The sequence below is a fragment of the Sitophilus oryzae genome, unplaced genomic scaffold (genome assembly GCF_002938485.1).
Source record: "Sitophilus oryzae breed Bouriz unplaced genomic scaffold, Soryzae_2.0 scaffold_111_pilon_pilon, whole genome shotgun sequence".
NCBI classification, from domain to species: Eukaryota; Metazoa; Arthropoda; class Insecta; order Coleoptera; family Curculionidae; genus Sitophilus; species Sitophilus oryzae.
In genome coordinates, this window is record NW_022145749.1 from 944514 (window position 1) to 1069450 (window position 124937).

Here is a 124937-nt window from a genome sequence, read left to right on the forward strand (position 1 = left end):
CCGTGTGATTTATATGCCGTGGTGTTACTCCCTAAATAAATTATGTACGTTTTATGCAATTCTATTTATAATGTGATAAAATTTTAAAAACAGGATTTATTATAACACTAAGTATGTAAAATAAACTAAGACCAATAGTAAAGTAAATAAATTTTGCTTTGATAACGGTAAAAGAATATTTTAAATAACTTTTTAAATAAATTCGAGTTTTTAATGTATATACGGTGAAAGTACCTGTTGTTGGCGACTTAAGGGCATTTATGGAATAAAATGGCGATATAAAAATACTGCATTAAACTAGTTAAACTTTAAACATACTATATACTACCTTATAGTATATAGAAATGATTGCAGTGTGCTAAGTAGTACCAAAGTAATCCTATTTTTTTGAAAAATTCGGACAAAATTATTATTGCGCTTCAAAACAGTCAAAACACATGTAGGTGGCGCCCTCTACTAGTAGGCGTCATATTGACATCAAAATGAAATTTCTCATATCAAAAAACTCCCAGACACCAACTTTCATCCAAATATTGATGTATGATATGATACCGATATATTGAATGATATGATATCGATATATCGACATGAATATGATACCGATTTTATTTTGGAAAACCATCCCTTACTTTCTGATGGATGAACTGCACCATCATTAAACAAAAATCACTTTAAAAGGGCGAAATCAAGGTTCCTAAGAGGCGCAGTACCGAAATTCCTGGTTCAGAAAAACAGCTCTAGTTTCGGAAATTCTAATTTTAGTTATTTTCCATCAAAAAAATTCGGACCGACTTTTACCGGTTGTCGGACACTATAAGACCAGTTATATCAGACGAGTGGCCGAGAACTACAGTTTTTCGTGCACGAGAACTAAAATAAATCAAGAAGTTAAATGAATATGAAAGCATTTATTATATTAACAAAATATAATACGTTTAGATTATAAACATTAAACGCCTCAAGCTTTTCACGGACATTTTCTTTTCACGTGTTTTATAATTGGCACATTTGGTGGTATTTTGGTGTAGAAAACTAATCGCGAGACTCTAAATACCGAGGTATGATGATTCTAACAAGGATAGGTAAATTAAAAATCAAATAAGCAGGAAAAAAATAAAGATGTTTTCAGCGTAGCAGACCACTTTTCGGACACGTGTCCGAGAAAGGAACTTATGCCGATTTATAAGACCTTTTATTCATACACACAATAAAAATTCAGAAGTGTAATATTTGTTCAATTTGTTATTCTTTATTTATATTATAAATTAATATGCACTTACCTTAAAACTACCTCGAAATTAACGAAATATAACAAAGTAACAAAGTCGAATATAAACTTTACTTACTATTTTCCTCTTGGCTTCCTCTTTAAAAAAAATTTAGTCTAACTCAAGATGGCGGTGCTGTGACTGCGTGATAGGACCTTTTTATTACTGCTAATTTAGTCTTAATCTCTGAAGAGGTCACAATTACATAAAGTAGTGGGGAAATAGTGTCCGAAAATAGGTACTGAGTTTGAAGAGTTTAAATTTTCTATTTTACTATTTTTACTATTACACATTCATTCTGAGAGATAAGCAGGACTGGTCTTAATTTTTGCAATCACGGTTTTGGTCTTGCACAAAAAGCAAGACCAAGACTGGTTGACAAGGTTGTTAGACCTGTAAGACCAAGACCAACCAGTGCAAGACTTTCGAAAGATCAAAACCAAGACCCACCATGCAAGACTTCTGGTCTTCCATTTTTTTGACGTAAAAATTATCTATGAAAAATTAAATGTAAATAAATTTAATTTTTCATAGATAATAATTTAAAAAAGCAACGAACTTTTATTCACTTACCCCTCGCCTCTATGGTTAATTAAATGAAAAACTCATGCCAGCAAATATTTGATTTATCCCACCCGTCAACAACCACTAAAATGGATAAATACGATCTAAAGAATTACTTATTTGTTCAAAATTATTGTTTTAGTTTATTGAAACAGTTATTTATGGTACTAGTGTGTTATCTTACATATAAGTCACGTTGGGAAATGTTTAGCCCTCGAGGTCGTAGGCCGCCCAGACATTAAGACGTCATTTAGATAAATCTTTTTTAAAGCTATTCTTTAACGATAAAATAGTGAATTTTATCAACCTGCAACTCAGATTTAAAAAAAAATGATTCAGGAAGATCTTCCGCAAGAAATTATTAACCAGGCAGAGGCGGCTACAGCACAAATACTGCCAGAAAAGTCTCGTGGCTTTTATGATAGGGAATTCATAACACACTAGTTTGTTATAACTTCAAAAACTCATGCGTGTGTTATTTATTTTATATGCATGTCTACATGTGAGTAATGTCTGTATAAGGTGGCTGTTGGATAAATAGTATTTTCTCGAGTTTAGCATAAAATTTATAGACAGCAATGCTGATTTAATATATACTGAAGAATCAAATTTATAAAAAAACATAATCAAAACAGCTTGTGATTGCTGACAGATAAAAATAAATATAAAATATAAAAGCTCAATGTCAGCGCTTTTAACTTTAACTTTTATATTTCCTTTTAATTTATAAATAAATATTTTTTATATTACGTATTTTAAATTATACTGTTTGCATTAATCAAACGTTTCTAAATATATATTATTATTTTGAATTATATCCTAAACCTCAGGGAACTAAATCAAACCAAAATAATATTTATATTATATTATAAATCCGTGATTACATTTTCATTTTATTGGAAATTAATAATATCATGTAATTAAACTTGAAATTGAAGCAGGCTTACATATACTCTGATAGTAATAGGAGTAAAAATAGCAATCCGATAGCCTCAAATATAATAAGCTGGAAACAATAATGTATGGAGTTTTTTAATAAATTGATAAATAATTTAGCAAATTATAACAAAATATTCGTGGATAGTGTATTCTTTTCAGATATTAGGAATACATAAGTGGGTACAGTTGAGGGTTGGGAACTTCGGTGCTACAAAGAGCAAAATAAAACACAGAATTTTAGGGTTAGTATACTTTGACCCCAGGAACATGTATATGAGATTTTTTCGCGAATTTTTTTTTCAAAATTTAGAAAAATTTTTCTGCTGAATTCGGTTGTAACAATAAAAAACAAACAACCAATCACGGCGCGTCTCGGTCTCTTTCGCTAAATGTTTCGATCAGTTTCGACAGAATTTTTATAACACGGGCTTATATTTATCGTACTATTTCACGAATCAATCATGGTCAAACGTTGTGATGGCTTCAGAAGACTAAGCAAACATAGAGTATGAATAAAAACCACTAGTTTGTAATGGAGTGTAATGTAATACCACTATATTAAACTGATATGAAAAATCAAAAACAGTGCATTTAGGAAACAGTTACCGATGGTAGATTAAATTGGCTATTCCTCTAAGGATGCACAAGAATATTTAGTTTTAATCATTGTCTAATATTATTAATTACAATATAGTAAAAAATCTATTTCCAAAACTTAAAATCGTAAAACTGAAGAACAACAGTGACTAACTGTTCTGGCGGTCCGCCTTATATAAATTATAATCCACGGTGTTCAACTATTTAAAAAATCCTCTAAATATTTTGTACTTTTGAATGAATTTATATCAAACCATGTTATTATTATATACAAAAGTATCTTTTACACTTTTCTCTTAAAACAATTAAAAAACAAGGGAACATTGCTTTTTAAAAATGTTTATTGACCATACTTTTATTGATATCGGGTCAATCCATAATTTTCTTAATCAGATCAATATTGTTACGTTTTTTCGTCGGTTCCGTGTGGATCCCGCCAGCGTGTCTAGAGTATCGTCTATCCTCGGCAGGGGATAGCTATCCTTCTTGGTAACATTATTAAGCTGCCGATAATCAACACAGAACCTGGTGGTACCGTCTTTCTTCTTTACTAGTACCACCCGCGATGTCCACGGGCTGTTAGATGGTTCGATGACACCCTCTTCTTTCATTTCTCGAAGGATTTTGTCAGCTTCTTCACGTTTGGCGAGCGAAAGTCTTCTCGGATTTTCTTTGATTGGTCGTGCATCTCCGGTATCAATTTTATAAAGAAAAAAAATTTTTTTTTCCGGTAAAAAGTTTATGTTGTACTAAATTGGTACGACCTCTCTGTCCTGCTTCTCTTTTATCAAACACATCTTGATACTTGATAAAATCGTTATTGTTACGTTTTTTCGTCGGTTCCGTGTGGATAGAATGTCACAATTTATTTAAACACCATTTATTTAACACTAATTAACAAAAACAATAACGATTAAAAGACTTAAAGAACTATTTATAACTTATTTACAATTTATCTAATTATTTATCTAACAGAAATTTATTTTGAATTAGCGCGGCGATTGTAACTGTACGCGTCGATCGGTTACTTATCTCTATCTCCTTCAGGTTTCGGGCATCGGCTTATATATCAGAGAAACAGACAATCCAAACATATCTCGAATATTCTTAGCGGCGTTCTTCGAACGTCGGTGGGCGTATGAGTCATAGCCGAGTGGCCAAGCCTAAGGCCGAGTTCACACGGTACGGATCCGCAACAATATATTGATAACGTTGCCAGTATTACTCATCAAGCAATACTACTGTTATATTAATCAATCAAGGCCGCATAAACAAACATAACATATGCATTTGTATGTATTAATTTATTATAATAAAATTAAATAATAAAAATATTGTAATTTTATTCCTGCAGATTAAGTGTGAAAATATTAATCTTGTGGAATATATATCAACATAAAACGAGATATATTAACGAAATATAATCGTAACAAGAGATATTTTAGAAACGTCGAGGTTTACTGATTTCACTGAGATTTATGAAAAAAATCCGTTGCCTCGGGTATAGATACCGCCACGTTTTGGAAACACTTCGGAACGAAACGAAATTGAACAAGACAACAGAAAACGCCAAAAAAATCGCCCTTCCTTCATTCACCAGTAGTTTTGAAGCGCTTTTAAGAAACGAAAGTAGGTCGAGACAAACCGAAACAGGTCAAGAAAACTGGACATCAATGCGGACTCTGACGACTCGTGTGCTTAATAAACATACATTTGTTATTGGAAAATACTTGCCATGTTGTGTGAGTGGTTTCCTTGCGCAATTATTTGGCACACGTCGCGCCGCGTGATCGCCAAGCTTGTTACAAAAAATGTTGTTTATAAAGATAATACGCCAATACGTACGCCGTATATGCCAAGTACCCAAGTATTGACGTACTTGCCAAGTACACAGTTAAGGCGGACTTTGGCGACTCGTGTACTTGGCAAACAATTGTGATTGGCATACAGGGTCCGGCGAACCATTTTAGAAAAAGCAAAAAGTTTTATAAAGAATTTATTTTTCTCAAAATGTCAATAATAAAAAAGTTTTTTCCTCTTGTAAAGACAATCCGGGGACATACTGTATATTATTGGATTGAAGTGGTATATTAACATCGAACCAAAAAAAGTAATATATAAAAAAGGAAGAACTGTAAAAAAACTGCGACTATAAAGTATAAAATAATTCACTTAAAAACCTAATTAGCAAATCCCCCAAAGAAACTAGCGAATCCTCATTTTGTATCATGAATATTCACTGTTCAGAACTTTACTGAAATCCCAGTTTGTTTTTCTTGCTTAATGAATAGATGGGGAAGTGATTAGATGTTTTTAACTTGTTTGTAGTCAACTAAAATTATTATTAAAACTGATACGTCTTTTTTAGTTTAAAGTTGAAGCTTAAAAACTTTAAAAAATAATTAAACTTTCAAGAAATTCATATTTCACGTTTTTATCTAAGTGCTTAACGTAAAATTCTAACAGAGATTTTAAGAGTATAAGAATATTAAACAAAGTTTTATACAAGGTAATTTAAAGTTTGTTCTAGATAGAATTCTGGCCAAAGAGTTTAAAACGTTTATGTATCAGATTTTTGTCTTATTTTGGTTTTAATTTTAATATTAATTAGAACTTTTATGGATATTCCAGTTTACAGAACTTATTCATTCATTCTTTTTTCTTTTCCATAGAAATTGGTGAACATTCAAAAGTTACTTTGTTTGCATTAATTATTTAGAATTGTAAATGTAGACTTTAGATTAGATTAGATTACTATAGGTGGCTCTCGTCCTGATCCACTGCGAGCTTCTCAGATCTATTGTGGTCCTCTTCTGATCCTTAGATTACATTCTCTAGTCCTATCCTTTTCACAAAGTTTAGCAACTTGCAGACTGAACCCTCCATGTAGCTCCCTGGCAATGGCTTATCATTGCCTGTTACCGAGAACATTTTCCAGGCTGTCGCACCGATATAAAATGTGTTCTGTCGTTTCTTCTTCAGATTGGCAGAACCTACACATGACTTCGACCGTCAGTCCAATCAGCTTTAGATGCCTATTTAGCTGACAATGCCCTGTTAGTAGACCCACTATAACTTTGACTGTCTTTCTGTTCTTGCTTATCAGGTCTACCGTGAATTTTTACGAATGTTCTGCACTGAACTTTTTCACCTGTCTCTGCCCTGGTGAGTTTCTCCACCAATGTAGACTGTGTGGGAGGGGAGGAGTTAATTACCGCGACCTTATAGATCTATCCTATTCTATCTATCCCTCTTTTTTGAGTTACAACTCAAAATGCAGTCTCAGTTGGTTAGGTTAGGTTAGATCTCCATCTCCGATATCAGTCGTACCAAAGTTTATGGAACAAATGGTGGTCATCTCAGCGCACTCAGTGATAAGGTGTTCTGGCGTTTCCCCATTTTCCCCACAGAATCTGAATTCGTCGTTGTTGGTTAGCTTTAATCTACTAAAATGTTTATTGAGGTGCCATGTTAAGAACCCCTGACAATTCGAAGATTGTTCTTACTTGAATCAAAGAAAATCTTTGATTTTCTCGGCGTAATTCGTCCACTGTCATAAGTTGAGAATTTCTTTGAGTGTCTTATAGAATGTAGAATGTTTAGGAAGGGAGTTCATCATCGCGAGCTTATAGATCTATTGTGTGTTCCCCTTTCTTGAGTTATAACGAGTTATAACTCATCATACAGTCTCAGAGCTTTAACAAAAGCCAGTATCTGTGACGGCTCTACAGAGACCAGCTCTCCGTCCTCGACATCAACCGTACCAAAGTTCCTGGCACGAATAGTCGTCGTCTCGGCGCACTCAGTTATCACTGAAACACCAGACATAATACCTTATCAGGTGTTCTGGTGTTTTCCCATTTTCCCTACAGAATCTTCATTTGCCGTTGTTTCTCAGCTTCAGCCTACTGAGAAAAACCTTGATTTAAGTAAAAGTCGTAAGTCCTGAGAAACTTTTTCGAGTATCTTTGACCATTGGAGGACACTCATTCCAGGTTACGGATGGAGTATTTCAGATTCTTCAGTTCCCCACTTGCAGATGGTTCCCGCTTGGAAAACAGAACGGTCCTGGTCCAGTTAGTGGAGTGTTCGCTCCTTTTCTAGCTCGATCATTTGCTTTTTCATTGCATTCTATCCTTTGGTAAGCAGGCACCCAGAGTAGGAGAACTTTATTTTCTTTGCCTAATTTGTTGAGCTTCCCTAGACATTCTTTGACCAACTTCGAATTGATGGTTACTGAGTTGATCGCGTTTAGTGCTGCTTGACTATCGGATTGGATGGCAATTTCCTGTTTTTGATAGTTCCTATCTAAGATAAATTGTACGCATCTTTCGTACGCAATTTCTGCCTGAAGGATGCTGGGGTAGGTGCCCATTGGGCTTTGGTTTTGGAAGTATAGAACAGTACAACATCAGTATACCAAGTTATAGTATGATCTTTTACATGCTTAGCAAGGCGCTTCTTCCTTTCAATCATTTTTATTACTCAATACTACAGTGAGGTGTTTCTCAAAGTTGTAAATTCTTGGTATGTTATCGACTGGGAGTTGGAGTGGTGGAATTTTCTTTTTGATGGTGTTCCAAGCCCCTGGCCTGAAAATTCTCCCAGTACTGTTTCCGTCAATGACCATTCTAATCATTGTCGCATTGACATAACTATCGACGACATTGTGCAGAGGTATTATGTCTATAATGACCTCCATTGCTGCTGCTGGACATGTTCTCATGGCACCTGTGATGCAGATACATGCCAGTCTCTGTACTTTGCACGTTGAGTGTCTTAGACCGTTGGGGAATTCCCATTCCAGGTTACGGATGGAGTCTTCCAGATTATTAAGTTCCGCTTTAAGTTGGTTTCAAATTAGAAGGCAGATCGTTAGTGGAGTGTTCGCTCCTTTTCTAGCTAGACTATTTGCTTTTTCACTACCTTCTATCTTGGTGGACTAGCACCCTTAGTAGGAGAACTTTATTATTCTTTGTTTAATTTCTTCAGCTTCTCTAGGCATTCTTTGGCCAACTTCGAATAGACAGTTACTGAGTTGATCGCTTTTTAGGCTGCTTGGCTATAAGATAAGATGGCTATTTCTTGTTACCGATAGTTCCTATCTGAGCCAAGTTGTACGCATATTTCGATAACGTAAATTTCTGCCTGAAGGATGCTCAGGTAGTCAGTGTATTTAGTTTTCGGCCCAAATAATCATCTCCCTGTTCTTGCTATACCATATTATGGTATGGTCTTTTAACTGTTGAAGAAACGTTTCTCTTTTCTAATTGTTGTGTCTCAGTACTATAGTGAGGTGTTTTTCAAAGTTATACATTCTTGGTATGTTCTTCACTGGGAGTTGTAGGAGTAGAATTTTCTTTTTGAGAATCTACTTTGTCATTAACATGCATCTACTTTTTTATTTATCACAATGAATTTTCGTTTTGAGGATGTTCCAAGCTCCTGAGCTGACCTAAGCAGCAATCTTGTCCGACATACCTTGCTGGATATTCACTAATTTGAAAGAAAAAATATCAAAAACTCATTGACTTTATCGCTCAGGGCGAGAGAATATTATAAAAGTATAAACGTAGTAATCAAGATTATAGTCGATCGATGACAATATAATAGTTCGTGTAAAGATAATATCAAAAATAAATTTAGTCTAGCTTGAATAAATATTGAAGAATAGAATAGAAATCTAAATAGAGAAATGTTTGCTCTAGACCAACGCGTTTTTCAATGTTTACTCTGATATTAAAATTACTGTTTGTGTCTGTCAAAAAATATAATAGTATAAGCGATAAAATGTGAGAAATAAAATCTATTTTAAGAGTTTAATATACGGTTAAAAAAAGTTTATTTTTAAAAATAAGTCATCAAGTATCAGTTTATTCTTGATACCAGCTAGTAATACATACTAATCGAAACTTCGTATTAAATTTAAAAAGACAGTGGTAGTTTGGAAGATATTTAATTTCAGACCTGTATTTGTTTGAAAAAAAAAACAAAGAACCGATAGTCATACATTATTAGGAAGGAAATATAAATAAAATAAATGTCGAACCGCCCGCCATCATTTAACTTTTATTTTTTTATATTAAAATTCGTATCTCTTTTCATTACTGTTTTCTTTAAAAAAAAATCTTGTATTAATAAACTCTGGAAATGTTAAGCATAACTTTAGACACAATTCAAGCAATTCTTAACAACTTCGGAACATTGATACCTATTTTTAACATTTTATTATTTTTAACACGTAATAAATAATGTTAAAAACAGGTATTAATAATTTTAATAACAAATTATTATGCGGAAACGTTTTGTTATTCAGGGTATAATAAATATATTGTTATACAGGGTATAATAATATTCAGTTTACCGAAATTGTTCTACAGTATGTCCCCGGATTGTCTTTACAAGAGGAAAAACTTTTTATTATTGATATTTTGAGAAAAATGCATTTTTCATAAAATTGTTGCTTCTCCTGGAATGCTTAATCTCGTTTATACTTTCACAAATTTCCATACCGTTTAAGAGAAATTAAAAAAAAATTAAAATATGGTTGAATTTCAATTCAATTTCAGGTCATAAACATCAAAACGCGTTTTATGGTAATATAATTTAGATTTGATTCTTTGATAGATGGTTATTATGAATTTTGATTAACGTCATATTTTTTGCTTTGGTTAAAGTATCACAGTTTCGGATAACTGTTATTTTAATTTAATTTCCGTAGCATTAAATTAAATAAATTTTGTGCTTCTTTAACATTCTAAAGCACCAAAAAATGAAAGTTAATTAAATTTGGAAAATTATTAACTGGGTTAACGATTTTAGAACAAGCAAAATTTTAATACCAATAATAAAAAAGTTTTTTTGTACTTTTTTTAAAAAAATTCTGGCACTTATTTAAGGCTCACCCTGTAGAGGATGGATCAAAACTAAATGTTGTATCTTTCCCCACTATTTTCGAATCGAAGTTTTTATCTATATCTATGTATATTTTTATCTTATCTATATCTCGAACAAAGTTTTGTTTAATCTTTTTGTTTTATTAAGCATTTCCTATACCTTAAATCGATATTCAATGAGAAAATTGTGTTTTTTAGAAAATAGAACACAAGATTTAACTTTTGCTCTTTCATCATTCATCATCTAGACCAAAGTAGAACATCCGGAAAAAAAACTTTTAATTAACTCAATAATCTCTTTTTCCACGTGACAAATTAATAAATATGATTTATTGTATTGGAACAGCTGAAAATAATGGTTTATTAGCAAGAAGAATTTATCCAGAAAGATATCTATCCAAAGATATCCAGAATTTTGGAATTCCAATTTATCATCAAAGATATCCAGAATTACCATCCAAGCACCTCAAGTTTCCTAATCAAGAAATTAAAACGAAGGTGATAGTACGAGCAATGTGGGTTTTAAAAAAGACACAATTTTCTTATTAAATATCTATTTTAATGCCAAATCCACTGTGTTGAAAAAATATATAGTATTCCGTTTAAAAATATACAACTTGACTTGAAAACGTGTTTGAATCACCCTGTATGATGACAAAAATATTTTCAAAATGTGCGTTACCATTGTTCCCATATTATTAGTACATATAAAAAAATTAAATGAAAATCGCAAAAGAAAAGCCTAGTTTCGTAAGCCTGGGTCGCCCTGTAAAGTAAAGATATTTAAAATCTTTCATTAAAAGATATTTTAAATCTCTCATTTTATATCATTTCAAATTTAAAAATTTTCGTATAAATTAAGATTTACTGTATTATTAAATTATTATATTATTATTAATAGTTTTAAGTAAGATAATGTAAATTTTTTGTACAATATAATATTTTTTAAAGGGTTCTCTGGGGTATTAATAAAAGATGCGCGCCTATACAATAAATCTAAATAAACCCTACACAGTAAATCATCCTGCATCGCCCTCACTTTCAATTATGCAAATTTTTCTAGATTAACTCCCTCTCTTCATGGAAATTTCGAAAAAGATAAAAGAAAAATATATCTTAGCGGAGCCTTCTTAGGTTTATGTTTATCTTTTCATCGTTTTTTCCTTTTTTTCTGCTTCAAATCATAAGCTGGTCGCAGTTCCTTGAGCTCAGCATTAAAAGAGTATATCTTTTGCGAAACAATGACAACGGAAAATCTCTTAAAGCTGAAAGGAAACTTAATTTAGTTTGTTGTTATGACTTCTCTAGTCTAGGAAAGACGAACATAATGTAATTCCGTTTTAATTATGAATATTATATTATTTGTTAGAAAACTATGTTATTGCTTAATTTTGGTTTTCAAGTAGAAATAAAATAGTTAAGATATACAAAGCAATTTGTTAAGTAAATTATATGGAGCGATCAACAACGATTGAAATAGTTGGCAACACAGTGTTAGAGGATTCGTTATTGGTACTGATACTAAAACAGATTATCAATCGAAAAATTTTAGCAAATTATATCAGTTTCGGTCAGATGAATTCATTCGCGTTAATTTTTTGGATTTGGATTTGGAAAAGTTTTTACTTTGTTCTTTGTAAAACCGATATATTTTTCTCTATTTTTAAAAAATTAGTATATTTCTAGCTGGTGCTGTTGGTATGGAAAAGAGAGATTCCATTGTTCAAATGATGTCACCCTTAACTATAATCTGTCCAACGACAAAATCTTTCACAGTGATAGATGTGTCTGTCATTTCATTTTCAAAGTAGTTTATTTTATAATACAAAGAAATAAGTTGGTACAATTGGAACGCATAGCAGAAAATGAATATATTTAATATTTGAGTGACAAGTGATTACTTCAAAATATTGTGAAAAAACTGTATAAAATTGAAAAAATCTAATCGAGTTATTTTATTAAAACAATTACAATATGTGTTAATACAAAACAAGCAAGGGTGTATTTTAAAAAACACCACATGCCAAAAAAGATATAAAAAAGCTTTCCTGCTTTACAAGCCGTGTTTCAAACTCAAGCAAAGTAGAGGTAGAAGGGGGTTTCACCATCAGTGGAGCAGTGGAGCAGAGCGCACGGCGCATGCGCGAGGAGTGGGGGTACAGCGCATGCGCGAGGAGTGGGGGTACAGCGCAGGCGCGAGGAGGAGGGGAGCTGTCAAATGTCAAACGTCATATGTCAAACGTCAAACGTCAAACTTGTCATCTGTCAAACGTCAAACGTCATATGTCAAACGTCAAACTTGTCTTACGTCATCTGTCAAATGTCAAACGTCAAACCTGTCTTACGTCATCTGTCAAATGTCAAACGTCAAACGTCAAACGTCAAATCGCGAGGAGGAGGGGTACAGCGCAGGCGCGAGGAGGAGGGGGTACAGCGCAAGCGCGAGGAGGAGGGGCACCTGTCAAACGTCATCTGTCAAACGTCAAACGTCAAATGTCAAACGTCAAACCTGTCTTACGTCAAATGTCAAACGTCAAACCTGTCTTACGTCATCTATCAAACGTCAAACGTCAAACCTGTCTTACGTCATCTGTCAAACGTCAAACGTCAAACCTGTCTTACGTCATACCTATTATATACAAGGTGTTAATGAAAAACAAACGCAAATTTTTATTATTTATTTAAAGTATGCAATACATTTACTTTTTGATATTTTGGCGCAGGTACTAAATACTATTATAGCAGATGATATAAACGTCATAATTATATACAAAAATAGAACTATATATGAAATCATTGTAAGTTCTTCCTTATCCTTTTTACACGTCTGATTTTTTATAGTTGAACTATCGTTAAAATTGATGGGTAGCATCTGCCAATCAGATTGATCTCCAACACTTCTATTTGAAAAGATTACCCTTATTTTATATTTTATGTTCGTCTTATTCCTAGTCTCTTCTTCCGATAATGGACGTTTGAAAACTTCCACCGATCCGTTATTGCTATATTTCAATCTCTGCCAAGCTTCTGGCCATTTACACTTCGTTGTAGAATCATTGTTTTTTAAACATACGAAAGCTTCAATAACATCTTTCGGTTTATTTATATAGAATGTATTTTGCACTATAACGGCAAATATAATAAAAGCTGAACTTAACGCCGCCATGTCTGGATACTGAATGACTGTTTAGCTATGTTGACGGAGAGAATATAAACAATCTCGGCACTTGCTTGAGAAGGGGGAGGACCGTCAATATGAGTCACTTGATCAGGTCTGTTGTAGTGAATAAAACATGGCAATTGCGTTTGCAAATAGAAATTATTTTTGTATTCGATAGGAAGTCGAGACCATATATTTAAAAGCGTATAGGGGCTAATATGCTCTGCTAGAAATTCTACAGACAGTGCTTTTAACTCCTCTGTAGTATATTTTGCCAAATCCAAATACATGTTTACTTTTCAAGTGGTTAAATAATACTAAAGAATAAAACGTTAAATTATTATTTTTATACATTTATTCACAACAGTTACAAGGTGTTATTTTTACAAGTAACTCTAACCTATAATTAGCAATAAACTTTTGATTTAAAAAATTATGCGTATATCGTAGGGCGAGTCATCCAAACAAATCATTTAGTATGTTTATGGGAGATCTTCAATTCTAGAAGTTTCGAAAACATATACTGTTTCTCTTCGTAAAATTTTATAAGTTCTTTTAATTGTTGTAAATTAGCCAAATGTTTCTCTAGTAAAAAATTTATATCTTCGGTAGACATCTTTCTCCTTTTACACATATTTACTCTTCAAGTGTTTAAATAATACTAAAGAATAAAGCGTTAAATTATTATTTCTATACATTTATTCACAAGCGGTAAATACACATATGAGTTGAAAATCATTTTTGAGTTTATTTGGATTAATTTCTAGAAATTCCAACATATAATATGATAATTCACAAACATTTAAATAACAATATTTTTTAATTTCTTCCAAACAATTTTCTTCAGAGACATTACAAGCTCTAATATAATGTAAAAGATTATCGTAAAAAGGTCTTAAGTCTAATTTTACAAGTAACTCTAACCTATAATTAACAATAAACTTTTGATTTAAAATTAATCGAATGTCTTCCATGTGAAACAAAACAAACGGTACATCAAGCACATCACTGTAATTATCCACTCTTCCAGGAATTTGCTTGCTTTAACGTGTGAAATTTTTAGATAGGGCTTGAACAGTTTTCTCCATTTTCTCATTGTCAGGTACCAAAATAAATGATGATGTAATGTTCAAAAACTCGAACCAATCCGTATCGTCAAAAGATATTGTCATTAGTTCATTGGGTAGGTTGAATAATTTGTTCACAATTTTAACTGTAGGTATCAAACCTCTCGCGATACTTATTCCAGCAACAATATCAAAGTTCTTCGTGGGATAACACGTTTCAGCCAACAATCTGCGTTCTTTCTTGATTTCCATATTACTTCGTAAAACCATACTGTTTAGATACTCGAAATAATCTGGTGAGGAACATGATGAATTTGAGGTTATGTCTAGCGCTTCCATCTCGACATACGCACAAACCGGTGTCTTGACGATTACTAATCGATCGTATACGTTTTATTTCCTTCCCCTACCACCACCAAACTAATTTATTTGTTTAAACTTGTTTATATTCAATTCTAAAAATAGAATCTTACGCAACGACCAGCCACTATCTCTTTCCTGGAAAGCACCAGATTTCGTCACTAAGACTTGTTTAAACTCGTTGAATACTTCCTCCAGATTTGTATTTTCGTAAACAACATCATATCGGGAATTAAACGATTTAATATCTTCTTTCGTTTCAGATCCTAATATGTATGAACAAAATAATTCCATATTGAATTTGATGGAGGTATGAATCGATATATGTTCCTGAAGTAAACGTACAATAGTATCTTTAAGAGCATCTAAATATAGGATAATATTATTCGGATGTGATTCAGAGGTTATCCTATAAGATTTAATTCGATTTTTAAAAGCACACCTAACAAGCTGAATTCCAGGTTCTAATTCTACACAACACTGATTTTTATGTTGATGACTTAAACAGTGGAAATTACACTCCTTACACAATGAATGCATTTTGAATACTGAAGAGGTTTAGACAATGTCTTTACTTTTATCAATCCAACTATTATGTGATTTGTCGAATCCTAACCACTTGACTAGAATTTTATTTCCTTTCTTTTTCAACACTTGCTCTACAAGATAGATTTCAGGTTGTTTAGTTTTCTGTAATTCTTCTTCGTAAAATCCACCGCTGATGGGATTACCTTGATAACCTTCTAAGAGGTACGTTACAGGGTTTGTGATTTTTACTTTAGATACTTTGAAAAGCTCAGTGGTCCAATTTGGCGTATATCCTTTTTCAAAAAGATGTTTCTGTTTTGAGATTCTAACGGTATCGCCAACTTTAAATTTTGATTTTCCCGCTACCTTAATATGACTATAAACGCCACCTAGTAGTTTCTCTTCACTATTACTATCCACATTCTTCGGTTTCATTCCAATGGTTCTGTGTTTCGTATCGTTATAGTCTTCTGTAACTTTATTTAGTAATTCCAGCCATCTATGGTTCCCATTCAACGTAAACGATCTAAACAATTTTTCCTTAATAGTGCGAATTACACGTTCAGCTATAGAGGCTTTCAAAGGACTAAAAGTACTGTAGTGTTGGATCTTGTATTTTTTCATCAAATTTTGAACTGACTGTTGTAATACTCTTTGCCATTATCCGACACCAACTTTTTAGGAATTCTGTTTGAAGATTTCAATATGATTTCCATGGCCTTAGTAATGTCTGGTGCAGATTTTGATTTTACAGGTTTTGTCCATAGATATTTGGAAAAACAATCAATCACAACCAAGATATATTTATAGCCCTTATTCTCTCGAGAATATTGATCTAATTGAGCAAGATCGGTGGCAAAAGTATCGTCTAAACCATACTGAATAAATCTTCGTCTTTTGAATTTAATACGAGCGGGTTTATGAAGTTCCCTAACGACTTGTTCTCTAGAACCCATCGCTTTGTCTAACGAAATAGTGCTGGTATATGTGTATTTATATTTTATTTTGGGTTAGAATTTTTTTTACTTAATAATAAATCTTCAAGGACACCTTTTACATCACCCAAATCGTTTGATAAATCGTCTATTTTCTGGTTTGTTATTGTCTTAAACGAATCAAGCACTCTCTGATATTGTGCTGCTATATCCGTATCAATGTTCTGTATATCATGCTCAATGTTTGATAGTTAGAATTGATACTATCCAGTTCTAGACGTTTAGCCTTATTGGATTTTTCAATCACCGTATCTGTATAATTCTTTATCGCACTTTCCAGCATATCAAGATCTATATGCAGTTTCTTGACTATCTCATCCTCTAAAGTTCCAAATTTCTTATCCATATCCGTTAGACGTGTTGAAATTTTTGAAAACGTCTCCTGTAAGTCTATCTCTAACGCTTCTAATCTTTCGGCAAGAACACTGTTAAATGCGTTTATTGTTTCCATAGAACGAGCTTGAAATTTTATCTCTTCGCGGACTTTCCCTGCTAGCTCATCAGTATATCGTTTAGTCGATACATCGCTCTCTTCTGTAGGGTCTTCAACATTAGTTATTTTTCGATTTTCAAAATCATAATCTCCTTCAGGTGTGTGGGAAAATTCAGGTTGAGGGTGTACTAACCTTCGCTTGGAAGATAAAGACCATCCGAACTTGTTCATGGTTGAAATAATAATGCTCAAATATCTAGTATAACACTTTATTTATAGGTTCAACTACACCTAGTTCTAACAATTCTTCAAGAATACTCATTATTTCATTCGTATGGTTTCCGTTTCCTGCTGTTTGAGAGGCATCCAGTTTACTTAATCTATCCACCAACTCGTTGACGTCATCATAATAAATATATTCTTTAGGTTTTTCTTATACTCAAGTAGTGCGGATCCAGATTTAGTTTGCGATCTGGTTTTAGGGATTTTCTGTGCTATATTGCTGGCTGATGAATGCCTAAGTCTTGAACCTTCAAGCGAAGCCGAAGATGCAGCTGTAATCAATGGTTTAACGAAATCCCTATATTTCACAGATTTACTACCTCTCAATTGTCCCAATGGACTAAAATCTCTTTTGTGAACGTTGGTTTGCTTCAATATTTTCTGAAATTGAACTCTATCGTTTTCAGTAAAGTGCATAGGTTTCTTTAGAAATAACAATTCATATAAACCACGATTTCCTTTGTAAATAGAATCGCCTACTCGTATATCACCATTTTGAAGAAAATCCACTTTTTCCGTCCCCATTTTCCAAGTTTCAGTTGGTGCATTATGTTGTAAACCATACGTATGATCTATTTCATCGGAATCTATAAAGTACTTATCGATAAATTCATGTGCTATTTTTGGATACTGATCCAAGTAGCTCTTGTACACTTCAGTTTGTTCTAGAATTGATTTTTGAAGATCTTCGTTAGCATCTTTAAATGCTTGTAGTGATTGTACTTCCATAAAAACATTATCATCATCATCATTATCACTGTTTCCAGACTTCTCCGCAATCATTTCAGTCGGCTGGAATTCAACATACTTTTGAGAACTGCGTTCAGGTTTCGGCTGTTTCTTTATCGATGATGGTGGTGTTATCTTTTCCATCTTTACAATTTCCTCTTCCTTGTTCTTTATTGTTCTGTCTGCGAGTTTATTTAAGGGTATAGTTATAGGTCCCAATATTCTATTTAGAGTTTCATCTCCCTCATCACGTTCTAATTTCAAGGCTAGATGTTTTTTTCGTATATGTCTAGCAGCATTTATAATCTTTCTCTGAACTTCTCGCTCATCTTTTGTTAATATTTTAGGCATTTCGAACTCGATCTGTTTCAATCAGGGCCGTTCCAATCAGGTCCGTTCAATCAGGTCCGTTCAATCAGGTCTGTTACAATCGGGTCTGTTTCAATCAGGTCTGTTTCAATCAGGTCTGTTCCAATCGGGTCTGTTTCAATCAGGTCTGTTTCAATCAGGTCTGTTGCAATCGGATCGTCTGATACTAGGTGTATCCTCGATCAAGGACTCTTACATACTAACCATTAAACTATGTTTATGGTATTTATATAGGTATTAAATCTGCTTCGGTAACGACCTTTGTGAATATCACAGTCTTTAACAATAACAAGAAATCCATATTTGTCTTTCCAACATTCAGAACATATATCCTTAAACATGTTTATCGACATGTCTGTATTTACGTGATCATCATACACATGCCTAAGATTAGTATCATCTTGCTTGAAAAGTATCAACATATTAGCATTATCTCGAACCAATTGTTTAGGGATCTTTGAATAGGTCTGACAGAGGTAAAACGAGTCGATTGCATTGTGACGACCCATGCAAAAATAATTTCTAATTTTATCTTGTTTCTCACAAGCTACATCATCGAATATGAAGACAGAGTCGGGTTTGGCGTTTACGGGATCCAATACACTATCGTTATCGCTGTATCCGTAGTAATTAACACCTTTAATACGATCCAAAACCTGTTGCAAAAATGTGTATTTGTCTTGAAAGAGAGACTTTGAGTAAACATACACGTTCTCAAACCGAAGTCCGTTTGGATCTGTTAAAAGACTTAACATCACATTCGTTTTTCCTGAATTACTGGGGCCACAGATTATAGCCCTTATAGTATTTGGTAATAGATCGCTATGTCGATTTCTAGCATCACCCTGTGCGATATCGAAATTACAAACATCAATATCGATTTTCTGTTTAACTTTTCTCATTTTTTTTTTCACATATATACGATGTTTATTCGATCACGTCTTCAGTTGTAATGAGAACGTCAAAGGGTAAAGGTCTCTTAAATAGGGCTATCAATAAATTACCATTTGAACTTCATTTACCTGGTTACCAGTATTGTGGTCCGGGAACAAAGCTTGCTAAACGATTAGCTAGAGGAGATCCAGGCATAAACGAATTAGATCGAGCGTGTAAGGAGCACGATATCGCATACTCGAAAGAAAAGGATTTGAATCGACGACATCAAGCCGATAAAGTGTTGGAGGAAAAAGCGTGGGAAAGAGTTAAAGCTTTGGATTCTAATATCGGAGAAAAAAGTGCTGCGTGGCTTGTTACAAACGCAATGAAAACAAAACGAAAGCTTGGTATGGGTGTTAAACGAAAACCCTTCAAATCTTTTATTGTTAATAAAGTGAAGAGACATATTAAACATTATGGTAATGGCACCCTCAAGGATAATATTAAACTAGCACTGAGAGCAGCTCGCATGAGTGTTAAACAAGCTGGTGGTAGAAGAAAAGTTAAAGTACCTAGAGTTATCCCAGTACCTAAAGTCGGAGGAATTTTACCTCTTATTCCGCTCTTCGCAGGCCTAAGTGCTTTGGGAGCTCTTACCGGAGGCGCTGCTTCTGTCGCTAAAGCTGTTCAAGATAGCCGAGCGGCAAGAGATAAATTAAAGGAATCTCAACGACATAACGAAACCATGGAAGCCATTGCGTTGGGTAAAAGAGGAAGCGGATTATACCTTGCCAAACACAAGACAGGATATGGATTATTTCTTCAGAAGCAATTGCCAAAAAACTACCAATAAAGCTACCCAATCGACCTTTGTCTAACCTAGATATACAGAAATATGTAAAGAAATTAAAAATTGTCAACTTCAGAGGAGTATTTATGCGAAATGCTCTACCACAAACACCTAGAACGAACGAGTGCGGTGTTGTAAATTTGGACGAGATTGAAGGAGATGGAACTCATTGGGTAGCATATAGAAAAACAAGGGATAAAGTTGTGTATTTTGATAGTTTTGGAAATTTAAACCCACCAAAAGAAATTGTTCGATATTTCAAGAAATGTAAAATATATTATAATTACGACAGTATCAAACATATAATACTTATAATTGTGGTCATCTTGCATTGTCCTTTCTCTATAATAATAAATAGTTATAAAAGAACATGTGTTTTAATTTCACGCTCAGTCATGTCTCAGACATTCACACTGAAAGGTCGTTCTAGCTGTTTAAGCGTGGATATTAATCCTCAATAGAACTCGATTCTAGATACAGTTATTCTCTAGCTCTGATATCTCTCAGTACCTGGAATTCAATACCGAATATCGAACCAGGTCGAAATAAGTTTCATTATTCTGTAGACGGTATAAAGCAAATAATTGAAATTCCAACAGGATCTTACGAGATTACCGACATTGAAGAGTATTTGCAAAAAGAGCTAAGTTCTAAGAATAAAACCGTTATAAAGTTACACCCTAATAATAATACACTAAAGTGTGAAATAAAGTGTATCTACGATATAGATTTTCAACCTGAAGATAGTATTGGAAAAATATTAGGATTTTCACCGCAAGTTTTAGCTGCCAACAAATTGCACAAATCAGATATACCTGCGGAAATTTTTCCTGTGGTAACAATACGTACCGAGTGCAATATCATATCTGGATCGTATTACATTAATAATCCATCTCATACACTGTACGAGTTTAGTCCAAGCGTAGATCCTGGCTATAGTATAATTATCGAACCCAGGAATCTAATCTATCTCCCAGTAAATAGAAATTTTATTGATAACATTACATTGGATATATTAGATCAGGAATCAAGACCCGTCAACTTTAGAGGTGAAGACATTGTTATACGTTTGGAGCTTAAAAAGAATGGGTTTAACTTTTAAACCTTACTATTTAAATACCAGCTCACAGAGCAATCAATCAGTTAGTACTTGTACACCACAGCAGACGCTCACGTCCAAGAGCATACTTCAGCTTCACCATATTATCAGTAAATATGGACTCCGTATCAGAAAAACTACAAATATTCCAACCGGTCAACGTAGATGAATCCATTGCTCGAGAAGAATGGCATACGTATCACCCGTTCACCAAATCATTTAAGAACAGCGATGAGATAGAAATTGTTATTAATCAGCAGGATGTGTTTATGGATATTAGCCAGGCTGAATTATACATTGAGGCCAAATTTTTGGAAGAAGTATCGACAGTTGTGAAAACAGGAAAATGTTCCCTGACAAATAACGTTGGAGCATTTCTATTTGAATCGATAACGTATGAATTGAATGGAAAAGTAATCGATAAAGTACGAGATCCAGGGCTTATAAGTACCGTTAAAAGTCTTTTGTGTCTCAATCAAAATGAAAGTACTGCCCTTGATGTGGCGGGATGGAATTGGCCGAACGGTACTGTGAAATCATATGAACCACAAACGGATAATTTCAGTCTCCTAATACCATTGAATTTCCTATTGAACGTCTTCTCCGATTATACTAGCGCTATTATGGGAACGCAGAAATTAAAGCTTGTACGTGCCAAAAAAGATGATAATTGTTATGTTAATTCAGAGGGAAACAAGAAAGCAGACATCACCATTTTGAATATCGAGTTAAGAGTAAAACATATCTACCCGAACGATTCTGTGAAATTAAAATTGTTTGAAGCAATTTCCAAGGACAAACCGGTATTTATTGGATTTAGGAAATGGGAAATTCATGAACTACCTGCTCTACGACAAGCGAGAAAAGATGTATGGACAGTGAAGGCAGCATCTGAACGAGCGAGATATGTTGTTGTATTCTTCCAAGAAGATCGAAAAGATAACTATAAAGCTGATGGCACATATTTCGATAATTTGAAAATTACAGATGTCAAGCTTTATCTAAATTCCGAGGCCTACCATATGAATCCCTAGATTTAAATTTCAAAACCAGACAGTTTACTAAAGCCTATTCCATGTATACGGATTTTCAAAAATCGTATTTGGGAAAGATCAATAGCGAACCTTTGCTAGATTTTACCGCTTTTGCCAGTCGAGCCCTATTTGTAATTGATTGTTCAAAACAAAACGAGGCTCTGAAAAGTAATGTGATAGATGTAAAGCTAGAATTTGAGAGTTCGGAAAATTTCCCCGAAAACACCCGAGCATTTTGTATCATCATATACGATCGAGTCATGGAATATTTACCTTTATCAGGACATGTTAGAACGCTAATTTAATCAGTTGCTGCAAGACATTGATACGATGAAGTTCGTTGTTATAGACGTACAAGGATTTCCCATCCCCGAATTTGAGGTTAAGGAATTATCCATATACGATGGAAAAGAAATGAAAACCTATACGTTTAAACCGAAGATTTGTTACAACCATCTGCCGATACACCATAAGAAGACGATAAATTATATATTTCACAATGTTCATGGAATCCCTTATAATTCAGGGTATTTACCCTATAAGGCGATGTATAACATAATACAGGAGGAATTGGAAGGTGTCGATATGGTTTTCGTTAAAGGATCTATTAAAAAGGAATTTCTGCTGCGCACATACAACGAAATGAATCTTGATCCACCCTGTATAGTGAACTTGGAATTTACTTCTGGACCTGTACCGAAATTAGAACAATCATACAGTAATATTTGTAATTATCATAGACTAGAAATATGTTCTTGTACTGTAAATAATGCTCATGTATTATATGATTATATTATAAACCTTTTAACACAATAAATTTAAATCTATTAATATCTAGTATTTTTTTTACTTATTAGCTCATTTTATTGTAAACCATTGTCTTGTTCACATCGCTCTCATCATCAAATCGTTATGGATAAATCAAGTGTATTAGAACCAATAATTAATGTAGCATTAAACATTTCCGAGAACCTGGCAGAAAAGCAAATTATTTTCCAAAGTACAAACAAGAAGAAGAAGAAGATTCAAATGTCTTATGAAGGTTTTTCAACGTTTCTGGACTTTGTTGATGAAAACGTTAATAGTGGTTGGTGTGATAAATCTATGAAATTGATGGGCATTTAAACATAACTTATGCTTTTGAAGAAGAAGTGAAAGTGCTGATAATTCAAGATAGGAAATGGAAAACTTATATTGATTGGGAGGATGATTGTATATTGTTATTTAAATACTGTTTACCTATTTTTTATAATTTACTAGATGAGAGAAATGTGGAAAATAAATACACAGTGAAATGAAAAAAAATGTTTTATTTAGAATACTCTAAATATTTTTTTTTATAAAATCAGTCTTGTACAATATAAAAAAGTTTGAAAAATGTTTTTCAGTACTGTTAAATACATGTGTAAAATAAATATATAATTGAAAAGCTTAAATCAAACAGTAGACATAGTATAAAACGTCTAATTTTTGTATACAATATAAATATGTTAAATATAGTAAGATAAAATATATTGAATATAATACTCTAAATAGAATACACTAAAAATACAAAAATAAAATTGACCCATCCTCTTAAACATGAAAGTAACTAAATCTTAATAAATAAATAAATAAAAAAATAAATAAAAAATCGAAGGAAATAGAAGTAAAAAATAGCTGCCATTGGTTTCAACCTATAGATTTTCCGATATTTCATCCGTATATTTTCCTAGATCTTTGTGGCCCCATGCGAGCGTGTACTCGGAATTGGGAATAAGAAATCTCTTAATCGTCCGCGTAGGATAAGACTATCTTATTTTTTAGCTCTACATACATATTGTGTAAATGTGAACGGAAAGTATTCATCGAGCGATAGATTTTCGTACCTGCTACATCGACCGTGTTTTTATAATCATCCAAACTAATATCTTGTTTGGTGATGTAGTCAGGCACGCCTTTGGCCTTTTTCGTTAACTCACCATCCACATTTACACAATATGCTTTAGCCCCAGTTCCATAAAACTCCCACAAAATTTTTCCTGCATATTCATCCTTCATACGGCCCAACACAGACGAATTTACAGGAATATTATGTGGGTTGTTTTGCCAGTAATTTGACGTATCGAATCTATCTAAATTTTCGCGCATGTCATCATAAAAATTATCGGTTTGAATTTGTAATATTAGAGAATCGGTGTCAGTGTAGAGTAGTGAAGCTTTATTACCGTACTTTGGTTTAATATAGCTATACAAAAAATCATACATAATAGTTTTGGAAATTTCCAAAATTGAAAAGCCTACGTAAATAGGTTTATTATATACGATTTTCTGTTTAGCCATATGTATTGCGACTAAATTCTCGCTAAAAATCGTCAAGTCTTTAAAATGCGGTTTGGAAATGTACGCTTCTGCCCTAGCTTTCTACCAATATTTTCCCAGTGGGTAACTAACTTAATATTTACCCGTTTCTCCACGTTCTCCATTGTTTTTCCAAATACGGCGTTATTCATAAGTTTGAAAAAATCTTTTTCAAACTTATTTTCAGCGTTATTACGCTTTGCTGTATTTAGATCAATGTAGGTTTTCAACCAGGGAGATTGATTAAATGATAAAATGCGATGAATTTTGGCAAGTTTCAGACCATGGTTCAACGCTTGTTGTAAATTTTGATAATGAATTACATATCTAACTTTAGAATTAAAATTGGGGATTAATTTTGAAACTTTAGATCCCTCTGGTTGAACGGACTCTGGGCAAAAGGGTAATTCGTTGTGTAAATCATGTAAATGCTCCGGATACTCTAAATCGACTTCAAAAACATAACCTATATTAGAATTTTTATCGATATTCATAAAATTTAAGTTTGAAATTTCTTCTTCTGTTAGCCACGTAAAGTTACCTGTTGGTAGATATTGCGACATGGCTGCACCATATAAATTGGTAGCATCCAAGTACATAATGTAGGAAGTAGGTTTGGAAGCGTCGTATATAGACATAAATTTGTTATTCGCGATAGCTTTTCTAACACTACATTGACTGACACCGCCGCGAATCCCGTGTTTAAAGAAATGTATCATGTCTAGATCTGTCAATAATTTCAGCTCGATAGATGTAGTTTTTAAAGCCGCGTCAAAGGACAGAGATGGTGCGGTGAAGTATTGACAAGGATCTAGACCGTATGTTTGTAGACACACCTCTCTAAAATTCTCAAAAACATCAGTTAATAATAGTACGTCGGATTTTAAATATATATCTGAATATTCGCCTAAAGTTTGACATTTAAATAAATTCCATACGTTCAATGCACGCTCGTAATCTCCTTGTTTGATGGCTTCTTTTCTAAGCTCGTTATAGAAACCATCAATGGGTGGAAGCTTGGTATCGTCTAATTTGGAAAAAGAATCTACGTACGAATATGGGAAAACACCCTTCATACGAATAACCTTAAATTCTTCTTCGTTAGGGAAATACTTTCTAACCTCGCGACACTGCTGTGATGTTAAATTTTGACTTAGTTTATCCAGGCTGGAGGCCATAAATCGAAAACTATCCAAAAATCTTAATTTTAAAAATAACTTTTGTTGTCGCTTTTCCTAGTTATTGTCGTCATCCCCCACCATAATATATTTTGTAAAAGAAATATATCTTTCTTTGTTTTGGGGAATGACGTCCAATCGTTCTTCCTCCACAGCCAATTCTTTTATAAAAAGATGACTGTCAAAATTTGACATGTTGTGGAAGAACACAGGAATGAAATTAGGTACTTTAAAATTTAGATTACAAACAGAGTGAGCCGCACCTCGATAATTTCCTGTCAGATGACAGTGGTCCCTTACTCTGTCATCTTCCACATTAAAAGGAGATTCACAAATATGACAGTGTGTCATCTGATAAAACTCGGCTTCTTGTACACTACTGAGAGGAGACATGGATACAATATTTTTCATAAATCGATTGTAGATTGATTTACAATCAGTCTCTAACCAATCTATGAAAACTTTATGTGCATCAGGTCCTCTAAAAGTCTTGAAAATCGACTTAGAATTATCAAAATCGCATTTAATGTAATAGGCAAAAGAATAAGGAACGTGTTGGTGTGTTTTCACCGTATAGGAAATTTCAGGATCCAGCTCGTTTTGCTCTGTTTGTATATGTTCCAAAATAGTTTCAAAATCAGCGTATACAACAAAAGGTACTTTTAATTTTCGTTCGAAATTCGTAAATTTAAGGATATTCTCGGGAATGTTTTCACCATATTTATTTTTCTTTAAATTAACCGAAGGAGTTTCAACTACAACATGACCACAATCGTATTTTTGATGATTTTCTAATTTAATATCTGAAGGAAAATAAACCAAGCAACCATCACACAAGTATTTAGCAACTTTTTAGCAGAAAGCTGTTGTGAGATTAGGCGAGACATATTTCTTATTAAACAATAATGATTATTGCCAGAATCATCACTGATTAATAACAAATTCACATGTCTATCTGCCTTATGAGATCTAGTAAAATACAAAGGACCAACAACTTCAATAATATTCCTATCATGTTTATAACCCTTCTCGAGTCCATAAACATTAATAGAAATATTATTGAGTTGTTCGAATTTTGAAATTTGTTTTAAGGATATCGGAAAATCTATACCTGTCACATCCAATTCCTGCTCAAATGAGTGGTAATTCAGGACTCTGTTAGCGTTCTGAGTCCAATGAACTGGGTGAAAGGCGGCTAAAACCGACCATACAAAACATTTCTGGTCAGTGTTTTGTATGTTCAACACAGCCCTTTTCGCTTCTATTTCCTTCGGTAATGGTATATAAGATGAGGCTTTTAGTGGGTTGATTTTATTTACCCTTACATCTACGTGAAGGAGTTGCTGAAGAGTCCAACCTAATGTATACGAAAAAATAATTAGTATGGTGAAATCAGAAAAAATTATATACTTACCACTATCTTTTTCATTGAACTCCTGGAATCTCCGCTTAATGATAGTGGTGAACTGATCAAACAACTCCTCCAAATCGGTGCCCTGACTTGCTCCCCTGAACCTAGAGCCAAAGGACTTGGTCTCCTCTACCTCCTTTGTCTGCAGGAGGAAACGACCGAAAAGCTCCATACCGACTTTCACATTGCCAAATCTTTCGATTTGGCACCTTACCAACGCAATAATTTTTTCGCGGAGATTAGCTAAAAAATCATTAACGCTGATAGGATCTTTTTTCGATAAAAGTCGGTATGTAGCAATTCGGTTTTTGTAAGAGGTATTAACTAAGTAAACACCTTCCTCCTGCATTACCAAGTGTTCTAAAAAATACATTTTAATTTAAAAGGTGTATAAAAAAATAATAATAACTTACCGTTATTGAAACCAAGTCTAGCTCTCTTTGGCACCGAAGACTCTGGCTCTACCTGATTGACTAAAAGAAAAAAAAATATTTAATATAAAATAGATGCTTTCTGTTAAAAAATAATAGAAATATATGTTAAATAGTTAATTAGTTTTAAATAATTGAAAAAAGTTAAAAAATAATAGTTGAATATGTTAAAAATAATTAAATAGTTAGTTAGTTTAAAAATAATGGAAAAAGTTAAAAAATAATAGAAAAATATGTTAAAAAAATAATTAAATAGTTAATTAATTTAAAAGTAATGAAAAAACAAATAATTACTTACTGTTAGTGGCAGAGCTCGTCCTTTTTAGGGAGGTCTTCTCTAAATTTTTTGGTTCAGGCTGATTGACTAAAATAGAAAAACCATTTAATATAAAATAAAAAATAAAATAAAAACTCACCATTAGGGGCTCCTTTACAAATCTTCATATGCCTGCCTAAACTATCACTTCTGCTAAAGGATTTCAAACATTTTTGGCACATATCTAAAATAAAAAAGCATTTTTTAAAGCCAGAACATAAAATAAAAATATTTACTTACGTTTACTAAGGCTAGCACCCTCGTCCACGCTGGTTTGGGGCGTGGCAGTTTGGATTTCATTGGCTAAAAAAATAGAAAAAACATTTAATATTGCACAATATAAAAAATAAAATAAAAAACTCACCATTACAAGTCTTCGCATGTCTTGTCAAATTCCTTTTATAGGAAAACAATTCCCCACAAGTGCTGCACAGAAACATTTTTTTTTTATTTTTCACAGTGAAACGACTAATTTCGACGAGAGGCAAGTAGAGACTGACGTGAATTGCGAGTTGTTTGCTGGTACAATGCTAGGCCGGAAACGGAAACGGAAACCGCAATCTAGAAAAACAAACGCGTGATATCATAGTCGTCATACCGGAAGCTGCAAAGTCCGATTAAAAATAATACCGACCGCAAACTCCGATAAGGAATAAATGTTGCACAATGTATTTTTCACCAAGTTTGATTTATTTTATTTTACTTAAATATTCATCACAATGATTCATCTTCTAGAAAAACAAAAGCATGACATCATGAGAGGAAGCCGTAAAGATTGAAGTATTAGATCATTTTACTGTAAACCATTGTCTTGTTCACATCGCTCTCATCATATCGTTATGGATAAATCAAGTTTGATTTATTTTTACCGTTTAAATAAATATTATTATTATTTATGAATACCCAAAAGGCATTATTAATTAAAACTCAATCGTCAAACGTTAAAATTATCATCTGTGTTAAAACATGGAAAGATTTTTTTTTTGGAATATATACCGGGTGTGAAAAAACAATCTATGATGTAAAGCGTTTGTTTTTCATTAACACCTTGTATATAATAGGTATGACGTAAGACAGGTTTGACGTTTGACGTTTGATAGATGACGTAAGACAGGTTTGACGTTTGACATTTGACAGATGACGTAAGACAGGCTTGACATTTGACGTTTGACGTTTGACAGATGACGTTTGACAGGTGCCCCTCCTCCTCGCGCTTGCGCTGTACCCCCTCCTCCTCACGCCTGCGCTGTACCCCTCCTCCTCGCGATTTGACGTTTGACGTTTGACATATGACGTTTGACGTTTGACAGATGACGTAAGACAAGTTTGACGTTTGACATATGACGTTTGACGTTTGACAGATGACAAGTTTGACGTTTGACGTTTGACATATGACGTTTGACATTTGACAGCTCCCCTCCTCCTCGCGCCTGCGCTGTACCCCCACTCCTCGCGCATGCGCTGTACCCCCACTCCTTGCGCATGCGCCGTGCGCTCTGCTCCACTGCTCCACTGATGGTGAAACCCCCTTCTACCTCTACTAAGCAACTTCCTGCATTTATTGTTACATCAATATAATTATTCAATATGATTATCATTTACCTGTGTGCTGCTATTCTACAGATACTCCAGTTTTTGGTATCATATACAAGATAGTTTAGAAACTTTATTTGTGGCTAATACAACTCTCTGGCCATAATCTCTGGCGAACTGTCTCTGGGCACCGAATATTAACTGTAAATTATGGTCTGGGTCACCACCAAGTCACCACTTCCGTTTGGTTAGGTTATTTTACATTGTCAACGTTGCCAACGTTTGAGTTTTCCTCCACTTAATGTTAAAAAAACACGAAATACGTAATAACACAGTCCAAAATGCAAAATATTTATCATTTCTATTTGAACATAATTTGACACACAAAATTATAACCTATAATTTGGCAAGAGTTTGACAACTCTCAAAAATCTTAAGTCGAGTTCATACGCATCGGCGTCCGTTCATAATAATAACTAATATTGAAATATGATCTGTCATTTTTGCAGTAAACCAATAAAACTGGTTAAAAACAACAAGAGATGACGCATGACGGATTCATATATAATAAACCCATCTATAGTTAACTTAAAAAATATTAGAAACTTTTTTTAGTTAAATAAATGGATTGGTATGGACGTCATCTGCTTTTTTTCTGTCATCGTCTGTAGCTATGTCACCTCGTCTGTGTCACCTTTTTTCTGTCATCGTCTGTAGCTTGTCATCAATCGTGCTGAAGCCTGTTCTGAATCTTAATTGTTCCTGTGATATGGTCGGTGGTTTACAGACAATTATGGATAAGCGATAATGGATTTTACCTATCGATAAGTTATTGCAATTTAACTATTTGTATATCTTAGTTATTGATATGTCGATAATAATTATTATTGATAACTATCGATAGTTTGTACTACCGATTTTCTTTGACATTTAACTATTCTATGTATCTTCCATATTATATTTTCAATATATCGAAAAAATTTATCCTATAACTAAAATATTAAAGAAAACTGAAAATATACATTTTATACAATAATTTTGTAATGTTTAACTAATATTCCGGTTTTTAAAAAGATAAATAAAAATATACACCCAAAATAAATTACGATATATCGATAGTTATCAATAACAGATGCTTGTGAAAATGCTGTTAATACATCGATAGGTAACAATATATCGACAGGTATCGATAATTTTAAAGTTACTTTTTGTTATTATTTGGGGGATTGGAACATTTGGTGTTACAACAAAAAAAAATAAAACACTAATTCACCACAATACGCTAAAAAACTTTACTTTTGCACTGGACGCGCGTTTCGCTAATCATGTTATAATTATCAGCAGATGTTTAAAACTAAACTAATATCAACCAAGTAAGCGTTTATACTTTGCGTTGGCACTGACTTGATTTTGGGCAATGCATACCATTTAGGTACTGAGTGATTCGATATATCGATAATTATCGATATATCGGGAAAAATGCCATCCCTCGGTAAATAGATTTATATTTTTATGTATAATGTTTAATGTCCCCCTTACCCTTATTTACATAGATTAATATTATATTTGCGCTGTTCCAATGTTATGCTTCATGATCTTAGGCACTGCCTAATAACAATATGCATATGAGTATATATTTTATACTTACTTTCAATATTTCTCTGCAATCTATAATGAGCCAAATTAGATTTCCTTTTCTTTTAGAATGATTTTCCCCGTTCTTGATATTCCACTAAAGGCATGTCCTTCGTAGCAAAGAAATAGAACTTGCGGCTGCCTTATAATTTCAAACAGGACAGCGCAAAAAGACAATGAAATGGAAGGCACAAACTTAAAAAGGATCCACTTAGATATATAATTCCTTTTCTTTATCTTTTTCGCGAAATCTCCAAGACAAGGGAGAGCTAATCTAGAGAAATTTGCATAATTCAAGGAAAAGCAACTTTATTCAAGTTTCGTCTTCTTATGCTCTTAATTAAAGGCTGATAAAACGGATTTTCTTATATGTTAACAAAAGAATATTTGCCTTTGGGGAGCTTTAATGCAAAATTGGAAGCCCTATAAATTTTCTCAAGCAACTGCAACGTAAAACTATATTAGACTTTTTGAAAGTTCTACAGCATTATAAGTTTCTATAAGATTATTATAAAACGTTTTAAAAATGATTCTAGATAATTCTACTTTTCTATCTAAATATGATTAATAATTCTCAATTATAAAATTACACACGATAAGCCTAAATTGATAAGCCAGATATATTAATATTTACTTTAAATTCACTGAACCAAATAGATTTCGGCTAATTATAAATCATTTAACTGTAATTCGTATTAACGGGGATATATTTTATAGTACGCCGTATTATAATTAAACAAATATGTAAATTACATTACTATTTCTAATAGAATAAATACTTTTATAATTTATGTGCATATTAGCATGATTTTAGATTTTTTAAGTAAATCGCATATTAGATTACTTTTAATGAAATCTTTCCTTGCTTCAAATATTATGCATAGTGATATACTGTCAAGTGTTTTCAATACCAATGAGTTATAAATAAGTACAATGGCCAAAGACATTATAAAGATAGACCGAACATCTCATTCATAAATACTCGTTGAAAGTGTATCAAACATTCCAATGTATCAAACAAGGACAGAAGAGACAGAGAAGTCTAAAATTTCCGACCCCGGCAACTAGGCGCATTTGGATTGTTCTAATGGCAAGTGGCGTATCGTTTTTTGGAAGGAATTTAATTAGTAAAGTAAAAGTAAAGTAATTAGTAAAATTTTTACTCCATATTAATATACTACATTAACACTTTTTCGTCAGATGAGTTTTGTTAAAGGTCTAATATAATAATATAATTAATATCCCATATATACATATGTTGAAACGTTAGTAGGTAGTTTTCGAAAATCGCTCCAACGTCGATTTTCAATTTGAACTTTCAGTAACTCTAGGAAGAGGTATTTGTACGATGGTAAAAATTGTCTAAACAAGGCCGAAGGGGCAGATATAATAAAGCAGTAAAATGTAAAAAAGGTCGGGTAAACACCTTTGTTTATTTGTTGAGCAAAATTCCTTTAGAATATCGTATATAATGACCAAAATGTGACGCAATTTTAAGAAAAAAAATGTCACTTTCTGGCTTATAATAAAGTTTCAAATGCAACGTATATATTCAAATTTGTTATGATCTACAACAGTTAGGTAGTAATTGAGACGAATTATAATTCAATTACCGGTTACTACGTTCTTGTTTTAGATATCAAATAGATCAAAATTCAACAAATATAATTAGAAATTATTTTAATTGTAAGGGGCTCCCTTGTGGGACGCCTATGTACAGGGTGGGTCAAATTCGACGCTTTTAAATGGAAACACCCTTTTCTATAGGAGATAGACGAAAACTAATATCGGTGTCTGGAGCTCAATTTTTGTCAAAAACATGATGGTGAAAACCACATATCGATATCTGTTACCGTTTCGAAGTTACGGGGTGTTTTTCAAAAATTTGCATTTTTAACAAATCGCTGTAACTTTTTTGCTATGGAAAATTTTGTATTTCTATGAAAACATTTCCAAAGCCTCTTTTTACGTAGAATTTAATGGTTTAGGTATAATTTTTTTAAAATTAATAATTTAAGAGCTATCAACAGAAAAATTGATTTTTTATTTGGGACACCCTCTATATTTTTCATTAACTGAAAAGAATTTAAAATTACCTTTCCAGAAATATAGCACACTTGATATTTTGTTATAATCCCCTTCGAAATACAGAATTATTAAAAGTCCGCTACTTTTAAATAGTAGGCTTTGGACCCCTTATTGATGATATGCCCTTAATGGAATTCGAAAATATATTTTTCCAGCAAGACGACGCACCGCCTCTGAACGCTGAAGTTGTCAGCAAATTTTTGCAGCCAATTTCAAGAATAATTTAAAAGCTAACCAAAATCCCAGCCGTTGGCCGTCGAGGCCGCCTAACTTAGTGCTCATGGATCTAATCCTATGGATATATTTGCGGAAGAATAAAGGTTCCTTATTCTTCCGTATAATCGAGACAAGAATTAGAAATACTTAATAGTTATGAGAGGGTCTCTTTCACCCCTACTGAGTTAATGAGTTCCGCGAGAAATTTTCAAAAACTGCCCCGTCTGTCCATAACAGAAGACGGCCGATATGTCAAACACCTGTAGCAAAATCTCATGTCTTGGTTTGCTATTTATTTGTATTGTTATTAGATATAGTTTAAATGTGTTGATGTTGGTTAAATATATTTTAAATTGTTATAAAGATCTCTCATAACAAATATTATTTTCGTTTTAATTGATGCTCACAGCTAAACTTTTTTTGCATTACAGCCGGTGCCGTTCAAAGCCTACTTATTTAAAGCGGGCGAATTTTTATATATATATCTCGAAGAGAAATCGAGCAAAATATCAAGTGTGTTATATTTTTGGAAAGGTAATTTTAAATTATTTTCAATAAATTGAAAATATACAGGGTGTCCCATATAAAAAATCAAATTTTCTGTTGATAATTCTTAAATTATTAATTTTAAAAAAATTATACTTAAACCATTAAATTCTACGTAAAAAGGTGCTTTGGAAATGTTTTAATAAAAATACAAAATTTTCCATAGCAAAAAAGTTACAGCGATTTGTTAAAAATGCATATTTTTGAAAAACACCCCGTAACTCCTAAACGGTAACAGATATCGATATGCGGTTTTCACCATCATGTTTTTGACAAAAATTGAGCTCTAGACACCGATATTAGTTTTTGTCTATCTCCTATAGGAAAGGGTGTTTCCATTTAAAAGCGTCGAATTTGACCCACTCTGTACAATTACGGCGGAAATTTGTACCTACCTGTGAAAAGACAAATTCGGGTAATTTGAGCTTATTTTTCCACACAATTGACACTGTCGTACCATATTGAAAATTCGCAGATTCAAAAGTACGTTAAACAAAAAAACTACTGAAAAACACTGAAAAGTTCACTTCGGACTTGATTCCGACTTCAAACATACCGTCTATAACGGACCAAGGGCCGTCGCGAGGGGTGGTGGGACGGACGGCTCATTTTCATTCTGGAAGACTAGCAGCGACGTTGCCAATAGTTCTAGACGTTTCAGCACATTAAACAGTAAACATGTCCTTTAATAGTAACGCATATATCCTCTGGTTAATAACATATTATTACGCATGCTTCTTTAAAAATAAACTATTAATTTAATTAAGAAATTGAGATTTATTGATATCCGGTGAAGGTTTTAAAGTCACCTTTTCTGCAAATCAAACTTACAAAAAGAACACAATTACAATCAAACTTACCAAAAAACTTACAAACTAAACAAGTCGATAGGCGCAAATTTGAGATGTGGCAATGTCGCCTTCTCTATCTCAGTTGGTTTTTACAGTACGTAGTCAACCTCCGATTGTTTGATCGGCTTAAAATGCACAATGTGATATCTGTTCTTCCTAAATCTATGACAATGGCTTATTTAACTTTTTCGGAATGTTAAAAAATAATATATATATATTATCTGACAAACGAATTAAAGATTAACTCTAAACTATTTTTTTACTAATATTTTCGACATTTTTCATGAAACGGACCTTATAGTAGTAATTATTTTATTGTCATTTATTTTATTTTCACTGCTACTCATAAATTCTACGTTAAAAAACAGCCGTCGTTCCCTCGGGAAGCTCTAAACGCATAGACTTTCATTAGGAAACTTGGGCCTATTTTGGGCGACATTACTATAAGCGCCCGACCGAAATAAAATCTATCGCCAGGGACATCCGCCACCGCAATTTATTGCCGCATTTGGCAACGATGTGTAACACTTTCTTTTAAAGTAAGATAAACTGTCTAACACTAAACTGTGGTTAAACAGTAGTCAAGGGGGCGTCAATAATTCCAGATCAGTTGACAAACAACTTCTGTAGATAAAAAAAGAGCAGCCAGCGTGGAAGTCTGAGTTTAACCAAGCACACATTTGAGCACGCATATGCTGAGTCGACAAAAATACGCATGTTTATTGTAGTATGTTAACGTCTCATTTGCAACCTCTCAACGCATGCAGATCTGTTTTGTGTCGTTTTTTTCTCCAAATCAAAAGCCCCCCCAGACTTCAGCGCGAATGTGTTAAGCATGAATGATTATGTAAGCGGACTCAAGTTACTAACTGCATGCGTATGCTCTTAGGTCATACCCATATGATATTCTTCTGAAAGGAAATATATATACAGGGTGAGTTTTCTACGATGTTCTCTATGAGTATCTCGGAAACTACTGGAGACAGAGAATCGGTTAAATGGGAAAGAATTGCAGTTTTATGGGGTCAAAAATATGCGCTTTTCAGATTTTTGAAAAAGTTTATGGCTTACTAGATATTTCGCAAAAAACAAATTTCGGCTATTTAAAAAATTGTCCCTAATTCCATTATAATCCATTTTAGGCAAAAAGTTTTCAGATATAAGTTGTAGATAATCACATCCTTAATGAGATTGTGCCCTCCGTTTTTTTAAAGCCAGTCATTTTTGACATATGACACAAACATTTTTTTTAAATGAAAACCATAGTTGGCCAAGACTTCATAAAAAGCGCCATTTTTTAAGCTTTTCAACGATATAAGCTTTATGTTTTTTTCGAAAAATGAGTGAGTTATACTCAATTCCTATCATTTTAAAACAATTTCACTGCCATGGAAAACAAGTTCAATCGTCGTTTCTCTCAGAAATGTGAAACTGTCACATCCAAACTTTGTAAATTAAAATAAACAAAAATTGTAAATATGAATTTTTCAAATGAAGAAAAGCATGTAGGGTTGTTGGTTCAACTTTTCTTGGCCATACATTTTTGAGGATACTTTGACGGTTTTCAACACATATTAGAAAAGGTAAATTTAAATACTCGCGCATCAAACATGGTTCAAACATGACTTTCACTATGACACCCCCTCCCCTCCCCCATAGTGAAAGAAATATCAAAAATTATTTATATCATAATTTGCAAACTCAGGGATAGGAAGAGGTGGACCAATTGCATGGGCCTATATAGAATACCATAAGAATACCATACCTAAGTTAAATTGGTCAAGAAAGATAAGAATTGGCTATAACTCAAAATCGAATAGCATAAGCTCATTAGGGATGTTATGATCTACAACTTTTATCTGAAAACTTTTTGTCTAAAATAGATTATAATGGAATTAAAGACAATTTTTAAAATAGCCGAAATTTGTTTATTTTTTCGAAATATCTAGTAAGCCATGAACCTTTTCAAAAATCTGAAAGACGCATATTTATGACCCCACAAAACTACAATTCTTTCCCCATTTAACCGACTCTCTATCTCCAGTAGTTTCCGAGATACCCATACAGAACATCGTAGGAAACTCACCCTGTATATGTAGATGCTTAAATCTATCGCTCAAAATCTATCGCTGCTAAAAGATGGTAGATGACACAATTATACAGAAGCTAAAATCCAATCAATTTTTCCAGCACAATTTCAACAAATTCGAGCACATTAGAAAGTCTCGGATTTACAACACAGGACAAATTTTCAGTATTTTTTATGGGTTCTATTTCCTTTCCAAATATTTCACTATTTGTTCCAAAGCATCTTCTTGTTTGAAGATTCTAAAAGTGCATTTAAGACGGTCCTACACGATGTGGCGAACACCTTCAAACATTGGACGCACGGCATTCGCCACATCGTGTGGGAGCGCAGAAATCCATGTGTCGAACGTTCGAAGCAAGTTCGGGCTCTTGTCGGTAAATTTTACGCGAGTCAAAGGACCTTCCAACGTTCGAGGCAATGTTCGATGCGCTCTTGTTTGTTGACACGAAAGTCTTCACGTGGCTGATATTTTACTAGGGATCAGTGCGGCCTCGCTTTTAATACTATAACGTGGTCTCTTCATTCTAAACATTTTTCGTGATTTGTTCTTTGCCAGAAATATGTAAGTACATAGATAGGTACATTGAAATATTAATTATTGGTTTTCTTTGTGTTAATAAATATCTGACAGAATTTTTGGTTATTACATTAATTTAGTGAAAACACTTAAATTCCCTTTTATTCGTTCGCTTTTTTATTCATCAAAATTTTCTTCTTGTATTAGATATGTGAATAAGTTTTTACTTTTTACTAAAATTACTTTTAAAATTTTCCGTTTTTAGTTAAAATGTAGTGGAATAATGAAATGATCATGGAATGTCAAATAAGGAGATCAGAAAAAAATTTTCGTTTATTATAAAATCGTTAATATCATTGTAATTTAAAAGCCTATGTATATTATCTAAAAAATCGAAACACAAATAACATTGCTTTTTTGAACGATATAGCATGTTCTTATATCTTCGATTTTTTTTTCAGTAAAGTGATTTAAAATTATAATTATTCTATATTATAATGGTTTCGTTTAAAGAAAATCGTTACCATGGCAAATACTCAAACTTTATAAGTATATTATATATATATATATATATATATATATATATATATATATATATATATATATATATATATATATATATATATATATATAGAGATATTATAAGATTAATAATTATTCGTCACTATTAATAACAAAGATTTGATTGCTCAAGCCAAGAGTACATACGACACTGAGTTAATTTCACAAATGTAGCGCCAGGTTTGCGTCCAACGTTGGAACCAACGTTCGAAGCATCGTGTAGGAGACACATTCGCCAATTGTAATATTGTCGAAAACTGTGTCAAATGTTGGTTCGAACGTTCGTTCCAACGTTGGACGCATCGTGTAGGACCGTTTAGACTTGAGCACGCACGACGAACGTACGCAAACGGCATTCGTTTACGCTCTCGGTTAGGTTTAAATTAAAAACTTATTTTTCGACGAATGAAGTGATCCACTTGTTCGCGAACATACAAAAAAAATATTTAAAAACTTTAAAGACACCTTTAAAAATTCTTAGAAATAAATATTTTTCAAATACCGAGAAGTTTGTATTCGCTATAAATAGCAAATTCTTATTAATAATTGAAATAGCAGTTTTCCAAGTAAACATCATTAATTCAAACCAGATAATTCCTCTCTTATCCTATTAAAGCTTAATAGAATTTTAAGTTTTCCTGTAGATAGTTTCAGGAGTTGTTAGTTTTTATAGTTTAATTTTCTTCGTATTCCTGTTCTTCGTGTTCCGTGGTAGATTTCCTGTACTTATATTTAATTTTAACTTTAAATAAATGAAATTTTAAAAAATATCTAATTTAATTCGTATTACTTTTAATTTACATCTGTTCCTAAGTATTCTAAAGTCCTCCTCGGTTGTAAAGTAATGTACTATTTTATTAGAAATATTTTTATTTTAGAAATATTACTTTTTTTTTATTCTTTTACAACAGGTAAGCTCATCAATATATGCTCAGAAAGTCAGGCGGCATTTGGGGAACTTATGAGGTATCGTCGAGACTCATCTGGGAATGCCTCGGTGAACTGGGAGCTCCGGCACGAAGGAACAGAATTAAATAATTCAGGGTGCCGGGCCACAGCGACATCAAAGCCCAGGAAAAGCCGATAAACTAGCTAGGCAAGGATGAAGCGAATACTCAAATGACCCGTAGTGCACTAAAACACTGGATCAGGGAAAAGCAGAATATCCAGTGGAGAAACCGACAAGCGCACGGACATAGCGAGGCCTTTATCCAATGACCTAGCTCTAAAACCATTAAGGAACTGCCAATGCTTAGCAGAAATAAAGTGCGGATCACAAGAACATATGGCTGTCAAGTGTTACCTGAACAAAATCAACCTGTATCAAGGAAGTCTTTGCTGCAGACTCTGCGATAAAGATACTGAAACAACAACGACCCCATAATATGTTACTGCGAGGCTCTTGATAGCAAGCGACACTTTTTATTTGGATAAGCAAGGCGAGAACCGGAAGAACTATGCTCCCATTCTATCAAATACCTATATAAGTTGGTGCAGGGTAGAGAGATAGAAGAATGGGTGCAGAAATAGAAAAGGAACAAACGCAATAGGCCTCACAGGTCACAGTGTTTCCAGCAGAGAACGGCCCTTTAATATTGAAAAAAAAATATGCCATGTAGTTTTCCACTAGCAATTTTAGATTATAATTATTGTTTTTATGCATAATATGCAGTATCATAAAAATAAATTTTAGGTATTAAGAAAAATACTCATAAAACGCTGAAATTATATTCTGTGCGAAAAAGAAAAATGACAGTGAAAACGAAAGAAAATATTTGATAGCCTCTAAAGGCGTTTTTAAAAATTCCCAGAGTTATTTTCTAAATGGGAGGAGGTTCGTATTCGGTATAAATAGCATTTTCGAATATGGCGGACGAACGAACGAAGCAGGAGAAAAGTTATTAAAATGTAAACGTCGCTGTTTCGGCTTGTGAAAAAATATTTAATAAACTGCTTAAATATTTATAAAGGATATTTTGTTGGCATTCGGCGACGAAGAGTCTATTCCCATCAGTGTTTTAATTTAGGTGACGAAGTTTTTTTATTGTTTTTCCTTGCGTTTTCGGCTCTCCAGAATTTAAGACCTGGAAGGCAATTAAGATCCACTAGCGAGATAACTTTTAAGATGAAAAGATAAGAAAATGGAATAATAATGATAGAATTCTTGATGGTTTTTTTAAGGTTTTAACTTATTAATTTTAACAACATGCAGTAATTTCAATTCCAAAGAGTTAAATTATACTTTAAAGTTCTAAAACTAACAAATTATATGCACTGAATTCTTTAATCTATATGATTATTTGAAAACAAGTCTTTACAAGAGAAAAACTTTTTTATTATTGACATTTTAAGACAAATGCATTCTTTATAAAAAATTTTGCTTGTTCTGGAATGGTTTAATCCCGTTTATACTTTTCAAATTTTCATACTGAAATTGTAGAGAGCCCTGTAGAAGTTAAAATATTTTTTCTGAAATACATCCTGATACATACTTTAGGTTTGCTCTTAAACAAAATTTCAAAAAAGTATTTTATTCTAGGAGCTACAGATGCCCGGCGCACTTTTGCCGGACCCTGTATAACATTAACGTTCAACAAAGGAACAACATAAACACACTTATTAAAATTGTTAACTTTCAGAAACACAAATATAATAGTTTATTCGGGTTCTTATTTTGTTCTAATTCTCATTAAGTTTACCAAGATAATTTATTAAACCTTTAAATTAATATGTAAAAGTAAACGCCACCGAATAATGATAGAATTCTTGATAATTTTTTATTTTATTAATTTTAGCTAGAATTGATGGCATAAAAAAGTTAGATATTTAAATAGAAAATTGAAATACAAAAGGTATATAGGTCAATTAAAATTATTTATAATTAAATATTAATTATATTTTATATCGTATCTTGTACTCTACATCATTAACAAATATGTAACTTGTACCCACTAAGAGAAAATGATATTTGAACATAAACCCTCTTTTGTTTATTCACCTTTACACAAAATTATGTTTTAGTATAATAATATCACGTGATAAAAAGAAAACATTTACCTTAATTAAAATTAAGGGGAGAAACCTTTTAGAATTGAAGGACAAAATAAATAAAGAAAAATGAAAGTTGGATCCCAAAAGAAAATCGCTAAAAAAGAAATAAGTATATATTATATGTTTTTGACAGAATACTTCTTACAGTTGGTTGGAACCTTTGGTGTTACACAGCAAAATAAAACACTAAATCACCACAATACACCAAAACACTTTTACTTTTACACTGGACGCAATACGTTTATAATCATCTGCTGATGATGCTAACATGGTTAGCGAAACGCGCGTCCAGTGTAAAAGTAAAAGTGTGTTGGTATATTGTGGTGATTTAGTGTTTTATTTTGCAGAACACTTCTTGATAAGTTACACCAAAGGTTAAACTCAGTTTTATCTATATCTATACTAATATATAAAATCCTTAAGTGACTGATTCACTGATTAATCACGATCCTGCTCAAACCACTCAACGTAAGAAGCACAATTTTACAGGTTGATTCTAGGGTGTAGAGGTTCGATAAGAAGGGATTTTTCGAAATTCCAGTTCCAGGGGGGTGAAACCACCCCTCAACTATTACAATATTTTTTATTTAAAAAACGGTCGTTTCCGAAAAAAACCCTTAAGCACGTATATTTTATTTTGTTTTTTTTTACATATTTTAAGATTTTTTAAAAATGTATACAGGGTGTTTCGAAAAATCTGGTCCTTGATTAATCACGATCCTGCTTAAAGCGCTTGACGAAAAAAGCTGATTTTTGGAAAACGGATTGACTTTAGGGTGTAAAGGTTCGATTAGAAGGGATTTTTTGAAACTCGAATTCTAAGGGGATGATACCACCCCTCAAATATTAGAATATTTTTTATTTAAAAACAGGTGAGTTTTTCGGAAAAACTCTTAAACACGTATATTTTATTTTGTTGTTTTACATATTTTAATATTTTATAAAAATTTATACAGGGTGTTTCATAAAATATGACCATTGAGTAATCACGATTTTGCTTAAACTGCTTGCCGTTTAAAGCTGATTTTTGGCAAACGGATTGACTGTGGGGTGTAGAGGTTCGATAAGGAGGGGTTTCTCGAATCTCAAATTCCAAGAAGGGGAAAACACCCCTCAAATATTACAATATTTGTTATTTAAAAAACGGTTAATCTTTTGGGAAAACACTTGGACACGCATAATTTATTTTTTTTTAATATTTTTAATTTTTTTAAAAAATCATACAGTGTGTTCCAAAAAGATGGATAATTGATTAACCACGAGTCTGCTTAAACTGCCAAAATATAATAATATCGCCATATTGTGTTTTCTCATGCTGACATAAATGTGAGAAAAGTTTATCCAGTTTGTATGTTAATGGAAATTCTTGCTTTTTTCCATAACAAGGGGCCGTCCTCTGCCGGAAACACTGCGACCTGTGAGGCCTATTGTGTTTGTCCCTCTTCTATCCTAAATTCTTGCTTAGCTTTATCCTCACCATTACAAATAATTAATTCGACGCGAACGAAGTCGCGGGTACACGCTAGTTGAATATATTTCCGTCAATATTTTTTTTAAACGTCACATAAGTATTAATTATAATTTAATCATTCATTATAACGCCTAGTCATATCTAAGTTTGAAATTTTTTTTTCTATCAAAGTTTGAAAATATATTATTAAACTAACATGATGTGTCAAATTCTTCAAGCGTAACCATATTTTCTCGATATATAATTACTTACAAGGTATTACTATTTAATATTTTTATATTATTGAGAACGTTTAAAATTGTTTAAAAACTTATTTGTGGCGTTTGAAAAAAATAGCATGTTTTATTCAAATTAAAAATTACTTTTGTGGCTCAAACATACAGCCTCACCATGAAAAGTATAATTTTTGCAATATAAAACAATATACTATTATTAGACCTATTTAGACCTAGGTAAGATCTACCATAGTTAAACTACTACTCTCTAAGATAATACCATACTAAAGATTTAGAGTCAAAGTGGCTTTAGACGATTTACAGTTAAATGGACCCTATACAAAATGTAATTAAGTTTTTAATTAATAATTCGAATGGTATGTAAATATTTTTTTACCTTTATTTTCTTTATAGAATCGCTTCCCCTTCCAAAAATTCAACCACACACCACTGGGCCAATAAGTGGATACATGACAGTGATAGCTGTCTGTCATTTTAATTCACAGAAAAATTGTATGTTCGGTCATTTTTTGAATAAGGTCTGTCGAAAACTTATGTGAATCGTTGGACAGACTAATTGTGATTTTCGACAAGAATAATAATGTTAAAATATGTTTGATCATAATTTTTTTTAATAGTATCATCTATTTACTATACTTAATAGTTTTTTTATAACAAATGTGAAAAATATTATTATTGAAAAAAATGTCTATACCCCTGTGGCGGATTCATCTCTTCAATACAGTCCAATGGATCATATATAAATTTATATACGAAGTGTATCATGTTATGCTTATGCTGAAAGTGCACACTAGCCGAGGCGACCCGAGGCGCGACAAAAAAAAACGGTACTTACCATTAATTGTAGGTGCCGTTAATTTTTTGTCGCGCCTCGGGTCGCCTCGGTGAGTGTGTACTTTCAGCATATGCATAACAGTAGACAATACCGACTATTATAATGTTAAAGGCCTTCTCTTTAGTAGCAAAATACATTTGGACTTTTATTATTGAGTTATTGGAAAAATTTTTTGCACAATCTATTTAGCATACCTAAAATTATAATAAAATATTATGCCATATCGTAAAGCAACAAAATAAAAAAATACTCATCACATATGTTCATCAAATATTATATATGTTAAACTCATCACAAGAGGTGGCTGGTGGCGTAGAGGTACAGGCTCTCGTCTACCAATCTCAAGGTAGTGGGTTCGAATCCTACACCCGGCATTGCATCAGCCGACTATTTTTATTAAAATAAAAATAGTTTGGGTACCTAAGTCGACTCAGCCTTAAATGAGTACTTGTGATTCACAATCCTGAGGTAATAATAGGCGGTTGAAGCGTAGTCCTATCCACATTACCTTCCTTGTATACCGAACGGCTCTAGTATGGCAAGCTGTACCTTGCTACTCCCAAGGCGTCAAACGCTATATACGGGAGCTATGCTATTATTACTATAAACTCATCACATATGTTAAAATTGGAGATAGATAACAAGACTATATTAAAAAGAAAAGTTTTTCTGATTTCCGTTTAACGTCTTTGTTATGTTCTATATACAAATTTTTAGAAATTTGAATTTCAATTACGTGTTTTGGTAAATATGTTTAAGACAATTTTAATAAATTATGTATATTCCAAAATACACACCAACCTAGCTATTTAGACAAAGCAGATTTCTTGAAAATTATTAAATATGCAAACTTTGTCTTTACCTTTCACGGCAACAACTTTTATGATCCAGTTTCAGAAAGCTATTCCGTAACCAAGACACATTAAAACGCCTGCTTATTATTCTACTTTCCGAACTTTTAGGTATATTAGAATGACAAAGGCCTTATCTTTGACGTAATTATAATTTCTCTCATTTAAAGCCTATATCTTTATCATCTCTATACATGAATTTATATAGAATATGGAAAGTGAGACAAAAATAAAATTTAAATTAAATAGACCATCGCCTTTAAAAATATATACAGGGTGTTTAAAAACAAATGCGAAAAACTTCAGGGGGTGATTCCTTGTTTAAAATAAAGGGCAGTTTGCTTCATAAACGTTGGGTCAAAAGTCAACCATTAGGGAGATATCGCGGTACAAAGATGGCGGAAAAATAATGTTTTTATTTTTTATCTTGAAAACGAAAAGAGATAGACTAATGAAATTTTATGGAAGCATTACTGTTATGAAAACACACTTTCTGGTAATTTTTTCACTTTTTTAAAATGAGTGGAAGGGGTTGAAATAAACTACCCCTATCATTCTTGTTAACGAAATTTAAAGAAAAATCTTATGAAACACATGCAAAAAAATTAATTTGGATAGTTTGGTTTATAAAGCAAACTACCCTTTATTTTGAACAAGAAATCACCCCTTGAAGTTTTTCGCATTTGTTTTGAAACACCCTGTATAGTATGTTTTCTCTAAAGATGAATTATGTAGTTATGTAATAAATACCGTCGCATTTTTCTCCTAGACACGTAAATACCAATGCAAGACTCTCTTTTGTCAGGCGTGTATAATTTTTAATGCGAACGGTATGTTAAAAGAGTAGCTTTTTTTGTAATAGCAATCATCACGTGATTTTTCCCATTTATCTACTTACAGCTTATACAGTATGTTTGAGCCAAATTTCAATAATAAACAAAAGGAAGTATGTTTGAAAAACTTAACTTAAATAGTATTTACATTGTCCTTATAGTCTAAGAGCTAGCAACGTTTTCTAGAAAGTATAAGAAAGCTGGCTCTTTGTGATATATCTTGTGCTATGCTCTCTGGAACAGCGTGCGGCCCATCTGACTGCCGATACCCGTTGCGTTCACTACTGCGCATCGGAAGAAGATCCTATATATTTTTTTTATTTAGTCGGTTAAATTCTAGTACTGAATATTAGGTGAATAAGTCTCCATAGCGCAGAGCGTAGAGTTTCCGACTACGAACCGAGGATACAGAGTTCGAGACAGGGTCAGGGCAAAAACTTTTTTATTTTATTTTCGTTTATCTTCTGATAGTAAAGTATTAAATATTTGTTTTTTTTTTTAAATCACCAGAATTATTTAATAGTTTATTATCAGAATATAAACGAAAATAAAATAAAAAAGCTTTTGCCCCGACCCGGTCTCGAACTCTGACTCCTTGCTTGATATATGTATATCATAGAGGATGTTAAAAAGGTGCTACAATTTTTTTATTATTTTTTTTTAATCTGTTGTTGGACGATAATAACGACTGTACACTGACATCTGCTGTCCTGCAGTAAGACAACAATTTACTAAAGTCCCTTAATATTTCCGAAATAGTTCAAGATTAGGACATAAAATATCTCTAGAATTTTCTATTGAATGCAAAAATTCAATAATATACAAGGTGTAGCATTTAAAATACAAAGTTGGTTTTTACATTAACTTGTTTTTACATTACCAAACCAAACGCCCAGGTTATATTTTTATTGATAAAAATACTAACATACAAATAGCAATCGATGTAAGCATTAAATCGCCCCAATTTATATATTATCGAATTTATTCTATTTGCTGTATTCTCTACACGCTGTATAATATAAAAACTTGGTACAAAATCATGGTACAAAGAAAACAAGGTATGATATTGCGCAGGTTGGTCACTACGTCACAGGTGATAACAGGCGCTATTGGTCAGCACGCTCCGCGCGCCAATTCAAAGCGTCAAGATTTGTAATGAACGTTTTTTTTATTTTAGATTGTTTGTTTATATACCGTCATTGAACTATTGGTAAGCAAGTTACCGTGGAGCAGTTCGTGAAGAGTCAGGCTATGTTTTATATAGCCTGACTCTTCAGTCACTTATGTCAGGCAACATTTTAATTTAATTTTTTTAAATACTGTTGTATTCTATAGTTTATTTGTAGTATAAAAAAGGACTATTTATTCTGTTATTTTTTAATCTCCGGCATTAATATAAATTGATTGTTGGTAGGCTATAGGTAACTGTATAAGTATAGTATATATAACTGTAGTAAGTAATGGATAATATTTTAAATAAAATGCTACAATAGGTACCTCATTTAATATAAAATAATATTCTACTTTTTGAAATGTATCGGGCCCTAATTGTACCTAAAAGTAATATATTTTTACAGTGATATACCATATTGTAAACTAATATTTCAGTCACTTAAAAAGTTAATTTGTATTGAATAATTGCCTACCATTAAGTAAATTTGAGCTACAACCCTTGATAGGCATATTCTGGGTATGCAAATACTTCCTCCAAATTTAATGGGTTTTGTTCAACCGATTTATTTTCAAAACCTGAAACATCTACATATAAAAAGAAGCACAGGTTACTAATTATAATAAACTTCACCCTTGGAATTAATTCTATTACAATTATAATATACATTCATCTGAAATGGCATTTTCTGCTTTTCGATGGGAAACAATCAACTTCCCAACATTTTTTAAATGATATCACAATTCCTCATGATACAAAAAGAAAATCTTTTTGTTAGCACACAAAGGACAAAAGGATATATTGGCTTATTTTCAGATTGGTTACTTTTCCATAGATATCCTCATGTCAATTCAGAGACGATGAACATGAAAATGATTTACCACAAACATCGCAAACTAAAAACCTAATAAACTTAATTATTATCGTCCAAATCCATGTTAATAGATAATTAATATTTTGGATTTTTGTCTTTTATTTTTAAATATATTTTTGGAACTGCTGGTTTTAGTAATTATTAATTAAACGAACTAAAAAGTCAAACAATTCTTAACCATAACCTTAAAAAATGCAAAAAATGCTGATCTCCTGTCAACTTTCTTTATTTTTTATTTGTTTCTTATTTTCCTAGTGACGTCATAGGTGGTATGTGCGAACTGAACGAAATTGGAGCCCCTATCGATCATACCTTGTTTTCTTTGTACCATGGTACAAAATAGCAACTAACAAATCTGTTAAAAATTTTCTCTACCATACAGGGTGATCCGAATAGTTGTATTCGAGAAACTGCGGCAGCATAGTCTACAGATAAAAATAATTAAAAAAAATTCGTGTAAATATATGTATGTCCTAAAATGCTTCGTTTCGGAGATACAAGATGTAGAAATTTCATTTTTATTTCGATTTATTCCAAATTATTTCTGAACTAACTTCGATATTTGGATGAAAATTGGTGGCTGGGAGATTTCACATTTGAAAATTTGATTTAGATGTTTATATGATGTTTGAAGAGTAATAAGTTTTGGTCCGTATCTGTATAAAACTACTGGGTGAAAAAATATACATTTCCATCGTTTTTACGTAAGAAAGGTCAATAAATCATAAGGTAATTAAAGGTATAAATAAGGCATTAAAGGTAAGAAAGGTAAATATAAATCATACACATAAACATCACATTACACATAAAAATCGCATATTGATATCGAAATCAAATTTCTCATGTTAAAAAGCTCCCCGACACCAATTTTCTTCCAAATATCGACGGTAATTCGGAAATTTTTTGGACAAAATAAACGACGAAATAAAAATGAATCTTCTACACCCTGTATCTCCGAAACGAAGCATTTTAGTATAAATACATAAATGTATACGAACTTTTTTACATGTTTTTATCTGCAGAATATGCTGCCGAAGTTTCCCGAATACAATTCGGACCACCCTGTATAATAAATAAAACACATCTTTTAAGCTGTATCTAACCAATAAATTTCTTAAGTACACTAAAAAAGATAATTACTCAAAGAAAAATCTGGTGTTGCTACCTACAAATCATTGGCTGCACTGAACTGAAAAGTATCTTTATCCCTTCTGTAATCCAGGCATAGTCCCAAATGAGTCTTATCTCGCCGAGTCAACTCCTCCAGCACCAAGGGATTTGCTTTGAATGAGATAATTATTGATGACCAGGCTAAAACGCTGATTGCGTTAGGTATCGTAGATATGCATCTAAATTATTTGAACCTTTTACCTTAAATTATGGTAGAATTATATTGCTTAAATGTGTAATTCCAACCATTATATCAAAACTTGATAAATACTTTTAAATAAAAAGAATATATGTATTTTTAATAGAATATAAAACCATGATGCGTGCTAATAAGACTATCGTTTAGAGTAATCTCTTAAAAACAATAAGAGAATGAACATTGCTTTTAAAAAATGTCCATGAACCATACTTTTGTTGACATAGTCAATCATTTTCACAGTTTAAAGAAATTCTTTAAACTGTGGTCTTAACCCACTTCGGTTTGCCTCAACCTACTTTCGATTTTTAAAAGCGCCTGAAAACTACTCGTGAGGGAATTTTTTTCGCGTTTCCTATTGCCTCGTTCAATTTTGTTTCGTTTTGAGCTATTTCCAAAACGTGGCGGTATCTGTACCCGAGGCAAAGGATTTTTTTTCATAAATCTCAGTGAAATAAGTAAACCTAGACATTTCTAAAATAGCTGTTGTTACGATGATATTTTGTTACCTACATCTCGTTTTATGTTGATATATATTCCACAAAATTAATATTTGAACACGCTTTTATAATATGTAGACTAGATATTTAACGACAAAACTTTTCACTCAATCTGCAGGAATATAATTACAATATGTTTATTATTAATTTTATATATTAACCCAGATTAACAAGAAAAAACAAACAACCAATCACGGCGCGTCTCGATCTATTTCAGAAAACGTGAGAACGAATCTTTGTAACACGGGCTTATATCTGAGTTTACTTCTGAAAGTATTTCCCGAAATGTTTCCTAAAATATTTCTGGAAATATTTCGTAAAACATTTCGGGGATAGTGTAGAGGCTGTTTTGGGTTGTGACAATTTCAAATGTTATTAAAATTAACGAAAAAATGTTAAAAAAACGCGTAAAGGAGAGCGTAATTAAGGCGTTGTTGGTTATATATATTTTTTAAGTATTTAGTACCATCTAATTGAAGAAAAACATTTCTTAGAATCAATGCTATTCTAGCATTGATAAATTGGTTTATTTACTTTCATATTCCAAAGCGTTGTACTATAGTTTATAGACACTAATAAATTTCCTTTCTAATATACATAAAATTTTGCATAGAAATGAAACAGTTGGGGCCTTTTGGCAGAAAGATATGTAAATGGATACCAAAACATATTGCTCTTCATGTTAGAAAAATAGCGCCGGCCGGCACCTACCATAGATTTTTCATTGTGGAAGTTTGTTTAATTAAACTGCATACATTTAAAAAAATGGGTTGATTTAATACACTTCTTAAAAAATATTGTAAAATATTGTACAAAATATCCAAAAAACATAAAATAAATTGGAATCTTTAACATTTATGAAATATACGTCTTTTAGTGTTATTTTGGAGTTTGACTTTTCCATCTAAAATGTAAAAGCCTCTATGCAGGGTTATTCACCTCATTCGAGACAGAGTATCCCTTTAGAGAGATTAGATTTTTAGAAATTGTGAGTGACGGGATCGTTGGAGGACTACTAAAAAAAATTAAAAATTATTTTCCAAAGATACAGAGTGTCCCAAATAAAAAAAAAATATCAAAGTTGCATTTTTTAAATGGAACGCCCTGTATATTATTACATTTGTAGTTTGGTTTGTACGATTAAAATAAAGGTAAATTAAGGATTACCGCACTTTAATCTTACAGTTTTTGAAATATTTTTTTTGAAAACAGTTTTAATAGGTGCTTCATTCCTCTAGGCGTATTTAAGTTTTTAAAACCCAATATTGTACTGACGTTTTTCTATTTACTAATTCTTGTGTTGCATTAATTATAATATATACATTTTATTACATCATGTTTGTAGGTACATAGAATTAAAAAAATGTTGACTTTATCCTAGTTCTGCGATATATAAAATATTATTTAGATATTAAGACGCAGTTTCATTCTAGAGTTTTATACTGGCTATTTTAAACATTATTAAAATATAGTATTATTAAAATATATAGTACCGTGCTGGCAACTGTTACTCTTGGGTCGGTATTTACATGTGTGGAAGTAAATCGCATAGGAATCTTATTAAGTCAGAGTGAGAGAAATGCGACGGAGTGCTGTTGCGGCGTTGCCGGTACGCCTTCCCTATCAAGTAAAGTAAAATCACTATCGCAAACCGCTTATTTTTAAAAGTCTTTTTTTTCAAAAAGATAACTAGAGAAAATCATTTGAAATGTTTCTGAGCATCTGAAATGGAATTATAAGGATATCTTTAAGGTGTAATTTTTTTATAACGAGAAAACGTCAGTAATCGCGATAATTTAAAAACTCAACTTTTTAACACAACACGCCATAACTCAAGAAACAATTTAGATATTGAAACTTTTTTTATTTTGAAGATAAGATCTTTTACAATATGTTTACATAAGAAAAATTCGATAAGGTTGTTTTTTTCCATTCAAAAATTGTAAACAACCCATCTACTTACTTTTAGAGCATAGTAATTTTCAGCAGTCGTTTAATTTTTTTATTGATAAAGATTTTCACTTACTATCTACGAAGAAAATACAGCAGAAATATTAAGAAAGTTTTTAAAAAAACTACAATCAATTATTTCTAATAGATTTCGAGATATCGATTTTTGAATTCAGAGTTCTAATAGCCCGACCACTGTCGAAAACCAACTCAATTCCACTTATTTTTACCAAAAATGCAAGTGTTTCTAGCTTCCACTTAAAAATTTTCAAGCTATAGGGAAAATTACAACGACTCGTTAATAAATAGACAAATAAAGTATCACGAGACGTAATTAAATCGTGAAGCTGAACGCATGATGTACACCTCTCCCTAAAACTTTAAGTACTGACAGCTGCTATATCCCCTTCCACGTCTCTAGCAATGTGCACAGCATAGACAAACAGAAAAATTAAAAGACTGTCAGAAGACATACGACGCGCAGTTGTTGGTATACATGTTCCTGTAGCGCATCGACGCAAGTGCCGAAATACGTCCATCTAGCTATCTGTGTTTCGACTATGGAGTGTAGGGGTAAGAAGAAACAACTCTTACGGGACTTTTATTGAAAAAGTGGTCACAAAATGGAAAGAATAAGGGTTCGCCAAATGACCACAGTGGCGCTAAAAACGCATGAATCTAAAAAATGAAAAGTAACCATAGATAAGAGCATAGATAAGAGAATAAAAATAAATATAACCAAACATTACCCAAAAAAAGTTTTGTTTTTATTTTTTAGACAGAGTTTTTGAATATAAAATAATTATTGTTTATCAATATTTTGTGCTTTATTTATTATTTAACAATGGTTAAAGTGTGTGTGTGGTGCGAAGTTGATTGAATAGCTGATAAAGAGCAAAGGCGGAAAAATAAAGAGCAAAGGCAAAGCCTACGGTATGTAAAATACATAATGTAATTCAATATTGTATCTGCTGTAAGTGCTGTATTTTAATAATCTATCAAAAATCAAAATCATCAGGATAATATTAGGTATAGATTTTCAGACAAGAATTAGATTACAGTGATGGTCAAAAGCATTTAAATATTGCTTTGAAATCTACAGATAAGGTATGGCAGTTTCATTTTAAAGAACAAGATGTTAAAGTTTGTGATAAAATTGTCATCAGAAATACTGTCCACTTCAGTATTTACATAGGAAAATATTGGAGGATGAAACTCTACCTACTGCCTCAGGTTAATTTAAATTCTGAATTGCAACAACAGCAACAAGCAAGAAGGGCACCATTAAATGAATATTATACACATAAGTATTATTATACACAGAAAGAGTAATGTTATACACATAAATATTAACATTTTGTAGAGCAACAACAGAATAAAAAACCAAAATATGAACAGCAGCAACTAAAACAGGAACCATTAAATGAATATTATACACGTAAGTACAATTTGATCGAATAAAAAACGGCGTCAGCGATGCCTATGAAATGAAGATTCCTGTCATTTTATATGTAAAAAGATATGGAGAATGTCATCGAGATGTTCATTTCCAAACCAACTGGACGCCGTGTTTTTTCGATCATACAGTTATTATACACATAAATAGTAATATTATACACATAAACATCCCTTGATAAAGATCAACATTTTGTAGAGCAATAACAGCATCAAATAATGGAAATAATGGACCCTATTGCTCAAATCTAAAACAAAATTTCAGCATTACCACTTTATTGGTTATATCAATAAAAGAAATTATTGAGTTCATTAGTCTAGATCCTACAAGCAAGCAGATCTATCACATAGTTTTAAATGAAGATTTATCTATTATAGTATGTATAAATTCTTTGCATCTTTTACTCAATGTTGTAATGAATTAACAAATTGCAGGTAAATTATTCTAATAACGAAAAAAAAACTTTAGATCAAAAAATATTTTCTTCTGATGAGGTTTATGAATATTAAAGTCTGTTGAAGTTTGGCTATTATGTGTTGGTATACAATTTATTTATGATGTTACAGTAGTTAAACCATCCGAGTACGAAACATGTTTAAAATCCACTATTATTAATGAATGGCAACTACCAAGTTGAGAGGAAGCTAAGAGAAAGGTTCTATTGGGTGGACTACAAGGAAAAGGGACATATACATGAGGATCTGAAAGGGCTATAAGATTACGTCTCAAGCCATGGGACAACAGGAAACGAAATTCAAAGGAAAATATTACAATACGTGGGATGCAAATTATAGTGCAAAGAATTGAGAAAAAGAATTATTAAAAGAAGTTATTGTTACGATAGTTAAACCATCCGACTACCAAATATATTTAACATCCACTATTCTAAATGAATAGCAACTACCAACTTAGGAGGAAGCTGCAGGAACGATTCTATTGGGTGAACTACAAGGAAGACATGAGCATCTGGAAGGACTATAAAATTATATTATTTTACGTGCCAAGCCATATTGGAATAGCTGGGAGTGAAAAAGAAGATAATACTGCACACGATTCTTGTCTAGAAGTAGTTGATATTAAGGTAGTTAAGCCATCCGACTATCGAACATTTAAAATCCACTATTCTGAATGAATGGCAACTACGATGGCAAAACGTAAATAAATACTTGTACAGTATAAAATTATATAATATTGGCTTAATTTTTATACTAAATAAAATGTGTTACGTTATTTTTGACCTGCATTATATTTATTTAAATCCCATATCATCTATTAAACTTTTAATAAAGTTTTCCTAATTATAATTAACATTAATTTTAAACTAAAGCTTTTTCATCTTGAATGAGATTTACGAAATAACTTATGAGATACAATAAAAAAGAGGCTCAGTCTATTGCTTCTGAATAATCGATAATAAAACCACATACTGACTTACTTTTATACTAAATAAATGTAGGTATGGAGTTTTGTCATAGAGCTGATATTTCGGGGTTGAGAGTCTTTTGACTATAAACGTTGCAAGTACTGTAAGGCAACGGGTCGTTTGACCGGAAGAAAACCTCTGGTGACGTCTTTCCTTCAAGGTTGGTCTTGAGAGTTTGAGGTCTCCCTTGTCTTCTCGATTGACACGATGCGGCGTTGGGGTAGAGAGACTAGTGAGGTACCCCAATTAGCTTATTCGATTGAGATGCGAATCTGTTTAGCGGCAGAGTTGCGTCCGGGGGAAGCCCCTATACTATTTCAGGTGACACTAGCTAGTTGTTGAAGATTATTAACCAATATATAACCGAATGATATTTGAATTAAATGGAAAATATGGAATGGGATATATTGAATAGAATATATCAGTGGCTAGGGGGCGGAGTACCCCCGGGTGAGTCTTACTATTTAACTATTAATTTTATCCAGATCAGTAAATGTTTGTTTTGTTATTTTCATGTACAATGAGAGAGTGCTTGCCAATGACCAACTAAATGGATATTTGAGGTGAATTTGCATTGTGAGACCCGGTTGAGTAAGCCCCAGAAATAAGCGATTTTACAACTTTTTTTTTCTTAATTCTTTATTAACTTTATTAAAAAAGTCGAAATTGAAACCGTAACCACTCGTCAAGTTGTGTCTAAAACATATGCTTTACGTGTGACACAACTGAATTTGCTGTCAAACTTAAATTTGACGGTTGACATAATCTAAATTCTGGTAGTCGAAAATCAGCTTTTTTCGTGCATCTGAGAGTGTTGGTTGTAATAAGTGGAAAATGTAAGTAAAATAATATGATATTGGCTTTAATTAGACTTAAGAAGATAGTCCTCTGCCGAAAGTTATTTAAGCAAGTCAATTAAAAAGTTTTTTAATACAAAAAAAATCATAATAAATAATTTTTATGATAGAACATGATATATTTTTTTCTATTATGTTGTTCCTTTTCCCCCAGGCTACGTCTAAATAAGAATACGTACTGAAAAACAATGTTGTCCCTAATCACCACATTTCCAGGGGAATAGGGACAAGACGGTTTTTTTAAAAAACGCACTTTTTTTCTTCTTTTTTTAATTGCGCTATTTGGAAATGAAAAGTACACAACATGTTCCATATTTTGGCTTACAGAAACTAAAAATAAATTAAATAGTAAAGCAGGAATATCTTTGTAAAGTCCACGGAGTGCCCCGATTCACCTCATTTTACGGTACCTTTTGATGTACCTTCTACATCTACAGGGAGGCCTAAAAGATGTACAAAACCTCCAGATAGATTAGTTTACAATCCTTAATTTCTTAGTATGTTAATTTATAGTGTAAGAAATTATTGTTTATTATTATCACATAATAATTATTTCATTAATGTTTATAATATATTTTTTGTGTAAGATGCAAATTAAATTGTTAATTAATGTTTACATTTTTGAAAGTGTTAAAGAATTTTTTTATTTATAACATTTTAAATTGTTAAAGATTGTTCTTAAAAATTGTTCAAATGTAACATTAATTAGTAGGGGAGAATGTAATATATACATATTATTACTTCATGTTTGTAGGTACATAGAATTAAAAAAATGTTGATTTTATCTTAGTTCTGCGATATATAAAATAATATTTAGATATTAAGACACAGTTTCATTCTAGAGTTTTATACTGGCTATTTTAAATATTATTAAAATATACTATTATTAAAATATATATAAAGTTTGATTTCCACTCAACCACCGAGTATTTCACATTAATTAAAACAATACTATTTTGTACAGAGTGTCAAAAAAATTATTTTAAATAATTACTAGCTTTAAACGGCAATAACTTGTTTAATTTAAATGGAACACCTTGTACGGCATATTGTATATATTATTCTATTTTTAGATTCTACGATTGAAATAAAGGTATATTTGATTAAGGTTTAATTAATTAAATTGTGCAATCAGATGCACTCGTAAAATATACAGGGTGTTTTATTTAAATTTACCAAGTTATTGCCGTTTAAAGCTGTAATTATTTAAAATAATTTTTTATACACTCTGTATAAGATAGTATTATTGCAATACAATATCTGATCAATAAATAAACTTTACTAAATATTTAGTATTAAAAACTTTGATACCCTTGGAGAAATGAAGCTTTAAATTTTTTAATGTAATTTCACAAAATTGAAAATATTTCAAAAACGGTAAGTACAGTACTTCGTGTCCAATGAGATGGATAACCCTGTATAAAAAGTTACAACGTAATACATATATTTTTTAAACCATGCAATTATCGTTAATCTGGTACAAAAACAAAAATATTTTTATTTCTAACTTGTGACATATTTCGTTTTTCATCTCTAATAATATTCTAATTATGTGACAGAAAGTATCTCGGTGTAATGCAGAAAAATGGTCCCTAAAATTTATCGTCGAGCCGTCTTCCTCGGTGACGTGTCATGAATTTAAGCATGATTCACACACAAGTTTAGAGCACTTAGACGCATATTAACTACGCAGCACGTAGAATTAAAACTCTCTTTTAATTTAACTTTGGAATAAATTAATTCCTAGTGTATTATGTCTAGTAGTTAATAGGTGTTTACTTAAATTATACAAACTTAAAAATTGTAAATCTATAGATATCTTTGAATAAAAACATTAAGGAAGAAGCATAAATAAAATAATAAATAAGGCTTTATTGTACAAAAAGCCAAAATAGCTTCATCGACAAAACATTTACAAAAGAAAAAAAAAGCACAAAAAATATACAAATAATAAAAAATATCATACAATACAAATCAATTAAAAAAAAATTACGTTATTGAAATTACAAATAAAACATACATGGACATTGCAAAACACAAAAAAGGCGTATTAATAAAATTTTACAATAAGAAAATTGTAAATGGATATAATCATGTAATAAAATATTAAATATTAAATACTAGACCTTTAACCAGTGTGTGAGATGATCAAAATTTTAAAATTCAAAATTGTCCATGATTAAACATCAACAAAAAAGTCGTTTACAGCATATAGGCATCTCTCCAGTAAGTATGATTTCAGAGCTTTGCGAAATGCGGGAAAGAATGAAAGTGACTTGATATTCACAGGCAGATGATTGTACATTTTTTTGGCATTGTACAGTATTGAGCTTTCAACTATTTAATTGACTAATTTGCGCGAGGTATTTTTGCATTTGGATTTTGGCAAAAACTTTGTCAATACTGCCTCATGATCAGAGAAACCTGAGTGAAGGACTCTACAGTCAACGAATTCCGGGTCAAAAGACGACACGACATAGTCTATAGTACTAAAACCAGTTTAAGTTATTCTAGTTGGTGAATCAATATGCATGAGTATACCAAAAGAATCAAAAAAAGGACTGGAAAGACTCCCTAGCTGCACACGCACTGGAAAAGCCAATATTTAGGTCGCTACACGATATTAATTTACTTTTTATAGGTGGGGATTCAAGCAAGCTTAGCAATTTTTGACTGAAAATATGCACGTCAGCGTCAGGTGTTCTGTAAATACAAATAATATAGAGGTCAAAAGCATTATGATAAACCATGGAAAATTCAAAAAAAATTTCGGATATTAGAGTATCGAACTTAGATAACTGCCGAAAAGTCGTTGTTAGTAGACATTATCATAGTACCTCCATGAGATGAGTTACTTCTATTGAATCTAGTTACTGTAGTGTAATTTTTGACAAATACAGGCTCATCCATATTTAACCAATGTTCAGTTATGGCAACAATTTCTAGAAAATTGAGCTCTTGTAATAAAAGATATAATTCATCCGTTTTATGACTTAAGGACTGAATATTAATTAAAAAAACACTTATATCAACGCATATCAAAAAACTTTGTGAAGCACGATGGGGGCCTAAAATGGCCGGCTTAAATGCCGGTTTATCACTCTACCGTTCTAATTTTATTCAAAACTCATTAATTTCTTGTTGAAGTGAAACTTCTTTAAGCACGATTGAAGTAAAAATTCAAAGCCGTGTCACGGCATATGGTACAGTATTTTTCGATAAATCGCAATAGCATCACTGTTACTTTAAGTTCTGACACAATTTCCTTCTTGATTTACTACCTTTAAGCAAAACCATTTGTAGAATAAGTAATAAATAACATAAAATAAGCAGTAACGGTAAAGACTAACAATAAAGTAAGCAATAACAGTAAAGACAAACAAGTCCACAAAATTTCAAATCAAATTCAAATTGTTTCAGTTAAAACGTCAAACAGAACTGTCAAGGATGGGGACCTATGATGTTGATTTCGTCAACTATGCATAAATACATGGAATGTGGATATCGTTATCAAGACTATATACAGGGTGTTTCTGAACAAGTGTCCTGAAGTTTCAAGAATTTTTAACGTAAAAACTTTATATAATCATGCGCCCTAAAATTCTTCGTTTTCGAGATTCTATATATAAAAAAATGAAAAAAATAATTTTTAATAATATCTTCTGAGCCACTACAGATATTTTTATGAAATCTGTAACACGTTTTTCCCCATTCTTATAAGAAAAATATAAAAAACTTTCACTAGTGGCGTTACCACGAAAAAAGTCAAAACCCATTGTTACGTACAAATTCTTATATCAAATTTTAACAATTTCGCCATTAAAATGGATTTTACTTCTTTACGCGACAACTGTGCATCCGACAAAAAAAAACAAAAAGACGCATAATTTGCTCTAAAATAAATGGGGATTCTAAAAATAATATTTATTTTATGGGTAATTAGTAATTTACTGGTAAAAATTTGGCAAAGAAAATAATCGTCGAAAAATGCCCTTTAATAGTGATAAAATGTATACCAAATCTCATAAAAATATTGTGAGTGGATTCAAAGATATTATAAGAAAAACGATTTTTTCCTTAAATTGCTGACACCCTGTATCTCGAAAACAAAGCATTTTAGAACACATATTTATATACACTTTAAATATCTAAAGAGATGATCAAATCAGTTGGAACCTAAGGTTGGAACTGCTACTGTTATTTAAATTAAGAACTTAAAATAACAGTATTGTGTTAATTTATTATTCAATGATTAGTCAGTCCAATCTTCCAAGAGGAACGAGTTTATTTTAATAAAAAAAATTAACACACGACTTGTTCAAAATAAAGTAAAAAATCAGAATATCCGCAACATACCTAAATATCAATAATACCAATTCAATAAGCATATCTTTTAAGAGAACGCTTTCATTTTAATAACTAGTTATTTCTTTTAAAACAGAAGATAATATTACGCTTTACTATAGAAAAGAATTAATGATTTAAAACCTAGTACATAATTACCTTAAATTACAATTACTTCGTAGTTAATGTGTATTTGTACACTGATCAAGTAAGTAAACATATTTAAAAAATAATTTTTATTTTGTTTTGTGATAGTCGTCAATCATAACTGTGTATCAGCGTTCATGACAAATTGTTTCTATTCTTGTAATGTTTTGATGAAACATTTTTTTTGTTCATAACCGAAGTATTGTCAAGGTTTTATAAAAAAACAAAAATAAAAAAATAGATGTTAGAAATAGGAGCTCAGAACATTTTAAAAGTTCCTTCGTCAATTTTTTGCACTTATTTTGTTTCTGTTACCTAAAAATTCCTTGAACTATATTCTCAAAGGGACTCCGAGCTTTTATTTTTTTTGCTACAGTCTCTTCGATAGCAATAGCTTTCTTAAAAAAAATCTTATTTAAGGCTCAATAAAATAACCTTTTTATATATTTTCTTGGTGTTTCAGAAAAATATATTTTATATAAAAAAATTAGTTGTGTTCAAAACGTTTGCCAAAAATTTAAGTGATTTTGGGTCAATATGAACAACCCAAAAAAAAAGATACTTAAAAAAGGGTGTCCACCACCATTACTTGAACGAATTACGATTGCTTATTTTTCTATATCTGAAATTCATAGATGATTAAAAAGAATAACAATGAGTTATTTCTTTGAAGGACATTGATAAAACCAATTTTTATGAGTCATTGATTCAATACATCTTAAAAGACCATATTTAAATTAAAAATATAGTAAAATTTAAAAAAAAACAACTATCCACCATCTTTTATTGACAAAGCATTAAACGAAATACAAACCTTAAATCATAGACAGAATACACACAATGATAACAATACACAATACATATATACAAATTAGAATTCCATGCATACAAGGCGTTTCGGAAAAAATAAGAAGGATGGGAAAACAATATAACATACGAACAACCCTCAAAATAGACTTAGATCCATTTTAACACACACTAAACCATTGAACACTGGACAACAAACAAAAAATGTAATATACAAACTACCATGTGAATGTGATAAATTTTATATTGGTGAAACATCTAGACCCTTAAATGTTCAAATTAAAGAACATAAAGATTATTTAAGAAAAGGCGATTTTCACAAATCTAAGATCTGGCAGCATTCATGGGACACAGACAGAGTAGATTTTAAAAGAAGCGATTGCCTCTAAATAAAAGAAAAATAATCGTGCATCTGTAGACAGTGGCGTCGCCAGAGGGGGGGGGCAAGATTAGCTTGGGCCCACTAGTGGCCCACCCGCGCAGTGTCCAGAAAATATACCGTCAACTTTCATCGATTTGTAATAAAATTATGTAATGCAATCTATACTAACATATAAAATCAAACCATTCAACGTAAGAAGCTCAATTTTGGCATAGAGGTTGATTCTTGGGTGTAGAGGTTCGATAAGAAGGGATTTTACGAAATTCCAGTTCCAAGGGGGTATAAACTAAGGGGGTAAAATATATAATACTTGAGAGGTAGTTTCATCTCGTTGGAATTTGACTTTCGAAAAATCCGTTTGCCTAAAACAAGCTTTTTACGTCAATCAGTTTAAGCAGAATCGTGGTTAATCAATTACCCAACTTTTTGAAACACCCTGTATGATTTTTTAAAAATTTTCAAAATATGTAAAAAAACAATAGTTATTTTTTAAACAAGACGATAAAATGGTATTTTATCGTTGACCGAAAAGATTAATTCACGAGCGATGAAATCGCGAGTGAATTAATTTCGGAAGACGATAATGCAATTTTATCGTCGTGTATAAAACAAAATTTTTTCCATAGCGAGTTACGTTTTAAAAAATATTCAGAAATTATGATTTCAAGGGATTTATTACGAGTAGAAGAAATATTGTGCTGGGTTGGCGTTGGTTTCTATGTAATTTGACAAATAAATAAAGCTGTCTCTTTAGTTGTCAGTTTTGAGTCAATATTTTTTAATTCTCTTTTATGTCGATTGCTGATTGAATTGAATCCAGAAATGGCTCAAAACGAAATAAGTAAATTACCAACAGATATTCCGGCTAAGGCGACAAACGCCATATCCAAACTACTTCCATTTAAATCCCGAATAACTTATGAAACGGAATACAAAAATTTTCAAAAAATGAAAGAAAAAAATGGAAAAAACGTGCGAGAAGAAATAAAGTATTTAACCTATCCTCTCTGTTAAAAAGTATCATTTAATCTACCTTTGCGGTTAAAGCACTATTTTATTTACTATTTTTGTATACATTTTTAGAAAATATTAAAATATGTAAAAAACAAAATAAAATATACGTGTTTAAGCGTTTTTTCGGAAACTTGACCGTTTTTTAAATAAAAAATATTGTAATATTTGAGGGGTGGTTTCACCCCCTTGGAACTGGAATTTCGAAAAATCCCTTCTTATCGAACCTACCGAACACATTGCGAAAAATGTTTCCATAGAGGAAGTCTAGCTTAATAAACTTTTGCTTGTACTGTTGTCTGTTTCATTTCATTTTAGCTTTTCATAGAAACTAATCAACAATTATTATGATATGGTAAATTATCTGGCCCACCCGAATAAAACCTGTCCCAGTAGTGGCCCACCCTGAAAAAAATATCTGGCGACGCCACTGTCTGTAGATGTTAGTAAGAATATAACATAAATATAATAAACATAACATCCGTAAAAATCAAAAACAACTTAAAAATAATCAAACAGAAAGTTTGAAGCTTTTTGGTTTTACCTTATTAAGTAATTGTTATCAGGTTGTAACTGTTAATTTTGAAGTTTAAATTGATATAATGTCATTTTAACAGAACGTCAAGGATTTTAAGACATATCTGTTTAAAATAGACTAAAGTGTTCTCGAATAGTCTCATTTAAATATTTTAAATCGTTTTTTTTCTTTGTTGTTTGTTTTTTTTTGCTTCCGGCAACGGGAAGAGACATACTTCCCGAAACGTTAAGCATTTTTTGTTTGTTGTTTATTAGTGTATTTTTTATTATTGTTTTTTATTAGTATTACAAATTCAAATTATTACAGTGTTTACAAAAAATAAGTATTTTATTTTGTAGATTTTCTTACAGTGGCGAAATACCCATAGGACTTTTATTGAAGAGATTAAATTATAACTATATAATATGTCTAATTGCAACAAATTTAAAAACATTAAAACCATTTTTTAGTGAGCTTTGTTTGATATTTCGACGTTTTGATATAAATGTAAAAAATTATCTAAAAAAATAAGCGTCCAATCCAATAGAATATAAAACAACATAACTTTATTGTAAATAATGTCATACTTTAACAATACAGAAGTTATAATGAAATAACCAATACAATACAACAAACAGAAAATAAAAGAGAAAATCATATATAAATATAAATAAATGTATTTGCTCAGGCATCTGAAGATAGGAAATACAATATAATCGAAAAAAAATCAGCGATGACTATGAAATGAAGATCCTGTCATTTTATATGTAAAATTAGATGGAAAATGCATCGATTATCATTTCCAAGCCAACTAAATGCCGTTTTTTTCGATCATACGGTATAATATTTGTGTATAAAATATTTTTATACTTTTAAAAGTTATGTTATTAAGGCGAGCTGTTATTAATAAAACAAACTAAAAATAGCATTAATAAAAATATTCAAATTTATATCCAAATTAGATTCCAAAATTCTTTTTATAAATGGGTTAATTTAAATAACCAGATATATACGGTAAATATGCAAATTTATTATTCGTTTTATTCTCAATACGGTTAATTGGAGGAGAAAAAAATAAAAATATTTCTGGGCAACCTATTTATCCGATTATATTGAAAAATCTCCACCAATCTTTGATATTTTTTAAATTTTAATCTATAGGGTTTATTTATTTATGGCCGTCTTAAGGTAAACTTTTGACTACGAAAATGTCTGTGCGAAAAGATGGAGTACAATATGATTAATAAGATATTTTTCTGTAAAAATGTAAAATTTAATTAGTAGTATTAAGGTAAATAATTAAAGCCAAATCAATTTATCATGTGCACCGGAAAAAAAATGGCTAAATTAGCGCGGCCGGTATGACAATTGGCGAGAAGAAATACAGTACAGGAGACAAGAAATAAGAAATACCGTTGTAGATAGTTTTACACACTTATTAACATTGAATACTGCCGAACAAATAAGCTTTTACTCACGTGATTAAGCTTGGCCGACACAGCATAGCCTTTTATATATTTTCTTCTAACCAACAAATTTTAGGAAACGAAAAAAAAAATATAAATATATAAACAGCTATTATTTACATCAACAAAAATCACCTTTTTAACAACACTTAAGGGAAATTACTACCGCTTTTCCGTTTAAAATATTCTAATAAAGTTGCGATGAGTTTTTTACGGCTATTAAGCTAACTTGTACGCTTTGCAATAAAAGAGATTCTAAAAAGAACAATGTTTGAGTGCCAGGTATGCTAGTAAACATTTTTAAGCTTAAAGTAACACAACACTATTTATTTAAACCAAAAACTCGTAATATACAAACTAAAGTGTCAAAACGAATGACAATGTCAGGAAATAAATAAATAAATGTGGCAACTTGACATTTTTTACAGCAGAGCTGCTACCTGAATCCACAGCGGAAAATTGAAATTCCAATTAGTCAGCCCGGCGCCGAATATGCCCGTGGTTGGCAACAATGAATTTAAAAATCGCGCCCTCCATTACGTTACTAAAATTTAATTGATATCAAATATAGCAAGACATATAGCATTTTTTTCACAACACCTACCTTCCTAACTTGTCAAATGCAGTTTTTAAAATTCCAAGCATAAGTTTATAAAAAGAAATATTTATATACTTAGTTTATCCTCTTTAGTCTATCAAAAAATACCTATACTGTCCTTAGGTGTGTGAGTGGGCAGAAAATTGAAAGCTATTTCTAAAAATAAACTAAAGAATATAAAAACATGAAGAATAGACAGAACACGGAAGGCTACACAGTTTACAAGAGTCTAAATAAAATATAAAATAGACATGATTGGCATTTTAACAGAAAGGTATGTTAATAATTTATGAGAATATATGGAACAAATATATTTTCTTCCGGGTTAGGACATTACATTGCTATTTCTAGTCTTTCAGGTATTTCTAAAATAATATTTTATGCTGCATATTTTTAGAAAGGGACTTAATTTAAAAGTTTTTATGATATTGTTACATTAAAAAATAAAAAATAATATCTTTTATATTTGATATTACATCACTTTTAGATATAACATGTACATACAAAATTAATATTCTCTCTTATTATTATGATTCTCTTATATTAATATTAATATTTATATCTCTCTTATATTAATATTCTCTCTTATAGCCTTTTAAAGAGAACACGAAGAACAAGGAAACATTATTTATAATATCTATCTACAACTATTCAAGAACACTTTAGTTTTTCTCAAGAGATACGACTATTAGAAACTGTTGAGTTTTGTTAAAATGACATTTATATATTTATGATAACCAAACATTATTAACCTCTACAGATGCCTGAGCAATACGTTTATTTATATTAGACTGTATTAAAAAGCCTAATAAAATCTGCTCTGTGCCTTGTGCCCCATGAATGCCTACAAATCTTAAATTTGCAATAATCACCCTTTTTTAAATAATCTTTATGTTCTTTAATTCGAACATTTAGCGGTCTAGATGTTTCACAAATATAAAATTTATCACATTGGCATGATATTTTGTATATTACATTTTATGTTTGTTTTTCAGTGTTCATTAGTTTAGTGTGGGTTAAAATTTAAGTATATTTTGTGGTTTGAAAAATGCACTAGTAAATATGATATTCACTTTTTAGCCGACCATACCAATAGGTAGGAGGATTAATTAGAATAGGAGGATTATTTTTGTTTTCAGAATATTCACAAATTATACTTCATAACACTTTTAGAATAATTAAATAATACATTTTTCGTATACTCGTTATGTAAACTCGTGTGTTTGTATATACTAGTTGTTTACGATATTCTCCGATGGTGGCAGCACCGGCGGAGAATGCACCAAGCCTATACCTATTTTTCTGGGTCGACTTTAAAACTCCGACCTTGATCACTTCGCCAAGTAGTACGAGCAGTGGGAACATAAGCATTTTGTGCAACATAAGAAAACCATAGTTTTTAGTTAACTTTAGTTAACATTAGAGTGCAGAGTAGATTTTAGAGCATATTGATGCCTAAACACTGTAATACAGAATTATCGTACTACAGAATTATTGTACTACAGAATTATCGTACTACAGAATTATCGTACGTTTAATATCTTATTGTGCTCAGAAGAATTATTGCAAAAACGACAAAATGTTTTTAAAATTTTCGTCGTCAATAGTCTTTAATTTATTCTTGAACATTAATGGCACTATTCGTGCAGCGTTTATGCCACTCTAAATAATTGAGTAGTACAATGAAATGCATTTGCTGCATCATGCAATTTTTATTGGCTCCCTCTATACAGTTATATTGTATAATATTATTAAATTTTAGAAAAATAAAAAATATATTAACAGTCGTAATTCTTTTTCTCTTCAATTTCTAAATATTCCTAATAATCATAATGTACGGTGTACGGCCATTGACATCGATAAAAATTTTATATGCTTACGATATTTACATATTATAAAAACAGGTTGACAGGAAAATATATTGATATTTTTGTTTTCTAGAGATATTGTGTTATCGGCCTTGTGTTTTTTATGTATTTTCTTTATAAAATATGGAAAGAAAGAATATTCCGCATATTTTTCAAAAGTGGCTCACCCCTATAACTTTTTATTTTTGGTAAGGTAGTATCGAACATAAGTCAGAAATGATTGACGTATTCAATTAGTCACTTCCACGGAAAAAGTTTTGATTTTTAAATGTTCAGCTGGGTATTTGTAGTTTATTTGATAGAAAATGACATTCTGAATAGACGACTATAAATGTAAGGAAAATTTGACTCGAAATATCAAATATGCGGTACCAAATTATTCGTAATAAAATGGTTTTTCCAAATATGCTAATACGCCACCCTAGTTATATTTGAATAAATTGAGTTATGATTAAAAATACTATTTAGACATCTTTTAACCAGCCAGGAAAAGATAAGAAAAATATTAGACGATCAAATCTATTTTTTCAAGGCTCTTTGATCAAAAATTAGTGGTTTTAACACAGCCATAACATTCTAGATTGAAATTTAAAATACTATTTTTGTTGAAAATGGAAAAAGTTGACGTATGATATAACATTCTATTCACAATATCATTTTCTATCAAATAAGTAAAAAAAGTAAAAAAATATGCAGCGTGCAATTCAAAAATCAAAAGTTGTAGTAACTTCTGATGTAACAAGAAGTAACCGAAACCAATCCCGATTTATCGTATTTATTAACAATCAAATCTCTTTTTATCTATAAAAATAAAAAAAGTTAAAGGGTTGAACCACTTTTGAAAAAAGCCTGGTATTTAGATATATTATTAATAATTGAAAAAATTGCAAATTGTGACAAGTTCATTTCAAAAAACAAAATGTTCAATGCTTCTGACAGAAAAATAAAGTTTTAGGAAAATTTGTTCACGAAATTATTGCACAGGGTATTTTAATTTTAAGAAAAAAAAACAACCATTCGACAAACCCTGTATAATAAAGCCCACTACTTAAGATTATAAAAAACTGAGGATAAGAATTTAAGTTGATATATTTATATACAGTTTGTCAAATAAATCCTGAAAATTGGGCTAAAAATAAAAAAAAGATAAATAACACTTTAAAGTTGACGAAAAAACTACTTTATTAACAAGTCAAAGTACTTTATTAAAAGTCAATTTTTTTGCACTAGTGCAAAAAACACTGACATTATTAATGACGACTTTAACTAAAGAGAAAAAATTTGTAAATTTTTGTAAAAATTTGTCAAATCCTGGAAGATAAACCAAGGTACCAGTAGTACTGGACACGTCGCAGTAACATTCCAGCAAAGAATTTTAAGTGAAGAACAAGAACCCGGGACCTCCACGAGCAGAAATAGAAATAAAATTCCCAAAGACTACTAGAAATGAAGTTTGTCCATCAATTACCTTAGTAAATTTTTCAAACTGCGACATTAAAATTAAAATGGACTCAAAAAAAGTTACTAAAAAAATAAAAGTGTCAGTGTTCGTGGTAATATTATTTTGTGAATTACATTATTTAAAATTATTATTATTTATAAAAATTTCAATTCGATCGTAGAAAAAACGTTGTGTGCAACATGTGCAAAAAGCATATTTGTTTAACAAAATTGAAATGTATATATTATTAACTATTTTCCTTTATAATTAATGTTTATTTGCAATATTTTTTAACAAGAAAGAAGTCGTTTTATAAATAAAATAATATTTTATAAATATATTGTGCAAAATAACTGTTTTCATATACAAGGTGTTTCTAAATAAGTGTCCGATATTTCACATGGTAATTTCTCAAGTATTTTTAAAAAAAGGTAAAAACTTTATATAAACTTGTGTTTTAAAATGGTTAGTTGTCAGGAAAAAATCGTTTTTTTATAATATCTTCGGGGCCACACAAGATATTTTTATGAAATTTGGTACAAGCCTTGACACATTGTATCTCAAAAAACGAACGCACATGTTTATATAAACTGCTTATCTTATAAAAAATTACCCTGTGAAATATCGAACACATTCTGAAATATCTTGTATATTCAAATACGGGGAGAAAAGATTGAAACCATATATATTAATATATGTGATTAAAAAAAGTGACATAATATAGTAGTCAAAGTATTAAAGTTGATAGTGTAATATTATTTATCTTCTGTATTATATTATGTGTATTTATCTATCAATTTACAACCACCTTAAAATAAAGGTAGTTAAAAATTGTAACATTTAATGCATTTTGCAAAATATTAAATTATATATAAGTTAATATTTTATATTAACTATATTTTTATTAAGTTCTCTTTTTTTAATGCCGTATGATCGAATAAAAACGGCGTCAGCGATGGCTATGAAATGAAGATCGCTGTCATTTTATATGTAAATTTATATGGGAAATGTCATTGATCGTCATTTCATAGCCATCGCTGACGCCATTTTTATTCGATCGTACAATATTTATCTTAACTATAACAATAGCTAAACTTATTATTGTGTTAATTATAATTCATTATTTAGAATTACATACGAATACTCTCTAGTGATGAGATTAATTTTAGAGTTTTAATAGGTACCGAAATTATTCAAAAAGATATAAAGTTACTATGAAATACAATATTGTAGTTTAATGTATAAAAAATATATAATACTTAATTAAAAACAAATGAACAGGGGAAAAATAAGATAAGCGCCATTTTACTAATTTTAAATTTTACGGGACAGCACAGGACGGCTGGTGGTTATCAGGTTCTTTCCATGTATTCTATATTTTTACTAGGCATAATATATCATATGATTTTGATTTTTGTAGGGACCAGATAGACCTACTATAATATTGTAAAGTTAAGAAATTGGCACTTATCAAGTTTTTTTCCCTAGACCCTTCAAGTGCCAGAGAAATGTTTACACTTTATTTATACAATAAGTTATTTATTAATTAATAAAAGATGTTTGAAACTTATCAGGTCATATGATAAATGAAGAATGGTGCCTGAATTTTTATATTTAGTATCTATAAAACATAACTTTAAGTTGTATTTAACCGAACATATACTAAGCACTATTTTTACATTATATTATCATATTCATTCAAGCAATTATTTATTTTATAGGTTATAATATGCTCAAAAAGGTACTTACTTGCATGGATCCCACACAACAATTCCCAAACCTGGACAATCCACCTCGTTGATAATCTCGCATTCCCTCTTGTCACAAACGCAAGCAGGCGTCGAAAGTCCGCCACAAAACGCAATAAAAGCCACAAAAGCAAATACAGAAACACTATTCATTTTTATTCGCCAACGAATCATCCTATTTATAGCGACCGTTTAACCAAATTTAACGATTTACATAGTAAATGCCTATCATAGTTTGCACAGTTATGAAAACGTTTGATTCAACTACATTATTTACGTTTGTTTATTGTTTGTAATTTAAATTAACTCAATTAATATTGCACTTCAATCACTTTTAAGCGTACTTAAACTAAGTTTTGGTAGTTTTAAATGTTTGTTATTCTTCAATAAAAGTTTATATCTCTGCGAAAAATAATAAAATAATTGTTCTTTTAGGTCTGAAATTCGGAGCGGCTGAAGTCGTCGATAAAACTGGGAGTTTTTGCGTAAACTTTTCCTGGATCGGGACCGACTCTGAGCCTGGATTTGGGAATGTGGCGGTAAAGAAGGTGTTCGAATGAGGACTGCGATATCGTGCCGGTTTTCTATGCCTGGAAGAGGTCCGCGCGCTTGCGCCTACGCTGAATTTGTTAACGTTTTTTTGTGTGTAAAGCCTTTTTTGATGATGGTTTGGGAGAGGAAATGTTTTGATTGGTTAATTAAAACGCTGGAAAATAGTTTTTATATGCGTCCGATGAACGGACGTTGAAAATACAAGGTAAACTGTTAAAATATTAACTATGGAATTCAATTTTGGTTTGGCGTGCAACATAACTTGTCAGTTTTATTGAAATCGTATTAAATTTTGTTTTTTCCATAGCAACTGTTAAAAGTTAAAATTGCCTTATATCTATCAAAAATGGTAGATAAAATAGTACTTTAAACGTAAGAGTAGATTAAATGATACTTTAACAGCGAGGATGGGTTAAAAACTTTATTTCTTCTCACACGTTTTTTAATTGCTTTTATTTTTGAAAATTTTTGTATTCCTTGTCATATGTTGTTCGGGATTTAAATGGAAGTAGTTTGGATATGGCGTTTGTCGCCTCAGCCTGAATATCTGTTGGTAATTTACTTATTTCGTTTTGATCCATTTCTGGCTCCAATTCAATCTGCAATCGACACGAAAGAGAATTAAAAAATATTGACTCAAAATTGACAACTAAAGAATATTAATTAATTATAATGAATATTTTTTAAAACGTAACTCGCTATGGAAAAAAATATGGTTTTATACACGACGATAAAATTGCATTATCGTCTCCCGAAATTAATTCACTCGCGATTTCATGAGCATAAACATAAATGTTCAATTAGGAATATTAGGATAATTTATTATTTTTTATTACCATAAACCTTATTATCCGTTCTATGGAATAGGCAAGCAATGTTTCAAAGAAATGCTTATTAGAAGGATTCCTATTTGGCCATTTTTTAGCAAAGACTCAAGTAATTTTGCTCATAAAAAAAGTAATTTTGCTCATAATCATATCCATTCGTTCCATAACATTTCACCATTTTGATAAAATAATAAATATCTACTTATTTAACTATTGTAGGTAAATTAGATAAAAGTAAACTGGATAAATTTAAATAAAAAAAATCCATAAACTAAAATGTCCATTTTGAAAACAGCTACTAAGTGTCACTAGCAAGTTGCCATGGCGACCCTAGCTACCTTGGTTGTCTTTTTTTTTGAAAAATCGCTTTTTACTCGAAATCTGAGCCAGATAGTTATAGAAAACCCTGATAAAGTTTGAAAAAGCATTTAAATCGGCTACAGTTTATTTTTAAGATACTGGGTGTTGCATTTTAAATGTCGAAAAATAGTTATGTATGTAAAATAAATATTTAAAATAGGCCAGCAATTTTTGATACAATCAATTTTTTCAGCAAAATTTATTCCTCTGGCTCACAAAAATGAATTCTGAAAAGTACGGTACAAGGTGTTGACAATCTTTTTTATTATAACAGGCATATTTAAATATCTCAGAAACCAATGCTTTTAAACATATTTGACAAAAAAACGCAATTTTCCTTTTAAGGTATTTAATATTTTAATATTTAAAGTATTTTGAAAAATGCACCTACAGTAGTTCATTATTATTCATTATGGAATATAAAATAATATTTGTTACAAAAGAACAGTCATTCTTTGCATAGTCATATAAAAACTTTTAAAAAAATACCTTTCTGCAGTTTTAATTACTTAATTACTACTTTCCCTATTAATTATTTTGTGTACCTTCAGCTGACAAAAACAAAATCTTGATATTTAGGTATAAAATAATTTCACAATAATAGTAGCTAGAATTATACGAATGCAAAATATAATAACAAAATGATCGGTAAGAAGAGTAAAGGTCATGTTTATTCGGAAAAGAGCAAACATTTATGCGGAGTTTGTAAAATGACATGACATCGTTTATTCTCATCATTTTAGTCCTATGTATCATGTAATACGAATTTAACGAAGTTTGGCGCACGTTAGATATTAAAGTTACTCTGTAAATGAGAGTCCGTGTTAATTGCAAACGTGCGCTTTTGCCTAGAAGAAGCATACATTTGCCTTAATTTGATATTCTCAAATACGATTAATACATTAAGAAAAAATAATAATAATAATACATAGTAAAAAAAAGCGGAAAAAATATTTAATATTAACACGACATAATTATACACTAATGGACAAAATTATCGAATATTTTTTGTTATCACTATTATTACTCGAACAAGATTCTATATTATCGTTGTACATTTATAAATTTGCTAATGTTATTCGTCCAGTAGGCGATTATATTCATTTGTTTTAAAATATTTTGACATTTAATTAATTTTAATGGCGTATATTTTCTATAGCCCTCTTTGAGATTTAAAAATTCCTTACACATAAATCAAGAATTATATTGAATTAAGCTATTTGTAGTGAATTTAAGTAATTTGTTAGTGATCTTTATTTGTTGTTTTCTCTATTTAAAAGAAATATGCCACCAGTGAGGTATTGCAGTGAGGCTGAAGCGGGACAAATTGTAACTTTGTATGAGGAAGGATATAGACAAATAGAAATCACTCGGCGTCTTAGAAGAGGTCAGTCTACAGTATCAAATGTTTAGATATCAAGAGAATGGAAATTTTGTACGAAGACGCGGCCAAGGACGCAAAAGGTACGACCTGCCGAAGTTCCATGTCTTCTCCAAAATCACAAAACTCGTCGATTGCATTTTGCCAGAACACATATTCAGTGAAATATCGAGGACTAGAAAAAAGTTCTATTCACTGATGAGAGTAGAATACAATTATGGAAGCCAGACGAGCGAAATCATGTCTATAGAAAAGTCGGGGAACGATACAGAAGCTGCAACCTTAAGGTTGATTCTCACTATACCTTCCATTTCCATTCCATATCCGTTCCGTATTTTTATTGTTTTGATGCTATACGTAAACTTCCGTTCCGTTACAAAAGTTTTATTTTAAGAATTTATATCTTTTGAAAAAGATAATAGATTTAATTAAGAGGCGAAAGAATAAATATCAGCAAAATTTTAACAGAGTTGGTACAAATGTAAGAACTTGTCAACACTGTTTCCGATACGCTTCAGTCCGTCCGCCAAAAAAATAAATGGAAGGAAAGGATATGGAACGGAAGGGAAACGGAACGGATAGTGTGCATTGTCATATTCATTTACATGATATAATATTTTATGTAAACGGAAGGGAAACGGAAGGGAGCTGATATGGAAGGTATAGTGAGAATAAACCTTTATACAGACTGTTAGTTTTGGAGATGGCGGTATGATGGTTTGGCGAGGCATTCATTGGGAGGGACGCACCGAACTCATAGAAATTATTGGACGAATGACCAGTGACTGGTATATTGAAAATATCATCCAAGATCATGTTTTGCCATATGTGGGCCTCATTGGATACGACAGATTCCTATTTATGCACCATAATGCTCTACCACATGCAGCTGGCATAGTGACTAATTATCTTGATGTAGTCAAAATTCAAAAATTAGGTTGGTCACCATATAGCCCAGACTTAAATCCCATTGAGCATTTGTGGGATGAGCTAAAACTTCGCATACGACCAAGAAATCCTGTTCCAAATACACTAGAAGAGTTTCGATATTCGATACAACACGAGTGGAATGCAATTCCCCAGGGAGTGCAAGGGGTATTGAAGCGATACATATAGCCTAGCTTACCCAAAAGTCAACCTCACCTTCACGTGGTGCACCCTGTTTAAACAAACGAAGCTCTGACGACCGAGTATAGGCGGTATATCATTATACAACCCTCAGACCTACCACCTTTCTGGGGAAGAGGAGTAGTAAACTACTCCTAGCCGGCCGAGAACGTAGCGCAAGGGAACTATCGTCGCAGTCCTCACTGTGCCATAGCCATCCCGTGCTACAGTTGCAGCCAAACTGTGCGGCAGCGTAACCGTCACAATTTAACCTTTTTACGCAGCTTACACTCATTAAAGATGAAACATTCGAGTAGGACAAAATCATCGTCCGGAGGTAAAATACCCCCTTGATCGTATCTCCGGGAGGGGGTGCCTGCTCGAGCGTATCATCGGAGAACTAAATATCGTCAATGTTTCACGTTTGCGGCGTGGAAAGTCCGCACTCTACTGGACAGGACAAACTCCAATCGACCAGGGAGAAGAACAGCACTGGTCTCACAGGAACTCCACCGACTAAATATAGATGTTGCCGCTCTTAGCGAAACCCGCTTTGCGGATGAAGGTAGTCTCACTGAGGAGCATTACACCTTCTTTTGGAAGGGTCACCCGGCAACACACAGGAGAATTCATGGCGTAGGCATTGCAATCAAAAACGAAATCGCCACTAAATTAACAGAGGTACCTATTGGTGTCTCCGAACGTCTTATGACTCTAAGGTACCCCATATCAGACAAAACTTACGTCAACATCATAAGTGCCTACGCTCCTACCCTAGACGCTAAAATTGAGGATAAGGATAAATTTTACCAAGCTCTGCAAAATATACTCCAACAAATTCCAAAGCACGAACGAATCATTTTGCTAGGTGATTTTAATGCCCGTGTAGGCAAACAACAGGAAATATGGCCTGACGTATTGGGAAAACATGGAATGGGAAGTGTAAATAGCAATGGTGAACGCTTATTAACAACATGCACAGAGTATAATCTTTGCATCACCAATACGTGGTTCATGCTGAAGGACAAATTTAAAGGCACCTGGAAACATCCGTGATCAAGCCATTGGCACCAATTGGACCACGTAATCGTTCGAAGGACGCACCTAAAAGATGTCAGTCTCACAAAAGCCAGAGTAGATGCCGAATGCGACACTGACCACCGACTTTTAATCTCAAAAATGAAAATCCAGTTAAAACCCAAACATCCACACTGTAAAAAGCAAACCTACATGACCAGATTGAACGTACGGGGTCTAGAGAACAACGATACCGCCGACGCCCTCCGGGAAGCCATCAAAGAATAACTTCCACCGATAACTGCAATCTCAATCGTGGATGCTGAACATGGCTGGACACAACTAAGAGATGCGATTCACAAAACCAGCGAAACAGTACTGGGAAAATCCAACAAAAAGAAACAACCAGACTGGTTTAACGAAAATCAATCGCTTATACAGATTTTGTTGGAACAAAAGCATAGAGCACATCAAGCCGTCACTGCAAATCCACACAATCCAAGACTAACAGACAACTTTAAGGCAGCCAACAACACGCTCCGAAGAAACCTGCGCCAACTAAAGGATAACTGGTGGTCGCAAAAAGCTAGTCAGATTCAGGACTATGCCACGCATCACGACTATCGGAAATTCTTCGAGGCTGTAAAAGAAGTATACGGTCCAACTAAGAAGGCAAGATGCCCAATCATGGCACAAAATGGCGAACTTCTAAAAGAGGAAGAACAAATCAGAAACCGCTGGAAAGAGCATTACAGCCATATCCTTAACCAAGAAAACAACCCCAATATGGAAGCACTCAACATAATACCTCAGTATAACAGCCTCGATGTATTAGACATTCCAATAACAGAACAGGAAATGAAGGACTCCATAAAACAGCTTAAAAACAACTAATCAGCTGGTTGTGACGCGATTCCGGCGGAAATCTATAAGTGTGCAAGTAAAGAACTTATTGGTCATCTTAAGGCTCTCTTTGATGTCATATGGGAAAGCGGAGAGGTACCTCAGGACTTTTGCAACGCGAATATAGTGAATATATTTAAGAACAAAGGAAGTGCATCAGACTGCGGAAACATCAGAGCATTATGGCAGCGCTCTCCATTATAGTGGACAGCAAACTGCAGGAGAGAGGTTTGGGCATTAGATACAGATACGACGGCGGTCTGTTCAACATAAAAAGACTCAGGGCAAAAACACGTACAAAATTCATCACAGAACTTCAATACGCTGATGACTGTGCTCTAGCTGCTAATACGTTACAGCAATTGCAAGAAATGTTGAACACATATACATGGGCATACGAAGCCTTGGGACTTAAGCTGAATATCGATAAAACTAAAATCATGTGCACTCCCCCGGAAGATCACAACAATGCTATAAAAATCGGAGATGAACTGTTGGAATATGTAGCGGAATTCAATTACCTCGGCAGTTTGATTTCGGAAAGGGCCAATATCGACTCTGAAATTCAGCACAGGATTAGCAGCGCCTCAAGAGCATTCTGGAAATTAAAAGACAGGGTTTTCTACAATCATGACTTGAGCACAAAAACGAAACTTGCGGTGTACCGAGCGATAATAATTCCCACCATGTTATATGAAAGCGAAACTTGGGTGCCGTACCGCCGACACACGAACGCATTAAACGAGTTGCAACAGAGACATCTTAGACAACTCTTAAGAATAAAATGGTTCCATCACGTCTCAAACGTATCGATCCTTGAAAAAGCTAACTGCGAGAGTATTGAAGTCATGATTACAAAGTCCCGCTTAAGATGGGCTGGTCACGTATGCAGAATGCAAGAAAACCGCATACCAAAATTTCTGCTTTACGGTGAGCTTGTAGATGGTAAGAGGAGGCCGGGTGGACATCTCAAAAGGTTCAAGGATATTTTCCACGAAAACTTAAAGAGAATTAACAAGCAGAATGAGTGGGAAGAGGTAGCTCACAATAGAACGGAATGGAGAAAAATTGTAAAGTCAGTTAAGAGCGACAACCAAAAAGTAAAGAGGCAACAAAGCGATGAGATTTTTGAATGTCTGGAGTGCGGTAGACAGATAACATCACGTATCGGGCTTTTCAGTTACAGAAAAGCTCATGAAAGAAAACGCCTTGCGTGACCATCTTCTGATGCGTGTCAAATACTCGTCAGCGAGTAATGGCGGTATGTATGTATAGGAGAAGCAGTCTTTTAAAAAAATATCAAAATAAATTTATGTGGCCACTTACCCAAAACATATATTAATCCATATTAGGCCTACAAACATTCATGGCGATTCCAACCGCCAACCGTTCGCGGTTGTCGCAAAAACATTGTTTCCTTTCGAGCCTTCCCAAACACCCACGATTTTTTTCTTTCTGCGTTTTACTTACTTACTTCTGAAGCATTTAAGTTGAAACTAAGTATCCTTCATTTTCATAAATTTAACATTAATTTTTTTTACGATTTACTGTCAATAATAATTTAATATTCCTGATTTAAAATGTGTAAAATACATTGTTCTTTCTTGTTTGTTGCATATTGTTCATTAAAATTATTTATATACATAAAAAAAATTGAAAATTTAAAATATTCGATAATTTTGTCCATGCGTGTATTTTTAAGATAATTCTTATCAATAATAGCTATTTTTTCACCCACGTCTAATTTGAATTAGTAAATTGCTAAAACAACTATCGTGAAATACCATACGATCGCTAAAAAACGGTGTCAAAGACGGCTGGGATATGAAAATCGGTGATAATTTTAAACACCAAAAAAACGTTATTTACTTGGCCCGAACTCTTCTTTATATCATAATGGTCTTAAGTATAGTCTGTCCAACGACAAAATCCTTGACAGTGATAGATGTGTCTGTCATTTTAATTTCAAAGTAGTTTATTTTATTTTACAAAGAAGTAAGTTGGTACAACTGGAACGCATAATTAATATATTTAAATTTTGAGTGACAAGTGATTACTTCAAAATATTGTGAAAATATGTAAACCTGTACAAAACTGAAAAATCTAATCTTGGTTAATTAAATTAAATCTTATTTCTTTCTGCAGTACTAAAATGTATTATTTACCTATCGTGTGATGTTATTTTACAGATATTCCAGTTTTGATACCATATATGAGATGGTATACAACTTTATTTGTGGCTAATATCTACAACTCTCTGGCCATAGCCTCTGGCAAACTGTGTTTCTGGGGGTCTCTGGGCACCCAATATTAACTGTAAAGTATGGTCTGGGTCAACACTTAATTTTCCCTCGTGTTTTCTTCACTTAATTTAAAAAAACACGAAACACAAGTAATAACACAGTCGAAAATGCAAAATATTTATCATTTCTATCTGACATAATTTGACACAACATTATAACCTATAATTTTGCAAGAGTTTGACAATTCTCAAAAATCTTAAGTCGAGTTCATACGCATCGAAGTCCGTGTGTCGTTCATCGTTGCGTCAAACCAATAATATTGAAATATGATCTGTCGTTTTGGAAATAAACCAATAAAACTGGTTAAAAACAACGAGAGACGACGCATGACGTATTTATTTATAAACCCATCCATAGTTAACTTAAAAAATATTAGAAACTTTTTTTAGTGAAATAAATGCATTGGTATGGAAGTCATCTGCTTTTTTTCTGTCATCGTCTGTCGAAATCTTACCTGAGAAAAAAAACAGAGTATAGGTTAGGTTAGGTTAAGTTTAATTTATTTTTATACTGTGTAAAAATGATTTTAAATGGTGTTGTTTAAAACTCGAGAAAAGTATTTTTTTAGAAATACATTCGTCTCGATGTGATAACTTAATTAGAAAAAATATTATACAGTAAAACAATCGGTATATAAATAAAAATATACATTATATTAATAACAATTGTTCTAGTATATAGTACCAACAACTAAACTGATTTTAAACTCTAGTCGAATATTAAACGTAAACATAAGCATTTCCAGCGATACAATTTGACATTCAAATCAGTTGCTCGAATCAAATTTGAAATAATGCTAAATGAATGTCAATATGACCAACAATAATCATTAATTCTACATTAACAAAACTTTAGCCTGGTGGATAATTTGTGCTTTTGGCACAAAATGCCCTAGTCGATGATATGAGAATAAAATATTTAATTCTAATTATGTGTATTCCAGTGGGACGAACAGCGTTGGCTTTTACATTAAAGAAATATGTTTTTGGTTGATATATGTTGTAAACAACCGAGATTTATCGTTGATATGAGAACCTACATTATAACATTATATTAATAAAATGTAGTTCATATCAAATAAACGTTTACTCACGTGATGAAGCTTAACCGGCACAGCGTTGCCAACTTTTACATATTTTCTTTTAATCAAAATATTTCAGAAAACAAAAATAAATTAATTATAAATATATAAATAGTTATTATTTACATCAACAAAACTCACCTTCTTAACAGCACTTGAGAGGCATAAATTACCATTACTACCGCTTTCCGGTTCAAAATATTCTAATAACAGCGCTTTCAGATGGAGCGGACCGTACGGGCGCAGCGTCCGCGCGGATGTTTTTTCAATATAGTTCATCCGGACGGAGCATACGCAACCCATGTGAAATCGTTCATATAAACTCATGGTACTTGCTCAAAGTCGCGGACGCTCCGCTCCATCTGAAAACGCTGTAAAGTTGTGACGAGTTTTTTACAGCTATTAATTTATCTTGTACACTTCGCACCAAAAGAAGTTCTAAAAAGAACAATGTTCGACTGCAAGGTCTGCTAGTAAACATTTCTAAGCTTAAAGTATCACGCACTATTTATTTAAACCAAAAACTCGTAATACAAAACTAAAGGGTAAAAACGAATGACAATATGAGGAAATAGATAAAGAAATGTGGTAACTTGACATTTTTAACAGCAGAGCTACCACCTGAGCTCCCAGCGGGAAATTTAAATTCCTATTAGTCAGTCCGGCGCCAAATATGTCCATGGTTGACAACAATGAATTTAAAAATCGCACCCTCGATTACTTAACCAAAAGTTTAGTTTATATTAGCACAGAATATCTAGCTACGCAACAGAAGCCTCGTTACATGTATAAAATTGTAGGTAGCAAAAGGAGACAGGCTTTGAAAGTCTGTCTCCAAATCAGATATTTTGATGTGGTAGTTTCGCTACTACATAATAGAGGGCAATAAATTTAAAAGAAAACAGTTTTCTACAAACAAAATTTAAACGAATTTTGTGCAGTGTTGCCATTGTGTAATTCATATCGTAATACTTCCTGATAAAGCCTACCTTCAAATTTGCTACATCATTTAAACATATTAAAATAGATCAGAGCTGTTTTTTTTCAGTTTGCCATGTTAGTTGGAATTAAATCTTATGAGCTAAATTACAATCACTTCCTGACGTTTGATTGTATAATTAAATCCTGAATTTTCATTGTAATTCGGCGACAATATAATAAGCATTGTTCTACTATATATGTATGTATTATGATACCACTTCCTGACGTTCGATTGTGTTCATACCAAGTTCATATTGCATAATCGGGAAAAAACGGCGTTAGCGATAGCTATGAAATGAATATCACTATCATTTTATATGTAAATTTATATGGGAAATGTCATCGATCGTCCTTTTCCAGCCAACTGGACGCCGTTTTTTTCAGAAGCATATCAAGTGATACCATAATATAGTACTATATTACGATACATGGCGTTCGATTGGGCTTAAATTTGGAGTACTACGTACCTTCGGTGATATTGTAATATTATGGTACCAAGGAGCATAATAAGAGGTACCATAATATAGTACTATATTACGATACCATTTCCTGGCGTTCGATTGGACTTAAATTTGTACTACGTATCTTCGGTTACATTGTAATATGATGGTACTATGATGCATATAAAGTGGTACCTTAATATAGTACCATATTTCAATACCATTTCCTGGCGTTCGATTGAGCTCATATTTGATATATACTTGCGTATTTTTGATGACAATGCATTATTATGGTACCATGAAGCATATCAACTGGTACCATAATATAGTACTATATTACGTACATGGCGTTCGATTGGGCTTAAACTTGGGATACTACGTATTTTCGGTGACATTGAAATATGATGGTACTATGATGCATATAAAGTGGTACCTTAATATAGTACCATATTACGATACCATTTCCTGGCGTTCGATTGGGCTCAAACTTGGTATACTACGTATCTTCGGTTACATTGTAATATGATTGAACTATGATGTATATAACGTGGTACCTTAATATAGTACCATATTACGATACCATTTCATGGCGTTCGATTGTTCTTAAATTTGGTATACTATGGATCTTCGGTGACATTGCAATATTATGGTACCTTAAAGTATATCGAGTGGTACCATAATATAGTACACTATTATGATATCATTTCCTAGAGTTCGATTGGGCCCAAATTTGGTATACTTGCGTTTCTTTATAAAGATTTGTTTAATTAATAATTTTAATTTATTTTACGAATTTTAATTTATTGTTCGATGTCGTGACAGCAACTTTTATGCCGAACTAATATATTATTAATTGTACCTGTGTCACTTTTTAAAATCTACCTAGTATATAAATAACGTGGCAAACGGAAGAAATTTGTTATTATAGTATTTTTTAGTCAGTTAACATTTTTTGTACTGCATTTTAATAAATTATTTCCATTATTATTAAACTTATATTTCATTACTAACGTTCCAGCATTAATAAATATCACTATCAATCGCCCTGTATATTATTAATTTTAAAGGTAATTAAATGTATTTTCTTAGTTAACATTATAAGGTAGTGTATATTAAAATGTATATGTTTTGTAATAATATACTTAAAATTATTTTAATAGCCAAAGGAATAATTAATATAAGTGTATCTGACAAGAAAAGAAGAATAGAAAGAAACACATACTGCATTATACACAATAAAAAGAATGGGATGCCAATTCAAGTCTTTTTGAATCTGGCAACTGTGCATATTTAGCCGAGCTATAAGGCCGTCGACGAGCCGTCGATCCAAAACCGAAAGTTCAAAATTTCTAATTATATTCTGATTATGATATTGTCGCGCCATCTAGTATTCTATTTGTACAATTTTAGCTCTTTCATTTCGAGTATTTTTCTGTTGCGTAGCTAGATATTCTGTGATATTAGTATCAAATATAAATCATAGGTTAGGTATCAAATATAGATCATAAAGGTTAAGTTAAAAAAATGTTGTTTACCTAATTAACATTTTGAACATCAACAAACAAAGTGTAAATATATATAATAAGCGTCAAAAAACTAACGATGAATATTTATATCCATATATACATACGTAATCTTAATAAAAGCAATGGCGACAGACTTACCTACAAAAAAGTCGCACAAAGGACAAAAATATTACAAGCGATAGCTAGCAGCTTACTGAAATCTTCAACAGAGAATAGCCATACAACCTACTACTACGTAACGTAAAAAAAGCTTTTTCAAAGATGTTTTGCGGGCATTAAATTTACGTCGAGTACAAGTCCCTCAAAAGTAACAAAAGAAGCGCTGTCGTCAAGGAAACCTACGCTTTTTCTTTTATTTAGGGAAGTTGCTAGATGATGTAGCATAAACACATAATATAATACTTTATTCATTCACGTTTTAGTTTTAGATTTTTTAAAAATCAAGTTGCGAGACGTTGTTTTAAAAATGTGTCGCAAAACCAAAAATAAAAGAAAGTTTTAATATATTTACATTTAGTATATGCTTAGTATACAGGGTGGTCCGAACTGTATTCCGGAAACTTCGACAGCATATTCTGCAGTTAAAAATAAATAAAAAAGTTCGTATAAATGTATGTCCTAAAATGCTTAGATTCGGAGATACGGAGGGTGTAGAAGTTTTATTTTAATTTTTATTTTTTTCCAAATAATTTCTAAAGTAACATCAATATTTGGATAAAAATTGGTGTCTCGGAGTTTTTTGACATTAGAAATTTGATTTTGATGTCAATATGACTCCTACTTGTAGTGGGCGCCACCTACATATTTTTTAACTAGTTTGAAAAATTATAACTTTTCGTCCGTACTTGTATAAAACAACTGAGTAAAAAAATATATATTTACGATGTCGTTTACGTAAAAAAAAAGTATCTTTGTAAAAATCGCTACGAGCAATGGATCTCGAGATATTTGGAATCGAAATTATCAATACCTATCATCATTGACATAAATTAAAGATGTTGACTAAATAGTTATTAGACTGAAATCATAAATTTGAAATGTTTTTGTGCCAAAAGTTCAACAGAAACTGTTTTATCATCATTTATTTGAAGAAAATTTATGATTAATTTAAAAAAATTAAAAGTTCTCAAATTTATCATTTCAGTCAAATAACTATCTACTCAACATGTTATGATAACTAATATTGTATTTTTTTGTCAATAATGACATGTATTGACTATTTCCATTCTAAATATCTTGAGACCGGTTGCTCGTAGCGATTTTTACCAACAGACATTTTTTACGTAAAAAATCACGGAAAAAACGCTGTATAAATAGAAAAATATGCTTTATTGTCTACACTTGTTATTATATATGGTAAGTCTTAACAAGTGCAAATATTTTTAGGGGTAATATATTTCGACCCCAGACATACGTCTCGTAATTTTTTTGAATTCTTTTTAATTTTTAGTTAAAAACAGAATATCTTGATAATATGGCAACATAGGTAGTAGATTAAATAAAGAAGAAAGAAAATCCAGAATAGATGCAGTGGTTCTTAAAACATATGTTTTTTTTTTAATTTTAGTAAAACGGTAAAGAGAAAATATGTTTCTTTTATTGAGATCTGTGTACTCTAGAAAATATTTGTAGTTTTTTAAGACTCACCCTATACAATTAAGTTAACACCTTTAATCAAATATGGCAAACGACAAACAAAACTATAAAATATATTTATTTAAAAGTAACTAACTTAACGTACATTAAAGAATATAATAAGGATTTAACCATTTAAGCAAAAACCAATAATTGTTGAATTGACAAATAATTGTATTGTATAGATTTTTTACTTTAGAATAAAAAAAGGTGTTTCGTATAATAATAAATTATGTTTGAATGTACAAATTTGAAATTTGAACATTTTTTGAACAAATTTGAAATTTGAACATTTTTTGAACAAATTTGAAATTTGAACATTTTTTGAACAAATTTGAAGATTTGAAAAAACACCAAATGTATGATATCTGTTATTGAAATCATAAAAAAAATATATTTATAATATAATCGTATACATGATTTATCTATATTGATTTAGCCACGATCTTTTTGTGTGCTCTTTTGTATACGGCTTTTTAAATAAATAAATGACATTCCACCAATCGGCATGCATGTATTCCATAATTTTTTTTTCAATATTTTATGCTTTTTTTGCGTCAGCTGGCATTTTAGTGACTAGAAAAATGTCTGCCAATAATTTTGCACATTTTTTAACAATAAATAAAGGCTTTCGGTTTTTAAGAATACATTATGATCGACAAAAAAACTCGTCAAGTCGGATTCAAAATAAAAATTAATGATTGACATTTTCTATATAATTTTATTATATGAAATGGTGGCAATCTTTATTTCCAAGCCAACTAAACACCGCCTTTTTTGATCATATACGAGTAGTATATCTTGAACTCTATCAGATGTAAAAAAATAATACTCACCTGCATATTCTGTGGTTATAAGTTAAGCGTAATAAAAAGATGGTAAAAACTATATTTTAAATCGTATAATCAAATAAATAATAAATAATATCAAAAAATTAAATAAAAATAAACTTTTTTATTATTACACAATTCCAAATCTCAGCTTAAATTTTTGCATTTAAAAATTATTTTTTATCTGGAGTGTGATAATAATATCAACAAACTAGATAAAATTACACAAACATCAAAGTTTTTGAACTATATAAATTGAGATTCGACAGTATTATAAAAATATAACATTTATCTACTACCGTAATAGCTATAGAGAGTTCAGTGTATGGACAAAAAGTCGTTTTTTGATTTGTTGATTATGGCAAACATAAAGGATATTCCTTAAAAACATGTTAGTATTTCAAGGGGCGATTCCTGAACTTATTCTAAGAAAAAAATTTCTTATGCAGGGTGGTAAATTGTACCAAAAATTTTTTTTTCAAATTAACTCTGGTGTTATTATAGATATCTTTATGAAACATGATTCACGTCTATGCAGGAAAACGTCTTGTTGATGTTCAAACAAATTTATTTATTTCAACCAGTGGCGTAGGCTCCTTACTTGGTTTAGTCTCCGTACCACTATGAGAGTTGGGTTTTACTGTTCATTTTAAAGTAATTGTTATCTTATAATCTTCAGAATGGCTTTCATTCTTAGCTTTCATTCTTATTAGCTTTTCCTGTGACTCGGTTCATTTCGTCTTAAATGCCATTTTTTAGACTAATACTTTTATGTCCATTATAGTATACTATCGCCCTTTTAAATTTTGTAACACTATTTAAGCTGCATATATTCTCTTTCTGATACACGATATAATTTGAACTCATCCTGTTACATCCTCGACTTGTAGACGGAGAGCTGGCTACATAAAAAACCTTATCATCGTTACATGGCTAATTTTTCTTGTGAAATATTTTTTGTGTAGCCATTATGAGATAGTCATATCTGCCAGCGCGATCCCGTGGCTTAAAGCGGGGGCGGCCAATATAAAGGGTGAAATTTTGACACTAAAAATATTATAAGGTTGTGTAACACGACTTATAATTGCCAAATAGCTTTAATTTATTATTAAGAAACGTGGAAAAATTGTTGGCAGACATTTTTATCGTGGCTAAAATGCCCGCAGACCACGCGAAAGGGGCATGAAATTTTGACAAAAAAATCATCGCATACAAGCGTGCCGATTGGTGGCACGCATAATCAGAGCTGGTAGATCTCGATAAAAGAAACATATTTTCTCTTTGCCGTTTTCCAAACAAATTTTTATTTTTCAAAATAACCTAGTTATTTAAGTTTGAAAATTTAAAAACAAGTTGATTTATTTTTAAATAATTTTGCGAGCCACCTGTTTTTTTTTCTGTATTTGCATCCATTCTTTTAGTGTCGTTACCATAGACATATAAAGCCGTAAGCATGGTAGATTAAGAAATAATTATACCGTGGGTAAATTTGTGGTGAACAGCCAGTTCTAAAAAGTTTTCTAAAATATACTGAAAAATTTTAAAAATGCACTATTTTCGACATCTTTTTTTGCAAAAAAGAAACTCTTAGACGTGTTCCTGGGGTCGAAATATATCACCCCTAAAAGTATTTGCACTTATTTAAGACTCACCCTGTATAAGCGTTTTCCGGAAACAACTGGAACATAATACATGAAGTCTACAAAAACTTTACGGTGTAGAAATCGACTCAAAAGAATACTTGTTTAGGAGAGCGAAGATCTGTTTCAGATACAAATAGTGAGACAGAATAGTAAATGTATGATATCTGTTATTGAAATCATAAAAAAAATATATTTATAATATAATCGTATACATGATTTATCTATATTGATTTAGCCACGATCTTTTTGTGTGCCCTTTTGTATACGGCTTTTTAAATAAATAAATGACATTCCACCAATCGGCATACATGTATTCCATATTTTTTTTTTCAATATTTTATGCTTCTTTTGCGTCAGCTGGCATTATAGTGACTAGAAAAATGTCTGCCAATAATTTTGCACATTTTTTAACAATAAATAAAAGCTACTTTCGCGATTATAATTTGTGTACCTTATAATATTTTTAGTGTCAAAATTTGACCCTTTCGATTGGCCGCCCCCACTTTAAGCCCCAGGATCGCGCTCAAAGACATGACTATTTCATAATGGCTACATCAAAGGATACTTCACAAGAAAAAATAGCCATGTAACGATGATAAAGTTTTTTATGTAGCTAGCTCTTAAACTATTGTTGTTCAAGGAATGATACTTATAGAGTGATCGTGTAGGTTTAATCACGCTCTTACCCGAAGTGTGACTAAACTTTCCGCGTCATGAATAAAGCAAATAGACTGTAAATTAAAAGAACTTTATTTACAATATGATTATTGTTAGTTCCCAGTAGTTAATATGCAGATAAAAAAAATCGTGGGTGTTTGGGGAGGCTTGGAAGGAAACAATGTTTTTGCGACGTTTCGCGACTTTATTGTCGCTTCTTCAGGCACCAAAACATATATTAATCCACATTATGCCTACAAACATTCATGTGGAGTTGCCATGAATGTTTGTAGGCATAAAGTGGATTAATATATGTTTTGGTGCCTGAAGAAGCGACAATAAAGTCGCGAAACGTCGCAAAAACATTGTTTCCTTCCAAGCCTTCCCAAACACCCACGATTTTTTTTATCTGCATTTATTTACAATATTAAAATGCGAAATTCGCTCGGTTTTTGTCGCATATTACGTCTCTCTTCTGTAGAAACTATGTCTTGTCCGGCGTGCTTCCGATTATTGAAATTGAATAATTGATCAAAACCGTACCTGTATGCAACTCATTTTATGCACCCTTAATAAGTTCGTAACATAATCCGATTCTTACAACCTTAACCTTAAGCTTTATCGGTGCTAATATTTCTAGTTAAGTCGCTGTGAAACAGTTCTGTCACATTTCGTCGCCTGACTTGACGTAAAATAGAATCGAAATCGAAATGTATAAAAGGCGAGAGAAACTTTTATTAGGTTTGTGTTGTTACGCGATATGCGGAAAACTTAAAGAGAACGAGTTTTATATGGCGTGCTCGATGCGGTGGCGTTTTACTTCGTTCTATAACAAACCGGAATAAAAGGCTCTATTGTAAAAATAAACAGATTTGAAGAAAACATCAAAATTTTTATCTTTTATACTCAACTGAATTCTCTTATAAATATGAGGAGCAAAGTTTTCGAGTATTTAAAATGTGTTCTATCCACAGGTAAAATGTTGTTCAATGTATTGGTTACATTTTATGCTATGCATTTTTAGACATTTACATTTTTAATTCAAAATTTAAGTTTTTTTTCAAATTTAGTTAAGTTTGTTTATGTTGTTAATTTTAAGTTACCTACGTATTTGTCTTTACTACTATTCATTTGAGTTTATGTTAATTTTCTCATGATCCATTTTGCTTTTGAAAACCAACAGTTGCTTGCCGATCGATAAAATACACCATCATTCAATAAAAATTAGCTAGTATACCGAAAGTAGAAAGAAAACCGGGAAATCCCGGTTTCTTAAAATGTAGTACCGACATTTCCGAAAAACAGCGCCGGTTCCGGACACCGTAGACTGCACCCCAAAAAGACGCTTTTTCAGATATCAAACTGTCAAGCTAAGGCTGCAAATTAAAAGGTCTTTAACAATATTAATGTGCGAAATTCGGTCGATTTCTGTCGTATATCACGTCTCCCTTCTGTCGAAACTATGTCTTCTCTGACGTGCTTCCAATTATTGAAATTGAATTTATCATCAGCAACCGTACCGGTATGCAACAACTGATTTTTATGCACCCGTAATACGTTCGCAACACAATCCAAACCTTACAACCTTAACCTTAAGCTTTGTCGGTGCTAATCTTTCTAGTTAAGTCACTGTGAAATAGTTCTGTCACATTTCGTCGCCTGACTGGACGTAAAATACAATCGAAATCGAAATGTATAGAAGGCGAGAGAAACTTTTATTAGGTTTGTGTTGTTACGCGATATGCGGAAGACTTACAGAGAACGAGTTTTATATGGCGTGCTCGATGCGGTGCCGTTTTACTTCGTTCTATAACAAACCGGAATAAAATAATGCTCTATTGTAAAAATAAACAGATTTGAAGAAAAATTGTGTTGCGAACTTATTACGGGTACATAAAAATCGATTATATACCGGCGTGGTTTCGATCAATTCAGTTTCAATATTATTAAATCCTCCTGCCTAAGAGGAATATCATGGAAGTGAAAAAATAATGAAGTTTCCGAATCAGAATCAATGCACATGTGACAAGACATAGTTTCAACAGGAGAGGGCGTGATGTACGACAAAAAACGAGCGAATTTCGTATTTTAATAATGTAAAAAAAGATTTTTTTTAATTTATAATCTTAAATTGACGTTTCATAGCCCAAAAAAACCACCTTAATCGAAAAAGTTTCCTCCTCAAATTTGTAAGAAGAGTAGTCGATTTAGTATAAAAGATGAAAATTCTTATGTTTTCTTCAAATCTGTTTATTTTTTGATTTGTTATACAAGGAAATAAAACGCCACCGCATCAAGTACGCCATGTTTTCCGGTTTTCCACATATCGCCTAACAACACAAACCTAATAAAAGTGTCCCTCACCTTATATACAATTTGATTTCGATTCTATTTTACGACTAGTCGGGCGACGAAGAGCGACATAACTATTTCACAGCAACTTAACTAGAAATATTAGCACCGATAAAGTTTAAGGTTAAGGTTGTAAGCCTTGGATTGTATTGCGAACGTATTACGGGTGCATAAAACTCCATTGCATATACTGGTACGGTTTCGATCAATTCAATTTCAATATATTTAAATCTCCCTGTCTGAAACGAACGACATGGATACGAGAATATTGAAATTTCCGAATTAGAAGCAATGCACGTATGATAAGACATAGTTTCGACAGAAGAGAGACGTGATATACGACAAAAACATTGCGAATTTCGCATGTTAATATTATTAAAGGAGAATGTAGCGTGGAGTAGCCTTAGATTGACAGTTTGATAGCTCTTTGAAGGGTTTTTTTGGGGTGCAGTCTACAGTGTCCGGAACAGGAGCTGTTTTTCGGAACTGCGAATTTCGGTACTGTACTATAAAAAATTGAGTTTTTTATAAAAATAATAACAAATTATTAAGTAATCAGTCATGAGAAAATTAACATGAACACAAATGAACGTAATGAACGTCGCGTAACAACACAAACCTAATAAAAGTTTCCCTGGCCTTTTATACATTTCGATTTCGATTCTATTTGACGTCAAGTCAGGCGACGAAATGTGACAGAACTGTTTCACAGCGACTTAACTAGAAATATTAGCACCGATAAAGCTTAAGGTTAAGGTTGTAAGAATCGGATTGTGTTACGAACTTATTAAGGGTGCATAAAAATCAGTCGCATACAGGTACGGTTTTGATCAATTATTCAATTTCAATAATCGGAAGCACGCCGGACAAGACATAGTTTCTACAGAAGAGAGACGTAATATGCGACAAAAACCGAGCGAATTTCGCATTTTAATACATACATTTCAAATCAAATCAAATCAAATCAAAAAGTTTTTATTAGGCGGGGCTCAGCCAAGGCTGCGTAGGCCCAACCTGAAAAATATTACAAATGTATGTATAATAAATCCTATTATTCTATTACTAAACAAATATGTAACAAAAATTATTATAAAGGTATGTATTATGTATTCAAAAACTAAAACTAACAAAAGAGAAAACAATAATCACAAAAACATAGAGGAGGAAAAATCGAGAGCACTACAGATCTTTGAGGTAATCTTTTACCTTCCGTTTGAAGGTAGTTCTATTTGTTATAGTCTTTAAGTTATTAGGGAGAGAATTAAAAAGTAAACTGGCGTAATAAGCGAAAGAACCCTCAAAAGCAGAGGTGGCGTGCTGTGGCACATTCAGAAGAAGTGAAATCCTCCTGGGACGCTCAATAATGTTAGTGGCAAATTGCAATCTTTGATATAAATAGTGCGGCCGCTCAGAGTTAACAATTTGATGTAAGAAACACGCAAAATGTACCTCTCTCCTCTTATTCATTTTTAGCCAACCATATTGTAAGTATGATGGCGTTATATGTTCTCTACGTTTAACGCCGATGGCGAATCTCATGTAAGTATTTTGCATGATCTGTATTCTGTTTTGGTTTATACCTGAAAGGCAAGGACCATACACAGTATCGCAATAATCAAAGAGTGACGGAATAGTTGCCTCAGTTAGCCTTAATTTTGTTTTAGCATCCAGCACAAACTTATACCTGTAAATTGACTTCAGCCTTCCATAGGCTGCTCTTAAAATATTAGTTAGAAGAGTATTAAATGTTAGATTACTATCAAAAGTGAGACCAAGGTTTTTACATGAGTTTTCAACACGTATGGGAACTCCATTTAGATAAATTTTGTCCTTTATTTGGACTTTGGCCATCTGCCTATCAGTGCCAATCAGCATTGCTAACGTTTTTTCAGGATTAAGTAACAGACCGTTCTTCTTCGACCACAAATTGATTATCGCTAAATTGTCATTAATCTCTGCAATGGAAACAGTCTGTCTAGTTGGTAAAATAGGCAAATATACCTGACAGTCGTCTGCATATAAATGGTAAGAAGTTGAAATATTAGAAGGTAAGTCTGCGGTGAATAAAATGAAGAGTAGTGGTCCCAGAATTGAGCCCTGTGGAAATCCAGCGGAAACATTTAGAGAAGTAGAAACTACTTGTTCTCCCCTTTTGCAAACTAAAACTTGTTGTTAACGATTTGTTAAATATGACTCAAACCACTCCAAGGCGCCCGCTGATAAACCGTAATAATTTAATTTAGCTAGTAATAGATGATGATCTAGACAATCAAACGCCTTGGAGTAGTCAAGCATAACAAGAATTGAAGTTTTGGATGTATCTATAGCTTGCAATAAATAATTTGTTAAATCTGATAAAACTGTCGCCATACTATATCCAGGTCTAAATTTCGATTTCGATTCTATTTTACGACAAGTCAGGGACACGAAGGGCGACAGAACTATTTTACAGCGTCTTAACTATAGAGAAATTACCACCGATAAAGTTTAAGGTTAGGGTTGTAAGGTTCCGGTAGTGTTGCGAACATATTACCGGTGCATAAAAATCAATTGCATACTGGCACAGTTTCGATCAATTCAATTTCAATATTATTAAATCCTCCTACCTGAGACGAACGACATGGATGCGAGAATATTGAAATTTCCGAATCGGAAGCAATGCACGTAGGATAAGACATAGTTTCGACAGAAGAGAGACGTGATATACGACAAAAACTGAGCGAATTTCGGATGTTAATATTGTTAAACAAGATCCTTTAATTTGTAGCCTTAGATTGACAGTTTGATGGCTCAAAAAGAGTCTTTTTGGGGTGCAGTTTACGGTGTCCAGAACCGGAGCTGTTTTTCGGAACAAGATTTCAGAAGACATACCTACTAAAGTGCAAAAATTTTATCCGCACTAGCGGCGCTTCCCTATGTTATTATGCAGTAAGACATGACTGAGTAAAATAAAGCAAAATATGCAGAGGGGCGTGGTGTTCCAGAGACGGGGGGCAGCCATCAAGCAAAAAAAAGTCTAAGTAAAAATGTGCTGCTTCCTAGCTGTTATCTATATCTTCATTCCATATGAATTTGAGATTCACTTTTGTTCCTAAGAATTTGTGTTTGCCTTCCGCGAAAATCAGATATCATAAGTTCATAAGCGTGCGATTTTCGCCTCAATTTCAGCATCATCAAGTTTACAATTTTGCAGAGCGACTGTGATGGCATTAGCAAATAGGGTAAAACTTCCAATCGGCTCAATGAATGGTAGATCATACTCCTCCAACTCCCAATGGATGACATACGAAGAATTTAAAACTTTGAGAAATTTTGAACAACCTCACTTTAATATTCAACAATAAAAAAGATTGGAAGAGAGAAACGTTTTCTCAGCATGTAAAAGACCATACCATAGCGTCGGTATACTGATGCTTCTAAAACCAAAGCAGGGACAGGGATAGGAATATTTGGGTCGAAAACTAAAAACTCCGAACCAATGAGCACCTAACCCAGCATCCCTCCGGCAGAAATCTACGCAATCGACAGAGATGCGTACAATTTATCTTAGATAGGAACTATCGAAAACAGGAAATAAGCAGCACTAACAAGCAGCAGTAAAAGCGATCAATTCAATAACCATCAATTCGAAATTGGTCAAAGAATGCCCAAAGAAGCTGAACAAATTAGGCAAAGAAAATAAATTCCTCTTACTCTGAGTGCCCGCTCACCAAGGTATAGAAGGCAATGAAAAGGCAAACAATCTAGCTAGAAAAGGAGCGAACACTCCACTAACTGGACTAGAACCGTTCTGCTTTCTAAGCGCAAATGAGTTTAGAGCGGAACTGAAGAACCTGGAGGCCTCCATCCGTAACCTGGAATGGGAATCCTCCAACGGTTTAAAGACACTAGAAAAAGTTTCTCAGAACTTACGACCGAAAAAAATCAAAGATTTTCCTTGATTTAAGTAAGAACAATCTCCGGATTGTCACGGGGTTTCTAACAGGACGCTGTCTCCTCAACGAACACCTCAGTAGATTGAAGCTGAGAAACAACGGCGAACGCAGATTCTGTGGGGATAATTGGAAAACACCAGAACACTTTATCACTGAGTGCGCGGAGACGACAACCGTTCGTGCCATAAACTTTGGTACGGCTGATGTCGAGAATGGAGAGCTGGTCTCTGTGAAGCCGTCTCAGATACTGGCTTTTGTCAAAGCTCTGAGACTGTGTGTATGATGGATTAAATATAAACTGTTAGAACTCAAGAAAGGTAAACACACAATAGATTTGTAAGGTCGCGGTGATTAACCTCCCTCCTAACCATTCTACATTCTACATGGTAGATCATTTTTGTACGAGTATATGAAAACCAATACCGGAATTAACATTGGCCTTTGTGGTACTTCTGCATCTATCACTTTCTCTGCTAACAAAACTCCGTTAATTCTAACTATATGTTACGACTATTACAGAGATATGACTTGACGAGTCCTGTTAAAGTTTTAGAATGACAGTATTTCTAGGAACATTCCATGATGTAATTTTTTTAATAAATGTCTACACTTTTTTTTGCAGTAGAAAAAATAATGTTTAATATGCTAATTTTTAATTAGCCCATCATTAGCATAGAAAAGATACCTGCTTACACAACATTTTTTTCATATTAATAATTATTTATCTATTTTGATCGATGGAAAGAATACAATCCAAAAAAACGTATGCCCTTGCACTGTAATATTTTATAGACGTGCAAAGAAATCGATAACTTCACATTATTATTTCACCTGGAACTTTAAACGCTTTCTGTTATCAATATCAACAACCATACACGTAAGGGCTTTTATTCCCGTGCCGTTAACTACTGAAAATTAAATAGACCTTGAACGAAAAGCAACAAAAACATGATTAATAACCCTGCTATAAAATGGCATATGGCCAATAGCATCAAATCAATAATTCGTTTAGGTACTTTTTTTCTTTAATCATTACAATGTACCTATAATGCCAAATATTTGTTTTTTATTTTATTAAATAAAAAAAGGCTGATTTTTTTTAATTTAAAAAAAACGCGTCCAGTTGGCTTGGAAATGACGATCGATGACATTTTTCATATAATTTTACACATATTATAAAATGAATATCTCCAAAACTTGCAAAACAAATTTAATAATATCTTAGAATTATGTAAAGCGATCAAAGAGATAGTCAATAATATACAGGGCATATTTTAACTTCTACAGGGCTACACCCTGTAGAAGTTAAAATATTTTCATGAAATACATCCAAGTACATACGTTAAGTTTGCACTTAAACAAAATTCCTAAGTTTTTTATCATAGGAGCTACAGATGTCCGACGCACTGTTGCCGGATCCTGTATAGAAATGACTCGAATCGAATTGTAAACAAAAATATAAAGAACAAAATGACAACAACTGTCAAATTAATTAGTAAAAATCATTCCAGATCATTCAGTCAGTCACCGTTACATTGACACACATCGTACCACAACATTGACAAAAAGCATCACATTCACTTCACTGTTAGGCACGGTACGAAGTTAGCCAATTTATAATAAAAATATTCATCCTATAAATCAGGGGTGGCCAACAAGTCGGGGCCGGTTTTGGTCGATCGTCTCAGATGAAGATGAATTCTTATTGAATTTTTTAGCTACCGCATATACCGAATGCTGCTATCAAAAGTTGGGGCTGCAAATTTATTTTCTTCATGAGTCTACAGGATTGTTCAAATTGCATTCGGGAAACTCCGGCAACATATTCTGCAGATAAAAATTGAAAATGCTTCGTTTCTGAGATACAGAGTGCAGCAACTTCATTTTTATTTTGGAGTTTTCCCTAATAATTTCTGAATTATAGTCGATATTTGGGTGAAAATCTGTGTATGGGTGTTTTTTGACATGAGAAATTTGATATTGATGCTAATGTAACTCCTACTTATAGAGGGTGCCACCTACATGCTTTTTAACTGTTTTGAAATAATTTTTTGTCCGTACCGGTATAAAACTGCTAAGTGAAAAAATATATATTTCCGTCATTTTTTACCTAATAAAGGTAAAAATCTCTACGAACAACTGTTGTCAAGGTATTTGGAATGGAAATAGTCAATACATATTTCATTATTGACAAAAAATAAACATATTAACTACATAGTTATTTGGGAACTTTTTATGATTTTTTCAAATTAATCATATTTTTTTGTTTTTATAGAAAAAATTATGATAAAACAGTTTTTGCTGAACCATTAGCACAAAAACATTTCCAAATTTATTATTTCACTTTAATAACCTAATGATTTATGAATACACATTTCTTGGAAACCATTACTATTAGAGATTTTTTCCCAAGAGATCTTTTTACGTAAAAAATGGGGGAAATATACAGGGTGGTCCGAACTGTATTCCGGAAACTTCGGCAGCATATTCTGCAGATAAAAATAAGTAAAAAAGTTCGTATCGATGTATGTTCTAAAATGCTTAGTTTCAGAGATACAGGGTGTAGAACTTTCATTTTTATTTCGATTTTTTCCAAATAATTTCTGAAGTATGGTCAATATTTGGACGAAAATTGGCGTCTGGGAGTTTTTTGACATGAGAAATTTGATTTTGATGTCAATGTGACTCCTACTTGTAGAGGGCGCCACCTACATATTTTTGACTGGTTTTGAAGACTAATAACTTTTCGTCCGTACCTGTATAAATCAAGTGAGTGAAAAATATACATTTATGACGATTTTTTGCGTAAAAAAGATCTCTTGGTAAAAATCGCTACGAGAAATGGTTCTCGAGATATTTGGAATCAAAATTATCAATACTGCGTCATCATTGACATAAATTAAACATGTTGACTAAATAGTAATCAGACTGAAATCATAAATTTGAAATGTTTTGTACCAAAAGTTCAACAAAAACTGTTTTATCATCATTTTTTTGCAGAAAAAATATGATTAATTTAAGAAAATAAAAATTTCCCAAATTTATTATTTCAGTGAAATAACTATCTACTCAACGTGTTTATTTTTCGTTAATAATGGCATGTATTGACTATTTCCATTCTAAATATCTTGAGAACGGTTGCTCGTAGCGATTTTTACAAAGAGATATTTTTTACGTAGAAAATCATAGAGATGTATATTTTTTTCCTCGGTAGATTTATACAGGTACGGACAAAAAGTTATTACGCTTCAAAACAGTTAAAACACATGTAGGTGGCGCCCTCTACCAGTAGGAGTCATATTGACATCAAGATCAAATTTCCCATGTCAAAAAACTCCCAGGCACCAATTTTCATCTAAATATTGATGTTACTTCAGAAATTATTTGGAAAAAATCGAAATAAAAATGAAATTTCTACACCCTGTATCTCCGAAACTAAGCATTTTAGGACATACATTTATACAAACTATTTTACCTATCTTTATCTGCAGAATATGCTGCCGAAGTTTTCGGAATACAATTCGGACCACCCTGTATATTTTTCTCAGTAGTGTAATACAGTTACAGTCGAAAAGTTATTATGCTTCAAAACAGTTAAAACGTATGTAGGTAGGGCCCCCCTACAAGTAGAGTTATACTGGCATGAAAGTGGCAAGAGGTATAGTGGCAAGAGTTATGCCGGCATGAAAATCGAATTTCTCATGTCATAAAAACAAAACACCAATTTTCATCAAAATATCAGAAAAAGCTCAGAAATTACTTTTACTTACTTGAAAAAAAATCGAAATAAAAAAGAAATTTCTACAACCTGTATCTTAAAAACAAAATATTTTGGGACATAATTTTATACGAACTTTTTTTCTATTTTTATCTGCGGAATATGTTGGGGGCGAAGTTTCCCGATTACAATTCGGATCACCCGTATATCTCGAAAACTTGATAAGTGATTTAAAAAGTAGAAAATAGTTTTGAACATACTTATATTTTATTTATCTACTCATACCTTGCTGGAATGCAATTCATACTAAAACACAGTGTATAAACATAGTATGTATTTTAAATCCCTTCTACTCCCTTAAAGTACGCCTATGACAAGTCAATCGCGACACACATTTAAGGTAAAAAGTCGATCTTATATACAGAAAAGTTGGCCTATAAATTATTATTTTTCATGTAAAAAAATAAGAAACTGCGGCAAAAATATCCTATTTCCCCAATACAAAAAAAAGAGTTATGTTGCGATTCCAAAGGAACAATTCTAATTCACACAGCTCCACGACGAGTTTCGTTTTCCAGTTTCCAGAGTTCGCTTTATTCGATCTTTTTTTCGCTGCGTCTCGCAAACTGACGCCATTATGCAAATTACGAAGTTTTCCATACGGCATTCCCAGATGAATTGGCCTTAGGATTAGAGTATCTGCGTCTAAAATAGAAGCCAGTAGATGTGATTGTGATTGAGAAAATTCAGATTGAGATGTTATTATTATATTTTGGTGCACCCTGTAAGAGCATTTAAATTTAGGGATAAGATAAACTGAAAAATTTAATATAAAAAAACCTTTTTAATTTTTCAAAGAACAGTTGGATAATGCTAATCGAAAAGGACCCAAGCGCCAAAGTGTGATTTTGAGATATTGTCTTCTAATTTATGAGCGAGCTCTATCTCTCTTTGTTGAGCTATCAAGAAAAATGTATCCACAATTTATAACAAAATTGATTTAAGATGAGTACAAGAACAAATTGACAAAACATAGCTTCAAACTTTACACATTTTAATAAACATTTGGCCCATAATTCTTTTTTAAGAAATACCGGAGTACTGTTATTAATTTTAAAAAAGAACCAAATTCTTGGTTACTTGTAACCAAAAAGAAAATCTACAACATGGTTTACGGTGTTTTCTATTGCAGATTTGTTTCTCTGTTTGTTCTGTAGAAAAGAGGTCTCCTTTATCCATTATTTCGAAAATTATATTTTCCCAAGCAGCCAACACAATACTTTTAGCTCTTTCACTAATTCCTATGTTTACCCTTGTTTTAGGCTAATACCTTTCTTTTTTATAATAGTTTTGTAGTTTTAATATGAAAAGCACGCGGCTAAGCAAACATTTAAAGAGAATCAACAGAAAACGGACATACATATAAAAGGAATTGTCGCTTGGATCCTTTTAGACAAATTCAAAAGATTCCTACACAGTGGTGATGCTTAGGACCCTATTCAATAGATGTCACTGAAACACCTAATTGCAGCTACATTTGTAGCCGTGTTTGTAGCGTGGATCTTTTTCCACATATACATTGAACACTGCTCTGTCGGATGATGCCTTTTACTCACTTTTCGTAATTTGGCGCTTGGTTCCTTTTCGTTTAACATCATCCAGTTAATTACCGGCTTATTTTTTTATAATTATCCATTTACACTAGTGATGGGCATTACGATTCTTTTTAGTGAATCGAATCAAGAGATTCAATTTCTCATAATGAATCGACTCTTACGACTCGTTTATTTGAACAAACATTTGAACAAACTACAAATACATTTTGCTTATCACAGTATAAATCGATTTTTTTTTGTAAATAACTTTCACATCGTTTGCATTCATATTTGCATTTTACATCCATGATATGTTTATTTAAGGCTTTTGTTCGAGTGTATTGTATAATTGTATACCCTACCAAAGATATTTAAACTCAACCGTGTTTTTAATATCTTTATCTACAACCGTTTAGTTATAACGTTTTTACATCACTATTTTTTTAGTATTTCAGTTACGTTATGAGATTCATAACACAACTAGTAGTGTTATGAATCTATAACACAACTAGTTGCTATAATAATGAAAAAGAACTACGAACATCTAAATATATTAACTTTTCCAGCAATAATGATTCCGTGGCACGTACTGCGGCAAGTTCTACATCTGAAGGGAGACTTTCGGAATCGCTCATCGTAATTTTTAAAATGATTTTTCTGGGCAAAAAGTGCTCGCGTTTACTTGACAGGGCAAACTGACTTTTCAGCATAAATGTGACAAATGTCATAGTTAAAGGTGTTAAAGGTGGGCGACTAATAAACGAAAATTAAAACAGCATTTTCTTATTTTTCGGTTGTAGATAAAACGTTGTACATGACACGTGCGTTTAAACATGATTACAACACTCGTGTGATCAGAACTAATCGTTCACACTCGTTGTTGTAATCATGTTCATAAACATACTTGTACTGTAAATAACTATTATCTACAACCGTTTAGTTATAACGTTTTTACATCACTATGTTTTTAGTATTTCAGTTACGTTATGAGATTCATAACACAACTTGTAACGTTTTTAGTTCGTTATATGTCTTTATTATATATAATATATGAAAGGCCGGATAGTTTATTTGACGCGTAATTTTTACGATCTCTAGTCGGCAACCCTGCTATCGTTTCACTGTTCTGTGGAGGCGCTGTCAACATCGCTTCTGTCATCTCTCTACTCTCTCCGTGCTTAACTTCACTTGGCTTTGACCACGCTTTGACCGTCCGACTGTCACTGTCAAAAAAATCCTTGCTTCGAGAAACTGCAATTATAAAAATCTTGCTGTATAATTTGAATCAACTGCTATTTCGAAGTTACAGGTAAAAATGAGATATTATCTTTTTTGATTCGTTATTATTACTGCGTATTTTTATGGTAGAGTTTTGGATGTCCCAACCTAACTTGTATTTGTATTTTGCTGGCACGTTGGCGTCCCTTTTCTTTTGTCCTCCAGAATGTCACATGGAAGAAAGGACATGTTCTTTATTATTTAGTGAGCCCTCGGAAGTAATTCGAGATAGGTTCATTTTGTTTATTAGATCTTGTTTGATTTTAAACAAGAGTTTCGTATTTTTAGGGTCCAAGGTACGGACTATTTACAAGGTACGGACATTATCCAAGGTCCTAGTAGTGTTCCAAGGTACGGATAGTGTCCCCATATTGCCACAGTATGGATACAGCGTAAAGGTGCGTATTCGTTATCCGAACGAACGAACGAATGAAAGTGCGATATATTTAGACGGGGACCGAACGCATGCGGCCGTTCGTTCGTTCGCTCGGCCATCCGTTTCGAGTCGGTACATCAAAGGCGTTCGGTATCGTACGGTCCCCGTCCATACCACTAGCGAACATTCGTTCGTTCGTTCGTTCGGATAATGAATACGCACCTTAAGCCCCATGCTGCTTCGCTCCCATTTCTCAGTCTAGTCAGTAGTTATGGCTGTATTGATTCATGGTGTCCTCGTTCTGGCCCCTTTTGTTGTATTGGCCAACAGGATAGCCGAGAGACAGTGCAGAGATATGAGCCCACCTCACGCTGCTACTCTTCGAAACAGGATTGCCTCAAGAACAGCTAAGTGTAGATTTAGGTTCTGATTTTCAGTCGATTTTCAGTCTTAACTTAACGTACATTTTAAATAATATCGTACAGACTATATTTAGTGGTTAGATTATTAAGAACATTTATGTCGATTTAGTATTTAAAATATGATTTAAATCTTAGGTTTCATTACATTATGTCTTGTAATGGTATTACTTTTATAGATATTTAGTACAACTCTTAACGTTGACCACTTTCTTTGACATATGACCACTATATATTCACTAAAACTCTACAATGTCATGTATCAGCAAAGAACATCATGAATAAATATAGTCATTAGTTTTAAGTAATATACAACTGTGTTTTCTTTCTCTGTACATGCCTGGCGCCCAATATCTGTATTTTTTTGTTTATTGTTATTGATTGGTTTTCTCTCTAGTGAAATACCTTACCCACGACTGCTCTCCGATGAAAAGCTGCCGTTCGCAGTGGTAATGTTTAAAAAACGCTACAAACTAGTGGTGTTATGAATGCAGGGGCGGATTTACCTATACGCTATGTACGCTGCAGCGTAGGGCCCCGCAATTCCTGAGGGCCCCGCAGGTGCCCTACTTTTCGTAAATTTATTTCATGTATTATATTTATATAAAAAAAAACTTTTTTACACTTTTTTTAGAAAAAAAAATTAAAAAACACCTAGTTTGGTTGGGGGTCTGATAAGACTCCATGTCATCGTACAGGAAAGAAAAATAGATATTAGCCAGTTAAGGATTAAACTAAAAACCTTACCAAATAAACAATACAAAAAAAATATTATATTTATTATTAGTATTATTACAAAAAAAATATTAAACAATTTTCCCAGGGAAAAATCTACTTGCCAGCCAAGTACTTCAAAAAATCACAATGAAAATGATCCTACTGCTGAAACAGAGACCTGCCAATCTAGTATTTCCAAGGCAACCGGAAATGAAGAAAAATTGGAACATTGCGTCAAATCATTTGTTGAATTGGATACAACTTTTGAAAAGTATCAAGACTTAGCTTTATGGCCGGAGTGTATTGATACCGATTTGATTAAACTGTGTCTAGTTAAAGATTTTACATATTTTCAAAATTATGATTATAATATTAGATATCCTAAATCTGAAATTACATGTGAAAAGCACAAAAGATAATTATTTTTCAAAGGCTCACCAAGCAGTGGAATGTTTTTTTGTATAGCTTGTAAATTGTTCTCAAATGTACAATCAAAGCTTAAAACCGAACTTAACGATTGGTCTAATATTTTGCGAATACTGGATATGCACCAGGAAAGTAAAGGTCACAAGATTTCAATTTTAACATGGTTTTCAAGAAAGATCAATAAACATACTATTGAAGTATTAACCACAAGAAAGACCAGAACCATTTATTAAATTTTTAAGAGCAGTTTTTACAAGATATAGAAACTGATAAATTAGAAGCAAATGCAAAAGAATTAAGCGAAGATGTTGAAAAAGAATTTGCTGAATCTAACATCTAACAAACGAAAAAGAAAAATATTGCTAACCAATATGGAAACTCAGACCCCTAGCTTTATTGGAAAAGCAAAATTTAGAGTTGAAATTATCAACAGGCTCTTAGATTTTTTAATAACCGACTTACACCGTCGAAGTTCTGTCTATGCAAAAATGACAATTAAGTTTAAATGTTTATTCGATATAGGGGATATTTAAAAAAAGACGATACTGATGAGGAATGCCTTAAAAAACTTATAGAATATTAACATGATGATCTTGAAGACGAACTCGTTAGTGAAGCCATTCAGTTTAAACTAAAGACATGGTTTAAACAATATTTAAAAATAACGAACCCTGAAGCCACTTCAAATTGTTTAACAATGTTAAACATCATTTATAGTAAGGAAATAATAGATGTTTTCCCCAATTTATACACCGCACTTAAAATATTTTTAACGCTTCCCGTAACAAGTTGCGAAGCCGAGCGTTCCTTCTCGAAATTAACAATAATATAAAATAAATATAGGACTACAATGACAGAAAAAAGATTACAATATTTGGGTATACTTTCAATAAATAGAAAGTGATTTGACATAAAAAAATAAATTACGATGACACTATACGGCAATTTGCCGATATAAAATTAGAAAAAAGAATTTGTTTTAGTGATTTTTTTTTTCTAATTTCATCTTTATACATTCGGTATGTTATTTGTTATATATGTTGGTATGTTACACACATTAGTAACTTATATTTTTGTAGTTTTAAAACTCAATCATTTGTTATTATTAGAAAAAATGTTTTGTTAGTCCAATATATTTATATTTTATTTTCTTTATTTGTTACAATACTTCTTCTTACAATAACTTTATATCCTATTATTTTGAAACATAGGTACCTGAAATTACAAAATGTTTTGATTTTGATCTCGTGTATTGTTCCTATACATATTTACGTATTTTTTTTTATTTTGTTTCATTTTAATTTTATTTTAATAAATTTTAAAAGAACATATTAGTTTTATTTTACTTTTCAAAATAAAATTAGCAGCTACAAAGGGTGTTAAAGTTTGAAAAAAAAAATATGTTTTTTAATAACTCAACTTAAGGCGTAGGGGCCCCAGAAATTATGTAGCGTAGGGTCCCATAAATTGTAAATCCGCCACTGTATGAATGAATTAATTAATTTTCTTATTTTTCGGTTGTAGATAAATAAAACGTTGTATGTACATAACACGTGCGTTTAAACATGAGTACAACAACGAATGTGAACGATTCGTTTAAACATGATTACAACAACGAGTGTTCTACGACCTCGTCGTTCTAATCGTTCAAACTCGTTGTAATCATGTTCAAAAACACACTTACTGTAAATAACTATTGTGCCCTACTATACATATAAATAAATACGCATTCTTTATATTATGAAGACAGTGTTCAATTATAGTTTATTTTATTAATAGTATAAAAAATTGATATAATATAACGTAACATTTATTACTAAGATAATAATTACTTATCTATATATAGAAGAAAAAAAACTACTAATTTTAGTGAGGATACAGTAATCACCATATAGGCTAATAAAACTAGTTTTCAACTTGTCAAGCTTGAGAAATGTGTTCCCATCCATCATGACTTAATTAACAAAACAACGTCCTTTGCACAATAACGCCTTACAAATCATTGGACATTGGAATCACAAAGGTCTTTTAAAGTATAAAATTCAGTAAGTGTTATTATTAATAAAATGTTTTGTTTTATTTATGTTGAGCTTTATTTATTCCTGTGCAATATTAAATTTTTTGAAATGAAACTTCTTTAGGCGCGTTGGGAGTAAAAATTCAAGGCGGTGACACACTACGGCTTGACACGATATAACCTTGATCATGCCTTGACGCACGAGCTAACGAGAAAAAAAAAGTGGTAAGGATCGCACAAACACCCTAGCTAATAAAAGCATTATAATAAACTTGATACTGTACGTGGGTAACAATATCCTCTGGTAGTGTGCTAGGAAGTAAATTTTCATGCATATTTTCATCGATAGGCTTGTAGCTTCTGAATAACGGTCTGGGTAAAGCATTTAGCTCATTTGCTAGCCCAGAATTAGAATTATTAGAGTTAAGCAACTCGCATTTTCATTGGAGGACATCGTCATATTTATTTCAAACCAATAATCAACGAGAATATTCGAATAATTTAACAAAATTAGTGTAAACCACTATAAAACGAATTGTTGGTTAGGTTTAAAAATGTTTCTCTTCTTAAATTTAAGCCTTAGAATTCCACAAAATTTGCAGACTATTGCAGATATAGAAATTGTACAGATTACAGAAATGAATTGCAAATAGCATTTATATTAAAACAGCATTATATGTCACTTTTTGAAACATGTCCTTCAAATCCTCCAATTTAATAGCTCTGCTGTTAGTAAGAAGTTTCACTTCAAATATGCGCACATAGTGCACACACAAGTTTTTTCATTTGTACATAAGTTAGGTAAATTGATAGATATAATAATAAATGCAAAAACTTTCTTGATATTTTTTGTATGTGGTGTTTTGTTTCAAATACACCCTTGTTTGCTTTATATTAATACCACATACCGTAATTTCTTTTTGAAATAAAATAACTCGATTAGATTTTTTCATTTTTATCTGGTTTTATACAGTTTTTTTTTTCACAATATTTTGAAGCTGTTTTGAAGTAATCACTCACTTTTGAGTAGTCACTCAAATTTTAAATATATTAATTTCCTGATTAAGCAAGGAGCATATCAAAAATCTTAGATTCACCCATATACGTATTATTTACAAATATACTCAGGGTTCCCTATTTAACCCCGTGTACAGTTTCTGTGCCGTAAGAGAAAGACAACATAACCCAGCTCCATATTAAAACTGCATAAGTATATTTCACCCGGATATGGATTGAACTGCGATTGCGCAAAACTCCGATTGATTGTTGTTTTAGTTCTGTTTGGATTACTTTTTATTTGTGCGCGTAAAAGAGTGATTTTGTTTAGTTTATTGTTTCCAACTATTTTTTGATATTTTTCCAACTATTTTCCAAAGGTTAGGTGAAATGTCAGTCAACCACTTCCCTTTAAAAACATCGACCAATAAAAACTTCTTCAGGTGAGGCATGCGCAGTTAAATGAATATCCGGGTGAAATAGACTTATGCAGAATTCCATATTGTTCTTTCACTGTTTGGGCTTCACTTTTTGGAGATTAGGCTGAGTATATTTGTAAATAATACGTATATGGATTCACCGCGATGCATGGGACTCAAATATGGCCGACTTTAATTCCGGTTTATCAGTGCCGTTCTAATTCTATTTAAAAAGTCTAAACCAAATGTAGAGTAGACGTGGGGTAGACTCAATAATTTGTTGTTTTATTATACGTTGTAAATAAATGTTGGTATAGTTATTAAAATTGTTATAAAAATATATAATTCTAATAAAAATAAATAAGTTATATTTATTAACACAAACATCCGATACGCTACTGAAGCAGGAAATCAAATTGACGTGTCTAAATTCTTTGACATCTAGTCTTTGACAAGTAGTAAATAAAAGCAAAAATACAACAAGAAATATATAATTAGTTAATTTTAAGTGAATTTCATAAATGATCGGTTTACTACACGTATGTATATTAATATAGTCACTTACTAGCGAAAAGTTATTCCAATATTTCACTCGATTTTTGACCGAGATCTACCGCACGCTACACAACCAACTAATTTACAGTCTTTTTCGATAAATCGGAATAGTGTCACTGTTAATTTAAGTTCCGCCACAATTTCCATCTAGATTTGCTACCTTTATAAAACTATCAGTAGTAGAATAAATCATAAATAACATAAAATAAGCTCAGTAAAGACTGACAAATTCACAAAATTTCAAATCAAATTCAAATATGTCAAATGAATCGTCAAACAGAACTGTCAAGGATCCCCACCCTAAAGTCCTTTTTCCGCCCACCATGGATCAAGACCATGGATAGCATTATACTCCTTCATTAATCTTTTTATTCAAAGATTCAAAAATTTCCTGCTATACCTTCCAATTGTACCAACTTATTTTTGGTAAAATAAAATAAACTACTTTGAAATTAAAATGACAGACACATCTATCACTGTCAAGGATTTTGTTTGTGGACAGACTATAGTTTCTATCTTTGGTTTCTATTTTGTTGCAAACGACAGAATTTTTGTTTTGTCGCGGTTTTGTCCGTTCAGTGGAAATCCGCCTTAGCTCTTTACCATGTTTAGAATTAACACAGTAAAATATTTAAGAAAGTATTATTTATTGTTTGAATAATAATAACATCTGAAATAATACCTAATTATAAAATAATTTGAAATAATATATGATCTAGGGAAATCTTTAGGGAAATACTTTATTCAAAGGGGAAATATAGGGAAATAATACTAGTTGTGACATCTATCAGGCAGCTGATACACTGAATAATTTTCTCAAGCAGAAATCGTTTTCTCATGGAAAACTTTTCGCAAAATAAAATAAGTCATTATTGGCAATGATAAATACATACTTATGACAGTTGTTAATACAAATATGCTTAAATTATCTTCTGTTCATGTTACTAAAACCATTGGGATATCTATAACTGTAATTTTGGAAGTAAGTATACCTACTACTATTATGCTTATCTATGTTTCCTTATATAAATATATTATTTGTCGCATGTTAATATTTAAAATGTAATAAAACTAAAATGAATTTATTCGTAAGCGAAATTTAAAATTAAAAAAATTTGTATATAATTATAGTCTCTCCAGCGAGTATGACAATATACAAAAAAAGACAGAAAAAAGATATACTTTGAATAATTAGAATAACGTACAACTCTCATTCTCGTATATATTTGGCTAGACAAACTTATACAGGGTCCGGCAATAGTGCGTCAGGCATCTGTAGCTCCTAGAAGAACAACAAAAGATTAACACCCTTCGCATAGAAGTTGAAACCAATGCAATCAAAACTCTTCCACGTAACTTTGTGGATATAGTTAGGTATATTTAATTATAATCGCCATATGTCTAATTTTCGGCATCTGCCTCCAACAGATACACGCAGTATTATTTTATATGGCGCTCTCAACGAGAAAAAAATCATTGGATGACTTTGATAAAAATTTACTATGGAAAATGCCATGCAAAATATAAAACCGCGAATATCTGCAAAAACGTTAAAAATTTTGAAATACTATAAATACAAAAAATGTTACATTTTTGAATTAGTTCCATTTCCATTTAAAAAAATTTATATTTTAGAAAGTTTGGCGTAAAATTTTGAACATCCTGTATGATTTACGATTACCATATTTACAGCAAAGTAAGTACAGACCATCTAAAGTAGATACTTAATATAGTTTTGATTTCAGGACAGTTCTTGTATATTTAATAATTTTTTTAAGAAAGGCTGAAAAATGTATATTTTTTATTTATTTATTAATATCTCTGAATCTATCAAAATATATTTACTCATATCTTAGGATTATGTAAAGTGATCTGAATAGAAGCCAAAAATACAATAATACAGGGTGTTCCATTTAAAAAAAATCATCCCGATCCACTCACACTTTTTTGAGCCATCCTATACAAGTTAAAATATTTTCCTGAAATACATCCTAGAACATACTTTAGATTTGCACTTATACAAAATTTCTAAATTTTTTATTCTAGGAGCTACAGATGCCCGACGCACTATTGCCGGACCCTGTATATTAGATATTATCGTGTTATGTGCAGACTAGTTGGTATTTTCAAAATATTTTTTGCTACATTTTGGTAATGGTAACGCCAATTTTAAAAATTGTTTTTCATATACCTACAGGTTTTAGGCTTACTTTAACCATATTATAGAGGTTTAGTTTTTTAACACAATGCTATAAATTATGATTATTGTTTGTTCCCGGTAATTAGTAGGTATGTAGATCATAATCATGGGTATTCGAAGGAAACAATTATATATTTTTTGAAAAAAATATCAAAAGTTGGCATATATGATATGTCATTCTATTCAGAATGTCATTTTCTATCGAATAAAATAAAAATATACCAAAGGTTTCATTTAAAAATCAAAAGTTGTAGTAATTTCCGGTGAAACAGGAAGTAACCAAAAACAATTGAATACGTAAATCAATCCTAATTTATGTGATATACTAACATACCAAATCTCGATTTTTCATCTGAAAAAATCGGGATTCGTTATAGGGAAAGGAATAATAGGAATAGGAATAATCGGGAAAGAAGTTATAGGGGTGAACCACTTTTGAGACGCACCCGGTATACATGGTGGTAAACTCTATATATTCTATTTTTCTCCATTATTATTAAATTGACCAAGCACATGTGTGAAATACATATATGCTGCTACTCTATATATTATTATTTTTAGGTTATTATAATCGTTTGTATTGTTTATACGGTACTTGCGAGAGAGTCGAAGGAGCCTATAGATTCAATAAGAGCTTTTGTATATGTTGGCTGTCTTATTACGATCTCAATTGTATTGCTCATTGTGTCTTATTTAATATTCTGTGTAAGAAACATTGTTTATATAATACATTCATTATTCACGCGGGATGATGGTTGACGCTTATGGAAAATGGATGATTTAAAAAAATGGGATTCTATATTATTAACCATATCTATACTATTAACCATATCTCTGTTATTAACGGACTCCATAGTGAGTCAGTGGGGGATTCTCAGTAACTGCGCATGTGCACGTGAGTTCCCAAATCTAGTGCTTTTTCTTGAGAACAAATATATATACAGGCCATATATAAAAGGACTATCAGACTAGCCCATATATAAATGTACACTCAGATTCATATTGAAACATAAAAAAAGATTGCTCCGTGATTATTTTTTTTTTCAAAAACGGTTAATGTTAGATATAGAATGTTTGACATCAAAATTCATAAAATTTTACTGAGAATTTAAGTATGTAAAAAAATTGTGGTACCCATTTAAAATAAGGAAGTTATTGTATATGTTCCGGTATTTCCAAAAGTGCCGTCATATTGAAAATATTTTTATTCGATAGAACTCGTTGTAAAACTTAATGTGCAAAAATCTCAGATCGAGATATTGTAGTTCTCTAGAAACTTCTAATGCTCGCTCAGCCTGGAACACCCTGTATATAAGGTCTGTTTTCACATATGGTCTGTAACATATACAGGTTGTTAACTGGACAGTTTCTTATAGGGGAACAGAATGGCAACACTGCCTATTGAGAACGCATGCACTTATAGGTTTTTTTTGCCGACTCGTCCCGTCGCGTCGTCTATCGACGAGCGGGCCGAGGTTGCCATATTTCAACCATAAAGCTCTTGCCGCGAGTAATAAACAAATTAACAACCTGTATACTCAGTCCCTGTATAAAGGGAGTTCAAATATTCCGTAGTCATAGAACAAGTACGTATTTTTTGAGTCTAAATATTGAATATTAATAATTTTTTAAGAATTTAATTGCACATTTTTAACGCGCAATTTTTTTTCCCTTAAAAAGTATGCGCGGTGGCGTTTTGTTGGTGGCGAGACAAAAAATGTAGTAGGGTTAGTTGAGGAAGGGTTGGGGTAATGGTAAACGATTTTAACAAAAATAATTTTAACAAGGTATAACTTTTAAACTTCGACGTTTGCACTGTAAATTCTAAAAGCGTATATTTTAAGACACTTTACTTAATAGGTGCTTTGATGGACAGCTAGAAATTTGCCATAGGTTAAAAAAAACTTGTTTACATTTACCCCATAGGAAAATCAAATATTGTCCTATTTTTTTGGGGTAAATGTAAACATATTTTTTAAATGGGGTAATAATGAACCAAGAACTATACAAGTTTGTTTTTAGTTGGGTTGTAAGTTTGGTTTGGTTTAAACAAAATTTCGCTAAGATATAAAACATTTTACAATTTTTAAAGCAGCTCTCCAAAAAAATGTTTTTGCACCATAAGCAAATAGTGTTAAAAACTCATTTAATCGAGTCAATACACATCAAAGATGTGGGCGCCACTGTAGCTAGTCCCAGTTATTCCCTATACCCTTATTCCCTACCCGCCAAATTCAAAAGTTATTGGACCTGTTTACAATTGCCCCTGTTTACCATTACTCCAACTAGCCCTAAATACTAGAAGGACGTACCATTCTACGAAAAAAAATTCGGTCGTCGGTTGAGTTGGAAAATATCTATATTAAAATTTATGTAGGGGTGGGGGTAGTTTTCACCCTTCCCGTACTTTTTCTTAATTTTTGTAAAAGTGAAATGTTAAATTTCACACGCATTTAGCAAAACATAGACACCTAAAATCTCATTCAAATCGGGATAGCGGTTCTTAAAATACCTGAAAAAAAGTTTTTATTTTCTTAAAATTTGATACCCTCTAACGGACAAACGAAGCACTTTCGTATAAAGGTAAATTGTGTCCAATGAACTTATTTTGATTCCAAAAATACGTAGTAGTTCTATGTCCACGGAATATTGGGATACCCTGTGTATAACTTTTATCCCCCATTTTTCATAAACATTAAACTTAACATCAATACATCAATCGCCGTGAATCACCGTACTGATATATCATATTTTATAGTGCTATAATCTTTTTTTTAGAAATGCGATTTTAAGAGTTGGTTTCCCGGTTTTGGTTTCTTTTTGTTAGTAGTTTGTTTGCTGATACTGATTGTTATCACATTAACTGACGATGAATTAAGTCTACCTCACTTGGTGCCATTTATAGTTGTATTTTGTAAGCTGATTCAAGCTATTGATAAAGCACATCTACTAAATATTTGTTTCTATTTGAGGTCTATTTTTGCTTTACACAGAATGTATATCAAGGCATTATTCAAATTGTATAGAAAAATCAAGAATAGAACGAGAAAGGTATCTAAGCCTTGCAATTCCTACTGCTTTAAGAGGTAAGTAGATGATTGAAATAAATAGGTATATAAAAACATTAAAAAAAAGTTATTTTCTATATAATGGCAAAAACTATTGGTAAATCAGTACATCACTGGTAAAAATATACCCGCCTATGATACGGAGAAGTCAGGTGTACTGAAAAACGAGACACAGTGTTGCAATATTCGTCAGCAAACGACCGTTACGACCATGGTTACGACGCGCGACGGAGACAACCTATCAATCACTCGTGTCGCACTCGTTAGAACCTAAAACAATAACTGACCGCTTTTGCCAGCTATTTATTGTTTATGAATGAGATGCTAAATCTATATTTTATTTTAAATCTATGGTTTAGACTGAAAGTTTTTATACAGAAATATAGAAAATAAAATTGTCTAAATTCATACATTCTTTTTTATTATTTATATATTTAAACTTATTTAACAATTAAAAATTAAATATACAATGTATATACAGGGTGAGTCTAAATCTCTCTAAATAAGTACCTACGTGCGTATATTTTCAGGGCTGGTAGATCTCAATAAAAGAATCATATTTTCTCTTTACTGTTTTTCATATAAGTCCAAAATAACAGAGATATTTTACTTAACTTTTGAGAACCACTGACGTGTTTCTGGGGACAAAATGTGCTACCCTTAAAAATATTTGCACTTATTTAAGACTTACCCTGTATATTGTTTGTTATATTCCCTTCAAAATTGGCGTTTTTCTGACATCTCATGATTTCTGATGACCAATCTCACGAACTTCTCTCGAATCAATCTGGCATCACTGCCTGGACGAGGTTTTTCTAGTTCCGCTCCGGTGGCAAAACTTAATAATTTACCAAAGGTATTCTCTATAAGACTATTATTTAAAAGACTATTTAAGAAATGCAAAACAACTTATCCAGAATTTTGTTGTAAACATGGATTTTTCATAATCATAATAATTGAATAATATCTTTTTTTCAAGTACAATCTTTTCTTTTTACTCTGCTGTATGCGTAACAAAAAAATCTTAAATATTAACAAAAATTGTGTAAAAGTTGGTAAAATTTTTTTGCCAAAAATTGGTATGAAACTATCGCTAATTGCTAATAGAAAGATTGGTTTAAATATTATTTAACGTATTTAGTTTTTTTATTCAACTTTAATTGAATTTATTGCAGGAAAATGTGAACGAGTCCCATTAAAAAGTCCAAGCACTGAGAGTAGAACCTCTAAAAATTCTACCAGAGGGTTGAGAAGCAACGACAATAGAGGAAGAAATTAAACACGTCACGTTATGTTAACAAAATAGATTAATAAACAATTTCTATTCTCTGTGACTGATTTGTTTGTCCTATTTTTAATTTATTATACTGGGTGTCCCAATATACCGTGGGTATGAAACTACTACTTATTTTTGAAATCAAAATCAGTTAATTGAACACAGTTTACCTCTATCCAAAAGAACTTTGTTTGTCCGTTAGCGGATATCAAAATAACACTCGACTTTCACCAAAAAAAACCAGAAATAGTACGAGAAAGGCAAAAACTACCCTTACCCCCACTTTGCAACTTAAACTCCCCCATCTCCACTTTGCCACTTCAACGACAACTATTCTTTTCGTAAAAAGATCCTTCTAATATTTAGTACATTTTTTATACCTGTGGAAAAGTCACCACCTCGCTTATTTTTTTATTTAAGAACGACCAAAACTAGAAGAAAAACGAGTTCTGTAATTTCGAGCCAGAGAGCAGAATTTACCGGCAGAGGGGAGAATGCTACAGAAAATTACAGGAAGTTCTAGAAGCAGCCACTACACTATATTTATATATTTTATTAGCTGTTGGCTACCTCCGTGGCTGTTCTGGACGATGCCCACATGAAGCCCACAATCCTGGGCGACTCTGGTTCTTGGCTGCAAATTGGGGCTTTAGGCTCCCGTTTGCTCCTTCTATTTTCCATCTTTTATTTTCGTTTCTTCATCAATATTTTTTTTCCATCTCCTGGGTTGCACACGGTGCCTCGTTGCATCGTTTGCTTCCTGGTTTTTTGTGTTTTGGGATCGGTTTCTTCGCTTCCTGATTCCTTACCTTACTGATGAAGCCTGAAGGCAGTTACATCAGTGTGCACTAGTGTAGGTGTGGTTGTGTGAGTGTGTGAGTGTGCCTGTCTGCACTGGTGTACACTGGTGTATACGGTTACGAGTTGAGGGCTGAGCCGTTTAATATTTCTTCTTCTTTTTTATGCATTTCCCTCACTATTTCTTTCTTTTTTATATGGTAAAAAATATTAGCTTATAATTTCTTATTTATTTATTTATTATTAAATTATAGTATTTTCATTTTCATCTTTACATTCAAGTATCTATTTCTGTATTTTATTCTCATTCAAACCAATAAATTTATTTATTTAACAGATTTTATTGTTTTTTTTTAAATTAATAGGTATAGGCCTTCATATACAAGGGTATATAAAAATTCATATACAAGGGTATAGGCAGAGAATAGGTACATTAAAGAAATGCTAACTTCATGTTAAAAAATGGAAACAGACGCCACCTGGTGTCGCCTGGCAGTACTAGCTAAATTGAGGGGAATTGGAGGGGCGGGGCTTAAAAGAGGGGAAATTTTTTAAAAAAATATTATTTATAATTTTTTTTTTTTTTATTTTGTTTGTTATTATTGTTAAAGTAATAAACATATTTTTTTACTACTTTTAATATAATTTAATGTATTAAAAAATTTGTCTATTAACTTTACACAACAAAATCAATTGATATTATTAAAGACTTATTATTTTCAGAGAAAAAATCATTTAGTAAATTAAATTACACATTAGAAAACAATATCATTTATTTTTTAGAGATGCGATTTATATTACAATAATATTGAAATTTATGTATATTTTTTAACAATGAAAAAGAATATCCCGGAACCTGAAAAAGAAAGATGATTAATATGACTTAGAATTAGTTCAAAAACATTTTGCAATTCTTTCAATCAACAATAATATAAAAAAATATAAACATACTATTAAAAAGACATTTTAGTAGTATATTATCATCTATTTACTGATAATACATTACATAAGTATATAAAGGTAATAACATGCATAAGGCATTATGATACAACTACCTGTATCATGATAACACACTAATATGACAAAAAAAATGCTAATTTAAATTCGTTTAATGATCTAATGAAACACTATCTAGCCTCAATGCATGCCATTCCCAAAGGCAAAAAAAACTGTTATACCAAATAGATATAAGTTGAAATTAATAAAAGCATTTAAAACACTAGTTTATATTTATTATTAAAAAAATGCATCAAAAAGTACTTTTATTCAGTTCATACCCTTGGATATATTATGTATTTATATATCGCACATCCCGTTCAAAAAGTTTTTACTAACTAAAATAGAGAATATAGAAGAACATTGTCAGGAGAAGTAAAAGAAATTTTAAGTTAAGGCAATATGCTCCTTTTTGCATATTAACGGCTAAATAGTATAATGTTGATTTAATTAAAATTTAACTGGCCATCCGTCTGAGGTATAAATCAGATTAAAAGGAATGTTTTTTTTAATTAATTGGCTTTGTTTTGTAAACATTTTGAAGACAATAAAGTTTTGAACGGGCTGTGGGATATAAACAAGGATCTTACTATTATTTTGGAGGTTAGAAAGTTATTAATTAATAAAAACATAATCAAAACTCATTTTTCATTTTCATAATATAGAGTACTTAGTGTTTTGATATTATTATCGGGAAATAATACGTTTAGTTAAATAGGTACGCTGCCATGCAAGTTCTATCGGCAGGTCTTGAGTTCTTGATTGATCTTGCAAGAGTTGAAATCTTAAAAATTTACAAAAAATACGTTTTACATCTTAGTTGTATTACGAATAAAGTATTTGTGTGAAATTTCTGACTTACCAGTTAACTGAATAATCGTATTTAAATACATCCAAATGGTAATTTAATATTTGTAAAAAAAGCAAAAATTTGTTTTAAATCACTTGCCAGGACAGCCGGCCAGCTTCTTTGTTAACAAAATGGCCGCGGTATCATGATTTAAGCAATGTGAGTGATAAAGAAAGCCAATGCCTGGCAGATGTTGCTTTCTTTGTCGTTGGTCCTGGCACGTTTAAATTTGACTGTTGCCTGTTTTCCCATACAAGTGACACCCCCGTGGGTATAGGGTATAGGGGTATACTCTGTTTTTTTTCTCAGGTAAGATTTCGACAGACGATGACAGAAGAAAAGCAGATGACGTCCCATACCAATTTCTCATTTTACGTAAAAAAGATTTCTTAGTAATTTTTAATTTTATCTATGGGATGGGTTAAAATATACAATCCGTTCATGCGTCTGTGTCTTGTTTGTTTTTAACCAGTTTCATTGGTTTATTTAAAAATGGACAGATCGTATTTTCAATTTTATTTGGTTTTGACGGAACGATGAACTAATATACAATTTTTTTAAAAGTTCCTCAATATGCCCGACCTAGTTACGAAAATTGGTAGTTTTTTTAATTGAAAAATTTTTTTTTTTTTTTTTAAATAAGAAATTTGATTAAACTCTTTGGTTAACCAATAACATTTTTGAGGATTGTCAAGGTTTGACGTTTTAAAATTAGGTTATAGGTGGTTGTCATAAATAAAAAACATAGATTATTGAAATTATTTAATAAGAATAAAGGTATTTACCGCAGATCCGAAGAGATTTTACTTAAAAGTTATTTTATAACTTTTTCTCAGTGAGAATATTAACTCCCCTGTTACTTATATTTCAGTTAAAGGGACGTAAAAACTATAGAGAGTGAATTTTTGTTTTCACGTTTTGACGATATCTGAGAGTTCCTAGAATTATCAAGATTATTGAATAATTATATTTTTAATAAGTGAAATTTAATAACAACTTAGAAATAGGATTTGTTGCTTTTCATGTTATAGTTGATAGATCACCCCATTTCTCTTTAATTTGTTTTTATTTCAGTACTGTTAATCACAAATTGAATTAATGTGTGTGCAAAACAGCTATATATTTTAAAAAAAAAAAAAAAAAAAAAAAAGTTTTTTTAATAATAATATGAATATATACTGTTAAATGTACAACTACAAAAGTCTTTATCAAAAATTATAAGGTAATAAATGTTTTAAAATATAATTTATGAAAATTTTTATAATAAAGATTAGGAAAGCACAATCCTCTGAGGGGAAAAGAAATACGTCAAAAGACTCATTAAATATACTTTATGTAAAAAATAAAAACATACAAAAACAGTCATCCATGCAAACTTTAATAATAAAAAAAAAAAAAAAAAAAAAAAAAAAAAAAAAAATTGTGTTTCACACTTCTGTCAGAAAAGGCCGATAAAATGGTTTGTTTTAAATATTTAAACTATAGTAAAAGCCAGAAACACATCAGAAAATATCAACAACCAACAAACTAATAGTTTGGAATCAGTACGTAAATTTTTATACGCTAGTAAGAGTTGATGCGTCCAACTTAACAAGTATAGGATTAAAAGAATTTTTCTATATATAATTATTAATGACTAGAGTTTACTATACAATGTCCTTCTGCTTATTTATGAAATGACTTTCCGTTCAAATGTGAGGAATACCAGTAAATAAAGACATATAATTTTTTGTTTGGCTTGGTTTTGATATTCTAACACATCTATTACAAACCTTTAGTGGTTTTAGTAAGTAACTGTATTTTTTATTATTTCTTAAAAAAAAAAAAAGTAAAGTAAAAAAATATATATTTCAAAATATAAAAACAATGCAATAGATATCAAACAGATTCATAAAAAACTTACTTACAATTAATATTTCAAGTTGTTATTTGATCTTTGGTCCCTCATTACCAACATTACCTTATTTAGGTCTTCTCTACTAACTCAACTTTTAAACCTGTTTTGTATTTTAAAATAAAAAAAAATTTTAAAACTGATTTACAACAATCTGTAATGCCCGCGCTGTTTCCTGAAATATAAGTTTTAATCTATTTATTATCATTATTACATATTTACAAACCTGAAAATTACGGATACGAGGAAACTTCTCAAAATAATTAGAGACCTTTTTACAAACATCTGGACTAATTTATTTCACGAATTGTGGACGAGTTAATTTTTCTAATACATTTTAAGCGTTTTTTTACACATGTTTGAATATTTCTTTTCCAGCCTAATTTCCTCAGTTTGTGATCGGTGAAAAGATATTATAAACATATATAATTAGTAACTGCAGGTTGCAGGTTAAAAAAAAGAACAAGATGTTCGAATAGAAAAGTAGAATTTGTGATTAAGAAACTCAAAAAAATAATTGAAAAATATTTAGAAAAGGGAACCGTAAACGTCAATGTCAGCCAAGTGTCAGAGTCATAGTCAGAGTTCAATTGGATCTACCACAGATTATCAATTTGAACGATTTGAACTGCAGTCGATTCCAGTCTAGAGATTTTCGTTTTTAAGCCTCCCATACTGAAGTCCGCCATATGGGGAAGTTTTAATAATGAATACAACTATTTTACAAACGGAACGCCGGATGCGTATGAACTCGCCCTTTAGTTTTTGTCATTTTGACGGCTTGTCAAAGTCTTGCAAAATTATAGGTTATTAATTTGTTTGTTCAACTTTGTTAAATACCGGCCTGCGCAGTGCCTTCTTTTAAAAGATCAGCCTACGGGCGGACTTTTGTTTACCTCATCAGCTGTACATACTTAGATATTGGATTAGATTCCTTTCAAATTTTGTCGGTTGATTTTTTGGTTTTTAACTCTTTTTCGATTTTTTGGTATTTATTTAATTATTGTTAGTGCAAAAAACTAATTATTTTTGGTGTTGGAGTGACATAAACTACTACCAGATATATGGTCACTTTCGGTTTCGGCATAAAAAAAATAAGAAATTTTTAAAAAATTACACGTTGTGTAAAGTGATTAACCTAAAAGTTGCCCATACATTTTTACTTATCGTGATTTTGTGTGTGTCTGTTTTTTAAGACTCTAACAATTCAATCAATAAAGCTTAAGTGGAGTGTGTTTTTGGTGCTATGGCCTCATCTTTGTTGTGTTCCTGATGGTGGAAAGGATAGTTACTAAGGATAGTATTATACTTAGGGCAGCTAAAGTGTCCGGTAAGGAGCAAGAAAAGTGCGCGGTACGAGTTATAATCAAGAGAATTTTATTGAAAAATATCTTTTAATAAATTTAAAAATAATATTCTCCATATTGCGTAATTAATTAAAACTGACAATTATGTTTATTTTATTCATATTGGTGGAATCTCCACTCCAAGTGTTGCTGGTTCAGCTTCGATAGATTCAAACACGTAAGAAGGTTATTTTAGGATCTAGGGAAAAATAAAGATATGTTGTATTAGAGATCATGAAATAGATTATTATTTTGGGTTCAAATTTAAAAAAGATTTTTGTAAAGACAAGACTGATACAGTTTAAAAAGAATAAGAATGTGTTTTGGTTGATAATATATAATGTATGTTTAGCATAACATATATTTGTTCAGTAATTTTTAATGAATGTATTGATTAATTTATAATACAAATTAATACTTAAATATTAAGTGATGGCTGAATACAATATTGAATTAAAAATAACAATAAAATTGGTATATTGCATAATACAAAATTTAAGTTTTAAGAATAAAGGTGTTACTAAAAATACTAAGAAACTTCATATTTCTTTGTTTTAATGGGTCTAATGTTATTTACATTTTACGTAAGAACTATACCGTATCATCGAAAAAATCGGCGTCTAGTGGCTTGGAAATGACGAAAAAAAAAAAAAAAAAAAACTGTACACATAAAATAATTAACTAGAATTTTACCAATCTTGGGAAAATTGATATTTCTTGAACCTTGATTCTAAATATTCTAAATTTTTTGATTTTCTTTGGAATTTAGGTTCGGGAAAAAACGCTGGATTGATTTTCATTTGGTTTTTCATTTATTTTTATTTGGTTTAAAAAAAAACGGTTTTGGCTAACATTATAGCCTCCATCATTTTTTGTATATGAAAAAAAATAAAAAAAAAAAAAAAAAAAAAAATTGAAATATAAATATTCACACACGCACATAATGTTTACTGCGTAATCCATAGTCAATGTAGATAAATTTAGATTTTTTTAAATATTTTAAATTTTAGTGTTAAGAATAATTAATTTTTAAAAAAAATATGTGTCATCTGATAAGATTTTATATTAGTTTATTAATTTGCAGAAGACATTATTGAGGTGTGAATTATATTGTATATGTTAAATTTTTTGGATTAAATTCGACACTATTTTTCTCATTATGACACAACACTGTTTGAAGGCTATAATTTTAGCCGAAACGTTTTTTTTAAAACCAAATAAAAAATAATGAAAACCCAAAGGAAAACCGAAAAAAAAAAAAAAAAAAAAAAAAAAATCCAAAGAAAATCAAAAATTTTAGAATAATTTAACATATAAAATGCCAGCGATCTCCCCTTCCCTCATTTCATAGCCATACGGACGCCTTTTTTTATGATAATTATGTATTATTTGTAAAAAAATATAATTTCGAACATTGATACTTGCCAAAAATATACATATAAATTTTGTGAATGCAATAATAATACATCACTATTAGTAGATATTAAATGTTTTTTGTAAATTAGATCGATTTTCAAACCCCCAAAAATTTAAAAATTATATTTACATTTTACCCATTACCTTATGTTACCTATACATATATTTACATTGTAAAAAACATTTGCTGCATTTGTTATGGTTCCATTAGTTTATTTGCCAAAGTATTTATTACTATAATAGGTATATATGTTGTAGTTATAACTGTATAATTATGTTATATTTATTTTAAACTATATCATTTTAAAATACAAACCAAAAATTCTGAGAATTAATTATGCTTTCCATGTATTCTACAAACATATTATAAATCCGTTATATCTAACTAGCGTGACGTCATAAATCTCGCCCGTAGGCTGATTTTTTAATAGAAGGCACTGCCCTGCGTTTTGGAAGATTATGCATTTTTGTTTTCGTATTATTACGCTGTGTTTTGTGTCTTTGGGAAGTCAAGTTGAGGAAAAAATTCGAGTGAAAAATTAACTGTAGACCCAGAGCACCAGTTTATGGTTAATACTCGCTGCCAGGGCAGAAAGTCTTATACAGATATACCAATAAAGTTGCCATCGATAAAGTTTGTATACCATTTCGTCGTAGATAAGTGCATCTCGTATATGTAGAAGGATCAAACTAAAAACATACTAAAAATGGGAGTAGCGTAAAATATCGATATCACACTATAGGTAAATAAGGGATTTTAGTACTGCAGAAAAAATAATTGTCAAAAAGGCACTGGTTTTAAAAAAAAAATTAAGATTAAAGTTAATTAATCAACCTTTAAGGTTTTAAAATTTGGTAGGTTGTTATATTAATAAAATAGTTTGTTTTATTACCTATGTTGTTTTAACTAAAAACTAAAAAAAAAATTACAAATTTGTATTTGTACATAAGTTATATGATAAAATATAATTCATAAATGCGGGTAGTTTCATAAAGCTTGAAAGTAAATAATTAGTCCTTTTTTATATATTTGGTATGTAGTTCTTGTTCTTGTGTTTTGTATTAACACATACCGTTTTTTTTATTAAAATAAAATAACTCGATTACATTTTTCAAGTTTTATATAGTTTTTTTCACTCATATTTTGAAGGAATCACTTGTCATCTTGTCAATCAAATTTTTAAATATATTTCCTGCTATGCGTTCCAGTTTCGTACCAACTATTTCTTTGTAAATTAAAATAAACTACTTTGAGATTAAAATGACAGACACATCTATCACTGTCAAGGATCTTCTCGTTGGACAGACTATACTATTAAAAAGACATTTTAGTAGTATATTATCATCTATTTACTGATAACACATAAGTATATAATAGGTAAATAACATACATCAGGCACTATGATACAACTACCTGTATTATGATAACACACTAATATCACAAAAAAAATATATGCTAATTTAAATTCCTTTAATGATCAAATGAAACACTATCTAGCCTCAATGCATTGCCATTCCAAAGGCAAAAAAAAACTGTTTATACAAATAAATATAAGCTGAAAAAAACATTAAACCAAGCCAACGTGCATAAAACAACCAAAAAAAATGCAATCAAAAAATACTTTTATCAGATCATTTACCATGGGACTATATTATGTATTTTCTATATTGCACATCCCGTTCAAAAGTTTACAAACTCAAAATAGAGAATATAGAAAACATTGTCAGGAGAAGTAAAAGAAAATTTAAGTAACGGCAATATGTCCTTTTTGCATTTTAATGGCCAAATAATATAATGTTTGATTTAATAAAATTTAACTGGCATCCTTCTGAGTAATTAAAATTTTCAGATTAAAAGACTTGTTTTTGTTAATAATTTGTTTGTTTTGTAAACATTTTTTTGAAGACAATACAGTTTTGAACGGGCTGTGCGATATAAAACAAGGATCTTACTATTATTTGAGGTTAGCAAGTATTTAAATAATATAAAATTAATCAAAATCATTTTTCATCATTAATTATAGAGGTACTTACGTGTTTTGATATTATTATCAGGAAATAATACGTTTTGTTAAACAGGTACGCTGCCAGGCAAGTTCTATCGGCGTGTCTTTGCAAAAGTTTAGAAATCTAAAAAATATCAAAAATTACGTTTACATCTTAGTTGTATTTACGAATAAAGTAGTTGTGTGTAATTTCTGACTTACCAGTAAACTGAATAATCGCATTAAATACATCCAAATGGTTAATTTAATATTGTAAAAAAAGCAGAAATTGTTTTTAATTCACTTGCCAAGGACAGCCCGGCCAGCTTCTTTGTGGACAAAATGGCCGCGCGGTATCATGTTTTAAGCAATGTGAGTGACAAGGAAAGCCAATGCCTGGCAGTTGTTCCTTTCTTTGTCGTTGGTCCTGGCATGTTTAAATTGACTGTTGCCTGTTTTCCCATACAGGTGACACCCCCGTGAACATAACCTAAACGAAAAGAAATTACAAGTCGAGAAAGATCAACAAAACTGCCGAATTTAGAAGCGATATAACTTTTTTTCCTTTTTTTCTGCACAGTTAAAACAAACAAGGATAAAGCTATTTTCCTAAAACATGCGTGAAACGTATGTTTTATAAAGTAGCCCATAGATGTGACCTCGCGCCCTTCCATTTCTGAACGATGGGCGGGTTTAACGGAATCCCCTCAAAGAAAATCGTAGGGAATACAAAAAATTTCAGAACGGGCAAGGCGCCACCTAGAAGACGGGCTTGTACTAAGCCCTCATTGTACATCTATTTATACATAATCAAGGGTAATACCTGGGTAATACGTATGGAGGGCTTAAAAAAGGAGATTTATCGGCAATGGGCAAATTTGAAATTTCTGTCCCCACTTTTAAGCAGCTTCCTCGGTTTGACAGCAGAGGCACTGCGATCGACTGGGATACTACATTTTTTCATTTGTTTTATTATACGATTAATTTGTGTTTTTAATAAAATTTATAGTTAATTTACTGATTTTTTAGCAGTACAACAATGAGTCGTGGTAAAAATTGCTTTGTACCTGGCTGTACAAGTGGGAATCCCAATAAAAACAAGGCAAATAAAGAACGGGGTGAAAGAAACCCAAGCCTTTTAAAAGCTCCTAATGTAAGTAGTATGACTATTTATTTATAAAAATTTATGGATAAGATGGTTAAGAAAAACATTAAAATTATGATACTGTCAGTGTACAGATTAAATTTATAACCAAATTTAATAAGGGAATATAGCCTAAAATCAACATGTGTATAACATAACCTAGAAGGCCTTGTTATAAAATTAAAATAATTTAAATACTTACTAGGTGCTAAAATTACCTGTTGACATGTACCTATATTAACCACCATTTGAACAGTGCTATTGAAAAAGTGAATATTAAATAATTTTATACTTCAAGATCGTTATTCTCAAAAATAACAGCTTTTAATAGTGAAAAATGTTTTTTTTTTATTTATTTATTTAACAATCTATAAATATCTTTATTTAGGTCCATAGCTTGTACAGCAGTTGGCAAAAAGGGCAGATACCCAGATAGACAGACACTTAGCAGGCAAAGATGCTGTTTGTTTGAACTTACATTTTTCTAGATGAAAAGGATTTTTATTTTACTCATTATGAGATCAAATTAACTGACGGAACTATCAGTAGAATTGAGCGGGGTAGACCATTATTAAAGGAGGGTTCAATTCCAAGAATTTTTCCTAACCTGCCTTCATATTTCTCTAGTAATAAAAGAAATATATAAAAAAAAAAAAAAATTGTAATTTTTGTGTTCTTGATATAATATTATGTCCTGTTTATTTTTTGGCAGTACATATAGATATAATATCTAAGTGCTAAATTGTATTTTTAAATTTATATATATTGTATATTTTATTTATTAAATTAGTAGGAATTAGGTTAATAGAAAAAAAAGTTGTAATGTTTAATATGCCTAAATAAATATTTATATGATGAAATAAGTCAGCGTATATACATTTATGTTCACAACTCTGTATTTTTTGCTTTTGAAATAAAACTGAGTACAGTTATTTATTCATTAATATTTTATTTACAAACCTACCTTATATTAATAAAGTTAATAAAAAAAAAAAAAACCTTTTTTACAATTATTAAGGTGACATTGAATATAATATATCTTGAATTTAATTTTCTACGAAACAGTGACAATTTGCAAAACTTTGCTAATGACATTAAGACTTACAATTCAACGCTAGAAAAAACGCTATTGAACACAGGAAACGTTTCAGCTCAATATAACTACTCTCTAGTTTCAGCTATAAAAATTTATGGGATAGATAACACCGATCAAATGGTGCAATGGTAACGTTCGTCTTCAGCTTCCATTTATGATTAAGTTATTCCTTATAAAGATACTCTTAATTTTCGTTATTTTCAATCTTGTCAATCGCCATTATAAAACCACTACTATTTCGAAAGATTTTAATGTTTATAAAATTTGTTATCACGCACGTAAAACTGCATTTAAACATGTCAATTTCAAATGTTTTAATTGAAATACTATGAACCTTTAAACTGCATCAACCAAAACGATTAATAAATCATTAACACAATCACACCATAAACTATTTCATTCGCATTTCTCATCAAAAACGAAACCATTACTGTTTACATCAAATAAAAGGTTGAACTGGTGATAAATATGTTGCTGGAACTTCTATCTTTTTGTACAACAGTTCTTGGGAAGATTTAATTTAGCAGCTATATGTTTCTTCGGTCGTGTATGCCCTAAAAAGAACCACATAATTAAAAACTATTTTTATAATATCAAACTTAGGAAAAGGATATATTAAAACCGGATTAATTATAACCTAAATAAACTTTTCAAACTTCAAATTTAAGGTTTTTGTATTCACAATTTTAGCCACGCACATTGCTCAATTAGAAAAACCACGTTTCTAAAAGCTAACTCTGGTAAAAATATGCCAAAATAAATTAACTTGGGCTCTATAATTTATTAACAAAATAGTTATTCTTGCCATAAGAAGCTGTGTATTTCTAGTATCCCAATCATCACAAGCGCCCCCAACGGCGATTTTCGAACTACATTTAGATCTCAAAAACTGTGCCCATAATTTTTGCGTTCGATTCGCCTCCTCCTTTAGACTCCATTATAATACGTATATGCAGGACCAGGTACAAAGAATACAACGGTGATGTATCCGATAGCGGCTTCAATTTCGTTAAGTTTGCATACCACCTGTGACGTAACTAGGAAAATGAGGAATCATTGAGGGAATACAATAAAAAATAAAGAAAGCTGACAGGAGATTAAAGATGGGCGGTTATTGGTAAAAAAACCGGTTATAGGTTAACCGGAATTATTCTTTAAAAAAATAATACTTGACAAAATTAACCGACACAAATTAACCGGTTATTCAAATAACCTAACCTAGCAAAACTAAATGATTTTGTTTTCCGTATAGTTTTACTTACCTCTACACTTCATAGGTCTACTTCAAATTTAGATAAGTAAAACTTGTTAAATTCCATGATTAAATAAGAGATTGTTAGCCAATTGAAGTATGTATTATACAAAATGAATTTAAATAAAAATGCAACCTCACTTTTTTGAGTAGAGATGGATATGATATTAAAACTAGTAATTACTTAACGTTCAAATAAACACACAACTCACAAGTTCTACAATTTCTACAACCAAAGTTATTTTTTAATTCAAATTTACCAAAGAAAAATAAGGAGACCGAATGAATAGATAATGAAAGAGTATCTTCATTCATTACTTGAACTTCAATTTTGTATTCTTTAGTCTAAGCTTCAAGAGAGACTTCAAAAACTACAAATTAAAAATATATTACGGTGAACGTGCGTGAAACTGGGCGAAACCATGGAAAACTTTTGAAGAACCGTTAAAAATCCGTTAAAGTCGGTTAAAATTTAAAATATAAGAATTATAGGAGAATCTATTTGAAGTTAGGTTTGTATCACTTCGCTAGCTGGTGGCTAGTAGTAGTCTATGCCATTAGTACTTTGTTTTACGGCCTAACCTGTCAGGGCCATTCGGCGTTTGTTTT

At 31.6% G+C, this 124937-nt stretch overlaps 4 protein-coding genes and 1 long non-coding RNA gene across 8 annotated transcripts; 3 read left to right on the top strand and 2 right to left on the bottom strand.

Annotated features, from left to right (window-relative positions):
- Positions 1-21128: 21128 nt before the first annotated feature.
- Positions 21129-22046, top strand: LOC115883078. Its single transcript, XM_030901362.1, has one exon. It carries the CDS (start codon positions 21129-21131, stop codon positions 22044-22046), a length of 918 nt encoding a protein of 305 aa, XP_030757222.1.
- Positions 22047-22780: 734 nt separating this feature from the next.
- Positions 22781-25564, bottom strand: LOC115883085. The gene is made up of 3 exons (XM_030901369.1): positions 24480-25564; positions 23915-24273; positions 22781-22806 (listed from the first exon to the last, which is right to left on the bottom strand). Exons 1-3 carry the CDS (start codon positions 25562-25564, stop codon positions 22781-22783), a joined length of 1470 nt encoding a protein of 489 aa, XP_030757229.1.
- LOC115883501 lies at positions 23998-28240 on the bottom strand. Its single transcript, XM_030901874.1, has 7 exons — positions 28087-28240; positions 27963-28025; positions 27823-27906; positions 27705-27770; positions 27389-27448; positions 26979-27335; positions 23998-26921 (listed from the first exon to the last, which is right to left on the bottom strand). Exons 1-7 carry the CDS (start codon positions 28160-28162, stop codon positions 26356-26358), a joined length of 1272 nt encoding a protein of 423 aa, XP_030757734.1. The 5' UTR covers positions 28163-28240; the 3' UTR covers positions 23998-26355.
- A 23558-nt stretch (positions 28241-51798) lies between these two features.
- Positions 51799-52600, top strand: LOC115883528. Its single transcript, XR_004050395.1, has 3 exons — positions 51799-51829; positions 51940-52334; positions 52551-52600. It is a non-coding gene; the product is annotated as an uncharacterized LOC115883528 (long non-coding RNA).
- Positions 52601-54529: 1929 nt separating this feature from the next.
- LOC115883510 lies at positions 54530-111604 on the top strand. Of its 4 annotated transcripts, XR_004050393.1 has the most exons (7): positions 54530-54611; positions 58053-58201; positions 69397-69718; positions 107769-107912; positions 109986-110121; positions 110180-110293; positions 111451-111604. XR_004050393.1 is itself a non-coding variant. In XM_030901882.1 (5 exons), the coding sequence occupies exons 1-5, from the start codon at positions 105924-105926 to the stop codon at positions 111552-111554; spliced, it is 564 nt and encodes a 187-aa protein (XP_030757742.1). In that variant the 5' UTR covers positions 105906-105923; the 3' UTR covers positions 111555-111604. The 4 variants fall into 4 exon arrangements, 2 of the variants coding, with proteins under 2 accessions (XP_030757742.1, XP_030757749.1); XR_004050394.1 differs by lacking the exon at positions 58053-58201 and having other exon boundaries at positions 54535-54611; XM_030901882.1 differs by lacking the exons at positions 54530-54611; positions 58053-58201; positions 69397-69718 and adding an exon at positions 105906-105989.
- Positions 111605-124937: the final 13333 nt, after the last annotated feature.

Coding starts and splice junctions, on each gene's coding strand:
- LOC115883078 (XM_030901362.1), top strand. CDS start 21,129: ATGGACTCCGTATCAGAAAAACTACAAATATTCCAACCGGTCAACGTA.
- LOC115883085 (XM_030901369.1), bottom strand. CDS start 25,564: ATGGCCTCCAGCCTGGATAAACTAAGTCAAAATTTAACATCACAGCAG. Junction 24,274..24,479: donor GAGAAACGGGTAAATATTAA/GTTAGTTACCCA, acceptor TTTTTTGTATAG/CTATATTAAACCAAAGTACG. Junction 22,807..23,914: donor AAACACGGTCGATGTAGCAG/GTACGAAAATCT, acceptor CATTATTTACAG/TACAAGAACATATTTCTAGT.
- LOC115883501 (XM_030901874.1), bottom strand. CDS start 28,162: ATGTTTCTGTGCAGCACTTGTGGGGAATTGTTTTCCTATAAAAGGAAT. Junction 27,907..27,962: donor GGGTGCTAGCCTTAGTAAAC/GTAAGTAAATAT, acceptor TTTTTATTTTAG/ATATGTGCCAAAAATGTTTG. Junction 27,336..27,388: donor TAGACTTGGTTTCAATAACG/GTAAGTTATTAT, acceptor TGTATTTTTTAG/AACACTTGGTAATGCAGGAG.
- LOC115883510 (XM_030901882.1), top strand. CDS start 105,924: ATGCTTAAATTATCTTCTGTTCATGTTACTAAAACCATTGGGATATCT. Junction 110,122..110,179: donor GCCATTTATAGTTGTATTTT/GTAAGCTGATTC, acceptor TTTCTATTTGAG/GTCTATTTTTGCTTTACACA. Junction 110,294..111,450: donor AATTCCTACTGCTTTAAGAG/GTAAGTAGATGA, acceptor AATTTATTGCAG/GAAAATGTGAACGAGTCCCA.